At 41.0% G+C, this 122,843-nt stretch overlaps 10 protein-coding genes and 1 long non-coding RNA gene across 19 annotated transcripts; 7 read left to right on the top strand and 4 right to left on the bottom strand.

The window, feature by feature from the left end:
* The first annotated feature begins 922 nt into the window (after nucleotides 1-922).
* On the top strand, nucleotides 923-25,788 carry trip11 (thyroid hormone receptor interactor 11). The gene is made up of 21 exons (XM_048974258.1): nucleotides 923-1,528; nucleotides 6,559-6,635; nucleotides 6,951-7,061; nucleotides 7,649-7,921; nucleotides 8,478-8,552; nucleotides 10,221-10,386; nucleotides 10,833-11,153; nucleotides 11,326-11,366; nucleotides 11,460-11,552; nucleotides 11,868-12,074; nucleotides 12,180-15,218; nucleotides 15,450-15,590; nucleotides 15,903-16,096; nucleotides 16,308-16,471; nucleotides 17,213-17,316; nucleotides 17,620-17,719; nucleotides 18,938-19,019; nucleotides 19,196-19,310; nucleotides 22,633-22,755; nucleotides 24,057-24,198; nucleotides 24,520-25,788. The coding sequence occupies exons 1-21, from the start codon at nucleotides 1,390-1,392 to the stop codon at nucleotides 24,735-24,737; spliced, it is 5,925 nt and encodes a 1,974-aa protein (XP_048830215.1). The 5' UTR covers nucleotides 923-1,389; the 3' UTR covers nucleotides 24,738-25,788.
* On the bottom strand, nucleotides 21,915-28,805 carry LOC125707262 (uncharacterized). Its single transcript, XR_007382251.1, has 4 exons — nucleotides 28,593-28,805; nucleotides 24,633-24,722; nucleotides 24,039-24,189; nucleotides 21,915-22,635 (listed from the first exon to the last, which is right to left on the bottom strand). It is a non-coding gene; the product is annotated as an uncharacterized LOC125707262 (long non-coding RNA).
* On the top strand, nucleotides 28,023-37,649 carry fbln5 (fibulin 5). Its single transcript, XM_048974260.1, has 11 exons — nucleotides 28,023-28,512; nucleotides 28,779-28,833; nucleotides 29,165-29,213; nucleotides 29,291-29,578; nucleotides 34,113-34,235; nucleotides 34,707-34,823; nucleotides 35,059-35,175; nucleotides 35,587-35,709; nucleotides 36,146-36,272; nucleotides 36,360-36,555; nucleotides 36,858-37,649. Exons 1-11 carry the CDS (start codon nucleotides 28,469-28,471, stop codon nucleotides 37,017-37,019), a joined length of 1,401 nt encoding a protein of 466 aa, XP_048830217.1. The 5' UTR covers nucleotides 28,023-28,468; the 3' UTR covers nucleotides 37,020-37,649.
* A 713-nt stretch (nucleotides 37,650-38,362) lies between these two features.
* On the top strand, nucleotides 38,363-47,756 carry LOC125708140 (tandem C2 domains nuclear protein). Of its 2 annotated transcripts, none has more exons than XM_048975711.1 (12): nucleotides 38,363-38,485; nucleotides 38,882-38,962; nucleotides 39,367-39,561; nucleotides 40,552-40,716; nucleotides 41,257-41,333; nucleotides 42,145-42,220; nucleotides 42,673-42,773; nucleotides 43,023-43,139; nucleotides 43,441-43,632; nucleotides 45,093-45,207; nucleotides 45,441-45,640; nucleotides 46,121-47,756. In XM_048975711.1, the coding sequence occupies exons 2-12, from the start codon at nucleotides 38,893-38,895 to the stop codon at nucleotides 46,250-46,252; spliced, it is 1,440 nt and encodes a 479-aa protein (XP_048831668.1). In that variant the 5' UTR covers nucleotides 38,363-38,485; nucleotides 38,882-38,892; the 3' UTR covers nucleotides 46,253-47,756. The 2 variants fall into 2 exon arrangements, with proteins under 2 accessions (XP_048831668.1, XP_048831669.1); XM_048975712.1 differs by having other exon boundaries at nucleotides 38,379-38,485; nucleotides 38,879-38,962.
* Nucleotides 47,757-52,369: 4,613 nt separating this feature from the next.
* Nucleotides 52,370-56,044, top strand: plek2 (pleckstrin 2). Its single transcript, XM_048975526.1, has 9 exons — nucleotides 52,370-52,588; nucleotides 52,727-52,891; nucleotides 53,224-53,411; nucleotides 53,630-53,721; nucleotides 53,957-54,144; nucleotides 54,359-54,460; nucleotides 54,761-54,844; nucleotides 54,953-55,031; nucleotides 55,137-56,044. Exons 1-9 carry the CDS (start codon nucleotides 52,535-52,537, stop codon nucleotides 55,262-55,264), a joined length of 1,080 nt encoding a protein of 359 aa, XP_048831483.1. The 5' UTR covers nucleotides 52,370-52,534; the 3' UTR covers nucleotides 55,265-56,044.
* Nucleotides 56,045-56,095: 51 nt separating this feature from the next.
* On the bottom strand, nucleotides 56,096-59,944 carry si:ch211-10a23.2 (Galectin-related protein A-like). Its single transcript, XM_048975527.1, has 4 exons — nucleotides 59,770-59,944; nucleotides 59,179-59,267; nucleotides 58,019-58,199; nucleotides 56,096-57,856 (listed from the first exon to the last, which is right to left on the bottom strand). The coding sequence occupies exons 1-4, from the start codon at nucleotides 59,794-59,796 to the stop codon at nucleotides 57,713-57,715; spliced, it is 441 nt and encodes a 146-aa protein (XP_048831484.1). The 5' UTR covers nucleotides 59,797-59,944; the 3' UTR covers nucleotides 56,096-57,712.
* A 2,061-nt stretch (nucleotides 59,945-62,005) lies between these two features.
* zfyve26 (zinc finger, FYVE domain containing 26) lies at nucleotides 62,006-86,922 on the top strand. 2 transcript variants are annotated; one of them, XM_048974462.1, is made up of 41 exons: nucleotides 62,006-62,103; nucleotides 62,620-62,886; nucleotides 63,009-63,084; nucleotides 63,321-63,404; nucleotides 63,907-64,396; nucleotides 65,221-65,345; nucleotides 65,714-65,878; nucleotides 66,931-67,019; nucleotides 67,111-67,259; nucleotides 67,365-67,580; nucleotides 67,854-68,507; nucleotides 69,011-69,163; nucleotides 70,400-70,551; nucleotides 70,633-70,837; nucleotides 71,021-71,284; nucleotides 71,566-71,685; nucleotides 72,647-72,817; nucleotides 73,245-73,481; nucleotides 73,581-73,686; nucleotides 73,812-74,650; nucleotides 74,917-75,116; nucleotides 75,224-75,328; nucleotides 75,601-75,723; nucleotides 76,041-76,217; nucleotides 76,530-76,779; nucleotides 76,894-76,989; nucleotides 79,252-79,409; nucleotides 79,786-79,922; nucleotides 80,031-80,059; nucleotides 80,159-80,292; nucleotides 80,629-80,849; nucleotides 80,969-81,116; nucleotides 81,267-81,476; nucleotides 81,669-81,884; nucleotides 82,667-82,864; nucleotides 82,958-83,163; nucleotides 83,701-83,866; nucleotides 83,949-84,008; nucleotides 84,278-84,460; nucleotides 85,232-85,282; nucleotides 85,382-86,922. In XM_048974462.1, exons 2-41 carry the CDS (start codon nucleotides 62,657-62,659, stop codon nucleotides 85,589-85,591), a joined length of 7,803 nt encoding a protein of 2,600 aa, XP_048830419.1. In that variant the 5' UTR covers nucleotides 62,006-62,103; nucleotides 62,620-62,656; the 3' UTR covers nucleotides 85,592-86,922. The 2 variants fall into 2 exon arrangements, with proteins under 2 accessions (XP_048830419.1, XP_048830418.1); XM_048974461.1 differs by having other exon boundaries at nucleotides 80,156-80,292.
* A 347-nt stretch (nucleotides 86,923-87,269) lies between these two features.
* rdh12 (retinol dehydrogenase 12) lies at nucleotides 87,270-92,398 on the bottom strand. Of its 5 annotated transcripts, XM_048974467.1 has the most exons (9): nucleotides 92,151-92,174; nucleotides 92,011-92,059; nucleotides 90,689-91,226; nucleotides 90,328-90,446; nucleotides 89,856-90,011; nucleotides 88,868-88,972; nucleotides 88,494-88,703; nucleotides 87,920-88,109; nucleotides 87,270-87,705 (listed from the first exon to the last, which is right to left on the bottom strand). In XM_048974467.1, exons 3-9 carry the CDS (start codon nucleotides 90,733-90,735, stop codon nucleotides 87,603-87,605), a joined length of 930 nt encoding a protein of 309 aa, XP_048830424.1. In that variant the 5' UTR covers nucleotides 90,736-91,226; nucleotides 92,011-92,059; nucleotides 92,151-92,174; the 3' UTR covers nucleotides 87,270-87,602. The 5 variants fall into 5 exon arrangements, with proteins under 5 accessions (XP_048830424.1, XP_048830420.1, XP_048830421.1 ...); XM_048974463.1 differs by lacking the exon at nucleotides 90,689-91,226 and having other exon boundaries at nucleotides 92,151-92,398; XM_048974464.1 differs by lacking the exons at nucleotides 92,011-92,059; nucleotides 92,151-92,174 and adding an exon at nucleotides 91,540-91,988 and having other exon boundaries at nucleotides 90,689-90,719.
* Nucleotides 92,399-93,694: 1,296 nt separating this feature from the next.
* On the bottom strand, nucleotides 93,695-99,502 carry arg2 (arginase 2). Its single transcript, XM_048975175.1, has 8 exons — nucleotides 99,061-99,502; nucleotides 98,879-98,951; nucleotides 96,553-96,727; nucleotides 96,210-96,369; nucleotides 95,980-96,074; nucleotides 95,391-95,495; nucleotides 94,724-94,860; nucleotides 93,695-94,416 (listed from the first exon to the last, which is right to left on the bottom strand). The coding sequence occupies exons 1-8, from the start codon at nucleotides 99,175-99,177 to the stop codon at nucleotides 94,226-94,228; spliced, it is 1,053 nt and encodes a 350-aa protein (XP_048831132.1). The 5' UTR covers nucleotides 99,178-99,502; the 3' UTR covers nucleotides 93,695-94,225.
* Nucleotides 99,503-101,781: 2,279 nt separating this feature from the next.
* On the top strand, nucleotides 101,782-114,933 carry rbm25a (RNA binding motif protein 25a). 3 transcript variants are annotated; one of them, XM_048973899.1, is made up of 18 exons: nucleotides 101,782-101,934; nucleotides 102,776-102,897; nucleotides 103,347-103,396; nucleotides 103,571-103,741; nucleotides 104,504-104,576; nucleotides 105,040-105,200; nucleotides 105,326-105,514; nucleotides 106,977-107,060; nucleotides 110,931-111,205; nucleotides 111,295-111,406; nucleotides 111,493-111,582; nucleotides 111,662-111,735; nucleotides 112,060-112,210; nucleotides 112,294-112,690; nucleotides 112,785-113,089; nucleotides 113,438-113,536; nucleotides 113,706-113,753; nucleotides 113,872-114,933. In XM_048973899.1, the coding sequence occupies exons 2-18, from the start codon at nucleotides 102,792-102,794 to the stop codon at nucleotides 113,962-113,964; spliced, it is 2,478 nt and encodes an 825-aa protein (XP_048829856.1). In that variant the 5' UTR covers nucleotides 101,782-101,934; nucleotides 102,776-102,791; the 3' UTR covers nucleotides 113,965-114,933. The 3 variants fall into 3 exon arrangements, with proteins under 3 accessions (XP_048829856.1, XP_048829858.1, XP_048829857.1); XM_048973901.1 differs by having other exon boundaries at nucleotides 101,783-101,934; nucleotides 104,504-104,561; XM_048973900.1 differs by having other exon boundaries at nucleotides 101,785-101,866.
* A 1,549-nt stretch (nucleotides 114,934-116,482) lies between these two features.
* slc39a9 (solute carrier family 39 member 9) lies at nucleotides 116,483-121,918 on the top strand. The gene is made up of 7 exons (XM_048974845.1): nucleotides 116,483-117,197; nucleotides 117,959-118,067; nucleotides 118,164-118,367; nucleotides 119,083-119,151; nucleotides 119,490-119,575; nucleotides 120,019-120,153; nucleotides 120,606-121,918. The coding sequence occupies exons 1-7, from the start codon at nucleotides 117,102-117,104 to the stop codon at nucleotides 120,837-120,839; spliced, it is 933 nt and encodes a 310-aa protein (XP_048830802.1). The 5' UTR covers nucleotides 116,483-117,101; the 3' UTR covers nucleotides 120,840-121,918.
* Nucleotides 121,919-122,843: the final 925 nt, after the last annotated feature.

Here is a 122,843-nt window from a genome sequence, read left to right as displayed (position 1 = left end):
CAATAACTACAACTAATAACTACTTTACACAATAACTACAGTTCACGCAGGCTTTAAGCATTGATAACACACAGGGGCTATTTACAATTTTACAGTATGCTCTGGCGATACATTTTTTTGATTATTTAATTAAAATGTATAAGGGCAACACGGCGGCCTCAATACTTCAAGGCTGCGAGTTAAAAGCTTTAGTCTCTGCTGTGTGGCGCAAGTGTGTTGTCTGTTTATGCAGGTTTCTCTGGATACTTAAGTTTCTTACTGTAGGTTCAACACCAATCTAAATTTCCCACTGTGTGATCCCCTAACTTTAACTGTAACGCGTGAAAGCTGCATTTTTAGAATGACAACAAGACCCAATATTAAACATATTGACGGAATATTGACAAATGTTTACTGTTTCATTGTACAGCGGCTAACCCGTCGCAGGTATGACGTCGCCGCCTTCCCAGCATGCAAAGCGGAGTTTATTGTAAATATGATCGTGAATGTATTTCCTTACGTTTGAGACAGAGTTCGGTGTCGTTCTTTAATAAATACTCTGTCTTCACAAAAACTGTGTTGTGAGCTTAAATAAAGAGCGATGTGGCTTCAATCTGTATCAATGTCTACGTTTTTGGCTTCACCAGCCCACATACAAATTATGATGACTACGTGCAAAAACAGAAAATAAATGTCTTTTCCCCATGGCAGAACACATAAAATATGAAGGTCGTGATCTATTACTTTTTTACGATATGAAGTTATCTACGGGAAATCATTTCCTGTGCACGGGAGTTTACTTACGTGTCTCTGATCTGAGATCGGATTACTCTCTGGAGTTCTAGCATTAAAATAATGCGGAAAATTTATAAACCGATCCAGGGTCAGTTACTTAACGTGTTATTTACCTGTAACTATACATCCCATGATGCCGCTGGACTGTCCACGTATTCCGTGTGACAGTCGGTAACATACGGGCTACGATGGCTGCGGCTGCGGTGGAGTGGCCGGCATAAATCCGTTGTTGCGGCTGCTTCACAAAACCCAAACAAACTGATTACGGGATATAACACTTCGATGAAAGAAACGGTTAAATATTTAACAATACCGAGTAATCCTAGGGTTCCGTTTGATTGTGGGCAAAGGATTTCTGAGGCGAACGTCTGCGGCGTTTCGCCGAAGTAGTTTAGCTTAAATGGAAAACTATGTAGTTGATAAGTTAGCCTGCTAACTAAAACGCCGACGGTTATCGTCGGGTTACGGGGTTGGTGTGAAAGCCGACGCTTCGAAAGTTAAATGTTTTACGAGATAATTTAAATAAAAGCTACGTCGGTGTAAGAATAGTAGTTCTTAGCTAGTTTTTTCCCGAAAGCTGCCGATTTACGATATTATTTTTTTAGCCCTGGGAAAATGTCATCGTGGCTCGGGGGATTAGGCTCCGGGCTTGGCCAGTCGCTTGGTCAGGTTGGGGGAAACTTGTCCTCATTCACCGAACAGATTTCCAACTTCACCAAAGACATCCTGCTAGAAGGAGCCGAGGAAGTAGGAGGTGAGTTTGTTTTACCGGCGGAATCTCTTACTCCGTGTTAGCTGATTTATTCATCATAGATCTATACGCTCAGCTAACCGCCATACCATCATTTTGCTTGCATATGCTAGTCATGTCATGCTTTTACCTTTCATTATGTTTAAACATAATTCTGTGTTGCTGTCAGTCAATACAAATATTTTAACGATAGAGGCTGTAAACAAGTCGTGGGAATCTTACACTGCAGAGCCATGTGTGTTGCCTTTTATTAGCAGAAGCAGTTTCCAATTTTCATGTTAGCTGTGCATTCCTTACTAGATGATTTAAAATACAAAAGAATGATACTACTGTAAATGTCGTATTGATTGTAGGTGTTAGACTTGGTCAATTCGTTGTAATAATCCGACGGCTTGGCTATTGCACATCAGGGCTCATAGAGATATCGCGGCCTGTCATGATCTAGGGGTTAAGACTAGTACTTGCTTCCCTAGATATGCATACTGCCAGCTACCTGCATTTCTTTGCTTAATGGGTTGGTAGTAGCTTGGTATATATAGCAGGTGATAAAGAAAATACCAATGAAAATATCACCATACTACTTTGGATAGTCACATTTGTGTATGAAGTCTGTGTGTCAGCTGTTTTGTTTGAGAACCTATAGCTTTGTAGCTAACTATGTGCAGAATATGATCATTTTTAAGGATGGCAATAAACATTTATTTTACCCTAGGAACTTTCGACTGTAGCGTAAATTTATAATTAAACTGGTACTTGAAATAAATTTCTAATTCTAAAATCTGTTCAAGACGTAACAGCTATTGTAGGCATAAGTAAACAAAGGCAGAAGATGACAAGCTGTGCTTAAAGTGAACTTTGATAACACTTTTCCAACTCATCAAAACAAGCTGCCTTCAGTTCATATTGCATATACAATGCACAGAGAAGTGGAATGTGCATAGTTAATGCTGTGAAATACCATATATAATGTTAATGCTATCAAAACGCAGTAGATGTTGCGTGATGTGCTGCTGGATACTCCTGTTTGAAGAATGGATAGTGGTGTGCTTTTTTGTTGCCAATAAATGTGGACCTGCACAGTTGTTATTCTGATTTGTGTTATCCAGCTCCTGCTGCATATTATAGCATAACAGGGCTTTTTCTTTTGATGATTTGACTAGAATGAATGAAACCGAGAAGCATGACTTGCCTGCAAGGATAAAATTCCACACCTGAAATATCGTGATGAGCTCACACAGGAACACTACGGAAGTATCGGTGGGTCACGTAACTTGATGTGTTCCAGGGTGCGGAACAGGACCTGCCATTTTATTGGTAGCTTTTGTGAAAGTATTCTTGGCATGATCCATCCTTGCGTAGCGATAGGGTAATTTCTGTAGGCAAGAGTAAGCAACTTGTTAGTTGTTTATGCATTTGAGTTTGGGCTGAGGCGCTATATAGAATTTTGATGGTATATCAAGTAGGGATGGGCTGATCCACATTTTTTCAGTTCTGAGCCAATTCCGATACACAACTGCTGATACCGATACAGATCCTGATACAAGAGCTTTTACTTTACATGCGTAACATACTGTTGCGTCTTGTTTTGGTCTAATATTGATATATTTTAAAGCAAGATGTAGGATGAGGCTGATGAGTTCTGTCAAAGTGAATAATTTTGAAATCATAACGTGTTATTTCTTTGATTATATCGTATGCAGTATTTTGATAAAAACAATATGTGAGCTGCGGTTGTGATGTTCATCTTTCATTCGCGAAATCTTATCACGCAGCCTCAGGACTGAATCAGGGTACATTTCCATACTTGTACTTTTATTGAAAAATGACGTCACCTCAGAGTGCACTGTGATGCCATTGTCACTCCCCTGCACCCTGTCTCTCTCACAAACACTTCCTAGCTTTCCGGAAAGTTTCCGGACGTGACATATGGGTTAAATGCAGAAGACACATTTCATCGTCGTACATTGTGTGCTGTGATCTGTCAGCAATACCAAGTATTCACTTTCCCCTAATGTTGTAGCTGCCTTGTTTGACTCATGGACCACAGATATGGGCATTTGTTGTTGTTTTTATTCTGAGACATTTGTTTGGAACGGAGAAAACGTCCATACTGAATAATAGTGTATTTGTAAACGGAGAAGAGAACCCCATTTGTATTGCATTTTGGTCAAACTTTGTTGTAGTAGAAGTGTTTTTCACGTATCACATGTGGCTTTGTCTTACAACTGAACATTTAGCCCACTTCATAGAAAATACCAATATTTGTATCATATATGTATCATCAATTGGCTGGGATAGTTCTGTGAGCTTTGTCATCTGAGGGTCAGTTAAGTAGATTTTTCTTTTCTCTTTTTGCTTGAGTGTATCAGTCCTTTACCCTCCAGATTATGCATCAAGGATATCTGTGGCACTGTCCATCCCATTTTTGGGCTGTGGGTGGTTGAATAACTGGGGTGAATAATCATTTAATGATAGTTGCCACACGATTCTTGGATCAGGGGATAGACTTTGTTTTAGAACATGGATGTTTTCTCCAAATAATGATTGGCCAAAGTTCATAACTATAGAATGTCTGTTTTCTAACATGCCTGTTATCAAGCTCTCTACATTTGCTATATAGAAGGGCTTTTCAGGAATTGCTGGAATGTGAAACGGCTGTCGTCGGACTAGATTCTGGTGGAATGCGCTTAGAATGCACATGCTGATCATTTTCTGTTTACCAATATAAAGGCCTCTTTTAACTCTGAATAACAGAAGAAGTGATTGGCACAAATGAATTGGATGATATAGAGAGAGACATAGCCTTAAAATTTATGTAGTAAGGTGTGGTGAGTGTAAAGATAACGATGAAGAGGGAAGACTCAACCATTGAAAGTGATACCTATACCATTACATTCATAACCCGTATCCAACAGAGGATTCAAATCGGCTCTTTGGACATGCCAGTGGATTTATTTATCTCTAACCCACTGTGATGCCTCACGTGCCAAAAATGTATGGTCATGGATCCAGCAGCCGAAAGAATAAGCAAATTGACTGTGAAAGTGGCAAGGAGAGTTATGATGAAGAGTCAACAAAATTCTGCAGTGTTGGAGGTGACCATATCACCTCGTTAAAGCAATGCCCTGAGTGGATCAAAGACGAACAAATGCAGGGAGTTAAGGAACTCAGCAGGAGCCTTACCACTCGGTCTTAAGAGCTGTCCAGTATTCAGTAGCTCTGGTCAAAATGGCTTATGTGATATTGGTGATACAGCTGGTCTGTTAAGACAAGATATAATCCATCGCTGCATCACGATTAATAGCAACCCACAGGCAATGGCAGTCGGCTTGACTTTACATAAAGCTGTCAAAGTTTGTTCAGTTTACATACCACCTCTTGTATCTGTTGCACATCAACATGTAAAGTTATTAATGAAACTAAAAAGCAGAGCTGGAAATAGTGTGTATGTAACTTAACCTCTAGTGCAGTAAGGATGCTTTGGGATTTGGAAAGGGAATGAATCATAAACACTGCATGTTAAATTTCAGAACATACTGCTGAGCCTGATTGATGTCCAATGTTAATATCACCATTGTATGTTACACACGAGGACTGTGATTGTCAGTTGGGTACATACCACGAATAAGTTATGCTAAAACATTTTTACTCTTATAGGAAACAATTCTCTTTTTTTCAGACCAAGTATGAGAACCAGTGCTTGGTTTCTGTTACTTATCCATACCAATTAGGACTGTGTGATGTCTAATGATAATAAATGAGATATTTTAAGGAAATTAATGATATAAACAATAATATAGTGAAATCCCTTTTCTGCTTCAGGATCTAGCAGGACACTTTATTTATTTTTACGTGAAATAAAAGGGGAAAAAACGAATTAAAGAGAATTCGCTAAATACCCGACGTTAAGACTCGCCACCTGCTGGGCTGATCATGACGATGCTAATCATTGTTTTTTAGTGTCTGCAGAAACTGATGGATTGGGGGGTTTATTTTATTTTAAAAGCACATCACTCTAATACCACTAAATAAAACTTTCTATACCACATATCACCTCAGAAAGTATGAGATGTAGCACCACTACGAGATTGTGCTTGATCGATCCTGGGTACGAGCTGTTATTTTCACTGCACTTAGGTTATTTAATTTCTCACGAATGCGCCACATGGTCTACGAGTGAATGAAACAGCAGAGGAGAATGATTTTGACTGCCTCAGAGAGTCAGTTGCATATGCATGAAATGCCCTGTCAATATTAACATTGCGCATTGTGCAAACCTAGTATTGAGGGCAGCACAGTGTTGTAGTGGATAGTGCTGTCAGAGCACAGCGCCACGTTGTGTCTGTGAAGTTCGAATGTTCACCCAGTGTGTGTGTGTGTGTGTGTGTGTGTGTGTGTGTGTGTGTGTGTGTGTGTGTGTGTGTGTGTGTGTGTGTGTGTGTGTGTGTGTGTGTGTGTGTGTGTGTGGCTTTTTGCAGTGTGCATTCTCCGGTTTCCTTCCACTGACCAGAAACATGTAACTTAAATAAACTGGAGTGCTGAAATTGACTGTGTGTGAGTGTGAACCCTGCAATGTTTTGTTGGTTCTTGCCTCGCACCTGTTGCCTTGTGTTGTGTTGTATTATATGAAATGTAAATGATTATTCAATGAATCGTCTGATTTAATTGGTAAATACTCAATTAGCGTTGTCACTGGATTATATCAATAATGTGGATTTTGCATGCTCGTACTTCAGTTTCCTTTCATTACCAAAACATGCATTTTTTCTGTTAGTTTCTTTACTATTATGGTTAGCAGTTTGTTTTCTCTAAATTGCACATAGTGTGTGAGTGGTTGCCCAGTGATGCACTAGCGTCCCATCTGGGGTGTTCCACATTCTTGTGCTGCTTTGCGCAGGTTTTGGGGTGACCACAACTCTGTACTGGAAATGTGGTTGGAAGATGGATGGATGGATGGATGGATGTGTGCAGCTAGGACAACAATGACAACAGGATTAAAAAAAATCCAAGTTAACTATCTTTTCTTGGCACAGATACTGCCACTGAACTGAAAGTGTCTAATTCAAGACTGACTGAACTGGAGGCAGCATACACTACTCAGAAGTCTGAGGTAAGTTTTGGTGCATTTCCATCAGTATTTATTTTATTGTTGATTTTTATCACCAAGATTTCAAAATACCAAAACAACATACCATATACCGTGGTATAATATCTGCATGGTATGAAGGTCCAAGCCTAGCTCCAGGTGATGGACCTTTACCCTGACTTTCTCCTGTAAAATCATAGCTTCCTTTTTGTAGTATTTTTTTAGTATTTTCCCCCCCCCATAATTAAAATAATAATAATAATAATAATAATAATAAATTATAGAGGACACATGGACAATGTTCAACTGATTTCTACAAGTCTGTGTCTTCATCCTCAGTATGAACGACTGAAAAAGATCCATGCAGAACTGGAAGAGAAGCATGAGGCATCAGAGATCCAGATCAAGCAGCAGTCCATGGAGTATAGAAACCTTTTGCAGCAAAAAGAGGTATAGAGTTGCAGACCACCTGTGGATAAATGCATGACGTCCCCCATGGTCCGGTCCTATGATGATTGTTGAAGATCCTATTACTGATATAATCCTTGATCAGTAGCATAAATTATGTAAAATATTATTCATATTATATCTGCCAGAAACCAAAGACTGTTAAAGGCAAGAGTTTGTTTTCTTATGCATTCGTAATATCTCTTTGTCCATCTTTCATAAACATATATTCAACACAGGCTCCAGACTTACCAGGAGCCTGTCCCAGGGAACACAGGACCTGAGGCAGGGGACACCCTGGGCAGGACATGCACACACACACCCCACACATTGTCACACACTAAGGGGGTTTTAGAGACTCAGTTTTGCCAAGACTGCGCTGGAGCTGCGATGCTACAGCGCTAACCTTGAACTAATATATTATCCACCGCAATAAGACTGTGGTAAAAATGCGTAGCGTAGGTTTAGCAATAAAGGCTTCATTTAATTTTTTTTAAGTCTCGTTTGTAGTAATGTCAAATTGGCCAAAAAAAGCCAAAGTATGTTATTAATAAAATATTACACTAACAAAACCAAAACCCTTTCTGTAGGTCGAGATCAGTCACCTGAAAGCACGTCAGAGTGGATTGCAGGAGGAGCTGCAGAAGCTGCGTCAGTCTGCTAAATCATCTTTTGAACCTGCTGTGCTGTCCGTCAGCACTGCTTCCCCTTTCCTGCCTGACGCTGCAGGACCCCATCAGGCTTTTCAGGGAGATGAGATGGATATCGGTGATGTTATCTGGTCACAGCAGGAGATCAACCGGTTGTCCAGTGAGGTGTCTCGGCTAAAGGCTGAAGTGTCTCATTGGAAAGAATTGGTACAGGTAATTTTTCACTTCAAATGTTTCTTCAAACCAATCAAATGTTTTGAGTTTTTTTCTAAATCAACACAGAAAATAATAGGCCCTTCTATGATTTTCTGGGTTTTACATGTTTTCTACACTGCATTTGTGATGCACGCACGGTGGAAGATTTACACACGCTAAATACATGTGAGGATCGGACCGGGTACACACAAGACACGGGCAAACACACGCGTGACAATAGGGAAACGCAACCATTAACATCAACGACAATACCTGGGTTAACACTCCTTCATTATACTGTTTCAATTCTTGTTCTCTATACTTTGTTAGAAGTACCGTTTGGATAAAGAACCACTGGTCCTGATGTGGTTTCAGGAATGGAGGAAGACTAAAGTGAAAATATTCCCCATGGTTCTGTATATAAAAGCAAGAATGCTGGTTGTAGTGGAGTAGATGCTGGGCATGAAACTTCTTTTGATATATATACATACATATATACACTTTTGAGAAATTATGTCCAAATGTTTGATTTTGTTTGTTTCCATTCATTCATTCATTCATTCGTTTCCTCCAGGCCCCTAAAGCTCCTGGAACATCCAGCTCCAACATTGACCAGGGAGACATAGTAAAACTTCAGAAAACCATCAAGGTGAGGTTGATCCCTTCGTTATCATTGTATGGTAGCAAGCTTGCCCTTTTGCTGCTTAATTTTTCTAAATATTTAAATAAATTTCTCTGCTGAAGCTTAGCAGAAGACACCATTTTGTCTATTTTGTATCTTGTAAAACGAGTTCTGTTTGTTTTCACAATTTGGAGTAACGTTTGTAACATTGACTTGTGTTGTTCTGTGCTGCTGGCTAAATAAAATTCTGTAATTGTCAGAGGAGTGAAGCTGTCTTTTAGGGTTACTTGACTTAGACTGCTATGTGTTAAATAACCGTTCAAAGAATTTATTATATGGATTTCAGGCAGATACAAAGTAGAGCCAGACAGAATTCTGTGATTTAACTCTGGTGGTAATCAGCACAGATATTAATTTAAACCATGTTATGATCTGCTACCCTGCTTCTTTGCTTTTCTTAGTGCTCACGTCTCTCCATGTACTTTATGAGGGTCTTTATATAGATGAGTGTAACCTTACCTTGGAACTGTTTCTCATGCGTGACCCTTCTTGGAGGACTAGGCTGGATGTGAAAGTCACTAAATTGCTTTTGAAGCATGGAAGATGCTAGTGAATTTCTTCTGCAGGCTCAGGCATTGTTGTGGTTGGTTGGTTTGTTTTCTTTTGGAACATTTATAAGAAATTCCATTAAATGGAGTGTCCTATTGCAGTTCGTGGTTTGTAAGCACGGTGTTATTGATAATAGTCCAGCATTCAGTAAGTTCACATCCAGAGTGATCAGTAACAAGTGCAAGATGTTTGTGGGAAGCAGAGGTATTTGAACGCTACTTATAACCAAAGGCGTCGAAATTCAGCATTCTTCACTCAAGTAGAAGTATAGATGCATGTTTTTACAAATACTATAGTAAAAATTGAAGTATTGATTTCACTTTGTTGAAGTGAAAAGTACAGGCTCTAAAACATACTAAAAGTGTAACGTAGCCTTGCAAAGGACAAAACCACCATTTTAGGGCAAAACTGACACCATAGGACTATCAGAACCCTTTGTTTAGCTTCAAAAGAAGCTGATTTTCAAAGTTCTTGGAATAAGTGCGTGCCCTTTTCAGTGTGAATATCAGTCCGGCTGTGCTGAACAGTCTCTCACACGTAGCTGAGGCTGGTAGTGGAGTGTTAAGCCTCAATGACAGGTTGAATATTGTCAGGAAATATTTGAGATTGCATCACCTGGGCATTCGTCATGCAAAGATGAATACAAAAATAGACAAATCCAGATACTCAAATTCTACTTAAGTACAGTAATGCAGTATTTGTACTTCTTTACTTCCCACCTCTGCTTATAACCTAATATCAGAAAAGCCTTACAAATAAACATCACCTGAGGGAGTCGAGTAAGAACCCAGTCTGAAAGATCAAAAAGCAAGCATACAGGCCTTGATCTTGATACTGTTACCTTGAAGGAGCCAATGGAGGGAGATAAGTAGAGCTGTAACCAGTGTGCATTTATGCTGTTTCAATACTGCATTTTGAATCATCTGCAGGAATTTAATAATATCAACAGCTCTGCCAGTGTACAGCTGCAGCAGTCAAGTTGTGAGATGACAAGGAGTTGAGCCGTGTATTATGATGGATATGGTCTGATCTGTCTGAAGTGGTAAAATTATTTTTGTACATTCCTTTCTGCTTTTTCTTGAGCAGGAGTTACGGGAGACTATGGGACATGAAATGGATGAACACCAGCATGAATTAGCTGCAATGCAAGATGCCCACCGTCAGAAGATGGCCGAGATCACCCGCCGTCACCGGGAAGAGCTGGCTGAGTATGAAGATCGGATTCAGGAACTTGAGGAGCAAATCCAAAGTGGTCAGTATCTTCTTATGCAAAAGGAAATGTTTTACATATTATAGTTTTGATTTCAAGGCTTGTTTGTTGTGAAATATGTTACATGTTCATCATTATGCTTAAATGTTGACTAATTTTGTGATTTATTTCATGAAAGTGTTCCAGATAATGACTTCTTTAGAATTTCCCGTTTTTTCCCATAGGGCTGGGCAGTTAATTGAATTTTAATTTCGATTACGATTTTGGCGTCCAGTGATATTCCAATCAAAATTCAACAAGATAAAATGATTATTGTGATGCATTTCAACTCGTGCTCATTCTCCTGGTTTTTCGTGTTATAACTCCAATGCTCCCCTTTCCAGCTCCTTTTTTTATTTGTTTCTTAGTTGAATCATATATGGAGAGTTCAAGGAAAAACGGATGAAAAATAATCGAGCAGCCCTGTTTTCCCATTCATATCATTATAGGTGCCCCAGGCGCATCACAAGAGTCATCCAAAGTTGCAGAACTGCAGACCAAGATTGGTGTCTTGCAGGAGAACGCAGCACATCAGAGCAAGAAGTTACAGGAGCTGACTGACAGTTTGGTAGAAGCGAGAGGAATGCAGACCTTACTACGGCGAGAGAAGGACGAGGCTCAGGCAGAGAATGGCCAACTGATGCAAAACTATGCCCGTCTACAGAGCTCAGTAGAGGAGCTCCAAACACGAGTGCAAGAACAAGAGGGAAAGACCCTGCACAAAGCACAGCTGGATAATGAGATTCAGATGTTGAAAAAGGCTCTTGCAGGTAACATGAAAGTTGTCGTAATTGATTAGTTTTTTTTAAGGAAAGGCAGAGTTAATATACTTGTATTTCTATCTAAATTTGAATGATCTTAAACGTCTTGAAATTCTTTAACTCGTAATATTAAGGCACCATGGTTGTAGTTGACATAATTGTTCTAACAAACCATCTCTAGGAGCAGAAAAGGAGATCTCAAGGTTAAAGTGTCTTAATGAGGTGTGTTGATTCTTTGCATTAATAATTTAATCAATTAGTCTAAGCTATCATTGAAAATTATTTATTAATAAAGCTGCTTTTTTTACTACACAGAATGAACCCGAAGTGGAACATGCTGATATCTTAGAGCTCAACACAATAATTGAAACGTTGACGAGAGAAAAAGCTGAGGTTGAAAAAGAAAGGGTTAGTTTTTCTCATATTGTTTTTGTGTTCGTGAAAGCTCATATATTAATATATAACGTGTGCAGTTGAAAGCAAAACAATACTATTGGAAATATTTTATAATCAAAATGACTAGTAACCAGATGCATTGGTGGAAGGAATCCCAATGATTTTAGGGAAAAAATGTACACAAAATTCTTTTGGGGGAAATATAAGTTCTATGTATTACCTGTTAAGCACAATCTGACCTCCCATAATGACACAAAGAGTATATATGCACTGTGAATATTACTGAATAATTCATTGAACCTACTATTAATTCTTTACAATCTTTAGACGGATCTGTTGCAGAAATTGAAGAATATGGAAGAAATTACAGAGAAAGGCAGAGACCAAACCCCTGACATTTCTCCGGGTATGGTAGCTGAGTTGAGGTCACAACTAGAGGAAAGAGAACGAGCTCTTAAGGCAGCCCTGTTGGACCGTGACACAATCAGTGCTGAGGTAGAGGAATTGGATCGTCAGAATCAAGAGGCTACACAGGTCTGTTTATCTTATTTGATACATTATATTGTGTACATTTATAATTTTATGCACCATCATTGCATTGGTTTTGTTCCTTATTGCCCCATTTTCTTCCTTCCCTAGCATTTGATCTCCCTAAAAAGTCAGCTGTCAGAACTACGTAAGGAAGCAGATGCTTCAGTAAGTCGTCTGCAGTTGGAACTGGAAACCATGCGAGAGCGGGAGCAGATGTTGCAGACGGAGCTAAATAATCAGAAGGAGAAACTTAGCCAGAGTGCCTTTGCCCTTAATGACATGCACATGAGAAGACAGCAACTGGAAGGGACAGTGAAGGAGCTACAGGAAAAACTGGGGCAGGCACAGCAACGCAGTGTCGATACACACAGTGAACTCTCTGTGCTGAAGAAACAGATCCAAGTGAGGGAGCAAGAACTGTCCACTGTCAAACTGGAGCTGGCCCAGGCTGGGAATACAACCAGTGAGGTTGAGGGTCAGAAAGAGGAGCTAGATGCCGCACAAAAGGAAGTGGATGACCTTAAGAGAGAACTGCAAGAAGTGAGGAGATCGCATGAGGTGGCGCTGTCTAAGGACTATGAGATTAGAATGGAGAATCAGAAGCTTAAGGCAGAGGTTAAGGAAGTTGCCGTGAGGTTAGATGACTTGAGCAAGGAGATCCAGGATGGGAAAACAACATTGAACAGGGTTGTTCTGGAAAAGGACACTTGCATAAATGCACTGAAGCTTGAGAAGGATGAATTGGAGGGTGAACTGAGTCAAGTAGAGAAAAAAATAATGGAACAGGCCCATCATTATCAGCGGACCATTCAGGAGTTGACAAGCGCCCAGTCGATGGATGCCTCTGCCCTGCAGACAGAACACGAGCGTGCAGTCAAGCTAAACCGTGAGAAAGATTTTGAGATTGCAGAGCTGAAGAGAAAGATGGAGCAGATGGCAGCTGACCATCGAGAGACCAACGAAATGTTGTCCACGACTATATCAGGACAGAAACAACTAACAGAATTGTTGAAAGAAAAGGATATATTTGTGGAGACACTAAAGGCAAAGGTTACTCAAGTCCAGATGGAGCTGGACCAGAACCTCCAAACAGCTAAAGGAGGAGATGCTCTGAGACGTATGCTAGAAGAAAAGGAAAAACATTTGGGGGTGATGAAGGAGGAGAACAGTCACCTAAAGGAAGAGATAGACCGACTACGAGACCAGCAGAGCAGGCCGCATGCCTTGGCGGAACCCAAGACTCTTGACATAATCACTGAACTAGAGACAGAGATTACTCAGCTGAAGGTGACAAGGGATGGTTTGGAAGTGGAATTGTCAAACCTGAGGAAGACAGGGGAAGAGCAACGAGTAAGCCTTCTGCATTCCCAACAGTCTCTTCAAGCACAACAGAATGAATTGGAACAGGCACGGTTGCGCCACGAGCAGAGTATGCTCAATTATGAGAAACTGATTCAAGCCAAAGATGAAGAAATTAGCAGAATGCAGGAGGTTGTTGACCATATAAGTGCACAAAGGGTAAATGTGGAGACTTCATCCCCACAAGATCTACCACCAGCCATGGTAATTCTGCAAGAAGATAAGACCCAGTCTCTAAATAGTGAGAATGGCAATGAGAAACAAGACCTGTCCAAGGTTGAAATTGAGAAGTTGGTAAGGGGCATTAAAGAGAAGGAAACGGAGATCAGTCTTCTAAATGAGAAGAATTTGTCTTTAGCCAAGCAGCTAGACCAGTTGGTAGTCTCTCAGGATGAGGTTGGCAAACTCTCTCAGATGGTATTGCAGAAAGATTTGGAGATCCAAGCCCTGCATGCAAGGGTGTCAGCAGGTGGCTATAGCCAGGACATGCTGTTACTTCAGCAGCAGCTACAAGCATATGCTGTGGAGCGTGAGCAGGTATTAGCTGTGCTTAATGAGAAGACCCGTGAGAACAGTCAACTGCGTTCTGAATATCACCGCCTTATGGACATTGTGGCGGGCAAAGAGGCTATGCTACTTAAACTTCAACAGGAGAATCAGCGTTTATCCATTGCAGGTGACCCAACAGGGAGCCAGGAGATGTTTCGTGAGACCATTCAGAATCTTTCTCGCATAATCCGGGAGAAAGACATCGAAATTGATGCTCTGACCCAGAAATGCCAGACTCTGGTGACTGTTTTGCAGACATCAGGTGGAGATTCTAATGGTGGTGCTGGGGGAGGAGTAAGTAGCAATCAGTTTGAGGAACTTCTGCAGGAGAGAGACACTCTAAAGCAGCAAGTGAAGAAGATGGAAGAGTGGAAGCAGCAGGTGATTACAACTGTGAAGAACATGCAGCACGAGTCGGCACAACTGCAAGAGGAGCTCATAAAACTGCAGGGTCAGATTTCTGCCGATAGTGACTGTAGTTCTAAGCTGTCCGTTGACTATGCTCGACTGATCCAAAGCTATGAAATGAAGGAGAGAAAGCTAGGTAACCTGAGCCAGGAACTTGCACAGGTTCAGCAAACCATTAGCCAGCTAAGCAGCACAAAGGATGTCTTGCTTGGGAAACTGGACTCTGTAGTTCCCGAGTCTGTGTCTTTAGTAGATGAACCTGTAATGTCAGTTGAAGTAGTACCTCCCATCCACTTGAGTGCAGAACATGAGAGGCAGCTAAACCATCTGAAGCAGGACTTGGAGCATCTGCAAAGACTGCTTGCAGAAAAGGATGCAACAATACGAACCCTGCAGGAAAATAATCAGAGTTTGTCTTTGGCTTCATCATATGAGCAGAAGGTGCAAGTCAGTGAGATGCACCAGGTTCGTGATAAGCTGGAGTCCCTGCAGAAATCACTGAAGGAAAAGGACCTAATGATCAAAGCTAAGGGAGACCAGCTGAGTCAAGTGAGTGAGACCCTCAGGAACCGCGAGAATGACAATGAGGTGCTGAAACAGGCAGTGACAAATTTGAAGGAACGTACACTTATTCTGGAGTTGGACATGCGCAAGCTAAAAGAAGAGAACGAACAGGTAGCAGCACGTTCACGTGAGAAGGAGACAGAGTTTCGTGCTCTGCAGGAGACCAACATGCAGGTCTCCCTGCTGCTGAAGGAAAAAGAGTTTGAATCGAGTACAATGAGAGAGAAGGCTGCAGCTATGGAGAAGATGCTAAAGGAAGGAGAACAGGTTGGTTTGGGGAATTGTATGCACTATATTTCTATGTGTTTATGCAATTTATCTGTATCATGGGGGTCTGTATTTACCAGATCTGTATTTACTTTTGTTAGTATTAAATTTCACCTGTTGGAGAGTTTGTAATTTGAGGCCCTTTTTGACTGGCCAGCTGTAGTGTTAATTGCTTTTTCTTGATTAACACGTTTTGTGTCGCCACCTTACGGATTTTCACGTGCATTTCAGGGCAAGTCAGGAGAGCTGAATCAGTTGCTCAACGAAGTGAAATCAATGCAGGAGAAGGCTGTAGCCTTCCAGCAGGAGAGAGACCGGGTAATTCTGGCACTCAAACAGAAGCAAATGGAAACATCTGCCCTACAAAATGAGGTAAGAGACACCTAAGGATTAGTTCATTCATTTGATTTTTGCATTTTACATTTATTCCCTTTTCTTTTCCTGACACACACAGAACCCTTTAATGTCCTTTTTTTCCGTATGATGTCATTTTAATTCACCTCCTTGGAACTCTTATTTAATCCTTGTATATAGGACATAATCAAGCCGCAGACACGGTATAATAATCTAGGTCTCTGGAATCCTGTGGTGAAATGAGATGCTTTGCGCTCCCTCTCTGGTAATGCTATGTGACAGTACATAACAAATTACAGCACTAGCACAGGAATTGCCTATTTTTACCAGCTGCAACACATGCGAGACAAGGAGCAGCGTCTGAAGTTGGAACTCGAGCGACTGCGGAGCCACCTGTTGGAGATTGAGGACTCTTACACACGAGAGGCCGTGGCTGCCGAGGACCGGGAGTCAGAGCTGCGCAGGAGAGTGGCACAGCTGGACGAGCGACTGATGACCTCCTCTAATGCTGTTGAGTGTGCCAGGTGAAGGACGCCTTTTCAGCTGATAGTTTGGTCAGTGCTTCTGAGACTCGGTGACGGCAAGATCTATGCTAATTCTTGTTCGTTGCAGGTCTTTAAAAAATATATGTATATATTCCAACTGACCTGCTAGCTTCAAAACAAAGTAATGCGTCAAAACGCAAATCACCACAAGTTTGCTGCCCAATTTGACGCTGGTTCATACCCTTGGCAGCCAGCAAGCTAGTCTGCAAGTGGAGTCCCTTCAGGAGCAGCTGACTGAAGCTATGAGGCAAAGGGATGAGGCTCGGGCTCAGCTGCACATATCCCAAGAGCAGCTCAACCAGTATGCAGTGTCACTCTCCAACCTGCAGATGGTGCTAGAGCAGTTCCAGCAAGGCAAGTTGCCGTCATCCACCCATGCATTCTCCATAACTCTTTCTCCGGTGTGATCTTTTTGTGATCTCGGAGCCTGTTGCATCCAACATAGAGAATGAGGCAGGGGGCACCGTGAGTAGGATTCCAGTCCATCACAATGCATTCATTCGAACAGCGTCGTGTGCCATAGGCGATTTTAAAGACAATTTACCTTACCGTTGTTAGCTGGCTGGGTTGGAAATTGGAACAAACAGAATAGCGTGTGGAGAACATGCAGGAACATAGATTTTTCAACCACAACTGTACTGCCCAACATTATTTACATATTATTGCAAATTTCTATGTCCTAATGTCTCTGTGACGGCCAAAAGGTTAGCGAAGCGCACTTGTAACCAAAAGTTTGCTGGTTCGAATCCCCAACCAGCAAAGTACCACAAGGTGCCTTGAGCAAGGTACCGCCCCCAAGCACTGCTCCCCGGGCGTTGAATTAGCTGCCCCCTGCATTGTCACAATATCACCTAATGCTAAATGCAGAGGACATCTTTTGTTGTTGTTCTGTGGTGTGTCAACAATGGCAACTAATCACTTTCACTTTACTTAAATTATTTAATGCAAAATCAAAACTTAAAAAATTATATATATCTATACAGTATGTGATATCTAATTGTGACATTTCCATTGAACGAGAGCTTGTAACCTGTCCTTTACATATGGGGAAGAAAACCCATTTACACTTCGCATTTACTCCCTGTCTAACTGTAGAGGAGAAAGCATTGTATTCATCTGAGCTGGAGAAGCACCAGAAGGAGAAGGCTGAGCTGAGGAGGAAAGTGGAGATGTTAGAGGACCAAGCTTCAGCACTGCAGGTTTTCATTTAACTATACAAATAGCTATAAAATCTACATTATGTAAAAATAAAGTTTTAAAGATCAGTTTAAAAAATCAAGATCTAAAGGAATCTAAAGGAGTTTCTGGGGAAATTAATTTTCGAAGTGCGAGAGAGTAAAAACCATTAATTATAAATTACTTCTAAGATATAAATATTTCACGACCTGTTTTTAAAGTGTAGCGGTTTCCATAATTTCTGATTTGTTGTAATGCTGAATTTATTTCTGAGTGTAAATGCCCCGCTTATCAAGATTCATATGTCTCACATCTTTCCCTTCAAGGTGAACCTGGATGAGGCCACTTCAGCTCTGGACTCGGCTACACGGCTGACTGATCAGCTGGATCACAAAGAGGAGCAGATTGAGGAACTCAGAAAGCAAGGTTAGGCAAGAGCTCCATGTGAGCGCAAAGCTTCTTCTGAAACGTGTTGCAAATCATTTGTATCAATGAGAAAATGTCCTGTTATTTTTAGATGTTCTGTTTGTGTATCTGAAATGTTTGTGTAAGTCAGGATTTGAGGCATTTTGGCCAGATACATACTGTCACACAAAATTCCTTCTGTTTCTAGCAAAATTTATTATATGGAAAGTAGTTAGACGAGCCAGTTTTCTTTGGCGCCAGCAAGTGATTTGGGCCTTTCAAAGGTTCTAAATGGAAACCTTATTAACAATATGTAAAGCATTTATTTTGGAGCAACTGACAATGCGGATCTGTGAAAATATGCTTTTAACGTCATTAATTTTGTAGAAATGTATTTTCCCTTTGCTTTTAGATGTGGCCCTTCTTCTGCTTTCATAGTAGCATTGTTTCTTAGACCGTTTGCATTGGGCACTCTTCTTAATAATAAATGGCAGCCAATCTGCAGAGTGCATATTTATATGCATGATGTATATAAATAGCATAGCACTGCACATGTCAAGAAATGTAGGTAGTTTGGCTTTTTATATTTGAGTGTATTCTGTTTTTCCTCAGTTTTTTTCCGTTGTTGATGTTAATATATAATGGTTTTGTCGTTCTTTTCCCCAGTGACTGTATTTGACTTTTTATTTATAAATTTTATTTATTTTTTTTGCTTCTCACTGCGAAAATCTATTTAAACCCCATTTGTGCTGGCCCTCCATGGGCCAAATGTTTGGTTCTACCATATCAGAAGTATGACCACAAACCGCTAGTTTAAAAAGATTAGATAGTGTCTGATCTAAGCTTACTTAAAGCTTATCTTGTAGTGGAGCTAGATAAAATAAAATGTGCTCTGTTCCCATAAACCTTTTTCGGGTGCATGGTCCTTGGTTTTCACAATATTCCCAGACATCTATTGCTCTTTCTTTACATGGTTAAAAATTCCCAGACTTGCCCCTTTTTAAAAAGCACACAATTCCAGATCATGTTGGAATTTTTGTTTGAATAAGTTTTGGTTAAATGGGACCTTGCAGAGAGACTGTTTAGGTCTGCACCATCATATCAGTGAAAGCAGTTGTCTTTGGCATACCAGCCCAGTAGACATGTCAGCCTTCTTTAGAAACCGTATTAATTGTTTAAGTGTGGACCCTGTTGCATGTATTTATGGATCATGAGAAACTCTTACTCTTACATATTCAGTGGCGGTGAGGCAGGAAATGCTGGAAGAATCCCAGAACAAACTGATGAACCTATTGAACAGCACTGAAGGCAAAGTGGACAAGTAAGGTCAACTCTTTATGTGGGGGGGCTATTAAGACAAATATGCAGCTTTCACACTACAACTAAAGCAGTATTAAAGCAAACCAGTTTATGTTGCTTTGTGTTCGGAAATCAGCCCGTGCTGATTATACACATAATTATACATTTAATTAAGTCTGTTTACCCTTGTGTTCTTAGGCTTCTTATGCGGAATCTGTTTGTGGGGTACTTCCATACCCCCAGGAATAAGCGGTCAGAGGTATTAAGGCTCATGGGCAATGTGCTGGAACTGGATCGGGACGATGTTGATCAGGTATGTTGCTGTTCCGTTAACAGAACTTTTATTTTCTTGTTGTACCTTTCCTGTCTTCTGCAAGACACTTGCTTGCTTTTTTGTCCTCTGCCTGTGTGGTTTGCTCATATACTTGAAAGAGTTGAATTTCTAAAACTTATTGGATATGAAGCAATTATAATGATTTAAAACTGGACATAATGATTGTTTTTAATGTATTATTGTACAGTCACGCACCGGATAAGTGTTTCGGTCGACAACGGACCGCATATTTGATTGTGGTCCCATAAGGTTACACTATGATGAAGCTGAAGAATTCCCATTGCCTAGGGACATCATAGTGCGATGCACTGCTCGTTCGTGCGTGTGTGTGTGTGTGTGTGTGTGTGTGTGCGTGTGCGTGTGTGCGTGCGGTGAGGCTGGTGTAAACACACCTACTGCACTACAAGTCCTGTAAAAGTATAGCACCTTCAGTTATGTGGAGTATATAATACTCGATAATAAGCAACTAGGTTTCTGGTTTATGTATTTGCTGTACTGTAGCCATAACTATATAGTCTAGGTGTGTAGTAGACTATAACTTCTAGGTTTGTGTAAGTACTCTGTGATGTTTTCACAACAATTGAAATTGCCTTGGAACCTTTCCTATATCATAACCCATGTCAATAAGCAACACGCGACTATATATTATGCAGTTATGTAATGCATTAAAAATGGTTTTCCTGTTTAGTCTTTCAGAATGACATACTGCAGCGTGTATGACAAAAGTAACAGAGCCTCAGTAGTGAATTCACTAGTGTTTAACTGAAGAGAAAATGTTACCTTCGCAGTATTTATTTAAGGAGTACATTAAGTATTTTGGTTTTCTTGGAATTCTAAAACACCATTGCTTAATGGATTTACTTTGGATGATGTAATTTATTTTAGACCAGCCTGCTAATTTTCACTGTTTTCTCACTCCTGTGTGCAGAGGCTTAAAAGCAGTATAGTAATCTTCGGCAGAACGGAAAATGTACATATCTGTTTGAGTCGTAATGTTTTTTTTACGACCCCAAATACATTATACTGCAGTCTTGCAGTTGATTCAAATAATACTTGTTACTTATATTATCTAAGTCACTAATACAGTCGGCTCGCCATATCTGCAGGTTCCACATGCAGATCGAAAATATTTTGTGAAAAAAAAAAAATCCTGGAAGTTCCAAAAAGCAAAACTAGAATCGGCTGCGTGCTGAGCAGTACGCTGAACGCATGCCAGTGGAGTGATGTGTAGGCATACCTTGCTGTAGCCTGCATCTGTACTGAACGTCTGCAGTGTTCAGGGAATAATGACAAGAAAAAATAAATAATTTAGTATAACAGATATTTACATAGCGTTCGCACGACATTAGGTATTATAAGTAGTTTAGCGATAATTGTACGCATATAGGAGGATGGGTGTAGGTCATGCAAGTGCTTCGCCATTTTATATGAGATTTAAGCATCTGTTGATTTTGGTATTTGGGAGTGGGTGGGGGTGGGGGGGGGGGGGGGGGGTATCGGGGGATTCTGGAACCAATCCGCCATGGATACAGAGAGGCAACTGCATGATGATGAACTCATCAATAGATAGAAACTGAAGTAGGGCAGGAAGGATTTTTCAGTTTGTCTTTTGCATTTGTAGCGTCTTTCTCAGTGACGCTTTCAAAATGGCTATTCCACATTAGTCAGTCAGATGCCCTAATGTGATCTCCCAGTACTCTAACCACATGGTGGCCTACACTTTATTTTTAGAGTAATCGTTGTGGCTGCTGGTGTTGAATTCAAAGACCGAGCAGTTTCCCAAAACACTGAGTGATACGAGTAGAAATGTAACGTAACATATAACAAAGTAATTATGACCAAGCTGATAAAACATGCAGCGTTGTAGATTATGCTCCCTAACCTGCCAAAAACATACGTAGTCAGTGGCATATGCAGACAATTTTTTTTTAATGGAGCGGGCAGACTACAAACATTCAGAATCCAGCTCCCCTCAAAGTATTTCCTTATCCAGTACTCTTGGCAGGTTCCAAAGGAACCCTGTCCAACTATTCTGAATTGCCCAACAGCTGTCCGGAGTTTTTGGTGGCATCCATATATAGTTAGTGTAAAATTAAAAGCAGGTTTTAGAATGGGGGCAAATGCGATTACAAGTCCTCCAAAGACTGATTTTTCTTCGGGAGATTGTACTTTACACTCTGTACTTACCCTCCACTGCTAGTCAAATTTTCCACTCAAGACGTCTGTGTTTAAAGCCATGCGATGTTTCATGTTTCTTAAATTGTATATGTGATGGTTGCTTCACTGTAATAACCTTTAGAAAATAATACAGTTGGAAGCTCAGATCTCTCTAGACTGTGTAATGTATGCTGTGTGTAATCATGATTTAACTTGCATTTGTTTTACATTTAATGTTGCAGAATGGAGACAATTTTTCCTCTAGAGAATGAAGCCTTCCTACTGTATTGTCAGGCCTGCTGCTATGTCAGGGCTGAGAAACTTCTTTAAGGAATACATTTACATTTTATAACGTAACAGATTTTTAATTAAGAGATTTGAATATTAATTATACATTTATACTACAAACCTGCAATATTAACCTGCTACTGTCTTAAGTGAATAAAATGACAAGGAGATCATAATGCATAACACATTCTTATTTAGCTACAAAAAACTTGTGTGGAATTAAAATATCACACGGGTGACATTACACAGCTGACACAGGCTTATGTGCATAAAATAGCTTAAATGATTTTTAAAAAAATTGCCGGTGTAATTCAAAGTGTTTCCGGACTTGGCTTTTCAGGTTTAACAGTACAGGAGTTACTGTATTGCCGCAATCTTCTGCTGATTCGCACATTATTTCACTAGTTTCCATGTTGACTAGTTTCCGCCATTCTGGCTCTCTGATTTAATAGCTGCTTTTGTGATCAGTTCCTCCAAAACTCAATGGAAACTGAATTTAAACAACCTTACTTGCACATATGTTGCACAAAAACACTTCTGATCTGAAAGGTTTATAAAGGAAGTATTATGTCACTTAGTGTCCTTTCTGCACAAGTTGACCCAATAGTGTGATGTTATTTACTTAAATCACTACTTCCTGAACTACCACAGTTTTTCTGCTCTTTCTCCACACCATATACGGTCTTCTTGTATTTCATGATAGGAATTTTATTAAGTCAAAGGTAACCAGATGTTTTGTCTTATAAACACCACTTTTACAGTGTTCATTCTTCAGAAGACAGCAGAGGTCCCTTAAGTACTCTTCTCTCTTCTCTGCCACTTCCTGCTCACGTCTTTTGTCCTCTTTCTTTTGCAGCTACTACAAGAGGAGGGAAGACAAGGAGTGACACGCTGGGTCTCTGGCTGGTTGGGTGGCAGATCAGCACAGAGTGTTCCTAACACCCCTCAAAGACCTGGCCACACACAAGTTGTCAACACTGTGAGTGTATTCTCAGTGGAACATTTATGGATTATGTCATTTCAGTAAGCAATGGAATGTGGATAAATACTGGGGTTAATTGTAACGACCACTCACAATATTTAATGTTTAAGATTGTTTCAATGAAAGATTGTGAATTAAAACTGATCTGTTTTATGCATTAATTCTTGTGGCTCCTGCGAGAGGACAAAAAACATTCTAGCAAACAAGATGAAACTGACTTTAATTTCACACTAGCATTATTTCTAAATCACAGCCTGCTGTCACCCTTTGGGTGAGGTCTGCAACATAAGAATTATGACTGTCGTAATATTAGGGCTGCAGGATATTACTTAATAATCACCAGGGCTTTAGATGACGGGCGTGAAAATTTGTCAAGATGCCGGCTTTTCTGTATTATATGGACGTTTACTTGCGCCCACCATTTGATAAGCAGATTAGTAGTATGCCTAAAATATTAATGTGGCCTATCGTGTTGCCCAAAAGTTAGTAATCTATAAATTTCGACGTATCTTTGTTTAATAAACGTGTCAGACTTTAGACTACAGAAAATACTGCCACTCCAGTCTTTCTTTTCAAACCTTGTTTATCCACAATTTCTCCTCTTTTAAAAATGTTGTGGCTGCTGAGCTGTCCTTTTCTTCACCGCCTCTTCAGTGCTTATCACTTGCATGATATACCAAAACAGTACTAAGTAGTGTCCCCGTTAAGTGATTTTAATAAAGATAAGGATACATCAAAATTTACACCTAAAATTAAGTTATCAAAAAATGAATACCTCCCCAAAATAGAAAGTCACCATAAGCTTTATGACAACTACATGTTTTTACTGTTAGATGAATTGTTAGTTAATATGGTGCTTTTTCATGTCCGCTGTGTAACGAGGGTTGCAAGGCACAGGGTCATTGTTCAAAACAGCTATGCAGTGCTCGCCATTTGATCCGACTTTTGGTGAAATCTGGGATTCTGTAACTAGAACAGTAGAACTCTTTACAGTGGCCAAAAATGCTAATTATTTCTCGGAATAGAAATTTTGCAGAAGACACTAATACAAACAGTATATTGTTTTCAAAACAGAATATCAAGATTCATTCAATATTCGTAGCTCCAGAGTTTCCCATTTTGACTTTACTAAAAACCAGAGCCGAACGAAGTCATAATACAGCCTTGTCTGCGGTAGCTGTTCATATGCTGTCCAGAACGTTTAAGTAAAATATACACCATAAACCCTGAAAATGTGAGCATTTCCTGTGATTATTTCTTACTTGCTTTAATTTAATTACCTTTTTTTGTCATTGTAGTCTTTCTCTGAGATGTTTCTGAAGTTCCTGGAAGTGGAATCCAGCCCTGCGCTCCCAGCTCCCAAATTGCCAGTCTATGACATCACACCACTGAATGTGTCCCCTACTGTTAGCAATGCCAGTACAGCACTTTCTGCAAATAGTAAGCATCTACATTGTAATTTCATGCATCGATTTTAACATTTCAAACACATCATAGCATACTGCTGTTAACATTAAACTATTAACATTAAACAAGTGTAGCTTTTTTTTATATGAAGAATCATGTATACATTTTGTGAGGCCTTATTGCCCTCAGAAAACAACTGCATTAGCAGAATACTATCCTTTATGTTGCATTAGCACTGTTACATTTATGTGGTAGTATTACTGCATATATTAAAACTGTGGCATTTAATTTGATCTTATGATCAAATGATAAAAGTATCAATTATTATCTAACCCATTGCCTTTAATTGCTTAGGTGGTTCTGGATCCAGCAAACGTGCAGGAGAGGGAAATTCGTTCCTTGCCCCCCGCTCAGCAGCTGTGCCACTGCTGAAGCCGGGTGCTCCTGCCTTAGGGGGAGGGGGTCACCTGCTAATGAAGCCCATCTCAGATGCCCTGCCCACATTCACGCCTGTCCCAGTATCGGCTGAAGCCAGTGCCGGGTCTGTCCTCAAGGACCTGCTTAAACAGTGAATGAACCCAGTTGTGACTTAATGCACTTTTTTCCAGAAGAGCTGAACACTAAACTCTGGCCAGATACGGCTGTGAAGGTCCTTGGAGCAAAGACCATCAAGTATCCAACTGGAAATCATGATGACCAACTGTAAAATATCATGAGATTCATGCCATTGTACAAGACGTATTGTAATGAGACTTAGCCCAACATTCTTGGTCTTCTTGCAGGAAAGAGGTGGGATTTTCTAGTTTCAAGTATTCGAGTGTCATCTAATGGTAGATCTCACTAAAAAGCACTTTGCACTTGTAGGTACTTGCATCTGCTTAACATATAAAAATGTAAGAATAGAATATAGTTTTCTACATTTTAGCAGGGTGCATACAGCTTCCCCCTTGGGTATATATGTGATCCTTTGGAGTCTGTCCGATCCAAAAGTCTGTCTCTAAGGTTTATGTCTAACTCAAGGTATTGCAGGGTATTTTTCTGCAACCACACAGCCATGCAAAATTGAAATGACAGAACTGAAATGCATCTACAATGGAAGTGTGAAACAATCTGAATTAAGTCTTCAGAATCATCAAGAGTTGTAACAGTATACTTTTGAATTCCCCCCCCCGCCCCAAAAGACATTTGCAAAGCGTAATTTGAGGAAACTTTGTTTCGCAGTCGAGAAAGGATTGGACTTGTTAAAGAGAAAATACTGACAGTGTACTTGTATGCTACTAATATGTACATTTTGGATGGTTTTATTGAAACGATATTAGCTAAAAGTACGAAGTGAATCTGATACTGTAAATGCAAGAAAGCCCAAATTATTTTCTCCCCCTTCAAAATTTTGAAAATTGTATGTGCAGTGGTGTTAAAAATATTGTTTTATATGCTTATGACACTTGTAATTTTGTTAATGGAATGCTTATTCTTGATTACTGAGTAACTTATAACTGGACTGAGAATTCGGTTGTATAATGAAGCAAACAATCGCCCCATTTGGGAAAATGCGTGACCCATATAATTTCTATGTCTTTTGACATGTGAATAAAATATTTGATTGCTTTTGCATACATGTAATATTTTTTTTCCTGTGTTTTTGTAGCATTTCAATTTCAGTTGCAGTCTGGGGATGCATTTCTGTTTTGTCCATGTGACCTCGTTTTAAACAGTGCATTACTGTTTACCCCAAGCAGGGACGGATTATGGGTTGTGTGGGCCCCTGGGCAAAACGTTTGCGAGGCCCCCCCCCCCCACCACCACAATTCAAGGGCCCTTGGCAGCTAAACTCCCTTCCTATAGGGTCAGGGGCCCTTGTAGGCAGAGGATCAAAGAATGTAAGCCCTCTAAAATAGACAAACGAAAATACATTGTTGATAAGCGTTTGTTTTGCAAATTGTTTTGGGCTAGGGGCCCCACGGGCCCCCTGCACCCCAAGGGCCCCTAGGCAGCGGCCCCGCTGGCCCGGTCCGTAATCCATCCCTGACCCCAAGTCATTTACAATTAGGTCTTATTTCATATTTATTGTTTTTTGCGAAAACATTTCACATTTTTCTCATCCCTGGATTGCTTTGCGTACGTGTATTTTGCCATGTGTGGCAGAATGAAGTCTGTAAAAACCAATTCTGTTTTGCACAAAATATGAGTTGCACAAAATAAGAGCTCTATCAGGATTGACTGATTTACGGATTCCTTCGTATTTCAAGAATTGATTATGAATATATATGAATGTGTTATTTCTATTTAAAATAACGTACACTGGAAAAAAATATCTGACATTTACCACTAAACTGTTTGCTTGGTTGCAGTTACAGTATTTCGCCGTCAGTACATTTATACTCGATTATTCGGAAGTCGCATTCATTTTTGGCAAGTTAAAGGGGATGGAAATTAAAGGAAATCAGGAAGGATCATGCTTTACGTTTAGTCTTCAAATTGTAAGAACTGCAGAGGCCTACGCTCGTCTGATGGCTATATATAGTTTCTCCCCGTGGTAACGACGCTCCATCACTATTGTTCATCGGTAATGCCGACATGGAAATTTAATATATGATAGTAACTTTCGCTATACATACACTTCAGGACTAAATAGAACTGCGGAAGCTTGGTGAATCAGTATACCGCATATCTCTGCATACGGTTAACGTTAGAAAGGGATTTTTTTTTTTACGAAAGATAGAGCAAATTGCATAGAAATGTTTTTCGTAAAACAGAATTAGCTGCCCTGCCACTCCAATTATCGACAAACAGCGTGCGGGTTAAAATTTTTCTGATGTCTCATGTAAATATTATTTTATAGCATGGATATATTACACAGTAATTTAAAATAAATGTTTTAACAAACTTGTGGAAACGTTGCTAGACGGTTAGATGCAATGTAATATTAACGATGCGGTGATGCTACTTGTATATGGTAAAAAGATAGCTTCGTCTTCTCGTCTTTCACATCTATGTTATTACAGAATTACGTTGACCAGAAAGTAAGCAGTATAAATTATAGTTATTCTCCTCTAGATTTTTTTTTCCAGTGTTGCCTCTTGGTTGTATTTTTAGATTTGGTTTCCAAAGTTTGTAAACTAAGCTGGTTGTAGGGTTACCAGGTTGATAGCAGGGCAGTTTACTTTACTACGTAGTATTCCTTCTTAAAATACTTCCGTGCCTTTTAAACTTGGTTTTATTTGACTTTGAAGTTTTACGTTTTTGAAATGTATCATTCTAAAAATATATATTCCCTTTAACATATATTGCCAAAAGCAATATATCTCTGTCAACTGACAGATGTATTTTTTCTTTTTAACATTTTGATGACTTGTACACTTATATTTAACAATATACAACATTTTTAATTAGAAAAGTATGTCACTGCAGTGGTGTGAAACGCCACGTTCCTGAAATGCATACTATTTTTCATAAGAATATGGTGGTGTGGTCGTTCAATGAACGGGCTACTTTTGTTGACTGTTTCAAATCCAGCACCTGCTCTCACTCTGCGCCTCCTGGGACTGATAAAATAGGAAAGAGGTCTCCAACTATATATATGAAAGCCATTCTCTCGAAATGTACTATTTTCATAATTTATTGGGCTGAATGGCTTTAAGATGATACCCCTATTAAACGTAAACGCAGTCCCGCGTTTATTGTAAATATTACGTAGGCCTATGCCTAAATGGAAGCTGCATTATAACGAAATGACATCTTTAACTTTAATAATAGGCCTACGTATCGTTTATATAAGTTTCACAATTACGAGTCAAATACTAGTATTTTGTTACCGTTCCTTTAAATCCATAATAGAACTGGCAACTCTGAAGATTACAGTATTGTATGTCAGCATTATTTCTCCAGATTCTCGTTTATTTTGTAAATGGTCGTGGCAACTCGGAGGATTTTCTTTTAAGGGGGCCGTCTCTCTAGGATTTAAACCAGCTGTTGTCAAGTGCTCCGGGGCCCCATCCATTTGCATTGCTAAATAGTCCGTACAGCAGAGAAATGTCGAGAAAAAACCGTTCATTTTGAAAAGGCATTCTTTGCAAAACTGCTCAAACCTATACTGCTTGGGATCGACGAGGCACCAGCTAACCAAAACCAGGTGCTGCTTTTCGCAAGAAGGCGCATAGACTGGAGACTGAGGGAGGCAGATTGCGCAGGGCTCTATTTGGGCTGCGTACAGTAGAAGGAAGCCTGCGAGTTTCCAACTGAAAGGAATTTACGGGTCGGCTGCGGGTCTCTTTCAAAGGAGATCACCCAGGAGCCGTAAAACATGCTGTTTGAAGCCTGCGACGTGCGGTCCCCTATGTTTGCGAGGTGGGTTTTCTGCTAACTTTTATGCTGAAAACGGAACAATAAATATAATGAAATAAAGCATGCATTTTTTTGTATTTTACCTGAGGATGTTTCTGTTGATCGTTTAAGAACTGAAGTGCAGATACACTACACAAATGTTATTTAGACTGGACGTTTTAATTCTTTTGTTTTTAGCCATGGAATTCTGTATTGATTTGCAAAGTTAAATTGCGCAATACTCTGAAAGTTGATGATATTTCCGTATATCTGTGTAATTTATTTTGCAGAATGTTGGCAGTTCTAACCTTGACTTTATTAAGTATGCGCTCCGGAAATACGCAGGTAAGCCGAGCGCTTCGCAGTATTTAGAGGGAGTTTGTCGCTCTGTTATCCAGATGTGTGGCTGGAGTTAATACAGTCCCCTGACACTGAGAAATTTTAAACCCTCGATCTTGAAGCAGCAGTTCTCTAGCTGGACGAATTCTCATAGTTCTTAACTTTTAGTAAAAAGTCTTAAGATGAACTTAAGTAGCTTTCAATACGCAACAAGTTTTTGTAGCATTTATTTATTTAGGCCCATGTCTAGACATTTATTCTGGTTATTATTTAATTTTTATTTAACGGGTATAAGTCTGCAATGTTTTAGACAGCATGTCTGCATTAATCTTTCCAGACTTGTACGGAGGGGTTTATCTACGACCGTCGTATCAGGCAATGTATAGGTAAGTCACTACGATATTTATCAATTTGTATGGAGTTGTTCGGGGGTTCTTGTCATTTCTTCTGTACGCTCTTTTAGACGTGGATGAATGCCGGACGCCACTGAACCCCTGTCGCGGAGAAATGCGCTGCATTAATCAGAATGGAGGTTACCTGTGTTTGCCCCGCGGGATGTTTAATCAGCCGTACGCCAGGACTCCCCTTTCTGACTTGTCGTACCCCGAATCACCTGCACAATCACCTGAAGGCTACTCCGACACCTACCCTCAAGCGCCAGTACCTGCTGCCCCTCCCAGTTACCCCATCGTAGGCCGATCTGCCCCTTGTATCTTGGGATATACACTTGGGGAGGACGGCACGTGCGTTGGTGAGTTACTCCATTATTCTAATTATTATAATAATTAACGTCAAACAAAAAAACCTCATTATAAACTCATGTTGAGAAGACATTTTATTTGTATTAAAGTAAATAAGACTTTCTAGTAACCCATTTTAATAGAAACAGCTTATCAGGTGTAGATACGATTTTACATCGTTTGTTTTTACTCTCTTATGTCTTTCAATCAAGTAGTTTAAGGCTGTCAAGCCGTTTAAAAAAAAAAAAAATTTAAATGCCCTTTAAGTTAAACATAACTTCCATTTTGTGGAGACCTGTGAAAGTGACTCAGAATAGACTAGATGAAAATATGAATTAACACTTGAATAAAGTAATTTACATTTACATAGTTCTATTGGTGTTCTAATGGTGGCACTAAGCAAAAGCACAGGATTGAAATTGCATCATGCTACGGGCCATGGCTTTGGTTGTAGCCTATTATTTAGGGCTATTAGTCCATATTTTCAGTATTCCATATGTCCTGCAATATCAGAGTTAACAAATGGAAGGTCGGCGTTGTAGTTTGTTTCCACACATCCACAGGGCCAATGTATTTTAGATCACAGCATAAAATTTATAAATGAAGGGGGTGAGAAATGCTTGACTGTAGGCCTCATTTTAGCTACTTGCTCATAGCATTCATTGCGTCCTTAGACGAAGGAAATTTAATAGACCTACCATACTGAAATGGATTCTGACGCCTAATGCCGCTGTTCTTAAAAAGAACTTGTAGTCTACCAGCAGTTGATGCCGTTGTAATTTTGTATGAAGTACTTTGCTCCCATCCCTCAATTTACAAAAGAAATTCATTCTCTAGCATCCATTTCAAAGGTGTATTGGAAAAAAAATGCCACTTACTGTATTCCCGAAAAGCAGACATTCACATAGAACCTTTACGCGAATAGGCCTAAGAGTTAAGAATATTATTTGGTCCTTCACCTAAGCCTTTTATCCAGTGCAGGGCCTCAGAAAGGACAGACTGCGATGCAGAGATAGCAGTCAATGGCAGGGCACACACTCATGCACGCATGTCTCACCGTTTCACCCAACCACATGTGCTTGGACTGTGTTTTGGAGTATACAGAAATGGCACTATTTCCTACATTATAGCAGCAGCAGTTAAATAGGCTGTAGGTATTGAAACAACCAGGAGAGCAGCTGAATAGTAATAATAATGACACTTCATTGATCCCTGTAGGGAAATTCTCTCTTTGCCTGTGCCATCTTGCTCTCCAGGATGCCCATGTAGGTGAGAGCCAGCTTGGCAGCGAAGGGCAGCCACCTGCAGTGGTGCCCGTGGTGGTGGGGGGATAAGGGTCTCGCTCAAGGGCCCACAGAGGTGACTATTCTACTCAGACCAGGGGGCGAAGGACCCACTGCCCTGCTTGTTTCCCAGCTCTCTCTGCCCCACACAATGCTGATGACCTGGATCAGGTGTGTTCAGTCAATCAGAAGCTGAAAGACAGCTGGGACTTCTGTGTGGGGCTGGGATAGCTGGAAAACAAGCAGGGCAGTGGGGCCCGAGGACCGACTTTGAGAACCACTGTTCCAGTCACAGGCATAGAGGCTTAGCCTGCTGGGTTTTCTGTCCATCTTCTAATCACTGATCCTGCTCAGGGTTACAAGAGCTTATTGTAGGAATCACAGGGCACAGGGCTGTAATATGTCACTGCAGAGCACATGCAGAAACACCTTGGGAAACTGCATATCTGGGGTCTGTGGCCAGACATTAAAGTATCCAGAGGAAAGCTATATGACACAGGGAGAACGTGCGAACCCCACACACAAAATGCAGAGCAGAGATTCAGACCTCTAACCCTGTGACTGACCCCCCCCCCCCCCTTTTTTGTTAAAGGTTGTGGGGCACGTGGATATAAAATGTTGATATATCAAGCGAAGAGGGGGGTGCTTTTGTACTGCTGCACATCACAAAGTGTAGTTTGTACATGTGGTGGGGGGGTGGTTCCCTACAACACGCCTCTCAGTTGGTTTCGCCTCACAACCCAGGCTTTTCCTTGGGAGTTCAATCACAAGCTAAATTTTAAACCAAATTTTAAAAAAAATTGCTGTAATAGTAAACATGAATAAAGCAATGACAGTAGCACAATGTGTTAAATTACTGTTTTAAAAAAAGACTGACATTAGAAAATGATAATCAATTTGTTTTAACCACATGCTCCGCGACGCAATGGAAATAGTCCCATGACCCACCAGTTGAGAAACGGTGCCCCATAAAACACTGGGGGTCCGTGTCCTCCTTAAGTACCTTACCTTCAGTAATTATATATTACCTCATTATGTATTAGAACATACTTGGCTGACAAGTCAACAGGTGGATATTTTTTTGGACAGAAACAAGTTAAAGAATGGATTTCAAATTTCGTCGTATCTACAATGAGAATAAAGATATATTCTATTCCATACATGACTTTTTTAAGTGACTTACTTCTGAACAGATGTGGAAATTCGCATACAGTTTGATCATTCCAACAAAGCATGGAGAATGCAAAAGAATCCACTGTCTAGAAGATCTTACGGTGAGCTAATAATTAATTGATCGGAATGCCATGGTTTGCAGAGTGATCAACTGTAAAAACCCAGTTTTTAGGATCCAAAAGCCTTTAAAAATAATCATACCACATCTTCACGTATGAGTTGTTGTAACAATCAACTTAAAATTCACTCGTAATAATATAATGGTGCATATGTTCTTAATAAAATGCTATCATTAGCAGCAAGATGGCCCAGTAACTTAGCGTAGCTTTACCTCTCTATGTTTAATTGTATTTTTACGGTAAATGTTCTTATTACGTTTGCATGGGCTTGCTTTACCTACTCCTGTTGTCTCTTGCATTTGATTGGGTGAATTGGTGGCCCTAAATTGTCCTTACTGGGTGAGTGTGTGCCCTGGGACGCACTGGCAGCCCACGCAGGATGTCCCCTGTACTTTTTGGGATAGGTTTCAGGTTCATTACGACATAACAGACAGGCAATTATAGAAGATTAATGGATTTACAAACTAATGCATTTTTTCTTCTATTTTCTGATGCTTGACACTTCTTTCTTTGGACCGGTGTCTCAAATTTTGGTATAATATAATAAATCCTCATTTGATATTGAGCTCAGATGTTGGCATTAAGTTGGGAATGGAAATAATCATGTAGCAGAGAACAGCATTTACTGTAGATACAGTATTCCAAACCATGACATAATCCACTTATGAGAATGCATTACTTGGTGTGCAGATTATGGAGAAAGATTGATTTCATATGCTGTCATACATAGCGTTAATCACAGTCTTTTTGCAATTTTCTCAGTGTACTTGTTCAGCTTCTCAGCATAATTCGAGTTTTATTGTCATGTGTATGTAGTACAATGAAATTCTTATTCTCCAGACTAGTGCCAGTACTTAGAAGACAAAAAGAAGAACTGAATTAATTTACCTCGCTTAAACAGTTCTACATTTCCCGCATTATCATTTACAAACTAACCAAATGCCTGGAAAATCAAAGTATTCTATGCAAATGAGGTTAATAAAATGGGTAATAATGCACATTGAAACTCACAGTAAAAACAGAAAGACATGAAATTTAAGTTTAGAAATATCAACAATGTAGCCATGATTTTTTAGTGTGTAAGTTCATTTAATGAAAGAATATATATTACAATTCTCTATGTTATACAACATTCCCCTGTATAATAAAGCTAAGCTATTTGTATTTGTCTGCTGCATTAATGTCCCCTGAGACTGACACTGATACAAACCTAATTTGCTGGCTTAGCTTGCATCTGCCTCTTCTGAAAGAACGATTCAGTCGTTGAGTCACTGCGACATTAATGTAAGTTCTCAGCGACCGTCATTCTAGTATCAGTACATTTGCGTCCTTATAACAGTCTCCTCTGAGTGTTAGTAAGTGCCTATATATGGAAATACACTAAATGGCTCCCAGAACAGAATCCATAGAATTTGACTCTGGGTCACAGTACACATGAAGCACAGATGTTCTCCTTCCAGTGGTGGAAGGGTTTAACTGAAAACAGGTGTTGTGCAATGTTGCTGTTGGAAAAGGGCCCAACTGAGGCTTAGTCTCCAGACAAGTGGGCCAACCATTCAGACTGAGAGATTGGTCTCGATCACACATTATCACGTATTAGAACCGCTTGTTTAAATGTGGCAATTACGTTAATTTTACTTTCCGTATCTTTTTCTTGGGTGACTTCATTGTTAGGGAACCTTGATTATGCCTGGAATTTCATCGTTGAAATCCACAAATGGAAATAATGACTCTGTAGCAATGTGTGGGCTACACCCCTTACAAATTGCTGGTGTTCAATCATTGTAAGAAATGTTTGCTGTAGAACATATTGCTGTGAACCAATACTGAAATGTGTTTAATGTTATGTTTCTGTAACCTTTGAGAGAGCATTAAAGAATGAATTCCACACATTTAATAACCCTGCCAGGTTACCTAACGCAAATTGTGTTTTCCTTTCACTCTTAATGCATAATCTCTCTCTTTTTTAGACATTGATGAATGTGAAGTGAATTCCCACCAGTGCAACCCAACACAGGTGTGCATCAACACTGCCGGAGGATATACATGCTCCTGTACTGAGGGGTACTGGCTTATCGGTGGACAGTGTCAGGGTAAGGGCAGTGGGTGAAAAGGTAGAGTCAGCAATCAGAGTTGGGTAATTCAGGTCCAGAGAGTAAAAATCCAGACCGGGATTTTGTTTCAACCAACCAGTTGAGTCCTCTGTGACTGTGACTCTTTATGCTCAACTGGTTGGTTAAAACAAAATCTTGGTCTGGATGTTTACTCTCTGGACATGAATTACCCAACTCTGTCAGCAATGAGTAATAAAAAAAAATCCATTGTGATTCAGCTGTAGTATTATATTTTATGTGCAATACATTTTTGTTATTTACTTTCAAATTGCGGAAATAAATTCACATATGGGACGTAATAATAAATATGTTTTTTGTCTATGTGCCATATTTGTTATGTATGTCATCTTGTTTTAAAATGTATTAAACGTCATTAAAATGGTTTCTTTTTCATAGCTCCCCTACCCTTTTCTCTCCTTACCCCCATTTAATTCTGCGTTTTACTGTCAGATATTGACGAGTGTCGCTATGGATACTGCCAGCAGTTGTGCGCTAACATGCCAGGATCGTATTCCTGTTCATGCAACATTGGCTTCGTCCTTAACCCAGACGGCAGGACCTGCCAAGGTAGGCATCCCGCACAGATTTGTGTAACGATGCAACAATGCATATTGTGTAAGAACAAGCTGATGTCATCGGATTATTCCGTTCTTATGATTAAAAAAAATAAAAAATCTCAGCCGGGCTGTAATGCCAAAATAGTTTAAGAATGACTTCATCAGACTCCTGTGTTTGCTTACTGTAATGATGATGTAACTGGGATGTAACTGGGATGTAACTGGGATGTAACTGCCCCTAACAGATGTGGACGAGTGCGAGGAAGCACCCTGTGCTCACGGATGTTTCAACACCTATGGCTCTTTCATGTGCAACTGTGGGGAGGGTTTTGAGCTGGCATCTGATGGGACGACTTGTAATGGTGAGGCGGGAACAGGCCGAGCACATAAAGTCAGGATGACTGCAAAAAAGACTTTCAGTTCAGCGTAGAAGGCTGTTGTTGAGATGAATTATCTGTTTGATTTGTATCTGATAAAAAGAAAATGTGTTGAACTGCTTGAACTGCAGGTTCATGGCACTGTTGCACTCCGACAGGCCTATCGATGCATAAGACTAAATTTTATATATTTTCTGACATTTATTGGGAACTTTCATGTAAAACCTCATTGCAGCATCTTTTTACGTAGAAAAAAAAACTATAAACTGGAATAATACAATATGTTTTTAGGAGAACGTCGAGTGGAGTTTATTTGTAATTCCTATGTACTGTATAACGAAATGAATGTTTATTTTATAGTTCATTGTCTTTTTTTGTTTGTCTTTTTATGGGTAGATATGGATGAGTGTGGATTTGCTGAGTTTTTGTGTCAACACTCTTGTGTGAACAATCCTGGGTCGTACTCTTGCGTCTGTCCTCCTGGGTATTTGGTATATGATGATGGACGAAGTTGTGAAGGTATGTGGCTGGATGAATGTATTGGAACTATTATGCATATACGTCGAGGGAAATAGTGTAACATTAAGATTCTATCTATCTATCTATCTATCTATCTATCTATCTATCTATCTATCTATCTATCTATCTATCTATCTATCTATCTATTCTTTCTTTCAGGAATTATTTACCCAAGGATTGATTGTAATGTACAAATATCTTAATAATAAAAACTACCGCAGAAAACCTAAACTAGTCTATGTCTAAACTATAGTGCCAGATATCAATTATGCTAAGAAAAATGTGCCTGTTTCTATCATTTTTTGTGTTCTTCTGTACATCCTAATTTGTTGTTGTATTGTATCATTTTTGATGGTGTCTGTGATGATGATGATGATAATGATGTTGGATGGTGATGTTTAAACTGACTTTAACTGTTATGTGTTTGATTTTGAAGATATCAATGAATGTGAAACTGGTAACAACACCTGTACAACAGAACAAGTGTGTTTCAATTTCCAGGGGAGCTATAAATGCCTGGACCCTTTACAATGTGATGCACCTTACATTGAATTTGGTGACAAGTGAGTAAGAGTATTTTTGCCATCACATGGCTTGTTATGGGCTCAGTTCCTGGTCTGATGGGACCCACTTTTCCCGTCTCTTCACAGTCAATGCATGTGTTTGGCTGAGAACCTTGCATGCCAAGACAACCCCTTCACCGTCCTGTACCGGCACATGGATCTATCCCCTGGCCGTAGCGTGCCTGCAGATGTCTTTCAGATGCAGGCCACCACACGCTACCCGGGCGCCTTCTACATCTTCCAAATCAAGTCGGGCAATGAAGGCCGAGAGTTCCATATGAGGGTAAGTACACCGAACGACCACCAGGTGGCGAAATAAGTCAATAATTAAAAATCTTTAACAGTCATTGTTTATGGGTCTTTTGAAGAATGTGGCATCAATAGTACTGACAATCGCTGAAAATAAAATTGTATAAAACCACATGATTCAATTCATCGAGATTAACCGGTGAAAGAGGCATTTCTTCAAATTGGTTGATGCAAATATTTCTAGTAGAAAATGTTAGGATATCGCGCTCTGCTTACGGCCGATGCGTCTTAGATTGTATGTCTTCCTGTATGTTCATTTTTATTTTTGTCTTGCAGCAAACCAGCGATGCCAGTGCTACGTTGGTGCTGTCACGCCCTGTAAAAGGCCCAAAGGAGATTATTCTGGACCTGGAAATGGTTACTATCAACAACGTCATCAACTTTCGGGGCAGCTCAGTAATCCGACTGACAATATTCGTTGCTGAGCATACATATTGAGGCCCTGGGTCTGAGGTCTCGCCCTCTTACACTTGACCACACTCCTCCGTTCCCCGTCCCCTCCAGCAGGCAGCTTGGTTTGTCTTTTTTGGCTACTCTGTTCCAGGAGATTGGTGACGGTCCTGGTCTTGCTCATATTAGCTTCGTTCTCCTCTCACTCTTCTGCAGGGACACTGTCTGGAAGCTGCCCGACGATGTTTGTAATGCATCCCACACGGTAGAATATTTATATTGTAATGAATGGTGCTTTGTCATCGTTCTTAATGAGTATTATTTGTCATTCATTCGGATATTGTTTCCTGGGTCTTTTCAGAGATCTGTTACCTATATCGACATACCAAAAACATATTTCTTTGAGTCGATTGTTTTTTTTTTTAAAGATCTTTTGTTGGGTTCTTGTTTTGTGTGTCATTCATGATTCTTAGGGCATGAACCATAATACTTCACTTTGGAGCTGTGAAAGTACTCTGTTGTTTCTTGACACAGTGTGTTTTTTGTGATAGATTCTTAAATAACTTTCAGTATATGACACAATGTTTTCAGAAAGAATGTAAACTGTGGGATACACATGAAGAGTGTACCATTACTGGTTAAGCTGTCAAAAATGATATTAAACTTGCACACCATGGACCTGATTGATGACTGATATTCTTAAACTGCAGTTTGAAAAGCAAGCTTGGTTATTGTGAGTCAAATATATAAGTAAAATATACTTTAAAAGAAAACAGTATAGTGTTACCAATTTTCCTACTTATGCCTCATTATTGCAAATAAAGTGAATATATATCCTTACAATATGCCAGGGTTAAAAATATTATGTTTCTCAAAGGGCGTCATAGTGCATCATCCTGATTAACTGCCACGATGCAATTTGAGGGAGCTTCTTATGTTCGTTTTTTATATGGTTTTGACAAACAATGAGGAGGTAAAGGCAACTAAAACAACCTGAAACAAAACACTGGTTTTCTTTTAAAATGTTTTGTACTTTGTAAGACTTTCTTGTTTGGTATTTTATGTTAATGTTTCATAACATGTAATAAATTTGTCACTTAAATAAAAATGAACGTCCTGATTGCTAAAGCGGGATAAATACTACTAATTAAAATACATCAAGACTAAAAAGAAATATTCGTTTTCACGTTTTCCAAGTAGCTCGAAGCTTGTGCATCAAACGTAACATTTCGATGCGTAACTCGGAATGAAACGCAATGTTACGAAGTACCGAGAAGTTTATCTTTAGTTTCCAAGATAGATAACATGTAAGTTCTCACTGCTTGTGACTCGACGGGCGCTATGACCTTAAATTCATACTGAGCGTTTACTAGTAATAACGCGGAGATTATAATACTCCTGCGTAAGCTTCGTCGGGGGACGGAGGCGATGGTTTGTGTGCTTCACATTCTTTTGGGAGACGGTACCGATGGCACTGCCTTCCTCAGGTTCCTGGGAAACCATTTAAAACCTAGGTATGATTCCTTTTCTTGGTCGCATTATTTATTTTTCCATTAAATTTCAGAGGTCAAAAGTTTTAGTATTCCTGTTAAACTTATTCAGACATTGATTTCGTGCTGATGGCATCCCGAGACTAAAATATATGCGAAGTATATTGTAAATAGCGGTTAATACACATCGCACAACGTATGAATATGAACTTCTACAAACCTGTGTTGTACTGATATAAATTTACGCATACTTTCTTTTTTTTTAGATTTACTTTTAAATACAGAATAAAAGGGCTTAATTAGTAGTCAGTATGTGGGGAAAAAGGTAATGCTTATTTAGGCGTATTATTTTTAGCTTATTTATTAATTTGTTTATTATTTTATTATTTTTTATTTTATGTTTTACTCTTCATTCAGTAGAATCTTACAGTATGGCGATGGAGTGTCTTAAAAATTGTTTCAAGACCTTTCCACACAAGATCAAAGACACTGGATCCCAAGGTAAATTAAAAAGTATTTTACATAATTAAATTTCTACTGAATATTCTGACTGAAGGATCTCAGTCATCAGTATATTCGTAATTATTTTATTTGCAGTTGTATTGGAATTAGTACATTGGCTGGGATTTATTACATTATCAAATGAAAAACTATGATCACTCTCCATCCATCATAACAATTATTTAGTCATCAATGCACAGGGATTCTCATTATTTAATAAATAATGGACCCCCCCCCCCCCCCCAAATGGATATCAACCAGCGCTAGGAACCCTAGGGGGTTCGCTCTGAATGAAGGGGGGGCTGAAAGAAACATTGTTTAGTATATTTATAAATCTTTTCATTCTTGTTTCACCTGGTATAAAATCTAATCACACCATTTTAAAGCCTGTTTTCTGATTAAAGCGAGATCATCTTCAGCATTGAAAACAGACCCAAGGCGTCTTCCCTCCGAAAACGTGATCAGAGATTCCGGGGACTACTTCCTGTCCAAGCTCCCTGCAGACGGGAGAGATGTACCCTTTGTGCTTCCTGCCTTCAAGTCTTCTTACGTCCAGCCTAGTGGCAACCAGTACCCTGTTTATGGGGATGATCTGCACTGTATGTCACCCTGACACTTTACAAACCATATTCCTTTCTCTGGAGAAATGTGTCTAATTCTCACACTATTTATTTTTTAACTTCATGAAGTTATCGCTAAGCTTGTTTTCCAACAGGACTGTAAACTCTCTTTGTCAGATTAACTGCTTATTTTATCGAATTAAAAAAAAGTGGTGACATTTTACTTAGAGCTGTCATCTATAATGCATTATAGATACTATAATGTGTTATAATGGTAAATATAAGAATTAATAAAACTTTGCAGCATATTCAATTGACAGTCATAAGGCATTATAGTATTGATTATAATGCTTCATAAGTTCTAATTAAGCTCTCAGCTATAATGCACTGTATATACCCCTCGTAATGCATTACAATGTTCGGTATAAAAATTAAGGATGATTTGTATTGCATTATGAAGACATCTATAGGGCATTATAGATCAGAGCTTCATAAAGCATTCACACTACATAAAATGGTTATAATGTGTTATACCTATTTATAAATATTTATAGTCAGGTTTGTGATGCTTTGTGAATGCATTATAATGTGTTATGAATGTGTTCATAGATTCTTATAGACATGGCATTCGTAAAAAGTGTTACCAAATATTTATTTCTCAGACTAATTTCCTGCAGTCGGAAAATTAATTTTATATTTAAGTCAGGATAGGGTGTACAGAAGATGCTGAATGTAAAGCCGCATCACTTATACTATCCTTAACTTACGGGTTAGAACATTAATACAGAACACACACACTGACAACCTTAGGCAGCTTTGAGAAAATGGGCAAATGAGGAACCTGAATATATTTTGAGGTACCTGTCCATGTTCAATATATTGTGCAAAAATGAGTGTAATTTAATTTAAAAAGGGTTAAACTATATTTCATATTCCAGGCAAGATGATACATAAATACTTGTGGCCTGAACAAGTGTGTAAGTCCTATAACTGTATAAGTGTTTTGTCTTCTTGCTTACTACTTCCTAGACTCGACTAGAAGGGCCTACGCAGACCGGAAAGCTGAGCTGTCAAGGACAAATCACATTGTCTACAATCCGTGCTACTCTCTGAACCAGAGCACCCTGGCTGATCTTCCCGGATCCTCACGCCACTCCATATCCAAGAACAATGTTATGGGCACATATGGATCTGGTTTGTCAATTTCCCAGTTACCCACTGGATAGTGCAGCACATTCATTTTTATAACCTTCTGAACTTCAGAAGGTCTTTCAGATTGAATCTGCCCATTTTGTTCTTACAACCCAAACATAATACAAAATCCCAAGTCTGTGTAATTACTTTGTCACTTTTTAACTCAGTGGGCATTCGGCTGTTATCACACAACCAGACTGATAGCCTCTGTTCTGAAGTGACCTGTGGGTAATTATAACAAACATATTTTTTGAATACAAAGTATCAAATAGTAAAAATATTTTGAATCATTGTTAAGTTCAGGATATCCGTCTTTTAGCTGCAACAGTAAAAATCCTTGATATGTTACATCACCCAGTCTCTTTGTTTGTGGATTCAGGTTAAATATTTGCACATGTAATTTTATTTTTAGTTCCTTCTGCTCTAAGCATGTTTTCCAGGATAGGTTCTCATTTTCATACGTCATTATATTTCCTGATTACATCTCCTCAGTCTGAATTCCAGTCACAAGTCCTTGATTAACTTTGTCTTGTTTTTCAGTTTGCGATTTGAAGAGCGAGAAAGCAGCCATTAGCAACTCCGTGTTAGACCTTACTCACCTTCCGAATCACGTGCAGGTGAGCTTGGCAATCATCTCCCTCATCTCGTTTTACCATGAAAAGTACCACCTTGACCTTCGATTTTCATTGGTTTAATTTCAAGTTACCCTTCATTTAATTTCTTATTCTGATAGATGACATTTATGTGATATTGTAAGTTGTACAGAAAACATACCTGTTCATATTAAAAAATATATATATATTATCTAATTGGGACAAACCAAATCTGATGTGTCAAGGTTATATTCCTTAGTAATTATGTCTGCCATTAATTAGCGCAGCATTTTTTTCTGGACATATGACGTAGTAAAATATTTGCTTCATTATAACAAATATAATGATATTGAACTCAAAGCTCACAAAAAATGTTGATTGAAATTTGTGACACTTTACTTATATAATTAAGCTTAAGTGGTGCAGTATAGAGTTTGGTGTAACGACTAATCAGGTGTCCCTGAACTGCCTGTTTGTTCATTTACTGAGAAAGTGGTTTTCAGCTTGTCAAAGAGATTGTCCATCTAGGTAATTTTTACACCTCTATGAATAACTCTTTGGCATGTCCTCTCAATAAGGTTATGACTGTTTCAATGTCTTTTCTTTTAGCAACATTGTTTAGTTTTTGTCACATGTCAGGTTTTCTGATATATTCTGTGATTATGTCTAATTATTGCTCTGTTTTTGTATCATATACAGTCTTTAAATAAATATTTATAGTGTTTATTTAGAGGTTTCGTTTTCACTGCTTTCTTGTGACCATTAAGAGCTGGGAAATCCAGCTGTGATGCTGTTACTCACGTGTCACACAATGTCATTGTTTCTCCCCCTACAGTGTTATGACTCAGTATCCAGTGTCAGGAGTAGTGTTTCCTCTGTGAGAGACTCCCCTGGAAGCAGCCGTAGCCTTGGTAACCATTTATTCAGGAGCAACAGTAACTTCTCTGTCACACATAAGCCCTTTGCTAAGAGGGAAAAAAATACTCTGGAGGGTTTTGTCTCAGGAATGCCAGGATTGCATTTGCAGGTTTTACTATGCAAGCCTCTATTTCACTTGAGTTAGAAAATAGCTCTGGAATTAGAAGAGACCTCTACAGCTTTAAGAGCCAGAAACGTGTAGATAACCTCAATATACGTCGCACAACCAGCACCAATAGAAAGTAATTATTCCCAAATATTTTAAAAAGATACATACCTGTCTTTGACTATACATACCATTATTGGATAGTTAAGTAAAGGCAATCCTGTAAGTTAATGGTGCAAGTTTTTATTTTTGCTTCTACAAACACTGATTTTTGCTAAGGTTTCATTTTTTAAAAGCCCCCAACTTGAAGTGGTGATTGATGGTATCATACTTACACAGAGTCCATTACGCTTTCGGGGGATGAGAGGGAGAAAGGCAGGTTGAGCATAAGGTTGAGTTACCAGGAGGCCCGAGAGCAGGTCTGGATAACACTCCTACAGGTAAGATTACAGTCCGAGTGAAACGCCCCATTGTTATGCAATAGGAATCTGTAAAACGAGACCATGGGATTGTACTTTATTGACTTTTCTTTTGATTCTGTCCAACTTTTAGAAAGTTTACGTATTTCATTACCGCTGAGTCATTAAGTTCAGTCCTGCTGCAAATAAGTAATGAAGTAAGGAATTAAGTAATGAAGCCTTGTATAACTACTAAAACGGATGGGTGAACCTTAATTTTGCTTGACACAGTGTAAAGACCTGTATTTCCCAGTGGTGTTTGGAGAACAGCAGAAGATTGGAATCAAAGGCATAATTACTACAGCCAAGCCAGTACAGTTCAAGAGCTCCATCAAGGAGGCCACTCCTGTGGGTATTAATCTACCTGTCTCTTGCTTACTGCACATTATAAACACATTCTGTTTCTTCCAATATGGTCAACTACGAATAAATCGAACAAGAAACCATGATAATGTTTGTACTTATTTTATTGTAACTGTTTATTTTAATTTACCTGAAACCAAGTTCTGTGATTCATGGAATTATTCTTCAGTTAGACCATTGTTTCACTTTTGTGTCCTTTCCAAGGTATAATGAAAGTTAATTTTGAGGTGTTTTAATTCTGCTCGTCGTTTTGAATTCATTTCTAACATCCTGGATCTAATCACAGGATCTGGAGATAATGGAGACGTTTGTCTTCAGTCTGTCTCTGAAGCAGCTGCACGGTGTAGGTCTGGTGTTCCGGCTTCAGACGTATCTCCCTCAAAAGTGCACGCTGGGCGAGTGTGCAGTGTCATTACGGCAACTGGGACCCAGTGAAACCCTGCACTGGTTGGACATCCATGCACCATCCAAAGCTTCGGTGAGTCTCCTGCCTTGGAAGTCATGGTTGACCTGTGAGATATTGCAGAAATGAAACCACATTAATCACTGACGTTTAGCCTATCCACTACTAGCCCCCTGGCTCCACAACAGGTAAACGCATGGTGTATGCATGGTGGCAGGTCTCCTCAATGGCTGAAGGCCCCGGAAACAGGAGGACACATTAGGAGCTAACCAAGGAACTCTTGCTTTAGCCATGGAATCTTTAGTGTCTGTCTGTTATGCACACCCGGGTGCAAATGGCCATATTGGCTAACCGTTGGCTATCCACCCTTGGTGCAAATAGTATCTGTGATATTATTGTTGTGGTGACTCAGATGATAGCACTATTACGGTTCCAAGGTTGTAGGTTCGATATCTACCACTGGCTATGTGTGTCGAGTTGCTATTGGTATCTTTTTACCTCAGACTCTCCAGAAACATTTAGTTAGGTTAGTAACTATTACAGGTACAAAGGAATTAATGGGTGCAAGTTCAGATTCTGGAAGCCTATGACTCACTCTAAGCAACTGAGTACCAAATGTTATGCATTATTATGTTTACATGGTGAAGATGGTAATTGAGGCACACTGAAAAATTCGCTAACCTAGATGGGGAATTCGTCTTACATTATTATCTACAACCGAACTAACATAATGAATTGAGGAAGTTGTAAGTTCTGGGAAAGTGCTGATGAAATACAAACAGTGATTGTTTTATTGACGCCTTTATTTTACTGTTCTGATAAAAAATAAAATATTGATCATTTTTTAAATGTTTACAGTATATTTTTTAAAACCATGAATAGACTGCTGCAATAGTGGTCAGTCATATGTGTTTTTCAGTGACCGATGCTGATTATGAAACTAAAGTATATTGTGGCCAATTATTGGATTGGACTTCAGGATAGGCCATAAAAATGACACAGTTACAAAACTTTACAGATTTATTCAACTCAAAACTGTCACATAATTCAACAATTCAAAGGTCAGTAAAACCAAGCACAGTAAACCCTTCTGATTATTTGACATTCTGTATTTCAGTTATGTACGAGTTGGCCGTGAAAACAGGAACATTTCTGGAGTTGCTGAAAGATAGCAGAACCTTGCAGACAACACATAAGCCAAAAGCAATACTGAGAATGATTTAGATCACATTTGGCTCACATGAAGTCATATAACATAAATATTAGTGATACATAATATTCGTTAGTGTAAGTGCGTACCATGTCTATATTATAAATCCTGGCTGGTGTACGCAGTGCATCTTTTGTCCCAGGAAACCTCATTCACGTTTCTCACGGTAAATTTTAGACTTCAGTGCCATAACTGTATTAGCTCTTTGCCATTAATAATGCACAAGTACATCAATACAATATGTAAAAGTACATAGGAATTCTTTAGTTGCTCTGCAGTGAGACACGGACTCAGGGGAGGGGGGCATTGCTGCATTCTCCTGCAGATCTGCCATGCGGAGCTACAGATTTCCACGTGTTTCCAGGCTGTCTGTGGTCGGATTCAGCTCCAGGTGCTGGGAGCCCGAAATGTCCCGAGTTCTTCTGCACCGTTCAGCCAAAGTAGGTGGTCTAGCAACAACTGCCAAAACCTGTGGCAACAGTAGGTTTTTGTCTAAAGAAGTCAACAGTGCATCTAATATGTATCTCTTGTCATAATTTACTATTACTTTTTATTTAGTTTTTTAATCCATGGATTATATTGATAGAATGCAATTTTTTGCAACGTGTTTAATGCGTGAGACAATTGATGATTGGCATGTCCTTTTACCTAATGATGACATCTTCTCCATTAGGCTTCTTTGTTAAGGCAGAGATGTATTCCTTGGGTAAGCTTATCACCAAGAAAAAGACCCGAGCTCTGAAGTCACCAGGGGGGCAAGTGCAGTGGTCAGAAACATTCCTGTTTCCTTTGACAACTCAAGAACAAGGTGTTTGCTTTTCTGCCAAACTGTACAGTCGCAGCTCTGTGCGCAGGAAGCAGTTCTTGGGCCAGGTGAGAATACTTGCTTCGTCCTCCTTATGCATGTACACACACACACACACACACATACACAAGTTGGTGTACATATGTAAATGGGGACCGTCTATTCATTTCTATGGGAAAAACCCTAATCCCAATTGTGACACCCCTAACCCCCACCCAGCCCTGACCTTAACCATAAGTAACCAACCAAAGTACAAGACTTTTGGCACTTATTGAGGTTATCCAAAAGGGGACCTGAAGAAGTGTCCCCAAAAGTAAGGAAGTTGCAGGTTTTACTACACTTTGGGGACAATTTGGTCCTCAAATGTGATCTATGCAAACCCAAACAGACACACACACCACGCCCCCCACTGCACATCTTAAACATCCTGCAAGTATTCGCACCTATCAAACAGTTGACTACGCTATCAGTAGACTTAAATGTAGGATTAAATAACCAGCTGCTTAGCACCTGGTATGCCAGTTTTGATACGGCTCTTATTTGTTTAGGTGAACCTTGGATTTGAGAATAGCACTTCTGACGCTGTCGAGCAGTGGAGGGACACCATTGCACACCCTGAGAAGGTGGTTTCTGTGTGGCACAAGCTGAGTCGAGAGGACGGATGTATATCTAAACAGTAACCCCTACCCTGGTCAGGCGTCATCATCCAGTTTTTGGGTACACAACCAGTCCTTTATGTTGACGCATATGCATACTTTGGCGGTGCTCTTCTGAAGTACTTCAAAATGGTGACACATGTGCTTTGCTTAGAACTTCAGCTGCTGAGTATATTTAGTTTACCCTGGGGTGGTTTGCTTCTGAGGAGTAGATTTGCTCATCCTGTGGCTTTGTAGTAATTATCCTATCAGATGTGCATGGTTGAATCCCGGACAATACAGAAACTCTGTCAGGAAGCATGGAGCCCATACCATAAGAGAGAGAATAATAGTCGCTTTGGCCGGAGCTTACTGAGAAGGGCGGATGATGTCACAGTTGGGAGGGGTGTGTATCTTTATTCTGATTGGTCAGTTGTGTTTTGATTGACAGGTCCAGGTGGGCGTGTTCCTTTATGCTGTCAGATGTGTTTCACAGATAGGGCCACATGGGTACATGTGCCGTTATGCTGATAAGTGATAAGTGTTTCACAGATAGGACCCAATAAACTTTAAGAGAATAAAAAGACATTACCTGTATTTATAAATGTGCTATTTTAGTTATTTTAATAAATTTAAGGGATGAAAAACATTAGGTCAAGTTTTTGCAGACTTCACACAACCAGACCCCGCAAGGAGCTCGACCGACCCATTGTCACCTCCACCGGTCAGCTTAACACAGCTAAATCGTACATGGTCACAACACAAGCCGGCGAGACAGTGCAAGGGCTCTGGATAACATATTCTCGCAACATGATTATGTCAGGAGATTGTTCCCGGCCTTGCCCACAGTCTCTGGGGAGTAGGTCCGGACAACCGCTGCGTCTCTGAACAGAACATACGCACAAATATTTAACGACATTTAGTTGGAATAAAGCACTATAACTTAAATAGTGTATGACAAATTACCATAAAATGTTTAACCCAATAAGATTTAAAGAATAAAAACTTAAAAATTTAGTTGTATTTCGTTAGTTTATTTTAAATAGGATGGGTTTATTTAATGACATTTAATAACTGTAGGAACTAGTGAGGGGGGCGGCATGGTGGTGCAGTGGTTAGCACTGTTGCCGGGTTCGAGTCTCCGCCTGGGTCACATGTGTGTGGAGTACTCCGATTTCCCCCCACAGTCCAAAAACATGCTGAGGCTAATTGGAGTTGCTAAATTGCCCGTAGGTGTGCATGTGTGAGTGAATGGTGTGTGAGTGTGCCCTGCGATGGGCTGGCCCCCCATCCTGGGTTGTTCCCTGCCACGTGCACATTGATTCCGGGATAGGCTCCAGACCCCCCACAACCCAGTAGGACAAGCGGTTTGGAAAATGGATGGATGGATGGAACTAGTGAGTAGCATTTAGCAACAAGCATTAAAAACATATTTTTAAAAAGAATAAAGCCTTAGTTATTTTAATAAACACGCTTTTTTCAGTAATGTTTGTACACGCTCATGCGCACACACATGCACACACGCACACACACATCCTGGAGGTCGGGGCTATACAGACTTTAGGTCTGTAAAAGTTGGATCGTGATGTGTATTCAAACCCAAAGCACACTAACTTAGGCGTTCACAAGCCTATTACTGTCTGATTTTTCGCGATAAGGCTTGTGAATACCTAAGTTAGTGTGCTTTGGGTTTGAATACACATCACGATCCTACTGTCACAAACCTAAAGTTAAACTCTAAAGCTCCAACCTTCGGGGTGTGTGTGTGTGTGTGTGTGTGTGCGCATGAGCGTGAACAAACATTTACTGAAAAAAGTTTGCTACTTTTGTAAAAGTTCCTTAAAGATTGTTGGTTAAATGCTTTCTTCCACCTTATACCTAACACCGAAATACAACATTGCCAAATACTGCTAGTTTTTCTTCTTCATTAAATATGTTAGCTAAACATAAAGAGTTTAAGTGTTTTCTTCTTTTAAAATGTGGAAAGTTGGGACGCGTGTATCAGTTCGGCCTCCTAACAGCAGGTGGCTGTGGCCTGATACCCGTTACAGCAGGTCTGGACTTGTATGAGTTAGTTTACAATCATCCTTCTAAAAGTTTTATTATTCCTTAAAACGTATTTAAAAACAGTACATTAATAAATACAGGTAATGTCTTTTTATTCTCTTAAAGCATCAGGATAACGGCACATGTACCCATGTGGCCCTATCTGTGAAATACATCTGACAGCATAAAGGAACACGCCCACCTGGACCTGTCAATCAAAACACAACCAACTAATCAGAATAAAGGTACACGCCCCTCTCGCCTATCATGTCATCAGCCCTCCCGCTAAGCTCCGCCCCGAGTGACTATTATTCTCTCTCTCATAACTTAGCTCACAGATATGTAGTCCTCTATCTGGACTATCATCAGTAGTAAGTTACAAAAACATGCAGATTTTATGACCTGGTTTAATAACCATGTCATCATAGCTAAATTAATGTAAAATATGTATTAGTACTTTTATTTATCATAGAATACCGTGTGGATACTGTAAAAAAGACATACATATTTTAAATTTTTCTTCCAAAAATTTGTATAAGCTATAAGAGCTACATCTGTATCCTTCTTTAAATATTTGTTGGTTGTATGCAGATTGTATTACCTGTTTAAGTTGTTATGCAAACAGACACATGTAAATTCAATTTTGTTACATTTCTGAAGCCTGGGAAATCAGATTTAAGCAGTAAGTTGATATTCTTAAACATTTGTTTCTTTAAAATAATGAATAAATGTAATACCTTATTCTGTGTTTTTTGTATACTTATATGGATGATTTCAAATATTGCATGTAGAACACATGAAATGATTGGTTTAGTGCTGTGTTTGTTTTTAAACAGAATAGGTATTATTGAATTATTAACAATTGCAGCAATAGACAGTATGTTCTGTGAGCCATCGAATAAACTTATTTATATTTATTATGGCTGGATCCTTTTAAATAGCAAGATGGGCATAAAAGATTTAAATTGATTCATGTTCTACTAAATACAGGCTTATCTTGATTTTTATCATAGGGCCAAATAACTCAAGAACAGATAATTAATGTTTATATTACTGACTACAGGCAACTACAAAAGGAAAAGGGTTTGTCAAACAGTGCCCAAGTGAGCATGTTGACAATCACCAAAGATATCGTATAATTTCATTTTGATCTTGAGTTTAGGCATCTTCATAATTGTGATGATATAAAATATATATATAATGATATAAAATATCACATATGTATTATTTAAATTATGTTGTGAAATTTTAAATCGTGGATGGGTAGTCTTATCCAGAAAATGGCGGTGTATATGTTAGGGAGTCACGTTTTTCGCTAATTACTAATTCAAGGACTGATTGGCTGAAGAGTTCTCAAACCTGGGTTTTAGCCGCTGATCTATAGGTTATCCCATAAACCTGTATACACAGCATCCCTTTGTGGATAAGATCAGCCACCTCTGTTCTAAGTGAATGGTAGCACATAGCGAATATACCTTTTATTTGCTGAAAACAAATAAACAAATAAACTAAAATCTAGATGTGTTATCAACCTATTTAACAAGAGCTCCAAAAAAAATTCAATTCTCGTTCCATCATTAGACACAAAAATCTCTCCGGCCATAAATGTGACTTGGATAGTGGAAATATGTTAAGAACTTATTTATGTGAACAAGTATTAGAAGTCGTATAACTATTGATATTAAATATTTCTGCTTCATTTCATTTTAATGCATTAGGGGAATGGTACAAAGACAGGTGACCATGCATGAAGGGAAAGCAATGGGGACTGTCAAACGTGCTTTAAGTTATTTCACATCCTGTGTGTTATCAGTATCATCACTTACGTAATGAATATTTGAGAATTGTTAATAATTATTCAGAGAGAAGGCATTCCACCACACCTTACCAAAGGGTCTGAATGTAATGAGTATGCTGAAAGTTCGTCTTTTCAAGTGCTGACTAGTTAAGGGGCTTGTAAAATGAGACATATGAGAATGATTACAGACTTTTAGACCTTAGATCTACTAAGCTCAAAGGTCAGGTATCCCTTACCTACCAATCTTCCATATGACTTCAGTCCATTTCCTTACACTGTAGAAACAAGTATTTATTATGGATCTTTGTAGGTTGTAAAAGGATAATCACAGCTGACCCCCAGGATCCCTTACCTTTTCAAAGCAAAAACAAATATTTAAGATATAAATTTATGTAGGCGTGGCACAGTGGTTGGCACTGTTGCCTCACACCTCTGCCACCCGGGTTCGAATCTCCGCCCTCTGTGGGGTTTGCATGTTTTCCCAGTGTCATCATGAGATTTCATCATGAGGTGAACTGCAACTGCCAGAATTGTGTGAGTGCCCTGTGCCCTGTAATGGATTAGTGCCCCATCCTGGGTTATTCCTTGCCTCGTGCCTGTAGCTTCTGGGATAGGGTCTGTATTCCCGCAATCCTGAATAATACAGGTATGTATAGAAAATTAATAGATGGGTAAAGTTATGTATTAAAATAGTTAACCAAATGGAACCCAATATGGTTTAGGTTAAGAACCAAAAAATGTTGCTGGAAATTGCATATATAAGGTTTGGAAAATACATATATGTCTTTAGACATGTAAGCTAACTAATTTCGACAAAAGTTTCCATAACAAGGATAATTTAACTGTGGTATGACGTCCTGTCTGGTTTTCTTTTCTTTTTCATGTATGACTTTGGAAAGGATTACAGGACATCTAGTCTGTGCCTGTGGACCTTAATTTCCCACTTTCCTCTCAAAGTAGGCTTTTGTAGGTAGGTGGTCCTTCCATTGGACACAGCTGTCCCACACACTATACTGTTTGTCTGTTGTACGTTTTAATAAAAAGAGGATCAACATCTACATGCTAAGCCACTGCGATTCTCTCTCCAGGATTGCTATTCTTCACAAATCAGTTTGAGAAAAGGGCAACTTCCAGCTTAACATTCCACCTTAATTTAGAATCATTTACTTACGTCTTTTTTGAGTGACTTTAACATAAAGGCAAAAGATTCACCAGACGAGAAAAGGAAAAAAAACTGATTTGTTATCAATAGCTGATTCAGTTCTAACTTAAGCTTAATTTCAGCCAGCATAAAGGCTCTAATTTTATTATTCTATTTTAAAATGAGATATTATGTTTATTTGACGTTCCCGTGTCAAAAGGTCAAGCGCTTCACAATATTCAATCTCGATATTGTAAGGAGTATAATGTTGTTCGAAATAGTTTGTTGCGAGTACTTTTGCATGATTGAGAGCTATTATGCCTGAGAGCATAAACATTAAACTCTACAGAATAAGAAATCACACAAGAAGGGAAAGAGAGCCCTCTGCTGTCTTTTAGAGCCCGCGTTAATGTTCTGGCAGCATATCACGCGCGCAGACACGTGATAATTATCAATGGCCCTGAAGGGTTTATTATAGCACCTGTTACCCCCATGTGGCACCGCCCCTGTTATCGCGTGCATTGTCTGTCTTATAAGGGAGGTGTTCCTCATTATTCGCTAGATAAAGTGTTTTTCTTCAGGTAGACATTCTTTAGTCTAAACAACTAAAGTTGTTTGACTGTAATATATGACCTTTTTAAGATGGACTAAATGAAATATTCCAGTAGGCTACTGGGTAGCAATGACCCACGCATAACATTGCATGTATTGTAAATATCATTTTATGTATTTAAATTATTCAGATAATTTCTTAGAGCTGCACCTTTCTTAGAGCTACTGAAGTACATTTCAGGGCCAAAAACACAGCAATTGTTTTCAAATTATCGGGTAGGGCTCAGCTTTTACTGCCCGCTTTCTCACAGGTTACACATAAAAACACATCTACCGCGGACACACGATTTATCGTCGTTAATTCCTTCTCAGTTTACAAAACACGCGGATAACATCACAACCGCTTTATCTTACGCAAAGCAAACTAGAAAGAGGCTGATTAAACATTATTCATAGCTGATTCATGGGAAACATCAGTGACACATTATTGCCGCAATTATTTGGTTAGGTGGGTAGCAATTTTTTCTTTTTTAAAATTTAGCTCTTTAAAAATCTGCCCTTTAACAGGTGGGTGTGTTCCTTGGATTGATTTGCAGTTTAAGCACCGATTTTCCATTAGAACTGCTAATGTAAAAAAGAAAATATTAAAGAATGATTCTTTATTCGACAACAACGTGTAGCCTAAGGACACGGAAACAGACGAGGCGTGAATCCATGACGCATAGGGTTGGGTGTTTTACCACCCTTCAAATATAACTCTGCTCGGGGGCCAACATTTTCTAAGTTCATCATGGATAAGGAGACAGACAGCTCCGTCTTAAAAGAAGGTTTCCTTGTGAAGCGGGTAAGCAAAACAAGATTAAACTTTCATTAATGTCGGAACGTAAATTCTCTTTTAGACCTGCAGAAAGATAACTACCATGTATATATTTCTAACTATTATTATTATTATTATTATACTAATTGAGCTCTCTCCACAAAGGGACACGTTGTTCACAACTGGAAAGCCCGCTGGTTTGTGCTGTACCCAGACAGTCTCATTTACTACAAGTACGATGGAACTAAGAAAGACTCTTCTCAGCGCGGAAAAATCACTTTGCCTGGCTGCGTTGTCACCTGCCCATACCTGGAATACGAGAACAGACCCGTGAGTCTGCACTGTAACGCAACCATATTCTGTCATTAATAGCAATCTTATGCTGGTATATCGCTAGACGTTCTGGGATAGGAATTTTTCCAGTGACTATGGGGTGTGCCACTTCTGCTCAGTTCAGACAAGCCGCGGATCAACACAGACGCGTTGATGTACAGTTAATGTGCAGTTTGGTGACCTATTTAGAGACCTTTTCAGAAAGATACGGCGTTTGTGTTCCAAACTGATTATTGTAATGTTGTTTTATGTCTGTTTTTTTTTTTTTAATGATACGTTTAAAATCTGTTGGTGAAATGCGTTCTGGTATGTTGCATGGCATGTCTCAGCTGGTCCTAAGGCTGCAGACTCAGAACTCCGCGGAGTATTTCCTCGAGGCCTGTTCTCGGGAGGATCGGGATGAGTGGGCAGCCAGCATTATTTCAGCAGTACAGAAGCTCCGCCCCCCCGATGGTCAGAGTCAATCTGCTGTATCTAAAGGACCCAAGACACTGCAACTCCACAATATCAGTTTGAAGTGAGTATTACATGGTTTCTTTCATGACCTACGCAAACGTTTAGATACGCAGCAGATCAGCTTAAGGACCAGTGTGAGGAGAACTCACATCCTTTTTTATAAAACCATGATTCCCAGTTTATTTGAAGTACTCTCTCTAGCTGTACCTCCTGGTTTCTGAATGTAGATGGTTCGATTTCTTAATTTCTTCACATTTTTTTTCACTGTTTTTTCTACAGTCAGGTGGTAGACTCCATGTATGACGTTTACAACGGCATCAAGCTCACCAACCATGCAGAGCAGGGCAGCTCCTACAGCAACTGCTTTTCAGGTAACTCTTTTTCAGTTTCCAAAACAACTTCAGGCTGTCCCCTTAGATGCCATTTTCATTTTCAATATTGTGCACTCCGTGGTTTTGGATGGTGATCAGTGTTATGTGCGCACTGTGCATATTCTGTTTACCCAGTCATATAGTATATAGTGGATTATTTAGTAGAGTGGAACTGGACAAGAAAACCAACCTGTAAAGAATGAGTCATCAGGGACACTGCTGGTTGGTTTCACAGGGTCAGCTGTAGTAGACTGGCTGCTGTCTATGCAGTTGGTTCTTACGCGGGTGGAGGCAGTGACTCTCGCATCGGCACTGTTGGAAGAGGGCTTTGTGCGTCCAGTGGGTTTGAAAAGTGTGGAAGCTGTTCACAGCAGCGGGCTCAACGAGCAGTTCTTGGATGACTCCACTGCCCTCTACAGTTTTGTGAGTCCGCACACTCCTCAGCTAAAATACGGCCACTGGCTGGAAGCTCAGCCTATAGCTATGCTTAATCGCAGCTCACTCCTTAACAGCATGCACGCCTGCAACGTGCTGTTCCCCTTAATCGTACACTGCTTCGGACAAAAGCGTCTGCCGAATATGAACGTAAATGTATGTGAATGAACAGCACGTGATTTTATTTTCTCATCGTCCAAAGGCTGAAACGTTTAAGAAGAGAGGCAGTGTGAAGGCAGATACCTCCTTAACCGGCATGGAAATGAGTGGTAAAGTGCTGAAAAGGGGCTTCTTGCTTAAACAGGTCAGTCTGGGACTCAGTGACAGCTGAAATGGGGGATTGCTTTTCTCATTTCCATTTCTCCTGCTACAGTAGGATAATGAAACCAGTGGTATCACTAGGCCTATTTCAGGGGAGCTTTTTTTTTTTACCTCCTCTGCCCCAAATAAACGTGTATTTATTGACTTACATCATGAATAGTTGCCATCAGCCCCCCTATCCATTCATCTCTAACTACGCCCCCGATTGCAACCGGAGTTACGGGAATCACAGATACGGGGATCTCACAGTATTCATACGACTGCCGTTGTTTTCTATTTATAGGGCCACAAGAGAAAGAACTGGAAAGTGCGTCTCTTTGTGCTTCGTGCAGAACCAGGGTACCTTCACTACTACGACCCTAGTAAGGTAAGATAGTTTCATTAAGTTATCCATCATTCCCTCAACTGAAGTATCTACTCCTTATGTTTAGACTGACTCCTTGACTTCCTTTCTGACCTCATCTTTGCCTCACAGGATGACATCAATCCTGCAGGTGGCTTTTCCCTAAGAGGCTGTCTCGTGTCTGCTCTGGATGATAATGGCATTCCCTCAGGTGAGTCACGTCTGAGGTTCGAAGTTCCTGGCCCGTTCATAATCACAGGCTTTGTTCTGAAGACCAGAGTCAATTGTATTTATCTATGTTTACTTATTGTCGTAGGTGTAAAAGGTAAAGTGCAAGGAAATCTGTTCAAAATCATCACTCAGTCAAACACACGCTACTTCATCCAGGCTCCAACCAGACAGGAGAAGACGGAATGGATAGAAGCCATTAAGCAACAAACTTAGAAGAAAGCTAAGGGGGACAAGTGATACTTAAGGTCAAAGGATACGAAAAGAGTAAATAAGGTCCGCAGAGTTTTTAATGTAATATAAAACAGGCATCTCACTGGACACCTTAAACCAGCATTTTAGCCAGTCTAAAGGACCCGCCTTTCTCTGTTATGCAAAACTGATAAGCTTATTCTCCTTGTTGAGAAAAACACCACACTGATAAGTTAGACGCTGAATGAGCGGTGTTATCATTATACATTCTATGAATGTACCAGAACCAAATTGCTACAATCTGACAACTGAGATGTGTTATTTGGGATATATACCATATTTTTTCTGTGATTAAAATGTTGGTGTGCATTTATACATTTTTTCCAGTTTTTTAATAAGTTTTTGGTATTTTAAACTTAGAACGAGAATAATGCTGATGAGTATAACATTTTACAGTAATTAGTGTTCTATCCTAAAATAAAATTAGACCTACTGAGTTGAGCACCAAATCCTTTAAAAGTGCTCTTGCTCCTCGTGTAAAATAGCAATGAATTTATTTCCAAAACTACTTTTTATCTGATTGAAAAGAGTAATTCTCAGTATATATCCTGGCCTTATTTATTGCTAATAACTATATATTTTTTCTTGCCTTTTTATGTAGAGCTACTACATTTCTCAATAACAGTCAGAGTATTTGTTAGAAGAACAATATTGTTAATGTGTACTATGTTTTAGACATTGGGTGGGTTAAACTATTTTATTCTTAAAATGTTTTGTCTGTCAATAAAATTTCTAAAAAATGGATTCTGAGTACATCAAATTGTTTGCTTTTTTGCCCACCTGAGAAAATAACTACACTTTAATAACTGCAAGCTCAGACATACATTTTTAATGCATGGTAATTAAAGTAATCAGCAACATTTCTGAACATCGGTCGGGTACAGCTTTGCCAAGAGTACTAAGAGCATGAAAGCTGTATGAAAGTATGAATTTTTAAAAGGCCACCTTTGCCTTCATTTGAAATGTCATTGGTGGTTGAAGGCATCGGGAAACAAAGACTAAGGTTCTAAAATAAATCACCACCTTCACCGTTGAGGGCAAAACAGCAAACGATTTTTAGATGTTTAAGGTTTGCAAATGCATTACAATATGTAAAACACAACGGTGGTAGTAATTAAGAAATCCCAGTAAACTTAATGATATTATTATTGCCATTACTTTGAGCACGTTTCTCACTTATTAGCTCTGATGGATATGTAATCTTACACTTTAATATCAAACTTCACATTCCAATGCTATTTAAAAAGGGGCAAAACAAATGTATTGAGAAATCTGAGCAGTTCTATTTTAAAAAGTACTTATAGAACGTCTTCCCTGTTTATTTTTCACTTTTAGCCTGGATGTCCACACACTTGGCAGCAGACATGAAGGATAACTTAAAACACTTCCAGTGGATTCTCATTGTAACTGGATCGTCATTTTTTATCCCTGCAGGCCACATTTTGCTGCAGTCGGCCAGTTGTAAAAACGGTGCATTTTTTGCTAATAGCGACTGGCTGCCTCCGGACACCTGGCAAATTTTGCAGAGGTGCCGAAGCAGCAGTTTTATTTAACGCTGCCAATGATTTCCGAGGCCAAAGTACCAACACTTGACAAACACTCCTTACAAAAAAAAAAAAATTCACCTGTGTAATAATCCAAATCCATTTACTCAAGTAACAAAAAAAAAACGACAACGTTGATGAAAGGCTAATGTACAAGGTATGACAGAGCTGGATCTTCCTATTTGGGTATGTTTTACTGGAAGCCAAAGGTAATATTACATAAATCATACCCAAAACTACACATTAAATCTGTCAACGTAATATAACAAGCCTATAAATGTGTTCTTTGCTGATTGCATGGAAATCAGTGGGTGTCACTAACCAACATTCTGTGTAACTAGACAAAGCAGTGGCTCTGGTTTGAAATTTCCTTTGTTTCTCATAGCTTTGTAGCCAGTAGCTGTGTATTGTCAGTGTGCCTGCAGGGTTCAGCAGCCAGTTGACCTTGGACCCCCAAAGTTTTTTTCCCTCCTATATTTAACTATGGAGTTTTGTTTCCTGTCCCCTGGCGTCATTCAGCTTTTTATCACTATTCACTGACACCATTGTGTCAGTAACTGATACTCGTTTGAACGTTTACTAAGTGCTTTGAGGCGACCATGTTGGAAAAGATGCTATTTTAAAAATAAGTGGTATGGAATCCTTTCAATCTCAGACAACGCAACTTGACACAAGGCACTTTACATTGTAAGATCAAACATCTGCAGTACCTATATCAAGGTAAAAAAAGTTGTCAGCTTGCTGGAACTCGGTAAAAAAGGTCCAGATTTTCAGAATCGGGAACATGAAAAATGTCATTTAAGACAAACAACTTGTCTAAATCCTCAGCCCTTTACCGTGCAGGCTACTGCCGTGTTACACTCATTACTCATGCCACCTTGGTCAGCTGCAGGTCCCCACAAACACGCAGTGCAGTGAGAGACGCGAGCTGGAGCAGCCGGTGAGAGAAACCACAAAGCGGCTGGCCGTCCACTAGGATACGAAACTGCTGGTGTTCACAGACTATCTCCATCTGACAGAGAGAGAGAGAGAGAGAGAGAGAGAGAGAGAGAGAGAGAGGGAGAGAGCGAGAGAGGGAGAGAGAGAGAGCGAGAGAGAGAGCTTGTCAGAATTCAAGCTAAAAACAGCATATATAGATAAAAGACAACAAACATTACAGAGCAGAAGAACTTACCTTGAAAGGCTCTCCGGCAGCAAAGGGGAAGTAGGACAGTGCATTTTCAGAGATTCCCCACTGCCCAGACAGACGAGCATTCCGTACAACGGCTCGGTCTGCGAAACTGACAGTGACCTGGAGTCCGACGTCACTTTCTGCATCGTTTGCATCAGGATGACTGGCTAAGGACACCACCATACTGCGGGGACACGTGACAGGACAGGCGATAGTCTGAAGCATGGGGGCAAATTATGGGGTGGGGTGGGCTGGGGGTAATAATCTCCCTAATATTCAAAACCAGTCAATACAACCGCCCCCCCCCCCGCCAAATAATCACAAAATAGGTTAAACCTCAACCCGCCAATATTCAACCAAATGTTACATCCTTCGTCTAAATGATCATGAAATCATCTAATGGTGATAATTACTAGCACAATTTAGGACACTGCAAGCGAACACATGATGGTAAATTAAGTAACACATTTATGTTTTATTAAATATTTTCTATGCACAGTTCCCAGTGTAAATAGCAGGAAAAATATAAACAAAGGTCTTGAATAGCAATTTTTACACATACTGCATGATACACGTATCACACACTGGTATGTCTTTGTATAATATTAACAAAGTTTACAACAAGCCATTTAACTCCTGTAAAAATAGCATATTTTAACACCTACTGACACATTTTATCTGTAAGGTAAAGGCTGTCTAGCGCTTTGTGGAAGATGATATTTCTATATTCAACATTTCTGGGAAACCAAAATAAATTCTTTGTTTCCCAGCACCTTGCTTCCCTTTTATTATTTGTTCATAAATATGATTAAACTGATATGATATTCGCCGTCTATATTCTTGTTCTATATTATTTATGCATCACACTCTATGGTTCATATCACGTGCGCATAACGCAATCGAGTGTGCTGCATATATGTCTTTGTGGCCCAGAAAATATGTTTTTTTTTTCTTCTCTAAATTGCTAGTTCCACAAAGAATAAATTTGCAATATCAGCCAGCAATTCAACTTGTAGTACAATCTATTTACTGTTTCTAAATTGCAGATAGAATTCCGACTAAAACTAGCCACCGGCAAATCATCCATCCAATGTACTACTTAATGACAATGTGTGTTAAACTCGAAACCCGGGTGGAAATTAAAGTGAAAGGTGCCAACTCACCTCTTGGGCTGTTCCTTAAAAATACCCATGACCACTAGTCTCATTGTTGGTCTTAACCCGCCCTTGATCTCTCCAACGTACAGTCCCTCCTACAAACACAATAATTCACATATCGCTATTAATGGCAACATCACGTCGTTTTGGAGGAGCACAGGTTATTTTTAATCTTTTTTATTAAGTAAAAATGTATAAATGTTCCCTGTCGATGTAGTGAAATATGCGCAATAATGTTTTTAAAAAGGTAGGCTATCGATCTGATGTGTAATTCGTAAATTTTTATTTTAAGCCTTGAAAATGAGTAATCAGTTTTTGTTCTGAACCGTCTTTTTTCTCACATTGAATACACGTTTTATTTTTATTTTATTAATATTACATTTTTATATCACATACATCGCAGTTGGCTATTTACATTTTATTGTTATCATAATTTAACATTGATTTATTAGCATGTTTTAGTTTCACGAAATGGTAAAACACGGGCATGGTATTATAAAGAGCATACCAACGTACAAATACCGTTATTATAATTTTTACCATGTCTTTTTATTTGATGAACAATTAATCGAAAGGATTCACACTGGCAACACTTACGTTTGCAGCCTTGTCCTTTCCTGCCATTTTCCACTTTGCTGACTATTTCTCGTCTTACGGTTTTGTGCAGCAATAACAATGATAAGACTAGAGATCCTTTATCATTGTTAAACGCTAGCAGAGAGGCTGGCAAACCCCGCCTCCGCAGCATCACCGGTGTCGGTAGCCATGGAAACAGCACACTGGGATACCGCTTCCACTTTCTTTAACCTTAAAATATTTGTTTTAATAATAGAAAAATATATTAATCTTGCTAGCGTAATAGTTTAAGAGTTATAAATAGCGCTGAATCAATACACTTAATATGTAATATCGTGGGACTAGTGCTACAGGTGTGAATTGTTACTCCCTGCCTTCCTTAGACTGAGCGTCAAAGATGACGGAAGATGTGTAGGCTATGGAGTATTACTCAGCTTGTTGGCAGACAATATTTAGCTGAATTCAGTCAAAGCTCTTTAAAATAACTGTTCTATATCTTTCTGCGGTGGTGCCGTGGTTGACATGATGTTGTGGTGGGTTTCCCCCCTCTCACAGTCCCAAAACATACGGAGCTTAATTGGAGTTACCAAATTGCCTGTGGCAGTGCCATTAATAGCCCAGCTTAATAGCCCTATGATGGGTTAGTGCCCCATCTTGGGATGTTCTTTGCCTTATGCCCATAGACTCCAGACCCCACACAACCCTGAATAAGACAAGCAGTTACAGAAAATTGATCCATTTCCTTGACAATATTAACCCACTAGACTCTGTAGGATGCTTATCTGTATTCTTTTTGGCTAGTCCACCTGGTACAGCGGCTCGCCAAGCATCAACTATTGCTGTACATCTCCAGAGTTTGGAATTTAAAACATTACAGTCTTGCAATTGACTGAAAAAATTGCTGTCACACAATACACATCACATCCATGCATCCCCTATAGCATCATCTTCCAATGACTTAACCAGTAACGGGTTAGATCAACCTGAAGACTATCTCAGGATGCTCAGGGTACAAGATGATTGTGCCTTGGTGATGGCACCATCAAGACATCTCAAGAGGCAGTTATACAATTAAATTGGATGGTGTCGAAATGACATCAATATATTCCTCAGGTGACCCAGTCACCACCGTCCCCAATCCATAATCTCTTCTTCTCCCACACCCTCCAGCCTCTGCAGTATATAGCCCCCTAAACACTCTCCCAACCTCCACAGTCTTTATAAAAACCCAATCTTTGTGTGACTTCTTCAGGTTCACCAGATCTACATCCGTGGCATGACTACTGACACTGCTTCCATTTTAGTGCAATACCTCTCAAAATGAAACAGACACCAGTTTATCGCCTATACCAGTTTGGAAAATTTTAAAATGATCCATTGAACACTTTCACAGCTACTGCGTTCACAAGATGAAGTGTCTTCTGCCACTGTCCTTTCCTTCTTTTATTGCCTCCTAGCATTGCTGCTTCAATTTTGGTGCCATTTGTCTCAAAATGAAATCAAATGTGCATGAAATTAGGTCAAGTGGTAATAATTGATTAATAAGATTCACAAGTTTAAGTGACTTTGGTAGTATCACTTCCCTTTGCTGCCACTAAGCAGCATAGCTTGAATTTGTCTCAAAATTTGATCAGTTCCCGATCTTCACTCGTGTAATGTGTTTGTAAACTACTTTTTGAGTTATTGTAATAACAGGATGTGTCTGAGTCTGCCCTTTTCTTTGCTATCACTACCCAGCAATTTTGGAGTTTCAAAATTTGATATTTTCCAGATCACAACCCACTCTTTTATGAACACTGTCTTCCAATGAAACAAAGTCTTTTTCCATAAATGAAAGTTAAGGGGAAGGTATCATCCTTGAAAGTTATCTTCCAGGAATTAAGCTCTTGCTTCTGAAAATAATATTGAATAGGTAGTTTACAACATTTATAGCCACATGAAACAAATCAAAATACCACATCGTTCAAGGATCAAATTATGAATTCAGTACAAAGGTCATATAATATTTTAAATATATTTCTTGATCCAGTTTAATTTGAGAACTTAGTCTGAGAATGTAATATATTAGACCCTCCTTTATTATCGTTTAATATAAGTAATAATACCAGAGTAGTTGATTTGACATATTACATATAAACAGGTCAAGGAAAACAATGTAAAGTTCCAGTGTAAACGCGACATTCCGCTTGTTTACCCCATTACTAAAATGATTACAGGCGCTACCTCCAACCTTCTTCCTGTTCAATCAGCTGACATTGTCACATGACTGCTACATCATGGCCGAACACAGGCAATAACACCTCGGAAGCAAATTGCGATCAAACTGAGAAGTAGTGTGTGTCCATTTGGAAAAGTGTAAGTAATTTTTCTGTGCTTCATAAACACGTCTTCTTGACAACGTGTTTTGAAACGTTTAAAAATAAATTTAATAGCCAGCTAGGTATGCACCTGTCTATAAATGTTTTTTTTCGTTGTATCTCACAAATATTTATATATATATATTTTTTTTTTACATTATTTAAACTTAACAATCTGTATTGTTTACTTGCTGGATTTTCAGAATATCTTGTACTCAGTACGGCATTTGTGAATTTGCCTGGTAAAAATGAGAAGTTTAGCTACATTATTCTTGTATATTCACGTGATTTCTGATGACATGTCTTATGTGGTGTTACAGAGGTATTACCTGACGTTTTTCTAGCTGCATCGTTACAAATGGATATAAGCTTTTTAATGCATCGACTAGTTGTGTCCGGTGTATTTCTGTCAGTTCTTCAGTTTAGTTGAGCTAGCCTATACGCTAGTGCCTTAGCAGAATATGTTTCTGCATCGAGAAATGTTCCTGAATTAAACTGAATATCGCTGTTACAGATGGCACGTGGTGAGTGTTTCCCTGGTGAAAAAGGCGATGTGCTCCAATGAGCAGGCCCCGACGGAGGATCGCAAAATGCACCCGTTCTCTTGTGAGGAGGACAGCTCTATGAAGCAGCTCTTCAATTTTTTCAGGCTGTGCTTACAGTGTGGGGACTGGGAGCTTGCCCAAGCGTGTGTGCCTCAGCTTAATAACACCACACACATAAGCACACACTGCTTGAAGGACATTTTAAAATCCTTAGTGACCTGTCCATATGTGCTCAAGTAAGTCCCTGTCAATGGGGTAAGAAAATATGCTTTGATGATGGTTGATGTGGTGCAAGATGCTAGACTTGTATGAATAATATATGTATGTCCTAATATTAATAATGAGTTATATGCTGCAGGTGGGAGACGGTGGGCAGTCCGCACAGACTGGCATGGCTGTGGCTAAAGACTTCAGAGAGATGGGCACATGAGCAGGTACAGTCAGATTCTCCAGCTACTATTAGACTCTGTTATTTACATGGGAAGAGGGTCTAGAAGTTCAGGTTTGTAAACCGAATGCCGTTTGGTCAAAATAAGGGACCCGAATTATTCTGGTAAAATATCTGAATAAATAAGAAGTTGCTTTCTGTAAAATCTAAGTAATGGAATTTGCAAATACGTTTGCTTAGTTGGTTGTTCAAATACAATTTTCTGACTCTATCTGCCTGCAGGTTGCTGTGCGGGTTAAGAAGGAACTAGAGTTTCTTCTGATCATGGAGGAGCTGGAGGACTCGGAACCAGAGAAAGTACTTAAGGTGCCTTTTTTATTTCCATGCAAAATAACAAGTAAAAGATTGTAGATTTTAGTGCTAAAAGATATGATGATTCCATTTGCTGCTTTAGAAGCAAATGCAGGGCTTCAAGAATGATTCCTGGCCTTAGGGGGGTGTCATGAGTAGAGGTTGGCAGAGCTGAATTTGCGTAGTTTTCAGCAAAAGAGTCTAAGGGGAGACATGATCCAGGTATCGCATAGCGTGTGATTAAAATGTCTGTCCAAAGAGGTAATGCAAGCTAAGACCCTAGAATCCTTCAAATCTGAGCTTCACAAGCTCCCACCGACTTTAAAATTATTAGTTTAATTCCTTCCAAGCGAACTCAAGGGGCCAGATGGTCTCCTCTCGTTTCTAACTTTATGTTCTTATATTTAACAAATATGCGATTGAATTAGCTGCTTGCGTATTACAGGAATGGTGTCTCGAAAGAAAAAATAGATACGCTTAGAAATTGCAACTTGTACTTAGTATTTGTCTTTCTCAGGAACTGCACCAGGCTTTCAAGAGTGTCCTGACAGAGAAGAAGGCGGCGGCGGTGATACTGAGTGCAGAGGCTGAGTGTTGTCTTGGGGCGCTGCTGGATAGATGTAGGCCCAGGCTTGCTCAGGCCTTGGTCCATTTCCTGCAAGACCACAGAGCTGATGATGTTGCATGTGATAGGAACCGCCAGCTGCAGGATGCCTTCATCCACTTCCTGTTGGCAAAAGTGCAACAGTCGGGGAATGCGGAGGTTGACTGGGAGGAGAAACTGTATTCGGCACTGGCTGTCATGCCCTGGGGCCCGGAGCCGGTGGAGGGGCAGCTGCATGACCTATGTAGGGCCCTGTGGGCTGCCAGCACTGGCCTGCTTAGTGAGGAGAGAGTGCTAAGCTCCTTACTGCGCCCTCGCTCTCACGCTGCTCTCTCCTTCTACTGCTCTCTGGCTGTGCAGTTCCAGAGAGACAAGCTGCTGAAGGACGTGGCCACATCACAAGGTTGGAGTCACAGGCTTATGTGCCACTGCTGTTAGTGCTGTGCTTTTATAAGTGTGCTAATAGCTAATCGTCCATCTCTCTTTCAGCTGCTTTTGCTGAACAGGATCGTGAGGGCTAACGGTTCCACTTTTGTTAGAATCTTTCTGGCAGTATGCACAAAAAAATACCATCGAAAATCACACTTGCATACTCTAGCACCTACAGATATACATGCATTTTCTCCAACAAATATACAGACGCTCCCTGGGTTACGACGTGGTTGCGTTACGATAAACATATCGTAAGGTGAAAATATCGCAAGCGATAATGCATTTTAATACAGTACCTACCCTAACAAACATCATAGCCTAGCCTACAGCCTACCTTAAACATGCTTAGAACACTTACATTAGCCTATAATAGGGCCAAATCATTAACACAAAGCCTGTTTTATAACGAAGTGTTTAATATCTCGTGTAATTTATTGATTAAATCATACCCATCGTAATCTCGAAACACGGGCCGTTGTAACCTGGGGAGAGTCCGTACTTTTAATGCATTTAACACTTAGACCAGCATATGCTGAAATCTACTGCATCGAGCAGCTTTTTCCATCCTTCTGCTATCGATTTATGAAGAAATTGATTTTTGAAGAAATTTCAGTGTGACAGTGCAGCATCTTATCTTTCTTGGAAGTGTGTGCTTGTGCTTACTCAGCCTTTGCTATAATGTGAGACAAATTTGTTTATTGGGATTCATGGCAATATATCAGTATAAGCAGTTCTGGAGCTCACCTTAACTGAATGTGATGTCTTGTTTCTCCCACCTTGTGATTGTCCTGACAGTAGACCTGTCTGAAGCAGGGAAATTGATGCTTGGGCTCTGTTGTCATGCCGACCGTGTGTCTGCGTGGAAGGCCATCTGCTTTGATTGTCTGAGCAGCAATAAGCACTTCCTGGATCAGGTTCTGGTAAGCGTGTGTGGCTGCGGTTGGTCAGGGGTCTACAATCTGTCAGTTAAAGATATATTCTTAGTATATACAGATACTCCCCAGGCTACGACGGGGTTATGTTCTGAAAAACCTAACGTAAGGCAAAAATGCATTTTAATACAGTACACCTACCCTAACGAACATGACAGCTAGCCTAGAACCTACCTTAAACATGCTTAGAACACTTGTAAAATCAAAGCCTATTTTATAATAAACTGCTGAATATCTTGTGTAATTTAAGAATAATCATACCATTCCTAAAGTTGACGTATCGTAACATGGACCAATGTAACCCGGGAGCATCTCAGTGAAAATGTACAGTTTTATCGTTAATCTGGCTTCCGTAGATCACAGCGCTGGACCTGATAAGGAGGGAGGAGTTCTCCAGCGTGAAGGACCTAACAGCTGGCGAGTTCCAGCCTCTTTCCCGTCTCTTATTGCTCCTGGGTTGGACTCACTTGCAGAGCCTGGGTTCGGCACAAAAGCTGCTGGAAACTCTTCACCACAGTCAGGTGAATCTCCTCCACCCAGTCTGTCTTTTTTCCCATCATGCACTAGTCCTATCTGTTAGCATTGTGTGTTACTGTCACGTTAATGTTACCGTACCTTGATTTATTTATATTTTTTTGCTCTTATGCTGGTTATTTCTGCACTTTATATTTATATGTAGTGCAGGAATCTTAGGGAACATTGTTACTTGCCTCTGGATTCTGCATTACTGTATATTAAGGGTGTAATGGTGCACAGAATTCATAATTCGTTCTGAACTGCAGTTTTGGGTTCACGGTTCTGTACTATTTCGGTTTAGCAAGGCAAACAGAATGTATTTTGAAATGTATTATTAAATATGCAAACAGACAATTAGGAACAGTTGTAAACCAAAGGCAAAGGGTCTGTCTATGTGTCTATAAGAACCTAACAGTTACTTATTTACATATGGTAAACATATATAAATTTTTGTTGTAATCAAAAATATAACAGTCATAATGAACGAAATCCCATCTAAATCCTGTTTTCTGCTACCGAGTCAGATCACATGACTGTAGCGATAAACACACCTACAGCTGTAGTTATTTTTTTAGCCTGCTCTGAATTTCCCGGCAAAAGTGCTTTAGATGTCACATTGAGACTTAACCTGCAGAGGCCGTTTCCGCCTTGCTCCAGTCGTACACTCACTCAGACGATCGTCTCGAATGATCTGGAGCGCCTGGTGCGTTTGTAGCAGCATGGCTGACAGACAGTCTGGTTCTTATCACCTCTGTCTCGGGTGTCGGTGTATTTTATTGGAAAATCGAAATGTTCGAAACTGTTGATTACGACTGACTGTAATCAGCATTAGCCACAATTAGCATAATGTTTTCCATGTTGAACATCTGCTTGTGAATTTAGCTTTTCGCCTTTGTCAATAACTGTATTCCTTCATTTCATTGTGAGTACTGAACTGAAAATGATGTACCGAACCATAAATGGCTATTCGTTTACTGTTGCAGCCCAACTATATATGGTTGGTGTAACAATAAAACGCCACTTGACCTGACATAATTGTCTTTCTTTACTCCCTCAGGCACTAGCCAATGATTCTGTCCTGAAGGACTTTGTTGATGGTCTGTCCTCACAGTTAGCAGTTCTTGAGTGGTGTGCCAAAAACAGCCCGTGAGTAACACACATCACATATATTTGCATAGTTCCCGGTGCTCTTGATAAAATGCTTCAAAAGTTGTGTTTATTTTGTGTGTGTGAGTAGAGGGACTCCCAGCGCAGCCCTCTTGGCTCAGCTGCACACTCTAGACAGCCACTCCTCCCTGTTCATCCTGCAGTCGTTGACCCCCCTGCCTCAGTTGGATGAGCGTAGGGTTCTGGAGCTGTTTGGGTTGGCCCACTCTCCCAACTCAGGTCAGGAGTCCAATTAATCTCTCGCCCATTTTGGTTTACTTCTGAGCAATTCTTCACGTCCCTCAATTCTCCTTTTGATCAATAATGACAACACGTCTCTTTTAGGTGATGCAGACACTGCCCATCCTGTCGACGCGCCAAATCTGTCTGCGCGGAGGAACGTGGTCCTCTTCCAGGGCTTCTGTGCCATGAAATATGCTCTATACGCAATTTGCGTCAATGCCCACAAGTACTCTGGGTGTAAGGACTGTTTAGTCGCAAAACAGTCGCAGGAGCTAGAATCAAACGTTGAGCAAGACCAGACTGCCGCTCTCACTCAAGGTATCTGTGCAAGTGGCCTCTATATGTTTTCTGCATTTTTGTAGACCAATGCTTTTCATGCTGGTCCTCAGGAACCCCCAGATAGTCCACATTTTTGCTCCCTACCAGACAGTCTACATTTTTGTTCCCTCAGCAAAAACGTGGATGGGCTGGGGTTTCCCAAGGACCAGTTTGAGAAGCACTGTTGTAGACTAATATTACAAAGACTACATGTTACTATGGTATGGTAAGTTTTTTTTTTTTTCTCCCTCCCTCCTTCCCTCCCTCCCTCAGGGTTTTCCGTCTTGTTTCAGTATTACCTGTCCGAATGCCAGCTTTACCTGGAAGCCGTGCCGGCCTTGTTCCGACTTGAACTCTTGGAGAACATCTTTTCGTTGCTATTTCTGTCTAGCGCCGACTTTGTCCTTAGTCCAGAGAGGGACATTGATCATGGCCTGTCCCATGAACAGCACTTGCCATCTGCGTGTGATTTGGAACAGTCTAACAGTCCTGAATTCAGAAAGGAGATTATAGGTGGTGGAGTGGTGGTGGATGGACTTAAAATTCACTTGGAGCCAAGGGACGATTGGACCCTGCGGGAACCCCAGCACCCCGGAAGAGACACACTGCAAAATCTGTTGTGTAATTATGTGGATCTGGGCCATTTTATCCAGGGTTGCAAGGGATTCCTGGTAGATACAGTTGCTATGGAAGGTTTTCTGAAGCTTCTGAGAGAGAGTCTGGAGGGGGTTTGTGTGGTAGGCCAACGGGATGGCCAGGAAGAGGGAAGAGCGTTGGCTGGGGAGGAGGAGATGGCCGAGAGCCTGGGCTGCTCAGTAACTCCAGAGACATTCGGAACACGTCTCCAGAGGCTGTCCAAACGGATTGCTGAGGCACATTGGAGACTGCAGGTCATCACTAGTAACCATGGCAGCAGCAGCAGCAGTGGTAAGTAACTGAGGTTGTGGTTCTTTAGAGCGGGGTCTCCCAACCCAATCCTCAGGGACCGCCAGCCAGTCCAGATTTTGTGTCTCTCCCAGCCAATCAGGAACACCGAAAACCTGGGTTCGGTGGGTTAGGAGCTGGATTACAGTGAAAATGTGGAGTATCTGAGAGTCCCCAAGGATTGGATTAGATTGGGAAACACCTTATTAGAGGATGTCAGACAAGTATGCTTGTGCAGATATATTTTGGGGCATTTGGGAAAATTTCTTTCAGTCACCAAGTAACTTTATTAGCTTTGAAATGTCCAAATGTCTTGACATTTTCTCTTAATTGTCATCTGTTTGCATTGGGTTTGCATTGAAGTGTGGAAGAGGTGGAATGATAGAAATGCAAATGTGTTTGAAGGCACGTGTTTTGCGAACATGTGACTGTTAAGTTACATACAGGGATTTAGCCAAGTATTGCAGAAAATAGAAGTGAAACCTGGTTTTGTCTTACTGGTGCAGATGGGCAAATACCGACCACAAAATTAGTCAGCCCAGTTCCATCCCTGAAACACGACGGAGGGACGAAGAGGAGGAAGAAGACCAGGCGACACCGTACGGAGCGACTTTTTTCGGCGGAGCAGCACAACGGCGAGGTCAGCACCAGCACGTCAGGTATGTGGACCAAAAATCGTGAATGAATGACATTATCATTTCTTGTGCAGAAGTGGAATTAGGAGAAGCAGTTTTGTTCAGTTGAATTCCACAATAAATTTGAATTGCAATTCTGGTGATTTTAATTGAGGGGATTGCAGTTCCTGTAAACTAAACTCATTGCGTCAATATACACTGCCTGGCCAAAAAAGAAGGCTCCGCTTAAATTTAAATCAGCAGGCACTAAAAAGCCAATGATATCATCTTTATTAAAGCTTAGCAACATTATGCAGCAATAAGGTAAAGTCAGCTGAATGCCTGTATCTACTGAATGGCCAGGTTATCCCATCAATGGATGTTTTCTTACCTAAAGGGATGATAATACCAAGATTCATAGGGATCGGACAGTCAAAGAGCAGTTTATGGAGCATGAGGAATCATTTTCACACGTGATTTGGTCAGCTCAGAGCTTTGACCTTGACCCCATTGGAAGCCTTTCAGATGTGCTGAAGAGGACTTAACGGAGTGGCTCAACTCACCTGTCATCAGTACAAAAATCTTGACAAGAAATTAATGCAAAATTGGATGAAAGAAATGTTGAGATGCTGCATAAGTACATGGAAGCAAAGCATTAACGAATGTGCACCACAATCAAAGTTAAAGGCGACGCAACAAAAACTCTGCGACTGTTTTTTTTTAGCCAGGCAGTGTATGATGCATTTATCCATAAACACTTATCTAGTACAGATCTAGTACAGGACTGGGCCACATCCTTTGATGGGGAAGCCAGTTCATTGCAGGGCACAAACTCATGGACACTTTCATGCAGTGATACACTGTAGCCAATTCGGAGACACCAGTTTACCTACCAGTGTAACTGCATTTTTATGGATCACAAGAATAAAGAGGAGTACTTACTGTCTGACTGACTGGTTGACAGATAGACAGACGTGTGTCTATTAATATTGTTGTGGGGATCTTCCATTCATTTCTATGGGAAAACCATAATCCTAACAATGACAACCTACCCAGCTAAGCTGTAAATAACCAAACAAAATATGACATTTTTGGCATTTTTAGTTTTTCGATTGTGTGTTTAGGGGGGAGGGGGGTTCGGGACTGATTACATCTTTGCCAGTTTTGAAACCAAATCCACGCCCTTCCTTTTAAGAAATGCTGAGTTCAATATCATATAATGCTTATTTTTGTTTACTGTGTCACTAAAGACATTAATATTTAGCCTTTGTGTACTGGCAGATGGAGGTGGTGGCGTAGCGACCGCTCACACAGAGCAGGAGGCGTGTCCGTGTGGGGGTCCTCACAGCTGGCTAATTCCAGCCATGCTGTCGAGCCCAGAGTCACTGCTCATATCCTGTATCCGCCGGGGGAACTTTCTGGAAGCTCATCAGGTAACTAGCAGGGCTTATCAAGCCCGGGGCAGCTGAAGGCCGTTGGACATGCATTTAGACTTCTATGTTCTCTTCTCACAGGTGTCTCTGATGTTTGGATTGGATGGCTCAGCCTGCTCTGGCGAGCTGGTGTTCATGGAGCACCACCAAGACGTTCTTGTGGAGCTGGGCTGCGTGGAGCAGAAGATAGAGAACCAGGTGGCAGATGGATCAGCCAGTGGACGCAGCAGACTTGGCAGCAGCGGAAGGTCCACGCTACAGGCCATCGGGAGTGCTGCCGCGGCAGGTACCTTATGCTAAGTGCTTTCTATTGACAGTGTCAGTTATGCTGCTATAATACAGTTTCATGATACTGTATTTGTTCAAGCTAGTACTGTTATTGCCTTTGTGGACTGCACTGTATGTTGTCTTGTCCTGTAATTGTAGTCTTGTGCTGTTCTTCTTCTTATATTTGTTCTTCTCTGTGGAGGCATGGCCTTCTACTCCATCTCAGACATGGCAGATATGCTCCTCAGCACCCCAGGACGCCCAGTGCCCTCTTTGGAGGAGGGCTACTGGCTAAATCACAAGGTACCAGACCCCTCTGGCATGCTCCATGCTCTGCTGGAGGAGCTCAGTCCTGCCAGCATGGCGACCTTTGACCTGGCCTGCTGTCACTGCCTGCTGTGGAAGACTTCCCGGCAGCTGCTGGAGACAGCAGAGCGCAGGCTGAACATCCCTTTGGAAGAGCGAGGTGGGTAGCAGAGTGTGGTGTGGCGCCGGAGTGTAGTGTGGTGTGGCGCCGGAGTGTGGTATAGTACAACTGTCTTCAGAAGTGGACAAAACTGACCCTACTATTATCTCTTATTTTTATGTTTTGTTTGACTTCAGTGTAGTGATACAACACGATAAATATTGACTGTTAAACCTGACCTGTAGGTTTGTACAATTGGTTGAATCATAACTTGATTCATTTGAATGCCTGCTGTCGTTTTTCATGGTTGCTTGCATCACAGCTTCTATTCTTTCACTCAGGAGTAAGAACGGACTCTACAGGGCCCCATTCTCATGGGATTAAGGGGTTTCCTGCTGTGCTTCAGCAGATCAGCAAGATCATAAACCACACTGTCAGCGGCAAAGGTTCTGCCAGGGCCGGTACGGGCATTTTATTTCTGAATGCCAGTGATTTTATTTTTTATTTATTATTTTTTTTTTACATAGGTATTACATCAGTATCACATATCAGTGTGTGATCAAGAAGAGTTTCTGTGCCATCTTGCAGTGCAAGAAAATTTTTGGCAGCAATTGATTAAAAACACCCAGATACATTAAAAAGCAAAAGTTAATCTTAATGAAGTCTCTAGAAAAGTGCCATAAATCTCTAGCCAATAAGAGCAACAGTAATAGTTTTTTAAGCCAGGACTGTCAAACTCCAGTCCTGGGGGGTCGGAACCCTGTGTAACTTAGTTCTTTGCCTGTTCCACCACAAATGATTCAGTTCAATCAGGTGTGTTAAATGAGGGTAAACCAAACAATGTGCAGGGCTCCGGCCCCCCAGGACTGGAATTTGTCACCCCTATTTTAAGTTGTTAGATTCCATTAAAATAATTGTTAATAATTGTATTAATAATTATGGTATCTCAAGCTATAAAAGAATGAAGGGGAACCCTGTAAATCCTGATACTCTCTTACTGATTGACATTTGTAAGCTAGAAGTCAACACTTGTATATCCAATAAATCTGTTTCTCAATCCAGCCCTCGGGTCCCACAGACAGTCCATGTTTTGCCTGTCTGGCTGGGAGCTGGGAGAGAGCAAAAAGGTGGACCGGCTGGGGGTCCCTGAGGACTGGGTTGGGGAACGCTGCCATAGATCGTTATACTTACTGCAGCAATCTTTTCTTAAGAATATACACACTTAATTACATAAACGTTTATTGGTTACTTCATAGTTCTTTCATTGTTGGAACTATATTGCCTCAGTTATTTTTATGAGCGCCAAATAATCTCGTTGGACCAAAAGCAGAGGCACCCCTTTGGACCAAAAGCAGAGGCACCCCTTAGAACCAAAAGCAGAGGCACCCCTTAGAACCAAATGCACATACGCTTTACCTGCAGAAGTGCCAAGCGAAGAGTCTGCAGCTGCGAGTCCGTTTGGCTGCAGTGCTCGGGACGTGCTGCTCTGCTTGCATCCGGTTCTGACCGAAGAGGCCATTTCTGCACGACTCTCCCTAGCCCAACATCTAGAGCAGACCCTGTGTACCCTGGCATCCGCTACAGACTCTGCAGGTCAGAATGCGTCCTTAGAGATGTATATGGCAAGATGCTCATCGGTGGAATTTGATCATTTAAATCAGTGTTCCCCAATCCTGTCCTTGGGACCCACAGCCGGTCCATGTTTTTGCTCCCCCCGATCTCCTGGTAAATGTGGACTGTCCGTGGATCCCTAAGGACCAGACTAGGAAGCACTGCTTTTAATGATTTCTTGTGCAGTTATTTTGGCGATTTACGCTGCGATAATGAATTTCTTTGCTAACGACGAACTGTGTAATTGTAGTTATTAAGGTAGGAAAATGCTTTAGAGTAAAAACCAGAATGCATGTTGCGCTATGGAAGGAAGGAAAGTTGTTGTCATATAAGAATCCGTCTTTGTGGCGTTAAATGCCCATGTGTGGGCACACGCAGATACATCTTAAATTTTGTTGTCCTGATGCAGCTGATGGCCGTGTAGGTGGGGGTCTTCTGGCTGCCTTAGTGGAACAGGCGAGCCTCAAGCAGTCTGAGTTGGACTCTCATCCCGTGCGCTCCCAAATGAAGCAGTTACTCCGCACTTTGGACCAGCTCTGTCCTTATGAACCCGACAGCGCCCCCTTTAGGCCAGATTATGTGCGTAGCTTCCTAGACTACGTCAACACATTGGCTGTGGTGCTAGTCCGGAGCCTTAGTTCAGAAGGTAAGGTGCTTCTGTTTCATACATCAATGGTCGGACGCTATACGTGAGCAGTACTGACACCCAGCCTTTTCCGTACGCCAACATTTCCCAACTTTGTAGACCAAACAAGCGAAGTCAAGCTTGGGAACCCTCTACTAGTTCTGCTGCAACTTCCTTCTCAGCTGCTCTCTCACCTGCTCTTTGACCGCCAGGTTTCTCCCACCAGGTAGGCCAGTCCGTTTTCATCTGCTGCGCGACTATGTCAGCTACATGTACTATGCCGCCAATGTCAACGTGAAAGTCAATTAATTTGTATGATATTCTCTCCTCCTTGTTCTTCCCTTTCTGCAGAGTGTCATCCTTGCTGGAACAGGAGGGTTTGGGTTTGAACATCCAGCAGGTGATCGTCCAGCGGTGCTGTGAGACGCTCCCAGTTTGGGAAACCTGCTGTGAAAGTATGGGAGAGACTGAGAGAACGACTGGGGGTCTCCTTAGCTTGAATAGTGTCAAAGTCTTCCTGCAGAAGTACAGTCAGGATCATCCTCTCACTGTGCGCCCCGGCAGCTGTGATGCTCTTCCCTCCTCTGATTCAGATGCATCTCCAGAGGAGGCCACTTCTCTAAGTTCAACCGCAAGCTCTTCACAGTCTTCCCCGGCATCCTCTAGCTCCTCCAGCTCCCTTCTTCTGACCCCCTCATCTCTATCCTTCCTGAAGTCCCACTCCCCTATTCTGGCGGTTCTTGCCTGCCTGAGCGCCTGCCGAGGTGGAACTGGCCGGACCGGGTCAGCGTGGCCCAGCCTCCCTGCCTACTTCCGCAGTGGCCGAAAGGAGGGTGTCCTGGACATCGAACAAGTGGCTCGGGAAGCAGACGCACTGTTGAGGGACCTCCCGATCCTTCATGCCTACCTTCAGACCATGGCCCAGCCGGTGCTGGGGCCTGCAGGCAGCCCCGAAGGCACTGGTGCAGTGTCTAGCCTGAGTGTTGCCCTGTGTGGTTTGCCGCTAGCCAGTCTGCTGCTCTCCGGCCTGCATCAAGCCTCAGCCTCTTCTGCGGCTGCCGGAGCGTTCCAACAGGCGCTGACCACCCAAGACGTAGAACGTGCCTTAAATCTTTTAGAACTGTATGGGCGGGACAGCCACCAGGAGCGGATCCTACGGGACTCCTTGCTGGCATGTTCAGCCCTACAAGGTAAGAGAGGCTGTGATGAGGCTGTGATGAGGTTTAAGAGAGAGTACTTGGCTTTTTTTGAAATGATCTTCATCATCATCCTTATTATTATTATTATTATTATTATTATTATTATTATTATTATAGCGATGCGCAATATATAGTGAAACTGGATAATCTACCTCCTGGACCCACGGTGTAACATTTATGACACTTTTTGTCTTTTGCTGTCTTGATAATCATCCATGGTCGCTCGGTTACCCCTCTGATATTGTGCTTTCATTCAGAGGGGAATAGGACTATGGAGCTTCTTTTTCGAGTGGAAGATGCGGAGCTGAGGGCGCGTGTGGCCCTTCAGGGCCTCGAGCAGTGGCCACTGGCATCGTGTCTCGAGCTGCTGCGGTTTTGCCTGAGCGACGGCAATACCGAGTGTAGCCTGAAGGAGGAGCTGGAACTGAAGAAGCAGGAACTTCAGATCTACCAAAGGGTAACCACTGGTTTTCACATAGTTCTTCCGTCGGATTTGTGTATATGATTCTTTTAAAGGTAAAATTTAGTGAATTAGTCATTTTTCTCGCTTTCCCTTCTGCTTAGATGCTGAATTTACAACCTCCATTGCCCTGGGCAACATGGCAGGAACTGAAAGTTCAGTCTGGGTGCAACACTGAGGCAGTCTTCTCCCTGATGCTGGAAGCCAATGTAGGTCCTGCTTCTGCTCCCTGCTGACCTAAGCCAGTGATTCCCAACCCAGTCCTCACAGACCCATTGGCGGCCCCCATTTTTGCTCCCTCCCACCTCCTTGCTTTCCTGGTAGGGAGCAAAAACGTGGACTGTCTGAGTCCCTGAGGACCGGGTTGGGAAACATTGACCTAAGCTTTTATGATCCATCCTAGTTCAGGTTGAATCATTCGGGGAGTGTGCTGCTGCCGTATGTAATACCTCACATATATTCTGCCTGTCATTTCCGTCAGGAATTCCAGTTATGTGGACAGTGGGTGCAGCTATATCCAGTTGCTATGCAACTAAGACTACAGCTCCAGACCAAACACCTGCTTCACCTGCTGGAGAGGGGCCAGATGGAAGAAGCCTTTCAGGTGTTCTCTCCACATCCAAATCCCAAATGAGGTTTAAGAGAGAGTACTTGGCTTTCTGGGCCTGAAATGTCCACCTCTGCTTGTCACTTGTTACAATCTGTTCCATTTAGTCCTGAGTGATTCTTTGTAATACACTCAAGCAGCCAGGCTGTCACCTCACCCATTCTTTGTAGCATGTGTAGGAGATAGTTGCAGTGATGTTGACTTTACTATATATTTTAATGAAGTAAAATGAAGTTTTCCTGCCTCCCTTTTTTTAAAATGATCTTCATCATCATCCTTATTATTATTATTATTATTATTATTATCATCCTCAGCTGCTGGAGAGTCTGACGGACTCAGCCCTGTGTTTGGAAGTTTGTGAGCATGCGCTGGACCGACGGCCTGGGTTGGCTGCGTGTCACTTCCTGGCCGACTACCTTACGCTGCATTTCCAGGACGGCATGTCCCCTGCCCGGCGTCATCTCATCCATGCCCTGCATCTAGGCTCCAAGGTCAGGAACCACAGTTGTTGTGGTTTTTTTGCTCCTTGACTAATATTATATTAAAAACTGTAACAACTTTTTGTTTTGGGCAACTTTAGCCGAGATATGGGGGTACCATCCCTACTCTTTTGAAAGATGCCCAGGGATCATTTATGACCTGAGATAATCGAGACCTTGGTTTCACGTCTCGCGCGAGGGACGGGGCCATCTTTTGCAGTACAGTGTCCCCGTCACTGCACTGGGGCAGTGGGATCCACACAGACAATAGGATGTGCTAATCTTTTGATGTCTGAAGATGTCAGCAGCTTTTCCGCACTGCAGGTGCTGCTGACCCTGGCCCCAGATGCTCAGGACGACTACTTCCCATTGCTGTCAAACCCCCTGCTCATGCTGGAGCAGCTGCTCATGAACCTGAAAGTGGACTGGGCGGCAGTTGCAGTGCGCACGCTTCGGGGCCTACTGCTGGGCCAGGAGTGCATCATCAGTCCCGGCGATATTGACGCACTGCTGTCCAGTTATGCCCGCAAGGCCCTGGAGTTCCCTTACGCTCCCAGAGAGAGGATACGTTCTGGTCTGTCCTCATATAACATGATAACATACGGCCCGAACATTCATACTTAAAATGTGAGGTTTAACTGGTAAACGTGTAGATAAAAGTAACATTTGTCCTTCTCATTTCCCACAGACTCGGTCATTAGTCTTCAAGACGTCCTGATGCAGTGTCCTGCTCAAGAGAGCAGCTCCTCCTCGGCAAGTGTGGAGACGTCACCTTCCACTTCAGGTGAGACCTGCCAGCGCAGTAAATTTCACGATATCAGACCTGACATGGAGGTAGTTGACGTCTTTTCTGGAGCCATCTTGGCTGAGCATCGATGAGAAGACCTCTCTTTAGACACCCAGTCTTAGGTCGCGTAAAGGAACACCCTGCGCATTTCCTTTAAACACTCAAGGATGATGTAGTTCCACTTCCCATTTCAGTTTATGCTATTATGTAACATAGAGTCTGTCACTAGATCTAATAAACAGATAAGACTTTGGCACTGAAACTAAGTAGTAGCAGGGTAGGATAAGTAACCAGCTCAGCCCATTAACGTAACTCAGCCCATTAACGTAACTCAGCCCATTAACGTAACTCAGCCCATTAACGTAACGCTTTCCATGTTGTACGTCTGTTTGTGAACTTCGGTTTCATCCGTGTCAAGACATGTATTAATTCGTTTCGTCGCGCTCTCCAAATTGAAAATGCTGTAACAGAAAGACATGATGAGTACGTGCTCTGTTTCAGCCCTTACCTTTCCTTTAAATGTAGACCTGAAGTGCTCTTCCAGAAAAATCTGCTTAAAAATGAAAATAAAAATCAAATCGGCCAACAAGTATATCTCCGCCCTCTACAGCTTTCAGCATGTCCTCAGTAATGCCACACACACATATCTATTTAGGCCTGAACGATACTAGTTAGAAACGCATTTATGTCATGATACAGATGAAACAGACAAGATAAATTTATTATATTTTAAAATAAATTTTATTATATTACATTTTATTATACAGATCACTTATTTTTTAGTTATGTTTGTTATTTATTTCAATTGGCAGCTGTTAAGCATGGCAGGGATTGGCCGTCCATCTTGTGTGGGTCATTATGTTTCATTCATGGCTATTTAGTCGCCAAGGAGTTTAGCTCCATTTTTTTTCAGGACTATAATGCACATTATTTCACACAATATTCCCATCGGCATGTAAGATCTTTTTGCGCATATATAGTTGCCTCCCAGAATACATGCAATGCGCATATTGTCCGTCAGCAGCTCGCTCACGCCCATAGCGCTTAACCTGAAAATTAAGGCGCGGCTGTGAACGACCGACTCAATTCAGGTACGTAAGAAATGCAAGATACACCCTCCAGTGGTTTTGGCAACAAGAAAAATGTGGAACCACGGACTTGCTAATTTTGCCGTGTGAATCTAATAAAAATCCACAGTGATCCTGCAACAGTCTCTCCTCCCCCTGTGAGGCATTATAATAAACCAATTGCTAGTCACTGCCACTAAAATTATACACATCTACCCCATTTTGTGTAGAGTGTAGAATTCTAATACTAAATTCTAATTCTGGTTGTCCATTATGCAGATGTACTGGTGACGTAGTTCCGCAGTTCTTTGCATCAAAGGGGAAATGAGTCACGGGTTGAGACTCAGGATTCGGTCATATGAGTCACACATGACTTGTTTGTTGATACTTTGTTGCCTTTAGCCTGTTCGCTTTCAGCGGGAGCCGTCATGGCAAACGTGTGTACAGTGTACGGCCCAGAGGATGTTTGGGCAACCAGCCGCTAAATGAAACTTTCCCTCCTGAGTTTTAGTGTGTCGGGAAGCTTAATAAAGGTGGGCCAAGTTAACAACGTGAGGCGACATTGCCTCAGCAAACTGTGTGAAGGACCTTGACCTAGAAGACTGGGAAATGTGCACCGCAGCACCAAATCACCCTCTGGAAAGATTCAGTTGCCAGGACTGGCAAGGAATTTGGGTGGATGTTTGGGCTGGACAGTCGTTCAGTTGGGAGTTGGCATGAAGTTTCACAATTCACCCCAAAAGCGTGAGATTCATTTAGTGTCTGTCAGTGGACGTGCGTTAAGACATGTGCAGGATATTCTTGGTTGTCTGTCTTTGTACCCTTCTCTCAGGACACTACTTGCATTTAACCTATTTTTATGCCTCTTATTATAAGCAAATATGGAAGCTGATCTGAATGCAAAGGGTGACCCTACTCATTATGGGTCCTCTTTGGATGCTTCCATTATTAGTTCCATTCCCTGTACATTACATGATCCATTACATGATATTAAGTCTGAAGGCTTCAGTTCCGCATCAAGTATCCATATAAGCGTTGCTGATATAACATCAATAATGTTTATCTGTTTCTGTCCTTCTGATCCAGTACGGCACCGCAGTGCAGAAGATGTGCTTTGGTTTGTTAGCTTGTTTTTGAGGTCTTGGAGAACCTTCTGCTGCACTTCCCTAATCCTTTGGTTTCATGATTGCAGGCAGCACCCCTGTGCACACACCTTCCTCTGGAGGGGGTCGCAGAACCAGGCCCACTGCTCATTTCACACCCCCAGAAAAACCCCCCAGCCGCAAAGACTGGATCCCTGACGATCAGCAATCTGTCTGCATGGTTTGTCTCCGTGAGAGGTTCACCATGGTAAGGCCAAGGAGAGTAGAAAAAGGGATATTTGTGGATTAGATTCGAAATCTTATAGAATCTTTATTGCCGTGGTGGATATTTGTGTTGGCACAGCTTGCTACAGTCTGAGTCATCATGACAATAGACAAATACCAACTAGGGCATGAACAAATAGAAGATATATACCAGAAACAAGATACATCCAGTGAAGCGTAAGCACAGAGTGTGATAAATAAGGTGGTTTGTTCAAATTTAGTGCAATCCTGAAAATCGACCCAGGCATGATAAGGACAACCGAAATTATTTAATTAACTGCAACCTAATCTGATGTACCTCAAGGAAGTCCGATGACATCACAATCTCTAATTCTTAGGTCATCTTTCTAACTTTCTAGTTCAACAGAAGGCACCATTGCCGGCGTTGTGGGCGTCTGGTGTGCCAGGCGTGCTCCGGGCACCGCATGTCGGTCGAGGGCTTTGCCGAGGACTCGTCGCGAGTGTGCGACCAGTGCTACAGCTACTTCCACCCTGTGTAAGCGCTCTCATTGGCATTGCCACTTAGCTGTCAAATGACCGATTGGCAAACGAATCCAGTCATATGCATGTCAGTGTAATTGTGATACTCTCTGTCTAATTACAGCACCGATGAGGAAATGGAACCTGCAGAAGGTAGAATAACAAGTTCTCAGAAATTTTGTATAGGTCAGATATCTTACTCTTTCTCTGTCTTCATAACTGGACATTGCATGTTTTCGGTCTCTCTAGTAGCTGGCAGTCCTCTGAATAATGAAGAGTGTTTCGGTGGGGTCCTTACGTTGCCTGAGGTTCCACGGCGGCAGTATCGCCTCAGCATGGATCCTGCCGAGAACCTGCAGCTGCAGAGCGAGTTCTACTACGAGCAGGTCAACCCTCCCCTTCCCTGATACGGGACTCGCTATCGTACGCACACGATGCAGGCTCCCATATGCTTACAGCAAACTGTAGGCATATGTAAGTCTTCCAAGCATGTATAAGGAAGGTTATAGGCCTGTTAGGGTTAGATGTACTTTATTAAAATGCATTTTAAAAGATATTTTTGGAACGCATCCCCATCGTAACTCGGGGAATGTCTGTATTCTTCCAGTAACACACTAGGAACAGTGAATAGAGGTAACTATAAACCATGCACAATGGGAATCGGTGCCACTGGAGGGAATTTGTAGGACTGAAACCTGTTGTCCTCCTCATTCCCGTTACAGGCTCCCAGTGCTTCGCTATGCATCGCTATCCTCTCTCTGCACAGCGACCATGTGGTCTGTGGCCACCAGTTAATCGATCACTGCCATTCTCTCTCACGGGGCCTGACTAACCCCGAGGTCGATGCCAGACTCCTTACTGACATCATGCGGCAGCTGCTCTTCAGCGCCAAGCTCATGTTCGTCAAGGCAGGCCAGAGCCAGGACCTTGCGCTGTGTGACAGGTAACTGGGAAAAGTCTGCTTATGTAATGGGGATTAGTAATGGGGAGAAATGACATCATCTTTTTTTTGTCTGTAAGCCATAGACGTATTCATGACTCATTCATTTGCTTGCCCTCCAGTTATATAAGCAAAGTGGATGTACTTAAGATTCTGGTAGCGGCGAACTACAAGTATGTTCCTTCTCTGGACGATATTTCGGAATCCGCTGCCATAACGAGGCTTCGCAACCAGCTACTGGAGGCAGAGTACTATCAGCTAGCTGTAGAGGTGAGAAGAAAATGGCGGGAAAAGAGGAGCTTCAGACCCTTTGTTTAATGTAGAATATCCACCTTAAAATTACTAAGAAATTAGCCTGTGACTGGAGCCAATGGAATTAATTGGCAAATGTGTGCATCTTGTCACTTTTTTTATGCATAGGTGTCCACTAAAAGTGCCCTGGACCCCAGCGGGGTGTGGCATGCTTGGGGAATAGCTTCCCTGAAGGCTGGCAGTCTGACGATTGCACGGGAGAAATTTGCTCGCTGTCTGAAGGCTCCAGTTGACCGTAACCAGCTCAACCGTGGTCCGCGACTGTTACGGGAGATAATTCAGCACCTGGAGTCTATAGTGTGGTCCTCACATACTCAGGTAGCATTGTCATTCATTATGATTGTTATTGTTGTTATTTTTGTCTCACAAAAATTTTATAGGTATGGCTTTTGAACTTCGTGATTGGTGGTAGATGTCGTAGTGGAGTTGTTGTGTGTAAACATGTCTGCATAGGGGTTCGCAGTGCACTGCTTTCCTTGCGTCGCGTCCTGATGATGTCATGTTTGTCAGTATGCTGAGGAGGACATCTTGGCATCCCTGCGGGAGCTGGAGGAGACTCTGGCTGATCCGGGCTTGCAAGACCGCTCCAACGGGCAGGGCCAGCAAAACTGTTACTACGAGGAATGCCTCTATTACCTGCACCACTATGGCACTCACCTGGCAATAGTTAGCTTTCACATGCGGCATGATGACATGAAGGGGGCGCTGTTGCATCTACGCAGCAAGGTAAATCTGAGTATACTCTTAAGTGTGGTTCTTGGGGACCCCCAGACAGTGAATTGTCTGGGTGGGAGCAAAAACATGGACATGGACTTTGGGTCCCAGTGGACCGGATTGGGAAGCACAGGTGTAAGGCACTAAAATTAAGGTACTTGTTGAACAATATAGCAGTATCTGTGCTTTAGACCTGTACTGTCCAAGGCAATAGCTATTGTAAAAACATACAGTTCCGGTCAAAGGTCTTGCTTTGAATGCATTTGTGTCTGTTTTAGCTTTGTTATTCACTTTATAGTAAAGGGCTTTGACGCACTGAAGTTATACATACTGAATAGTGCCACGACCAAGAGAAATCATCTCAGGTTTTAGAGCCCTTTTGCTTAGGTGACAGCATTGCAGTCTCTTGCCACTCTTTCAGACAGCTTGCAGATGTAGCCGCCTAGAATGCTTCTCCAACATTCCTGAAGGAGTTTCCACAAGTTCTAGTCACTAACCGGCTACCTTGCTCCACCTAACTCATCCCAAACCAGCTCTACAGGATTTAGGTCAGGGGATTGTGGGGACCAGGTCATCTGTCGCTGCAGTCCTTCTTGTTCCCTGTTCAGAAGATAATATTTACCACATAACGTCGAGGTGTTCTTGGGCCATTATTTCGTTGAAAAACAAATGATGTTCAGACTTTTGACTGGTACTCTAAGTACGATGTACTACCACGCCACAACAACGTACAGCATTAAAATGGAAGGGATGGAATTGGCTCGTCCTTTTTAACCTACTGTCTTGGCATGAAGGAGTGCCCAGAGGAGGTGTTCCTGGAGGGTGTCCTGCAGCCCAGTCTAGAGCAAGGACGCCTGGGGGCCCTACAGGGGCTCTTGGAGGGACTTGACCCCAGCCTGGAGAACTGGAGCCACTACCTCATTGCCTCCTGCCAGTTTCTGCAGCGTCGCGGACATTTTCACACCCTCTACCAGCTGCAGCAATTCATGATGGTCAGCATCCCCTAACCCTACCCTGTTTCCCCCCTGTACTCTCCCAGTTTGATGATGGTATTGGTTTCCTCTTCACGTGCCTCCCTTCCACAGGACCATGTGCGGGCGGCCATGACTTGCATCCGCTTCTTTGCACACGGTGCCAAGTCCTACTTGCAGCTCGGTGAGCAGCAGCGCTGGCTGGTGAGGGCCAAGGAGCACCTGAGAACCTACCTGCAAGAACAGCAAGGCCGCTGCTCCAGCCGCAGGAAGTCCTCCAGTACCTTCCGCAAGAAGATGTCCTCCTCTGATGTATCCCGGTTAGCAGAACCAACCTCTACTTAAACCTGGACCATGATCACAGTTTACGCCATTTGTTTCATTAAAGCAGACCCCTTTGCTCTGTCCGCTATAATGTTCGCCTACCCAGGGGCTTGGAACCGCAGAATTAAGTTTTTCTCCATGTTTGGAAGGTTTTGTTTCCACTCCTCCCTTGTCTTCTGGCATTCATTCCTTCCCTGTGTCAGGCACCATTTTGTCTGATGACATATTACTGGATTGCTACACGCTGTTGTCAGGTGCCTCAGGGCGATTGCTATGAAAGGCGGTACATTACAAACAATTGAATTGAGTTTAATTGGAAAATTCTGAACAAGGTCATGGTAGGAATCATGTTGCTGAGGACATGTCAGCAAAATACTTAAAGGAAGACATACTGTTCTCGTGCGGTACGGCATCTAAAGTGATTCAGTGAATTTGACAGAAATTAAAAATGTAATAGATATAAACAAACAAATGACCAAGAATAGAATGTCTACAATATTGAACCAATGTTGCCTTCCTCTTTTCTTCTTCAGACACATGAACACCATTGAGCTGCAGTTGGAGGTGACGCGCTTCCTGCACCGCTGCGAGAGTTCCGCAGGCTCTGGCCCCACCCCCCAAACTCAGCACCCAGCTAGCAACGCCCCCCCACCCACCCTCTTCGGGGGCAGCCCCATGAAGATCGATGTGGCCTGTAAGGTGAGGGAACAGAGCATCTGTACTGGTCTTCTTGCAGAAACAGCCGCATGTGGTGGATTTTAATGCGCATTTCCGCTCGCAGGTCATGCTGGGGGGGAAGAATATTGAAGAAGGATTTGGAATCGCATACAGAGTGATTCAGGTAAAAGAAAAGCAGTAATAGGCAGTGAACACATTTATTAACCATCTGAATGCTGGTCTCGGGTCAGTAAACCCTATTACTATATTACTGTGCATTGCATTTATTGTATTTGTCTCTAAAGTTGCATGCTATTGTTACTATACTGTATATTTACTATTTTTGTACGTGGTTCCTCTCTGTTTCGGTTGGTTCGCTTGCTTCTCCGCAGCCTCCTTGTTGATCCAAGTTCACTCCTTTTTCACTCCTTGTCCTCCTCTGTCTTTGCTCAGGACTTTCAGCTGGAATCTCTGGCGGTGTACATGCGGACGGGCCAGTGGCTTGTTCGCCAGCGGCAGTACGGGGCAGTGAGGCAGCTTCTGAGGTGTGTAGGGGAGTCGGGGGCTGCCACCAAGAATGACTGTGACAGGATTGTGCTGAGCTGCGTCTCTGCTGCCGACAAAGGACCTGCCGATGTGAGTTTCTCGCTGTTGTCCACAGTTAGGAAGTAGGTGTGGTGAACCTTGGTTTAACATGCAGTTTAATAATAAAGGTTTAGTGTATTAACAATTCTGCTTTGAAACTAGATATGCATACCAGTCAAAAGTCTGGGCACGATGGCTTTTAAGGCACGTGTCTCTATTTTAGCTATATTATTCAACTTATGATAGAAGACCTCAAGGCAATGAAGAAATGCGTATCAAATTCTGCAACTAAAAAAGAAGTATTCAATATTTCGAAATGTTCTTACATCATAGACTCTTCGAAATAGCTTCTTTTGTTCTAGTGACGGCCTTGCAGACTCTTGGCATTCATTCAGCCAGCTTCCAGCTGTAGTCACCTGGCATGTTTCTCCAATAGTCCTGAAGGAGCCTCCACAAGTTGTGGGCACAAGCTGGCTACCTTGCCCTTACTCTTCAATCCAGCTGATCTCAAACCAGCTCTATAGGGTTTAGGTTGGGGGATTGTGGGGGGCCAGGTCATCTATCACAGCACTCCATCTCTTTCTTTCTTCTGAAGATCATGCTTACTACATAACCTCAACTGTATTACAGTGTGTGGCTCTACAGGTTGGGTCAGAAGGTTGCTGGTTCAAATCCCGCTGCTAGCAATTGGGCCCTTAACCCCATTTGCTCCAGGGATTAGCTAACCTTATTCTCTGATCCTTAGTTGTACATTACTTTGGACAACATTTATTGTGAAATAAATAAATCTAAATATAAATTCTTTTATTTTATTTTGTTTAGGCTAAAGAGCTAGAGAGTCTGATTTTGGAGTCAAAGAGTGTAGAGAACAAGGTGAGAAACCTTTTGTGTTCCTTGAACTATTATCTTTATCCATGCTGAATATTCTTCCACTTTTAATTCTGAGTTTGCATAACGTTTCCTTTTTTCAAGATAAACGCCTACCTGCTGTGCAGCAAACTGCGTGCCGCGTACCTGCTGGCAGTAAAACTGGAGGCAAGCCGCGCCGGGCCCCTGGTGGAGGAAGTCATGCAAGCCGCAGAAAAGACCGGAGACTCAATCATGCAGGACATCTGCCGCCAGTGGCTGGCAGAGCACCAGGACCGGCCCCCGAGGCCGCAGGGGCGCAGCAACGCCAGATGACGCAAGGAAAAATGCGGCAATGTGGAATGAGCAGAAGCAGTGGAGGTTGTTGCTGCTGCTGTAATATGATTGAAAGGTCAGTCTGACTGTTAGACTGTCCTGCACCATTCTCACCTGGAGGCAAACACATCGCAGGTTTTTTGTCAGGGGAGGGAGAAAAAAAAATCGATAATAATTTGATATTAAGTACTTGGTTGCAGTCAATTCTTCACTAAAATTATTGTACTTTAGATAAAAATTCTCCTTTCTTACGTTAATGAAAAGGGATTCTTTCATAAACCTGTCTTTATGTAATATATGTGGAATTGTTATATTCAGCATTCTGTGTTTATTTCAAGTTTATGTATGAGCTTTTTGTACAGGTTCCATTTCTGTTATGTAGTGTTACTGTTCATCACGGTCTGTTCAGTCGTTTTCACCATTTTGCTTTTTGTAGATACTGGCAGGAACTGTGAGCAGATTTTAGCAAAGTTAGACTGAATTCTGAAAATCTGTGAGAAACTACAAGTGTTTGGATTTAAAAAGGGATACGGATCATGATTTTGGAAAATGATTATTTTTCTGGCAGTGTTATAATTTGCATATGTCTTAAAATGAAATTTGGATTGTAATAAATTACAATGTTACAGATTTTTTTGTGACAGAACAGGCAACAAATTTTGTTACTTCCTGTTGCTTCTTGCTAATCCCTGTGTTGTAGTTTATAATCTTAGAACGATCTGCTTGTCTGCAGTCTTCTCACACCCATCCTATGCACTAGAGAAGGTGTCTTCTTTTAAATACCGTCAATGTCACAAAAATATTGGGAAATGCAAGGCAAGTTGACACACCAGGTCATTGGCATTTGTCACATTAAATCTACGTGCCTATATTGTTCATAATCTTTTAAGTTATTGTAATACTCAGATGAGTATCTGAACCTTAATCTTCTAAAAAAATAAGGTAGTTTACCTTAATGAAGTTAATGGGAGTGCCAACTATTCACTGGACTTTGACATATATTTTAAATGCACTGTAATACTATATTAATGTGAAACTGTAAATGCTACATTTTCTTGCCTTGTATGTCACTGCTGTTAACTTCATATGAGGGTAATTTCTTCATTTTAGTCCTGTATTTGTACGATGTTGTCCTTAATGTGATCGCTCCTGTGAAAGGTCTCTCGCTTTCTTAAGGGTCACTTCTGCAAACTGCATGTCGCCCTAACAGTGCCGGTCCAGTAAGAGGCAGTGCTCTTTTCTGTAGGGGTCCAGCCCCTTGTACCAAATTTGTTTCTTCAGAACTGTGCCTTTATTCCAAACACATAATAAAATACTGAAATGTTGCTAAATCAGTTTAATTCCAATGAATACAGACCTGGATTTAATATAGCCAAATAAGAACATTATCAACAGTTTAATCAAAATATTGCAATTTATGTACAAAAAGTTGGCTGTGGAATTTTCTGTAGTTTCTTTATATGCTGTCAGATGACCAAGAAATCACAGGATAAGACGACTTGTATGAAAACTAATGGAAAGTCTTTTGTGGGTACGAAATAGATACACTATATCGTGGAGAACTAACACCAGCATCATACTATGCACTTTCATTAATATTTAAAAGCAATATGTTCATTTCTTTGTTCAAAACAAACAGCTTCCCCTCTAAATATGACAACAGAAGCAGCAAAAGAAATGCTCAACACAAAATGCATCTGCAGATTTACTGAATGGTCAAGTAAAAAACTGTATAATCCAACAGAAGTAACTTAACACTGAACCAGCTTTAATTAAGACGATGGATAAAAACGAATGGTTTAATTTCTCTCTACTCCCCGGCCACTAGTAACCCACACAGCAGCAGTGTGATAGAAAGCAGAGAAGGCTGGAGTCGCAGCAGAGACGGAATGGATCCATCCATCCATCCATCCATCCATCAACTGCTTATCCTGATCAGGGCCACATGGACAACGGAGAATGGTGGAATGTTCCACTGTTAGCTGTAGGTGGGGGTGAGCTTAAACAGTAGTCATTCCCATTCAATGCCCAGCAGCTCACAGCTGCCGTCCCACAGCTGGCGGGCTGTCTTGTCATTTCTTCCCTGGGGAGCCACAAATGCAGGGGTGCAGTCGCTGCATCGAGGAAACCAATACATCCATCACCACGGAGCAAACTTTGGCAAAGAACAACCTGGCACTCGACTAAAGGCAAGGGAATTCTACACATATACATCTGCCCTAAAGAAATGGCGTCCTCTGCCTTTAAATAAATCAGAGGCGGTATATTTGAATGACTATGTGATCGTAGTGCTGTTGCAGTGCCGTTTCCCCCCCATGCACCTCCCACCTGAAGTGCTTTCCGCTAACGGAGTGCAGCTCCTCCGCCACGGCGCAGTGCACGGATGTCTGTGCTCCTTCCCGCGGCGTCTTGAGGAGGAAGGAAAAAAGTGCAAAGAGCAGGGACATCACAGTTGAATGCCGAACCAGGTCAGAGCACACGGAGCCTGGATGCACAGAGTTCACAGTCACATCGGAACCTAAGGGAGAAACGGGACATGCAGGCTCATGGAATGGGAAAAGTGCGACCATACCGCAATGATGAAAGCTGAGTGGGATGGGAGGGGCTGCATTCCGAAGTAAGAATGCCTTTTGCTGCATTCTAATGCCAAGTCTTACACTCAGAGGCGACACAAACAAACAGAATCTGTGCCTCTTATGTTCTTGAGTGCTCCTAATTAAAAATGGAAGATCTGTATGCTTCTATATTTTACCTAAACCACGATAAACTTTTTAACTGTTTTCTTACACCGATTTCCTATGGAATCCTCCTAATTTAAGTTGCATGGAAATTACCACTGTTTTTTTTTTACCATGTGCTAATTATGCACATTAAATCCCCCCTTTCTATCACCAGCGTGTACCTGCGAGTCTGTGTGCTAGCTCCCGCACAAACAGAACATTAGCCAGCTTGCTCTGGCAGTAGGCAAGACCACTGTTGTAGCTGCCTAGGCTCTGCAGGTCATGGAAGCGGATCCAGCCGAAGACGTGGGCCCAGGAGGATACGACGACGATGCGAGCCGGGGCACTGCGCTTTAGCAGCCCAATCAGGAGGTACGTCAGCAGGAAATGACCTTCAGATCACAAGAAATACTCTCAATCAAACAACAGAACTCTTGAAAACTGCCTTATTGCCTCCTTAGGAAGCATCAAGACTTAGGAATGACTTTTCTTTAGTGTCGGGAATTGTTCAAGAGACCATTCAAAGAAAATGTCCTCACGACTATGTCATTCTTACCTAGATGATTAACACCTAATTGCATTTCAAAGCCGTCCGTGGTCTTCATATAGGGGCACATCATTACTCCAGCATTATTAACCAAAATATGTAGGTGGTTCACCTCTAAAAAGGACAGAAGATAAAGAAACAACACCGGAGATCACATCACGGACTTTTAAATCAGTCTTTGCATGTGATAGCAAGGTAGGGGGAAAAAAAATCCCTCAATGTAGATGAAAATGCAGATTGCATGTCTGTCGTGCGTCATAAATTCCAGGAGGTTCTATCAGTCTGTGCTGATATATGTGGACGCATTGTTTGTGTTGCTAGAATATTACCACCTCTGTGTTACCTTAAAACATTAGAAAGCAGTCGTGTTTGTCAGCTTTGACCTGACTTCTGCGCCATATTTAGCGTGTGAAACAGCTTTTCACAATCTTCGGATATAACAAGATAATGTAGTTTCCTCCACTCCCGTTAGCCGTTACATACACAGGTATTAATCACCGCGGTCTCTTCACTTAAGCCTGCCTCATTCTGTAATGTTTCAAGAAGGTCACTGCTGTGCATTGAATAGATCCCCAGTGTATACAGAGATACTCGATTATGGCAAAAATCATAATCACAATTATTTTGGTCAGTATTGAGATCACAATTAACAGGATTACTCATTGACTCTGGAAATATCATACATTTATTTAACTTTTAAAAAACATGTCTTTTTAACAGTGGATTTCCTTGAACTCAAATATAATTCAGTTGAGAAACACATAAAAAGGTGTGTATTAGACAATACAAGACAAAACGAAAGCATCATTGCAGAACAAATTGCAGCACAATAACGGTTTGATTTAGATTATTTTGTATTGATAATCGTTGGAAGCCAGAACCGTAATTTAAATTAAAATTCGATCGATTGCCCAGCCCTAGTATTTGAAGGTTTTATCTTAACACACAAGCAATGAAACCACTGCTCATAGTGTCTTGGAGCAGATGCTGGAGTTACCTTTGAGGAACCTTTGTGCAAATGCTCTAATAGAGCAGGTGTCGGCCAGGTCGAGTTCTCGCACCTCAACCTTGGCCCCCGGCACCTTGGAGCGGATGTCGGCCGCCGCCTCTTCACCTTTCTCCACATCTCGACAAGCCAGCACAACCCGAGCTCCTGAATAAAAACAGATATATATATATATACCTTCCTTTGCCATGTTTTCTATATGAAAACATTCAACGTATTATCATTCAAACAAAAGGTGTCCATCTTAAATAACTCGTATGAAAACAAAGGAAGCAAATCTTTATTAAAAGAGACAAAAACAGTTAATGCTTTTTTCACTGAATGGGTGTTTTTCCCAGGTGCAATTTTATAGATAATTAGTATGTAGCATTTGCTAGGATCCATTTATTTACTGCAGTACAGCAAGTCTCTCTTAAAAGTGAGTTACAGTTTATGCACAGGCAATTCAGCCTGTGGGCACTACCTCGTGCAGCGAGATCCTGTGCGGTCTCCTTCCCAATCCCCGTATTTGCTCCGGTAATCAGCGCTGTCTTCCCATCAAGTCGGACTTGGGACTTACATACCCCACCGGCTGCATATTTTCTGCGTGTGAGAAGCCCACCTAAGATCAGTCTCTGTCACATCATTTCCAGCTCGTATGACAGTCTCCACACATGCTTATTTGAGCTCCTGTAGCTCAACATTCTGTTAACAATACAAAGGTTGTGGGTTCAAGTCCCAGGGAGCACACATAAATTATAACTTTTCTCTCTACTGTACGCTGTGTTACATAAAATGTCAGGTTAATGTAGTTAACATATCACATTTTCATCCATCAATCTTACATGTTTATCCAGAGCAGGGTCATGGAGGTTCCTGGAGCAAAATCCATACAGCACAGAGTACGAAAGGCAAAAATAAGCTAAAGATGGGTTCCAGCCTTCAACCCTAGAGGAATGTTGTTCACCCATGCATCCAAGGTCGGTTGTTCAACTCCTGTCTCTATTTTGTGTGCATGGAGTTTGAATGTTCTCCCACAATCCTAAAAAAGCTAGAATTGGTGTCTCTAAATTGCCCATAACGTATGATTGTGTCGGTGAGTGTACACGTGTGTGCCTTGCGATGGACTGGCGTTCTGTCCAGCGTCTGCTGCAGCCTTATTCCCCATGCTGTCTGAGACCCTGACCAGCATACGCAGCACAAGAATGTATTAAAGTATCTATTCTATTCCCCTTCCCCTCCCAGGGTCAACAACCTTTGCTCTACAACTTAAACTCCCATAGCACCACCTGATTCTTAAGGATGCCCCAGTTAATCTAACGTAACCAGCCAACAACAATACATAAAGCCACGTCTTTTTATGTAACTGTCCAGGACAGCCACCTAAATTCGTGCATCACATACATTCAACATGCAAAACATAAATATCCAGGCCACCAACATATAAACGAACAGGAAAAACATAACATCTAGCATCACTTTGGAAGCAGTGGATCAGGTTACGCAAACATCATATATAATGTAATGAGCACTGATACCAGCGGGTTCTGTCTCCGATCCCTATTTATTAAAACTATGAGATGTTGATGGGGGAAGGAAGAGTTTAGCGAATTATAGCGACCTGCATATCATACTGTCTTAATATTCATGTAATTTCGACCACTCACCGAAATAACATTTCAGTAACAGTACAAACCTTTGTTATATATTATATGCTTATAATGTTCGAACATTTCTCAGTCGGGTTATATTACGCAAAAACTGGCATAACCAATCAAATAGCGGCATACGCTGTAGCTCCGCCCTCTGGCAAATCGTTCAGTGGGTGGAAAAATGAAAAGGCAGCTTTTGAATGGTGGCCGTCCATTAATGAATTATTTCACAAGTATAAAAACAACACAATTACACTGAAAAACCATAAGCTACAAATACTTCAAATAATTAAGCAAAAATCACTGTGGGTATGCCACCATACAGGCATTACACAGTATCTCTGCAGTTATACCATTAACGACGTTATAAAACAAGTCTTTGGTTACATAATGCTGTAAATGGTGTCAAGTTTACGTTTAATCTCAGAGAAATAAAGCAGTAAAACGAGTATTCCGGGAATATCGTAAAGAATATTATTATAGCTGCATGCAGTTATTCGATATATTATACATACCTGATGTGAGGAGCAAATAAAACTGATAGCAGGACAACCATTCCCAAACCTGCGGTTAACAGTAATACAAACATTTCCAATAGATTATAAAATGCTAAAGAAGGAAGGCTATACAGGTTTGCAGACTGCCGTACATTTACCAAAATCTTCACCACCGCATGTACTGTCACTCAATTGTGCCTCCTCCCGCACAGAACTCTGGGATTGTAGTTTTTCGCTCAGTACTGACCCTTGACGCATGTGCCAGGCATCAACATTCATCCAACAAGACTCTCGGTTTCAAATTAGTCTTTCTGCAGTTGTGCTGGAGATCGCGCATGTAATTTGTGAATTAAAATAGTGAATTTCACAAAGTTTTTTGAGTGTTTCAGCCTTTGCTTTGCCGAAGAAACAAGATAGGAAGCAGGGCCCTGTTCCCAATCGTGTTTTTTTTTTTTTATATATATATTATTTGCATATTGCTTCTAGAAGAATGTGTCATTGCCTATCACTACTACCATTAATTAATGCAAGTTCTCTGCCAGATAAAACGTCTTTCCTCAATGGAAGGTGGACAGATAGACTTTATCCAGGCAGCCAACAATGGTTTACCACTTTAGGCCTACCGCGGATACTACTGTTGATTACAATTAACAATCCATGCAAAAGTGACTATTATATTCCATGTTCAGTATAAGTTAAAGATTTGTTTAGTAGTGAAAACTACTAGTCTATATGGATTGTAAAGCATTGTTCTGACAAGATTAACAAAAATAACACTATATTACAAATACTTGTTTCCACAAGAAAATGGTATTCTTCAGCTAAAATATTTTAAATTACAACATTTTAAGAAAAGCATCTATAGTTTATTGAGATTAGAATACATTTGCAGTGATCATGTTCCTTGTTTGGAGTTCTCCTCATGCCTCTTGGTGCTTAATCACAGCCCACGGAGCATGTCCCATCACATAAAGAATTTGTCATACAAAGCATTCATTCTGACTTTTGAAAGTGCATTCCACCCTCTATCATATTGCCGTTCAACTTGTTGACCGATAAGCAACAACTGAGACCAGAAACGCCATACCCTTGAATAGACTTTATTCTTTATCAAAATTCAAATCATTTTACCACCATGTTTTCTGGTGAGGGTTGTGGTTGCAGCATGCCGAACAGGTCAGAACATGCAGATGTCATTTTCGTTGGCCAGAAACTCGTGTTGGAGATTCCCAGGTCAGCTAGGAGACATTATCCCTCTAGCAGTTCCAGGTTTGCTTTGGGCCTCCCTCCAATGGGACAAGCCCAAAACAGGATAGGGACACAACATAATACTCATGGTTTAACCTAAGACTTAACCCCTACTTTAGCACCATGGATGCCTGCAGTGCTTGTCATTCTCATCTCCCTCTTACCAGCAATCGTCAACAACAAAATAAAATAGCACACTTAAGGAAATTAACGTTGCCGATTAGTTGCATCTATTTTTAGACAAAATACTTCTTTCTGGAAAACTAATTTTAGTAAGAACTGGTAGTGTATCAAGGTCATAAATAGATGATATGGCTATTCACATGTAAAGCGCTCTGTCAAAAATAGAGCTGGTTATCAGTTGCAGAAAGACTTGGAGGTTATGTTGGAAACAACTTAAGATTCTGATTTACAAACTAAAACCAAATGACAGATTTTTAATGGACAGCACTGATAAACAAAAGTGAGTTTATTTCATAGTCTATGAAAAGTGACTTGACATATTTACATGTTAAATGACAGAGTCAAGACAACTATAATATTGCTAAAGTAAAAATCAGTCATCTACAAAAAAAGTCCATCAATTAAATTACTATACAATAACTTCAAGAAATTACATAAAATTCACCACTGGCCCATAGTGCAAAAATATTATTACTGCAGAGACCCAAATGGTACATGTGCTACTTGGTAGAGAATTTTAGACTCCAGTGACCAAACAGGCTAATCCTGGTTGAAAAAAAAGAGTTTAAAAGGAGTATACTGTTTACCCATGTGACTATTTCCTAACTGTCTGATGCACTGTAATGTCTACGTGATGGACCAAGGTTAAGATTTAATCGAGACGTTGGAAAAATAAGCTTGTTTTGACTTTAGTTCAGCCAGGTATATGAGCAGGTTTTTCCTTGTGGAAGTATCTGGAATGCAGAAGTGGTGAGATATGACAAGTCCTCAGTCTCTGTAAGCTACAGCTAAAGGTTCAGGTTTAGAGACACAGCTTTTCTGTGTCCACCTTTGGGGACGGTATTTCCTGAAAGGCCATGTGCGCGCCTTCTCGTGTCTGCCCCAGAGACGATGCGATGACATCCACTGCCAGTCCGGCAGTCGCTTCCACAGCCTCACGGCTTGCTCCCAAAACAGGATTCACCTCCACCACATCCATGGCAGACAACAGTCCTGTACAAAACATCAAATCAGGACATGTGGGTTTACGGTCAGCATTAAACACAATAACAAGAAAGGTAAGAATTATGATGATTGTACTACATCCATAGTCCAAGTACCACTGCACAATATCTTAAATTTTAGAAGGCTTTGCTAGCTTCCTTTCTCTCATTCTTTCTTTGTTTACCTTTTCTCTGATTTTGTATTATACTTGTATATATGATGCATCACTGCATTGCAATACACCCATGTAAAGTGCTTTAGGGCAACTGTTGTGAAAGGCACTATAGAAAAATAAACTGAACTGAATTTCCATTACCTGTGTTATGAATCTCTTCTGTAATGTAGATGCCTTCCCTATAGGTTAATCCTCCATTTACAGGGGTTCCAGTAGCCGGGGCCAGGGATGGATCAAAGGCGTCAATATCAAAACTTAGGTGAATTGGCTTTTGTTTCCTTGTCGGGGAAGACAAAACAAATTGCATTTGACATCTGGAAAAGTTCAAAATCATTTCTGCACTTCAATCTATCATTCTGGTACAGATGGTGTGCATAACATCATCCTTATATCATGAATATGATAGTTGTTCAGATACAATATTTCATTGGTACATTTTGATTTTTTCATGCGCCGACTCGTTTTCCGATGTAACGCAAAGATGTGAGCAAAGCTTGGGTATCAAAGCAGAGAATCAGTCTTTTATGTGGGATCTAGACTAAAGATCCCAGCCGAGGGACCCTGACAATGATACGGTTATTAAGATTCAAACCGGCAGCCCTTCAGACTAGGGCACAAATTGCTAACCAATAGTGCCTTACATCACTGCAAGTTCAGATACTTCTCAGCTTTTAAGGAACGATACATTTTCTGACTATTATTCTTTAAACAATATGTGAAGACGGCTTGACACAGACAGAATAAATCTGTCTGGCAATATAATGGAAAATGCAATAAGCTGTATTTAAAAAGACGGATTACATCCTACCTGGCCAAAAGATGATCGAGAGTGACTTCCATGACCCTGTGTATTCCCATCCTGTCTATGTCCCGCATGGTGAAGCACTGGATTCCCAAGCTCTTCAAAATGTAACTAGGATACACAAATTCAAAAATCATTTACACATACAACTATTCATTGATTAACTTCCAGAAATATGTAATATTGAACACAAAGTATTAAATGCATTTAAAGAATTGCAAACACAGCAAAACCCATGCTACAACATCAAATTCTATTTTCAATCAAACCAGTTCCATCCCACAGGTTCACATACCCAATAATCCTTTTCTCTCCTCACTCTTGACTCCAGTAGCTTTTCCCCCCCTCCCCTTTAAGATTGCACCCCCCCTCAATTTCCCAACTATCTTTTAACCTTTTGCCATCGCAGATTACCAACACTGCTACACAAAGTATGTTTCCCAAGATTTTTATTATATGCTTTTATTACAGACCACGACTCCTTTATAATAAGAGATTCAGGTAGCATTCCATTATGAAGTATAACCTGCAGGGCTATATATAACCTATATACACACACGATTGGGTGAGCAGAGATCATCTATGTTGTACATACTGTTCCCCAGGGTCCACATCCCGCAGGCCAATGTACACCAGGTCTGTAGAGGAGAGGAAGGGTTTCATCCAGGAGAAACCAGGAATTTCAGGCATCTAAAACAAGGGGGAGAGAAATAAACACTATAAAACAGCCCTAGTATTTCCCCTATGTATTCTACAATTGACAGTAGGATGGAAATATTTGAGAAATCTGATAGCAGCAGTTTAGAAATGGTTCCATTTGCTTACCTTGCCCCGAAGTTCTTTAAGAAGGAAGGCAACAGACTGGCCATGGAGATTGCCGGAAGGCGAGGTAAGTGGCGTGTTGATGTCAGCATGAGCATCTACCCAGATCAGGCAGAGGTCTGGGCACTGCTGGGCATGGCCTTCCACTGAGCCAATGGCCAAACTAGGGTATGGAAAGGGATGTCATTAGTCAACTTATAAATAGACAAATAAGACAAGTATTAAATATTTCTAGGTTATATTCTATGGTCCACGGAACTAGACATCACTGATCTGCCCGATCTTTCGTTTTGATCCTGAACGGCGCAGACGTCTGCTTTGTGGACCCGTTCTGCCCACTGCTCACCTGTGATCCCCACCAAGCACGACGCAGGTATGTCCGCCACCCACAGCCCTACTAACTGCAGAGGACAACAGCTGATTGGCACGGCCGACCGTACGGGGAAATGGCACGTGCATGAACGGCTCATCTTTATCCAGATGTTGAAAGTTCAGATCGCCATAGTCATGTACAGGATACTCTGTAAATGAAGCAAAATAAAATAACCCGACATTACTACCATATGCCGGAGTTGAAATATTTCAATGATTTGTATATTCCTCCATGTTTTGACACTCTTGGGCGGCACTTCATGTTCTGCGTTTTCCAAGCAGAGACCAACTCAGGATTCGTTTAGAAATAAATGCGCACAATCCAAGATATGGCATGAGGTAAACAAGAAATCAGATACATCCTAACGAGCTTAAAACGAGGAATGCAATGAGAAGCCACGTCCCAATTCAATAAAACGCCAAAGAGTCTATCCCTGCATAGCTTACAAAAAACTGGTGTACTTTTACTATTAAAATTGTTTTAAAAGTTGCATCACGTAAAGTGCATTTTAAATCAACATCTTTGTTTTACATTGAGCTCTACAGTTATAAATAGCATATACTGCGAATGACATGCAACAAAATAAGGTCGCAATGACACGGAGCCTATTCTGAGTGCATATGAACGCGATGGTTAGTGTACACCAACACACACACACGGGAAACCTGGTCACCACACAAGCTCTCATTTAGAGAATCGACATGCAATTACAAGGGTATAAATAACAAAAGGGATATTCTGAATGTAACATTAAAAGGAAGCAAGTTATCAGCAAGTCCCTTCTTCAGTATTAAACACCCACAGAACGATTCCGTTTTTTTCCATTTTAAAGTTATGACAGCGGGCAGTAATTTTGTGTGTGTGTTTATGTGTATACACTTATTGTGAGGTGACAATGGCTAAGGGGACTGAGTGGCTTATCTGGGTAAAACACAGAACAACCTACATTTAAAATTAGGAATACATGCCTTTATGGACATTTGCAAATAAGACTAGCAGCTAAACCACTCAAGCTTCCCAGATGTCTTGGTTGTTCTTTCAGCGCACCCGTAAGATGCGGCTAAATGCGGATTTGCAAAGAATAGTAAAGAATGCCTATGCCGATTGCATCATTTCCTGTGGGGGGAAAAAGTGCCCGAACACATCTAATTTTACGCCAATGCTGAAGCAAGGTATGAATACCCGAATACACACGTGAGCGTCGCGAAAAACATGTAGACGTATCGGTGGCTGAGTCTAGATTAAGGAAACCTGTCAGTACCCCAGCCAGCGTCGGAAAATTCAGTCTATACATAGGGATCTCATCTTACAAGCGCTGACCTGGTTACGCAACGTGTCAATGGCTAAGCATTTTGGCTATCCAATGTTTATCTGCCTAGCTGAGTGTTAGCGGAAGAGACGCATCTTCTATTACTTGCAATGACATTCCCGATCTCAACTGACAATGTGCAACCAATACGACAGACTTAAGTTTCAGAAAAATGTTCCATGTTCATTAAAACGAGTACCGATTTAAATATTAGGCTACTGGACCTTTCCCCACCAAGTTGGTACTTACATCAGTTGTGACGCAAGCATAACAGGTCTATTATAGCCTAGTATTATTTTAGTATTAGTATAGTATTTTCTACTTTAACATAGTAATAAAAAGAGGTGCATTGATGCAACTTTACAACCAGCATAACATCATTTTATTTTGGAGCCTCGTATTTAAACGACTGGCTTCGTCAAAAAGACGTTTTCAGCTTAATAAATGCATAGCTTCCCGAATAACTTTAAGCGGCTCAGCCGCCAGTTGTTTCCTTCCGTCACGTTTAGTTCAGCGGGATACTGCGTGCCCTGGCCTACGCCCATTGCGTCAAAAATAAAAGCTTTTTTATTTAAATCTCATACAATATCACTGCGTTCCGTGCTAATAAGCACTTCAGTATTATTTTTAGTTTTTGAAACGATCTGAAATCAAGCAGAAAATCGAGTGCACTCTACTTGTTCCAACTTATCAATACTAAGTGTAATTTATTTAGAAAATTCAAAATGTTTATCTGCGTGCCCTAGCCGGTTTCAATGTATAGGCTGGGAGAAACAACCTTTTTAAATTTTAGATTATGAAATATTGTCTAAAATACAACAACTGATTGACGTGCCCCTACTGACAAATCCGTGAAAGCGTGCTCCATCTTCAACATGCTTCAGAAAGTTGCAATAAACACACAGCCTTATAAAACACATGTATGTATTAATAAAAAAGAATGGGAATTAAGAGGAACATATAAGTGTGTACATGCTGTTATTTCCTCACCTAAACTGGACAGCCTCTCAACCAAACCCGCATCCCTGATCGCCTTTGGTCCATGTTCTACTCCTCTTCTTTTCTGAAACAAACAAGAAAAAAATCACTGGTTAGATTTCCGCGTATTCCGGCTCCCAAACGGGCAGCTGGTTAAATTTATGCTAATATTACTGCACTTTGATTTCCATCACCTGTCCTTTGGAGAATGGCGCCCCTAAAATAGCCACAGAATGTGCCCGAACGTGGTGCTGAGTCGCGCCGCGGAGATGCGACCTGAACACACCGAGCAGCGACCCGCTTAGAGCCATTTCATTTGTTCTTGTCCCAAGATATGAAATATTTCTTCGAACAAGAGCTGAAACTTAGATGCTAAATTTCCAAGTGGATATTTTATAATAAATAAATAAATAGATAAATAAAATCGTCCGCTAACACTTCCTTACAGTCTCGCTCTCACCGTTTCTGCCAGTGCGGAGGGAATTTACGTCTTAAGCCTCCAACTAATTCATATTAATGAGACAACGTCTGCTAGACAGCACTGCCGGTTCAAAACGTGCACATTTGTACAACATACAACATAAAGGAGGTTTAGCTGTTATTGTAAAAACAGAACTGTTATAGTTGTCAGACCAAAGATAGTTATAGAAAAAGTTTAAAGTATTAGATTTTAAATAAAATTGCATTAATGGAAGAAACGCCTACCAGCGTCTGATTTGGTGACACACCTTCTTATGAGCCAATGGGAGAGCTTCAGGCTGTGGGCTTGTTTAGGGGGTGTGTCAGGAGCTCGTGTCGTGTCATGGTGACCATCGCTGTTTATCCATGGCGGAAATTTCCACCCGGGCTAAAATAAAACCTGGGACTGTCACAACGCTTTTTTGCACAGCTCCATTTACATCAGAAGCCAACAAACACAGTACTGGTTAATGGCCAGAAAACATACCCCCGAAACGCGTTATAGTATGTTTAGGTTTTCTGTGAGATATGTTCCGGAACCGTAGCTGATTGAAATCAGTAGATGCTCATGCCAGTATAACCAATACATCAAGCTAATATTGCTGTTTATTTAACCCAGTAAAAACGACCATATTGGAAGTATTTAAACAGCAAATTTGATTCGAATGGAACTAAAATTCAGTTTTTAGGCATTTCCGCCTAATGGTAATTTGAAACTTACTGCAGAAAAGTTCCATGTATCTACATCTCTATTTTGCATTGCTTCAAGCGCAAGAAAAACTTGTTTGGATAGGTTTTTTTTGTGAATAATGAAGAAAGAGATATGCTAGGTAAAATAAATCGGCCATTCGGCATTTCCGCGTTTGACGGTGAATAAATAACCCATAGGAAGTCTATCCTGCCAAGTTGTTCCGAAACGCCCTGCATTATTTTTTTCCTTCAGACAGTAATTACAAGCCTAAGCAACGATAAGAATCTCAAATCATCAGCTGAGGCGTCGGCACGCCAAAGTAAGAGCATTTTATTTTGTCGCACTGGTCCCTGCAGGGCCTCCCTACATAGTCATACTGTTCGCTTTCCCAGTTATTTTATAGTCACCCCAAAGTGTGTGTGTTGTGACATGTGTGTATGGCAACCATTTATTACATTCATTAAAAATAAGACTGCCATATCTTACCGCCTGGTGCAAGGATCATGTAGTGGTCACTAGGTGGCCGACCTGGGTTGATCATCTTTAACACACCCAGTCAATGACCCTGAATATTTAATTACGAAAGGTATGCCTACATGTAACTTACATATGACATAAAGTCCATACATCTTCCATCCATTTAGCCATGTCAGAGTATTTTTTGGGGGGTGGGGGGTTCTGGACCCTTCCCATGATGTATAGTAGACAAGGCTGGGATACACTGTGGACAGGATACCAGTCCATCACAGGGCAATTAAATGGTAATTAGATGGTAATTATCTTGGCTTCATGTCTTTGGATTACAGAAGGGAACTGGAATGATCAGGCAGAAACCACACTGCATATCCTGAGGGAGAATATGCAAATTCACACACTCCTATACGAATGATAATGCATTGTTATCCACTAAGTCATCGTGCCATTCATTAAGTAAAATGTAATGTTGTTTTTGACCATGCCATTTCAGAAAAAAAGTGTGCGTGTGTGTGTGTGTGTGTGTTTTCCTTCCACAACCTAGAAACATGGAGTTTATCTTCTAATAGCTGCATTGTTTCATGTGCAGTTTAAATAGTCAAATACATAAACTGCTCTGTACATGTCTGCCCTCAAAAATACTGCATAGTCCTTTGTAATATTTAAATAATAAAGTATACATTTGTTTCTCCTAAGAATTTTTAAAAGAAGAAAGTGATAGCACAACAAAGGATTTTTATTTAATGACAAAATTAACAATAAATTAACATTTTAGCGGGGTTCCAGTATCTCACACCATCAAACCAAATACTATCACTTAATCAATGGCATTTAACAATTTTGATCTAATCAAATGTTCGTACCGAAATTCGTTAATGTTATGAACTTCAGAGGCAGCTTTAAAATCCCAAATGAAACCAACAGTGTGACAGAACAAGACAAGAGTGACAGAACAAATTGCAAGAATATGGGTAAAAAACCGTTGCATCGCACAGGGAAACAGGAAATTTAAGTTTTCTAAAGAAAATAGAACAACTAATGGAAATGTAGCCAGAAGGACAACTACCGTCAGAAATGACACAGCACTACAAACAATCGCAAGCAGAAAAAAGCGGACTAACATGCCATCAGGGATGCAGCTGATACATGTGACATTTAATTAATACAGTACTTTGAAACACGGTATTACTCTTTGTCACCCCCAAGTGGCAGGATAGTGGTAGTGTGCATGGACCTCCAAGCATGCTTTTGCATCCCATATTGCAATGCGGCACAAACGGCGGAAAGCTCCCTGACACGCATTTCTATAGTGTTGTATAGAAGGTTCTCCTAAGCTGTAGGTGTCGGAAAGACTGCGAGGGAAGCTAACGTCGTGGGTAATTGTCATCGTAATCCCCGATAAACGAAGGTCTCTTTGTGTTCTATTTTAGCCGCCTGGCTTGGGGTAAGTTAAAGTTTGAGTAAAATGAAAATCGTGTAGTACTAAGTCCGTAGGATATTTAGAATAAAGATGGTTACGTTTAATCGGTATTCAAAAGTACTATCCGTCGAGGACGACAAAACCAAAGCCGCCATTTTTGCTGCGGGTCAAGTTATTGTGATGAGGAGTCGAAAGCAAAGATAATTCATTCCGTTTTATTTGTAGATAATAACCGAGTATTAGCGTCTCTAAAAACCATACTTGCAATTCGATTGGATTTTGAAATTGAAACAAGTCGGTAATTTATATATTATTTAAACTCGACTACATAGTCGCCGGGCTGTCTAGCTAGTTAGCTTTGCTATACAGCGGGTTCGAACAGTCATTTCGTTGTGTGGCTTTCTTTAGATTACGGTTTCCTTAAATCTTCATTGGACGTGTTTCAGCGATTAAAATGTCTTGGCGTGTGTGGTTTTCTTTATGCCGTCCAACTAATTCGTTAGAACTTGTTTTGCCATCGTGGTTTTTACCTACCCGGGAGTTTTTTTAGGCCTCGCCCGCAAGGTCTGCGTTTAGGTGGCCCAGAGCGAAGTAAATGTCCCCCAGTATGTTTGACGCTTTAGTCGAAATCTAGATTCTAACGTGTAATGTCTGCAAATTATTTTGTAGGAAAGTTTGATCGTACAGGTGTTCTAGATATTTGTTGACTGGAAAATTGAGAACGTTAATTTTGGCTTCATTCATGAATTTATATGAATTTTATATTGTATGCTAGCAATTTGTGAAGGAACTGTAGAAGAATTGCACTGTTCTTGTTGAGGAGGCTGACCAGTTTAGGTCCTCATCAACCATTTATCCGTTGCAGGTCGGTAACAGCGAAGATGTCCTACCCACCTCACCTCAATCGACAACAGATTGGGATACCCCAACTGCCCCCTGGAATCCCTCCTCCGCAGTTTACAGGGTTTCCTCCTGCAGTGCCACCAGGTAGGTGCAAAAATACAATTAAACATGTTAGACACTCCTAGAATATTGTTAGGTCTAATCTGTTTCATGCATGTTTACATATGTCAAATTGGCTCCCAGCGGAACTGTTCTGGGCATGTTTTACTGGGTGGAAGCCCGGAGATGACCCAGGAAATGCTGGGGCGATAATATCAGCTGGCATGGGAATGTCTGGGGGGGTCACCGTGGAAAAAGATGTCTGACCTGCGTGGCATTGTGCCACATGAACCCTTTCCAGAAAAAGCTGTGTGGAGATGAGATGTACATAAACCTTATCCATGCTTCAAAATTATGGTTTTTAGAAAGTTCCTCTTTGAATTTATTTTGACACAAAATGAGCTGATGCGTTTTGTGTGAAGTTTAGTCATGCATATACAAAAGTAGTATGTTTGGTCATTAAACTGCAGTTCATTTAGTCTTTTCTCTTTCAGGAACACCTATGATTCCTGTCCACATGGGCCTTATGACTCCAGCCCCCACAGTAAATAACTGCAGTTTCTTTTTCAACTGTGTTGCATTTGTTTGTGGTTTAAATCTTGGAATCAATGTGAATTTGTAATGATGAGCCTGCAGTAGACTTTGAGTTCAAATGTATATTTTGTGGGGAACATTTTGGGATGTTTGTCATTTGATTGAGAACCGCTTTTTACAACAGGTGCTAGTACCCACCACGATGTCAATGGTAGGGAAGCCCATGGGCCCCCGTAAGGAGACCACTGGAACACGGGTCAAGGAGACTGAGGAGAGTGGGGGTCCCACTACCACAGTGTTTGTGGGGAACATCTCAGAAAAGGCTTCAGACATGCTAATTAGACAACTGCTGGCGGTGAGTACAGTCTGCTTGTACCTTTTTTTTGTTTGTTTTTCTGATCATAAAGGGATTTTCATGTTAGATTAATATACCAATGATTCAAAAGTTGAGTAATGTTAATTCTTGTTAGTGATGCATGTTTTTGTAACTTTTAGGCTTGACACTATAATGCCAGTATGATATATGATAATAAAAATTTGGTATAAGACGGTAACTTAAATGCCCTTTAAAGTTTGTTTGCTCTTTGACCTGTTCCCCCTAGCATGCATTATTCAATGTAAAAGTCCCCGGAGGATTCACTTTTGGTGATATCTTGGCACATTTCAGCTATCTGTCACGAGTGTGTTTCTCCTTTCATTAGTTGCCATGATATATATTTTTATTCTCTGGTGGTATAGAACAGCTCCAGTCTAGTGGTTTAAATGTTTTCATTTTGGCACCAGATTCATAGGCATTTAACCACTCCTCTTAAAGGAAGGAGCTGGTTGTCTAAACACATTGTAGATGATAGATTAACTTCTTGCTCTGAGCTGTGTGTGCGGTAATGGAATCCTTCTCTTCACTCAAGTCTTCCATTTTTTGTCCATATTCTCATTTATCTGTGATGCAGTCAGTGTCTGCCGAGTGCAGAAAATGTAAAATATTCTGTAAGGTTCACTTTACAAGATAATACCTAGAATAGATGGCTTGTATTTGCCTGTTGTAAATATGTGTGTCTCTGTCTGGCCTCGTCATCCCAACAAATGCATCCTCCACAAACCTATTTCTTCTTTGTAGAAATGCGGCTTGGTCTTGAGCTGGAAGAGGGTCCAGGGAGCCTCTGGAAAACTTCAAGGTAAAAATAAAACAGGTACAACACTTCTGAAATATTTTCCCCACCTTCCTCTGTATATCATCATATTCAGACCTTTTCATTTGGATCCTTTAACTGGTTTTGGGTATGCTAATCTGCTGAAGTGGCTGCTGAGTGGAGACTTGCATGCTGGGTCAGTACTTGTCAAAGATAAGTAGCAGAACAGGTTCCCCATACTGTGTGTCTTGAGTGGGAGTAAAGCCATGCTATAAAAATGACCTTTTGCTTATTTCAATTTAGATTTCTAGATTTTTTTTTATTAAGCAATAGTTACTGCTTCTGCCCAGTTCAGTTGCCTTAAGTTGCCAAGCAGCGCTTTTCTTGTCGCCTTTCTTGTCTAAGCTGTGCAACAGTTTAAAATCTTCTGAATCCCCCTTCTGCCGACTGTATCAGCATCCTGGAAATGAATAAGCTTTAAGTCCATGGCTGCCTGGTGTAATATGGTTGCTTTTCCTTTAAGCGTTTGGATTCTGTGAATATAAAGAGCCCGAGTCCACGCTACGTGCACTGCGACTTCTACACGAGCTCCAAATAGGTGACAAGAAATTGCTTGTAAAGGTGGATGCAAAGACCAAGGCCCAACTGGATGAGTGGAAGGCAAAAAAGAAAAACTCCAATGGGGTAAGTGTTGTAGTTTTTACCATGGCTGCCTTCAGTCTTCAGAACTGAGTCATTCCTTACCTACTTTTTTTTTTTGTAACGAAACATCGTTTGCTGCTTTACATCTTCATTTTTCCCTCCAATAGACAGGGAAGGCAGAGGATGGGGAGAAGGAAGATGAAGAGGAAGTGCTGGATGAGGAGATGAAACGACGGGACCAGATAGTGAAAGGTGCGATCGAGGGCCTGATACGAGAGTACTCCAGTGAGCTCAACGCCCCTTCTCAAGACGCTGACACCCACCACCGCAAGAAACGAAAGGAAAAGAAGGAGGAAGTAAGTCCCCTTCACAAATGCTTCCTGTTTTCCCTAATGACCTCTATGGGTTGGGTCACCACATGACCAAGTTACTCTCAATGAAGTTCTGCATGGTTCTAGTTGCCCTGAGTGTGATCTCACACGTTCCAACAGAAATCGTCCTGCTTGTGCAAAAGCAGCACTCTTTTCCTTCCTTTAAAATTCATTTCAGCTTTTTATGTTTACTAATCATTAAAAATCTCTTAAAAATGCATGCATCACATTTCTGAATCCGTTTTGAATTAAGAGTCCAGTTCCTAGGACTTAAGCATCACCAAAAGTCTCAAAATTTAACATATTACTAATTTGACACGCTTCGCAGAATTTAAGTACAAAACATGCTACTTAAAATGGGCAGCAAAGGTTTATAGGTCCCTGTTGAAATTTGTGGTTTTTCAATGTATTTGCTGGAATTATTTGGGGGATATATGGCAGGTTACTTGTAGCCAGCGGCAGTGTGTGGAAGTAACTTGGCCACTCCTTGTATATTACAGCAATTTTTTGCATAATGTTCATAAGTTTGTGCTTTGGGCTAGGGCGGCAAGAGGCGAGATGCTTCTGATGGAGAACACCCAGGTCGTGCTGGGCGTTCCTCATGATTGCGTCGTTTTTTTGGAATTTCTACACATTGTGTTACAACACAATGTAAAAATCCAATTTTACCAGTAAAGCATGTAAAAAAAGAAAATTGCTGGGTAAAGTGCCCAAAAACCCACCCCTATTGTCAGTCACAGAGGCAGCATCTGGCTGTGGGGCTGCCTTTATTTTAGTAGGAATTGTTGGGTAGCATAGATGGGGGAAATGAACAGCTTGGAAAAAACAAAAGATTTTTGCATGGAACTTGCTGCCCTCTGCTGGAATAGTAAGGAGTTTTACCATAATAAGAACACAGCCAGCTCAACCAAGTAATCACTTAAAAAAAAAAATCATTACCCAGGATTGGCCCAGTTGGTTTGCAGATGTTTAATCTTGTATAACATCTGTGAACCAACCTAGAATGCACTGTGCAGGAGGTTCCCTTGCAGCGTGACTGAGCTTGAACTGTTGAGTAGGGTGGGATAAAACTACAGTTTAGAACAGATTTACTGCTATAATAGATGCAGATGGAGTTTCCACAAAGCGTTCGATGAAAGGTGTTCACACATTTCACCCTTTGAATGAAAACAAGCTGAAATTTCAGGAAGCCTGACTGCATTTTCTTCATAGGTGTAACCAGTCACGTCTAAACCTTTCATTAGACTGTGCAGAGGTCTTTTACATACTGTTCTTTTTCTTCCCAAATAAGTTTTGCTTATGAGAATTAACCAAGGCTTAATATAATTTTGGTTAAACATATGTTTGAGAACTTAAAAATTACAATTGTGAATTTTTGCGTCCACTGAACGTGATTTAAAAAGTTAGTCGAATTGAATATTTTTAATATGACTGGTTTCTGTTGCAGGAGGATATTAATGCCATTGAGATGGAGGAAGACAAGAGAGACTTGATTTCCCGAGAGATCAGTAAATTCCGAGATACTCACAAGGTAAAATGCACGCTTGTTTGTGTCTTGTAGTTTGAACTTTTGGAATCTGTTCATGTGTAGTTTACGCAGGTTACTGTAATCCCACCATCAGATTTGCGTGACAGTTGTCATTTGGATGACAGTTTGCACATCTGCTGAAACTTAAATTTTTATTCGGGGTTGCCGAAAACAATCTCACATTAAATTTCATTTTTGAGGAAGTTCCAGAAATGTGAGCATTCTTGCCATTGTAATGGATTTGGTAAACACTGCTCAGGAAAAATCACATTGTCAGAGGAAGATGATCACCTTTACAATCTCAAGGAGTTTTCCCTTACGATTTAATTTCCCAAAAGATAAAAACTCAGCTGTAGAAATGCGTTTCATGTTAAGCTATGGGAGACACAGACAGGTGTGAATAATAAGTTAGGGCTCATTCACCACACAAAATGCATGGACCTAATGTAAAATTCCCTTCAAGCTAATCTATTCATTAAACCCCACCATTATGATAGAGATCATATGGTGACTAAAGCAAGATGAATCTCAGAGCTTTGGAAAAAGTTACATGGATAGGATGTAAGTATGAGCTTTCATTTCCTCTTTACACATCTTGGGCGCCCCCTTCTGGAGGACTTGCAATGGGGGCAACAGGCTCTGAGACGCACTCACAACTTTTCGTAATTGCGGTACTGGAATTAACCAGGGCGTTAGTGTGGCATTTGTTTGCAAGAGTGTCCCGCCCACCTTAAGTACTCGGATCATGCCAGCGGGACTCGGGGAGCCCAGTGAACCTGTGTGAGTCCTGCTATGTAAATGGCCAGTGTGAAAAACAATTAACCACTGCAGTGATTTTGGCTGCAGCCTATACTGTAGCAGGGGGCGCCCTTCCACAGCACGCTGCGCTCTGAAGACTTGCCAGGTAAGACATCTGTTCCTGTCCACTTGTGCTCCTCATGTCTCTCCTTACTTTCACCACCTTTAATTCTCATTCCATGCTTGATGTACCACCTTTTATGTTTTGCTCCTTATGTCCGTTTTAGGGTCAGATTTAAGTTTCCCCACCTGATCTTTATACTGTCCTTAAATATTAATTCAGTGAAAGTTTTAATTCAGTAAAAAGCCAGAAGTAGGATGTGCACATATGTGTCAAGCTTGGCTTACAAAGCTTGCTTTGGAGAATTGAGAGGCTAGTTATTCAGCTTGGGCAGTCTGTAACTAATTGGACAGAAAAGGATTATTTAACCAAATAGTCGAAGCATTGTTTGACATTGTGCATCTAAACTAATTTAGTGCAACTTTTGGAACCCGGTTTATTGCTCCTAACTTCCCCACACGCTATTTATTTTACGTTAGATAATTTGAATGCTGTGTAGATCGACCACTAGAACATTTGAATTGTTAGCACATTCATTTGCAGCTGTTGCCTTGGCGATAAAGTTCTCGGCCACTGAGTTCTGTCATATCCACACTAGGTCTGAGTAATATTGAAAATAATATGCAATATTTTAATTAAGAAATCAGGATAAACAATTTTGAGTCGTCCAGCCCCCCCACACACATGCACCAAGTGAACACTTCCTTTTAACCGAAAGAGAACCGTGAAAGCAGGGGAAAATACTTTGAAGATAATCTGCTTAACAGCCAGCGTTAAGACTTGCCTCCCGGGGGGTTGGAGGTGGTGCTAATTCACGGTGATGATCGAATGGTGGGTCGGGTATAATTACGATTTAAAAATGTGGCAGACCATGTAATGCAGTAATTCAGTTATGGTAAGATCTAGCTGCATACCTCCATTATACGTTGTTCACATGCACTGTTACCCTTCCTGTATCACTTTTTTTTTTTTAAATTGTGAAGCATAGATTACAAGGTAGAGCTAAAAGCCAGATCAGACATCTTGCTTTGTGTGTAGAGCAAGCCTACCTTGCCGACAAATGCAGTACTCACTGGGTAGTCGCTGTTGGATTACTGATGTCACCCAGCTCTAATCCGCACTTGCTAATATTCATTTATTCTTACTGTAGCTGAGGTAAGTTGTTTAGAGGATTCAGAGACTGCTAGTTATTTGCTCTCAACTGACCCTCTTAAATATAGGGTGTTTCCTCCTCCCTGATTTTCCTTTTTCTCCTTGTCCTTCCATGTCTTCCCTCTTTCCCAGATGAATTATCATCTTTCTCTTGGTCTCTCTCCTCTCCTGTCCTATCCTATGTTACTCACTATGCCTATCGCAGCATGGCACCCATAGTGAACTCCAGGTATGCTTGAGAATTAACCGTTCTTTCCTGTTTTGGTTTCTGTGAAGTTTCATGTAACGGTTAAGTGATTGCTGTGATTAACAAACAGTCTGATCATGAAGCGTAACCGAAGGCCAGTTGAAGGCCTTTAGTAATTTATATTGGACTTGGTGCACGGTGGGTGCCGTGCTGCGTGGTAGGAGAGTTGTCATTGCTTGTTGGTTAGAACAAGCCTTGGGAAAGCATCAGAAGACTGCAGATGGGTAAGACGGCTTCTGATTTAATTTCTTTTGCCAAAATTTAAATCCTACAATGCCTCATGATGTATCCATGCTATGTGTTTATTTAGGAGTTCTTTGGGAATGTTTTGTGTGTGTGGATAACTTTTGCGTAAGAATGAATTATTGGTCCTAGGGATCGCATACGTTTTTTTTGTTTTTTTTCTTCCCCGTTTTTTTTCCCCTCGTATTTTATGTCTATGAACCATTTTACCTGCTTTTCCTCCCAGGCCTAGCTAATAGGCTTGTAGGGGCAGTGAAGCGCTGAATCCATAGTTCAACACCTGTAAGTCACAAAACTAGTTTCCACGAGGATCGATCTTTCTGTTGTGAGAGAGTCTTCATCTTATCTACGTTGAAATACAATTCAAATTTTAAGCCATGCTGATATAAAGGAAAGCCCCCAGAATTACATTCAATGCTTGTCATTTGGAATGCCGAAGAGTTTCCTTTATGTAATGAAGTGGTTTCCAGCATTTCTGTTTGTCTGGCTGCTTTGATGGTCTCAGGGAGTGTGTTTCATGCAGGGATTTTTTTTTTTTGAGCATAACCTCACTGTTGCTATCCACCTATATGAAGTGGCATTTCTTCATTTCCTATGGATTTTTTTAACTTTTTTTTTTCTCTGAATGGTTGCGTGCAGGTTGTATGTGGTAGGTTCCAGCTTGTGTTACTTTGGACTACTCATAGGTAGGCATTTAACGCACCGGCATTTCCTGCCCCAGGTGAAGAAGCTAAGGTCTGTAGGCATCGGACAGCCCCAAAGGTGCCTCAGCACTTCATTATGAAAGGTCCTAAACTATAGTCTGAAAAACGAACTTAGGTGGTTTTAGTTTGTTCCCAGACCCAAGTCATAAACTATGATGGTAGCTGTTACTATTTGTCTGAGTACGGTTGTTATAGGTTTTTTTTTAACAGCTTGTTTCCTTGTTTAAGAGTAATTTAAATACTTTCGCTACTGTAATAGAAAAATTTGGCATTGCATTGGCTAAATATGCCTAGAAGCAAGCTTGTCTTTCCATCTCATCCTGTTCCCCTTCGAAATATTTAGGTTGGGTACTTATTCTGTAGTATTTTGGCTTTGATAGGGGTGGGTTTGCTGGTCTGGCAGACTATTGGCATTCTTTTAAAAAACATCTGACTTGGGTCTTGTCATGCTGTGGAACTCCTTCCCTTCCTCCACATGGCAGCAGAGATGAGTTCTGTGCACCATCTTTGGGCCAGGGACTGTAAACCACTTGATCTTTGCACTACTGCACGTCTTAGAATTGTGAAATTGTTCTCTTTGTGCTGCTTTGTCATTCTGAAGTGTCATCTGGCCTCTTTGTGGTAATATTCCTTCTTTCCCCCTTTTTGTTCTTCCTATGGGTCTGCAGAAACTGGAGGAGGAGAAGGGAAAAAAGGAGAAAGAGCGACAGGAGATTGAGAGGGAGAGGAGGGAGAGAGACAAAGAGAGAGAGCGTGAGAGGGAGCGACGAGACCGCGAGAGGGAAAAGGAGCGGGAGAGGGAGAAAGAAAGGGAGAAGGAGCGGGAGAGAGAACGGGAGAGAGACCGTGACCGTGAGAGGACGAAGGACAAAGAGAGGGAGCGTGAAAAAGAGCGGGAGAAGGACAGGAGTCGTGACCGCAGTAAAGACCGCAGCAGATCCAGGTGAGTGCAGGACACGGTGATGGTGAGTGTTAGAGCCTCGCTTTCCCGTACATGGCTGTAAGTCCACCTACTCCCACCCACCGCTGCAGAGAGAAGAACAGAGAGGAGAAGAAACGTGACCGTGAAGAAGACGAGGAGGAAGCCTATGAGCGGCGAAAACTCGAGAGGAAGCTGAGAGAAAAGGAGGCCGCCTACCAAGAAGTGAGTGTGCACTGTAAGATCCCACTGGAGAGATCCCAGTGTCCCAAACGGTGACTAATGCCGCCACTTCTGTTGGTTCTCTGAAGCGCCTGAAAAACTGGGAGATCAGAGAGAGGAAGAAAGCTCGGGACTATGCAAAGGAGCTAGAAAGAGAGGAGGAACGTCGTAGAGAAATGGTAACCGTAAATAGGCTGTAGCCGTGGTTTTTGTTCTTTTTGGATCAAAGATTTGCGATAACCCTTCGTTGGTCCTCAGGCAAAAGAAGCCAAGCGGTTGAAAGAGTTCTTGGAGGACTATGACGATGACAGAGATGACCCTAAATATTATCGGTAAGTTTGTATGGTGCAAATCGGGTAAAATTTCAATTGAATTTATACCTGTTGTGCATTTATAGATAAGGACCTAATCACTGTATTTAAAATTGCTAGATTAATCTTTTAAAATACTTGGATTTTATTCTTCCTTCCAAGTCTTGCTTGCAGCAAGTCTTAAAGTAAGATCAAGAAGCTGATGAAATGGCAAATGCTAATACCATGCCATTATATATGATGAGTTTAAGTCATCGAGTATGTAGTTCATTCTGAAAAAAATTATGCGCACATTGGGGCAGTATAAAAAGGGTGTGAAATTATGGTGTTACTTCTGTGCCTTAGGGGCAGCGCCCTGCAAAAGCGTCTGCGGGACAGAGAGAAAGAGATGGAGGTGGATGACCGGGATAGGAAACGGGAGAAGGAGGAGCTTGAAGAAATCCGACAGAGACTGTTGGCAGAGGGACACCCAGACCCCGATGCAGAGCTCCAGAGGGTAAGTACATATCCAGGAAGCCCACAAATCCTGTCATTCTCAGTGAGCTTCTGCTTGATTTACCCCCCATATCTTCTCTCCAGATGGAACAGGAGGCCGAGCGCCGCCGACAGCCCCCGGTGAAGCAGGAGCCGGAGTCTGAGGAGGAGGCCGAGGAGGACAAGGTGCAGAAGGAAGAACGGGAGAAGAGGGGAGGTGGTGTAGCAGGACCAGACATTGTAGAGCCTGACCCTCAGTCAGAGGATGAAGTTGAGGAGGGCGAAGAAGAGGATGATGAAGTGCCCGATACCAAACCCTGCCTGAAGCCGACGCTACGGCCCATCACAGCAGCCCCGTCTGTGTCATCCGCCAGCGGGAATGCCTCACCCAACACTCCTGGCGACGACTCTCCCTGCGGCATAATCATTCCCCATGAGAATTCTCCCGAGGCTCCGCCCCCCGAGGAGCTCCGTCCCAAAATCGGTCTCAGTCTTAGACTCGGTAAGTCTTGGAGCAACTTTGATTCATGTGTCGCATGTTCATTTGTTCGACACTGAAAATGACTTGAGTCTGGATCCTTCCTGTTCTTAACTAGGTTCAACAAGCAGTCCAAGCCAGCCGAATGCAGTGAAACGCAAGAAGCTCGCAGTGGACAGTGTTTTTAACAAATTTGATGATGAGGAGGCTGATGAGCTGCCCCGAAAGAGGAAGCTTGTGCCATTGGACTATGGAGAGGATGAAAAGGGCGGCTTGGGCCTGGATGGAGCTGAAGTTGCAGGCACCAAGGGCAGTGTCAACACCGAGGAGAAGCGCAAACACATAAAGAGCCTCATTGAGAAGATCCCCACTGCCAAGCCTGAACTTTTCTCCTACCCACTGGACTGGGCCATAGTTGACTCGGTGAGATGCTCCGGGAACAGGGGCAGTGGAGTCAAGAGGGTGTTTGATGTGTACAAAAACAATTGCATACCTTTGGGATGACTTCCTGGGTCAGATTGCATTTTGAATGCTCTTACTGTATTTTAGTCTGTCAGGGTAGAACTTAGAAACTGACCCTTAGTGGTTGTCTAAGCCTTTTATTACATCGAAGGGAAAAAAATCAATCCACTAGCATAATGAAGGCAGAGATGGTACTTTTTCAGCTTTAATGCTTATTGTACTAGTTTCCTAATATAGGTAAAACACTACTTGTATAAGGAAAAATAAGGCAGAGAGTTCTTTAATTAAATAGTGTCAACTTTCCCACAGACTCTGATGGAGCGACGGATCAGACCTTGGATTAACAAGAAGATTATTGAGTACATTGGAGAAGAGGAGGCCACGTTAGTTGATTTTGTCTGTTCAAAGGTATGTGTCTGTTTGAACGTACTAAATATGACGGGTTTCATTTTAGATGACTTTTACTATAAATATTCTGTTCTGCGTTACATGATAGATTTATGAGTAATCCCGAACACTGAAAGGAGCTGGATACTCCTGTATGGGTCTGACATGAACTGCATTTAATTCTCTCCAGGTAATGGCACACAGCACACCACAAGGAATACTGGATGATGTTGCCATGGTGAGTATCTAGAAAGTTGTTTTTTTTTTTGTCCATTTAGTGGAAGTCGTCTTGACTCTTGGATGAATGATGTCTTGTGTATCATGTGAAAATCACTTATCACCTCCCTCTCTTGTAGGTGTTGGATGAAGAGGCAGAGGTCTTCATAGTAAAAATGTGGAGGTTGTTGATATATGAAACTGAAGCCAAGAAGATTGGACTTGTTAAATAATTTAAGCACTGAATGGACTCCTACGTTTTCTTTGATTCTTACAATCCATTCTATACCCCAACATATCCCATGGAAAGGACCCTGGGTTTTTCTTCCTTGAGGAAGGTGTAAAAACGGGCATTTCCTCACCACCCACTAGACTTGCACATCTGAGAACTGCAGCTCCTCCCTGGTGTGTGAGTGAGATGGCATGTTTGTATATGTTGATGCGTGCACTAATATCGAAGCACCCATATGGCTAACTGCATGGCCAGATGTTCATTTCCAGAATTGTATTACCCTTCTGTTTCAGAATAGATAAGAGGTTGGCACAGTGGGTGAAAGTAAGATTTCACAAGGTTCTCAGTGAAAAATCACTGCTGTGTCCTGGTTAATTTTAAATGTGTTTTTTTTTTTTTTTTTCCCCTCTACCTCCCTTATTGAGGGGGGGGCACTGCTCTGGGACTGTAAAAGTTACTCTGCTTTTGACCAGCTAACATCTGTGCATATCCACTAGTTTTATGTTTAACCAAACATCTAAATATCGAGTGACATGCCTACCTGATTTCATAGCTTGACACTTCCCAGAACATACAATTCCTATTCCGACCCCCCCCCCCCCCCCCGTTCCCGTTCATGTTCTGGAGGTTGCATTGACAGAGGTCACAGCACAATGACAGGATCACAGTGAAATGTCACTCGGGAGTTGTTCCTCCTGCAACTTTGTCCCTTTGATTGTCTTGTAGACTTTGGAGAAATTAAAATGATTTTTTTTAAACTAAAAGGAACTGGTTTTTTTTCCCCTCAGGCATGATGTCTAAAATGGATCAAGTGCCTATTCACGTTTGAGAAAGTATGAGTGTTTGATTTGAGCACTGTCTGAATTGGTTCAAGCAAAGGTGTGATGAAAAATTGTAAAAAACCTGTTAAAAAAAATTACAAAAAATTTAAGGAGCCAAAGCTGCCAAATAAAATCGATATCCACATCCAGTCAATCTATTCACTTATTCAATTCAGCTTTCACATGAATAGACAGGTCCTGTTTTATGTCTGCAATACCATCGCTGCGCCCCCCCCCCCCCCCCCCCCCCTACTGAATACTCATGTCTCAAATTATACTAAATTCTGCTTTATTTTTAAATGTGTAAGTGAGGGGCAGCAGATGCACGAAGCTGATAGTGCCATATTTAAACTTGCGTGTTACACCCGTCTGTCTTCCAACTGCTTACCCTGGACAGGGGCGTTGGCAGCCTGCAGTTTGTCGTGGCCTTCAAGGTAGGATACAACCTGCACGGGGTGGCAGGGCAGACACACAAGCGTGTAAACCCCTAGATGCATGATGGGCCTGTAAGCATAAAAAATAGTTCAATGGATTTTTAGATTTGTGTAAAACCTAGATCTGACTCATTTTGCAAATTATAGGCCATTGTGGTTCAAACCACTTAATACAGTCAAGTCTCCTTATTGTAACATTTGGTTAAGTATCAGTTTTACAACATCCAACCATCTTGTAATTGCTTATTTTGCAGTGGGTCCCTGGAGCCTCTTCCCAGCTTACTGGGGCACTTTGCTGGGAATAGTGTACAGTTGGCAATAGGTTAGAGATGTACTAAGAATCTACAGAAATTGTCTATTTACCAACTGATGACAAAAGCACTCATCCATCTTTACAAAGTCTTTGTGAAATGATGTGCAAGTCTTGGATATTACGTATTTCAATCAACTGAAAATTTGATCTGGTCTAGTTCTTGTGTATGTTTATTGATTTCAAAACTTTGCCACTGGAAAGGATGGAGTTTCTAAACAAACACGTTTTTCACCAAGAACCTATGAGAGTTTATCATATGTAGAGTCTCATGAGTCCACATATACCCTGGATGGGATACTAATCTTTTGCATCTGCAATCTGCTCCAGCTCACAACACAAGCAGAGGGCAATTTAGAGACACAAATCATCCTAACGCCATGTAGTGCAGGAGGAAAACCATGTAACGTACAAACTCCTAACATACATAGTGGAGGTGGGATTTGAACCCTTTATACCACAGTAGCTAAGATCGGTCAGCCTAACATAGTAAGATTTTTAATTAGAGTCTGCACCCACATTTACATACACATTACATGTTTATTACCGTGTAAATTGTAGGATTTGCAAACTACCCCAATGTTTTTAATATACCTAATTTTAGCTTTATAATGGAATATTATAGATTTGCCGTAAAATTATTTTTAAGTCCGAAAGCGTGAGTGTCACGCCAGATGCGTAAAAGTTAGCAACCATGTTATACGTATAGCAACACAGGACGAAATATGCCGATTCTACTGTAATTCAAGATAAGGATTGTTAAAGTTTTGAAGTTTGATTCTGTTCAGAAACGTCGATAAAATTTAGGTCAAATTTAATATATTCCAAAATTAAATCATATCTTCTGTTTTTTAGTTGTATAACTTGCTCTATTTGCAGGTTTTAAAGGGGCGATCTCTTTCTGCCTGTGACCATATTTTTAATTCTATTCCACCCCTGTCGATTTTCTTACTGGCGGAACACGTGGCAGATTCCAGCTACTCGGGTCAACCGGAAAAGTCCGCTTCGAACCGGAAGCAGTTCGCACCGTGGATGTTTAGCTGCTTGGCTAAGCGCTTGTGTTGAATAATAGCGACAAACCAAGCACGAATAAAGATTTTAGCGATCATGTTAAATATTATGCGGTAGTTATTCTTTTTTTTTACCATAGAATAACAACGTCTCAATACACAGAAACAAAGTACTGGTTAATCGCTCAATCACGAATACAACATTACCGTTGGTTAGTTTACCTTACAGGCTAGCTAGCTAAACCGTTTTGCTTTTTCACCGTAATTCATTGTAAAAGAGCGTCAGTTGAAACCTTGTCTTTACAATTGTGCGATAGCTGTTCCGTACCGTGTAGTGTTACAGTCTTGGCGACACCTATTTTGAATTTTGGCAAATGTGCGATACATGCAGCTGGCTAGGTGTTTTCTGGTGATCAGCATCGCTGTTCATATATTCATACTGCTAGGACCTTTATTGACATCTAAGTTTTAGCGACGTCGCAGTTGTTCGGGCCACAAGCAACCGTATACAGTCAAATAATCGACCTCGAGCGAGCTTTCCGTCGACTAGAAAACTTGGCAAAATGGACGAATTCCTGTCGATCAGCCTGCTCTCCTTAGCCATGCTGGTGGGATGTTACATCGCCGGGACCATCCCCTTAGCAGTGAACTTTTCTGAGGTGAGTAATTTCTTTAAATTGCTTTTAATGGAGGAGCTGAGCGAAATGCGAAACTGCTCAGCGCGAATTTTCTCGTTTTGCTGGTGGAAAGAAAACTGGTTCATTCCGCACAATCAAAGTCCAGGTCACTCGTCTTAACATATAGTAGAATTGAATCATATGAGTTGGGTATAAAACGCAAATTCGAATCCCCAAGCGTTTTAGAGCATATCGAACTTGCTGTCTTTATAGTTATATATCCAAGTGAATCTTTCTTTGTACTGTAGCAACTGGTATAGTTATGGCATATTCATGAATGACTAAAAGAGTTTATTTAATCATCAAGTCACTAATGAATCCAACATTTTTTTTGCGTATTTTCACTTTATCCAAGAATCATTTTCTTGTTCGTGTGGCATTCCTACAGGGGTTTGAATATTTTTCTCAATTTTATGCAGAACTTTTTTTTTAAAGAACACAGTGGAGAGATTCAGTGATTGGTGTCGGCCACCAGTATATTTGTGTGGTCAGTGTTGATCTCCCATTGTCATCCCATTTACTTATTGCCAATCCATTTGCACTCATACATTAGTCTCTCGTTTTTACTTTTATTTTAGTTTTACTTTTGCATATAATGAAAAAAGATTTTTAGGAGTAAGTCTAAATTTGTTAAATCCCTGAAATTAATCCAAAATAAAGGTTGTTGTCTTGTTTCATGGTGATAATAGTCATTATATCCTGCTTGGAAATGAAAACGTGTTCCCTATTCTACTTCCTGCTAGGAGCGGCTGAAGCTGGTTACAGTGTTGGGGGCAGGGTTGCTATGCGGCACTGCACTTGCAGTTATTATTCCAGAGGGGGTTCATGCACTGTATGAAGAGGTGCTGGAAGGTTTGTATGAGAGACAGTTGCAAGTTTCTTACATGTCTGTATTAGGTCGTCTGCATGAGCACGGCAGATGTTTACAGTGAGTCTTTCTGTACGAAGCTGGTCACCATGCACACGGGCAAGTCGAAGAGGCCGGGGTCTCGGAGCAGAAAGTCGCAGTGGATGGATCTGCAGGCACTGGCGGGAACCAGCTACACAGTCATGAGCAGCTCCATGCCTACATCGGGGTGTCGCTCGTCCTGGGCTTCGTCTTCATGCTCCTCGTCGACCAGCTTGGTAGTTCCCATATGCACAGCACTGATGGTTGGTTCTGATTTTATTCCCCAGCTGCCTTTTTGCTATTTTTCTTCCTCAGACAGTGTACTGCAGTGAGCAGTAGGAGTCAAACATATAGGCATTTAGCGACATTTTTATTTTCCTTACATTTAATTCTGTGCTGTACCCTGACGTGGAATTTTTGCTACTAGCCACCTGGAATGGTTTGGTAATACAATGTAGTCTGACGTGATTTTTTTTCTTTTACTACCTAGCAGGCTACAGTTCAGCCTTTTGTACTCGCCCTTGTCTAAATTACTCTCCTCAGGCCTGTGGGTGAGCTTAATATCCAGCCTCTGCTTTTCCACCCTGTTTGTTGGTATTCAATTGCCATTTCCCAGTATTCAGCAAATCCTCTTTGAATAGTGGTAAAACACTTAATATCGGAAATATCTAACCAAAACCTTTTGTATGCTAGAAGTAGTGTAAAGTGTCACTTGCTCTTTTAAATAAACACACAGTTATGGTTACCAGGTTTATCGAAATGCACAACTTACCACAACTCATTAATATAAATGTTGTTGTGCAATTTTTTTGCTTTGGTGGAATAGCAGTAAATAGTGACTGGGTCTGTTAACGTTTTGGCGAGTATTTTTAGTTCTTTAGGTTTCTGTAGCTATAGAAAGTGTTTGTTCATGGTGGGAAGTGCCATTTAACAGAATGTGAACAACATCATAAACTGTTGTTGTGTTTTTTATTTAAGATCCAGAATCTGGACGGGCTGGTAGCTCAAAAATTACTACTACCTTGGGATTGGTTGTTCATGCAGCAGGTAAACGAAAATTAGGCAGACGAAACCCCTCGTCCGTTGGGCTTGCATGTGTGTTTTTGTTTGTTGGGTTTTTAGGTATGGCCTCTTTGATTTTAGCTGCGCCTTTTGTTTGCGTCTTGATGTTTACATATTTGTAATGGTATAATGTTCGTTCTGTTACAAAGACGCTTTGACGTATCTTTGGTAGTTGCATAGTGAAAATTTAATGACACGTTTTTCTTCCATTATTATAAATTTTGGAACTTTTCCTTAAAAGAATTAGCTTGTTAGCTGTTTTATTTCCTTTGATGGCTTGTGGGTTTGAGCTGTAGCTGACGTGTTTTGTGCTGTTTGTCCAGCCGATGGAGTGGCTCTGGGGGCTGCAGCTTCCACATCCCAGACCAGCGTCCAACTAATTGTTTTCGTGGCGATTATGCTGCACAAGGTACAGAAAAACAAATTAGGTCTATGTGAATTGCTTATGTTTTTAAAACTGAATACTGAATTTTATACATATCCACAGTTAATCATCCTGTGCTTGTTTCATTTGTTCACTTATAAGTAAAATTTTTTGCTAAACCTGAGAATACAGTCATGCTCCGTTGCAGTTAGTGTGTCATTTAGCACACCGTAGATCAATAGTTTCATATTTTGCCTTGACACCTGCTGTGCATGCTGACTGTTGTTGAATTTTTTTGCCAAGCTGTTAATTTGCATAGGAAAAAAAAAATCATAAACATTGTGAGTTGAGAGATTTGTACAAGTCATACTGATTTTACAATGATGTATACTGGTGAATATGATAAACATGTACCTTCAAGAAAGAATGGATCATGGGTATGAAATACAGCAATATGTGTGTGACCACTTTCCATCCCCATTGGTCAGGCCCCAGCCGCATTTGGATTAGTGTCCTTCTTGATGCACGCCGGGCTGGAGAGGAATCGGATTCGCAAACACTTGCTGGTATTTGCTTTGGCTGCCCCTGTCCTCTCCATGCTAACGTTTCTCGGCCTCAGCCAGGTAAATATTACGTCCCTCACGGTCAGTAAACGTGATACTTTGATCATTTACCCATCTTGTTCCCGAGTATTAATTCTTGGTTTTAAAAATATTGCGGTTTATCTGATCTAATGTTCCTTCCTGTTTGCTTAAAATTAATTTTATGTGTCTAATCTTCAGAGAATTTTACATGAATAAACTGCACACATTATGTACCGAAATGGACAAAACGTGTTCACGGTATTAATGGTAACTACAGACAAACTAAATCATTACTTTAGCTACTTATTTTTTTAAAAATGTTTAAGTACTTATTTCTATTTTATTTTCACTCTCAGAAACTATATCTGTCGTTAGTTGTTGATTTTCGTATCTTGTTTTTTTTTTTTAATCGTTTTAGTTTTCATTCAATGTAATGACCCTATTCATAGGGTATGAATGTATTGATTGTTTGTACTTTTCTCTCCTTCCAGAGCAGTAAGGAGGCTCTGTCGGAGGTTAATGCCACAGGAGTCGCCATGCTCTTCTCTGCTGGGACCTTCCTGTATGTGGCTACAGTACACGTACTGCCCGAGGTGGGCGGGGGTGGCCACAGTCACAGCCCTGGCGGAGCAAGCGGGAGCAATGGACTAAGCAAGGTGGAGGTCGTGGCCCTCGTGCTGGGCTGCCTCATTCCTCTGGTGCTCTCTATCGGACACCAGCACTAGAGGACAGAGCGTGGCCGAAGAGGGAGTGCATGGAGATTTAAGACGTGGCGGAAATCAACTACAAAAATAGAAACTTTTACTTCCCAGCAAGGAGACATTATTTGTCAAGGGCGACGGGCACCTTGACTCAGAATGAATGGGAATCTGCTTTTCCCATACAAGAGGGCACTGTAATATGGTATAGTGGACAGGGTTTGTTAGGAGGGCATTGGGTAATTGGTACGTCTCTCGTTGAAGCTGTACCGAGTGAATGCATCCTGCTCATGAAGACAGAGCCTGACGGCCTCCTTTTTTATTGTGAATTTAAAATATTTTTAGGGTAAGTGCATTAAGCGGGAATTGGGTTGTAGTAATGTTAGCATACCGACCAAGTTCATGTCAGCAAGGGTAATCAGTGAACTTTCAGACGTCATTGTCCTTAGTGTTGCCTACTGAAACAAATTTAATGGTAAACATCAGAAAAGGGTGCTAACACACTAGTAAGAAGAATAAAAAAATAACTCTTTTCTTGCTGTTCTGGTCAGTTGTAATCTGTGGTTGAAGCTTCAGTTAACTGTTAGGGTACCCAAGTTGTGTATATATATTATTTGATGTTACCCTAACCAACTTGAATAGCAACATATTCCTCATATAGTTTGAAAAGTACTAAAGCCAATTTTGGTTCAAAAAAGCTGCTTTCTGTTTTGGGTCTTTTCCCAAATGCAGCTGCTTCAGCAGTATATCTGCTGCTTCTGCACATGAACATGTGAACTGAAGCTCGCATTCACAAAAGAGAATACGGAATACTCCAGATGAATTGTTCTCACAGTAAATGGCTATTTATTCACATGCTCAGCTGGTTTCATAAATGCTCTCCTGAGCTTTGTCTTAAACTTTTGCCAAGTGAATTGCAGAGAAACGTTTGTTTTTCTACTGTCTGTTGAATCTCCTCTCTTGCTTCTCCGCTTCCACATCTGTGTTGTCCAGTTGCAGCAGAACTGTCAAATCGCACTTCAACACTTTTTCCCCCCTTGTTTTCTCAAATGCCAGTTTTTGAATGGTTACTCCAGTGTAGACTGCATTAAAAAGTTTTTAAAATGGTTAGTTTATTTTAGTGAGTTTAATAACATTGTGAACAGATGTTTTTTTTTTTTTTTTTTTTAAATAATTATTTGTACTGAACAAGAGGGAATTAAGTTGAGTCTTCTTGAACATTTGTCTTTGCCTTCAAGAGACCAGAGCATAGGCTCTAAGACCAAGTTCTGGTCTGCAGATGGTCCATTCGTGTCTGTGGACCGCTGCAGTGTGGGGTCCCTTTTAATACATTTAATTATGTACCGATGTTCTAGGAGAGGAGGAGCCTTGTCCGTGTGATTAACAGACCTAAGTTGCCATGCTTTTCTAAAGCTGTTGAGATCCCAGCCTTTTTGAATACCAGCAATAATTATGAAACGAATTACTCCCTGACTTCATCAATGAGTCAGAAAGGAAACTTCTCCATTTTTTCCCAGCTGAGGTTGTGGTTGTCTGTCAAAACTGAAGTTCTTGAAGCAGACTTATTTAAAAATATATATATATAGTATAATTTCTAAAATCAAATTTATTTGGTTTAAGGTTTTTGTTCGGGAGTTCTTTGCCAATGGTTCGGAGCCTAGGTGGGTCAAACACTGGGTGAATAAGGTTGTTTAATTTAAACAAAAAGGGAAAGGGTCCATGTAATTAACACTTTTAATTAATGCAGGTTTTTCTTTGTTTTTAATTATGTTCAATTTGCTCCATCCTTCTGTAACCTGTAATAGATGTAACTTCCCATCCCAGTTCCAGTTTGCATTATAGACAGCAGTCTCCTAATTTCATTATGATTATCCTGCGCATTCCTGGTTGAGCCTGTTATCTGCGCATCTGCACTTCAAGAATCAAGGCTGCGTAGTCTTGCCTGTCACCCGGTGACCCCCCTCCCACTGGAGGGGGGTGTTGGGTAGTATTTATGGAGCGTAATCCTTGGAATCAATCACGGGAGGGCAA

This window comes from Brienomyrus brachyistius, chromosome 14, assembly GCF_023856365.1.
Source record: "Brienomyrus brachyistius isolate T26 chromosome 14, BBRACH_0.4, whole genome shotgun sequence".
In the NCBI taxonomy this organism is placed as follows: domain Eukaryota; kingdom Metazoa; phylum Chordata; class Actinopteri; order Osteoglossiformes; family Mormyridae; genus Brienomyrus; species Brienomyrus brachyistius.
The sequence above is the reverse complement of the archived record's forward strand: the minus strand, read 5'-3'. Positions and strand labels throughout refer to the sequence as shown.

What these genes read in the sequence shown, in the direction of transcription:
- zfyve26 (XM_048974461.1), top strand. Translation starts at nt 62,657, where the DNA reads ATGTGCTCCAATGAGCAGGCCCCGACGGAGGATCGCAAAATGCACCCG. An exon ending in CCGGAGCCTTAGTTCAGAAG is followed by an intron (nt 73,482 to 73,580) that starts GTAAGGTGCTTC and finishes CCAACTTTGTAG; the next exon opens with ACCAAACAAGCGAAGTCAAG. An exon ending in TGTGGTCCTCACATACTCAG is followed by an intron (nt 81,477 to 81,668) that starts GTAGCATTGTCA and finishes CATGTTTGTCAG; the next exon opens with TATGCTGAGGAGGACATCTT.
- rbm25a (XM_048973899.1), top strand. Translation starts at nt 102,792, where the DNA reads ATGTCCTACCCACCTCACCTCAATCGACAACAGATTGGGATACCCCAA. An exon ending in AATTCCGAGATACTCACAAG is followed by an intron (nt 107,061 to 110,930) that starts GTAAAATGCACG and finishes ATGGGTCTGCAG; the next exon opens with AAACTGGAGGAGGAGAAGGG. An exon ending in AGGAACGTCGTAGAGAAATG is followed by an intron (nt 111,583 to 111,661) that starts GTAACCGTAAAT and finishes GTTGGTCCTCAG; the next exon opens with GCAAAAGAAGCCAAGCGGTT.
- LOC125708140 (XM_048975711.1), top strand. Translation starts at nt 38,893, where the DNA reads ATGGCGATGGAGTGTCTTAAAAATTGTTTCAAGACCTTTCCACACAAG. An exon ending in TGGAAGCAGCCGTAGCCTTG is followed by an intron (nt 42,221 to 42,672) that starts GTAACCATTTAT and finishes ATACTTACACAG; the next exon opens with AGTCCATTACGCTTTCGGGG. An exon ending in ATGCACCATCCAAAGCTTCG is followed by an intron (nt 43,633 to 45,092) that starts GTGAGTCTCCTG and finishes ATTCTCCTGCAG; the next exon opens with ATCTGCCATGCGGAGCTACA.
- rdh12 (XM_048974463.1), bottom strand. Translation starts at nt 92,271, where the DNA reads ATGAATGTTGATGCCTGGCACATGCGTCAAGGGTCAGTACTGAGCGAA. An exon ending in GCTAGCACACAGACTCGCAG is followed by an intron (nt 88,110 to 88,493) that starts GTACACGCTGGT and finishes TTTCTCCCTTAG; the next exon opens with GTTCCGATGTGACTGTGAAC. An exon ending in GTTAGCGGAAAGCACTTCAG is followed by an intron (nt 87,706 to 87,919) that starts GTGGGAGGTGCA and finishes TCCTCGATGCAG; the next exon opens with CGACTGCACCCCTGCATTTG.
- slc39a9 (XM_048974845.1), top strand. Translation starts at nt 117,102, where the DNA reads ATGGACGAATTCCTGTCGATCAGCCTGCTCTCCTTAGCCATGCTGGTG. An exon ending in TAGCAGTGAACTTTTCTGAG is followed by an intron (nt 117,198 to 117,958) that starts GTGAGTAATTTC and finishes ACTTCCTGCTAG; the next exon opens with GAGCGGCTGAAGCTGGTTAC. An exon ending in GTATGAAGAGGTGCTGGAAG is followed by an intron (nt 118,068 to 118,163) that starts GTTTGTATGAGA and finishes TTCTGTACGAAG; the next exon opens with CTGGTCACCATGCACACGGG.
- trip11 (XM_048974258.1), top strand. Translation starts at nt 1,390, where the DNA reads ATGTCATCGTGGCTCGGGGGATTAGGCTCCGGGCTTGGCCAGTCGCTT. An exon ending in CTGAGGTTGAAAAAGAAAGG is followed by an intron (nt 11,553 to 11,867) that starts GTTAGTTTTTCT and finishes TACAATCTTTAG; the next exon opens with ACGGATCTGTTGCAGAAATT. An exon ending in ACACACAAGTTGTCAACACT is followed by an intron (nt 22,756 to 24,056) that starts GTGAGTGTATTC and finishes TTGTCATTGTAG; the next exon opens with TCTTTCTCTGAGATGTTTCT.
- fbln5 (XM_048974260.1), top strand. Translation starts at nt 28,469, where the DNA reads ATGCTGTTTGAAGCCTGCGACGTGCGGTCCCCTATGTTTGCGAG. An exon ending in GGAGGACGGCACGTGCGTTG is followed by an intron (nt 29,579 to 34,112) that starts GTGAGTTACTCC and finishes TCTCTTTTTTAG; the next exon opens with ACATTGATGAATGTGAAGTG. An exon ending in TGATGGACGAAGTTGTGAAG is followed by an intron (nt 35,710 to 36,145) that starts GTATGTGGCTGG and finishes TTGATTTTGAAG; the next exon opens with ATATCAATGAATGTGAAACT.
- si:ch211-10a23.2 (XM_048975527.1), bottom strand. Translation starts at nt 59,796, where the DNA reads ATGGCAGGAAAGGACAAGGCTGCAAAC. An exon ending in GAAAGGACAAGGCTGCAAAC is followed by an intron (nt 59,268 to 59,769) that starts GTAAGTGTTGCC and finishes TTGTGTTTGTAG; the next exon opens with GAGGGACTGTACGTTGGAGA. An exon ending in TTTAAGGAACAGCCCAAGAG is followed by an intron (nt 58,200 to 59,178) that starts GTGAGTTGGCAC and finishes GTGTCCCCGCAG; the next exon opens with TATGGTGGTGTCCTTAGCCA.
- arg2 (XM_048975175.1), bottom strand. Translation starts at nt 99,177, where the DNA reads ATGGCTCTAAGCGGGTCGCTGCTCGGTGTGTTCAGGTCGCATCTCCGC. An exon ending in GTGCTTGGTGGGGATCACAG is followed by an intron (nt 96,370 to 96,552) that starts GTGAGCAGTGGG and finishes TCCATACCCTAG; the next exon opens with TTTGGCCATTGGCTCAGTGG. An exon ending in CTCGATCATCTTTTGGCCAG is followed by an intron (nt 94,861 to 95,390) that starts GTAGGATGTAAT and finishes TTCCCCGACAAG; the next exon opens with GAAACAAAAGCCAATTCACC.
- plek2 (XM_048975526.1), top strand. Translation starts at nt 52,535, where the DNA reads ATGGATAAGGAGACAGACAGCTCCGTCTTAAAAGAAGGTTTCCTTGTG. An exon ending in AAGGTTTCCTTGTGAAGCGG is followed by an intron (nt 52,589 to 52,726) that starts GTAAGCAAAACA and finishes CTCTCCACAAAG; the next exon opens with GGACACGTTGTTCACAACTG. An exon ending in TGGAATACGAGAACAGACCC is followed by an intron (nt 52,892 to 53,223) that starts GTGAGTCTGCAC and finishes GGCATGTCTCAG; the next exon opens with CTGGTCCTAAGGCTGCAGAC.